The sequence below is a fragment of the Macrotis lagotis genome, chromosome 8, assembly GCF_037893015.1.
Source record: "Macrotis lagotis isolate mMagLag1 chromosome 8, bilby.v1.9.chrom.fasta, whole genome shotgun sequence".
Lineage (NCBI taxonomy): Eukaryota > Metazoa > Chordata > Mammalia > Peramelemorphia > Peramelidae > Macrotis > Macrotis lagotis.
This window is the reverse complement of record NC_133665.1, coordinates 55,224,818-55,368,996: the sequence shown is the minus strand read 5'-3', so window position 1 is coordinate 55,368,996 and position 144,179 is coordinate 55,224,818. Positions and strand designations below refer to the sequence as shown.

General features: G+C 36.1%; 2 protein-coding genes and 1 pseudogene across 2 annotated transcripts in view; 1 reads left to right on the top strand and 2 right to left on the bottom strand.

Moving 5' to 3' along the window:
* SOX8 (SRY-box transcription factor 8) overlaps nucleotides 1–2,209 on the bottom strand; it is a 7,704-nt gene extending 5,495 nt beyond the window's left edge. The window contains exon 1 of the mRNA XM_074197129.1: nucleotides 1,469–2,209. Within this exon, the coding sequence (XP_074053230.1) occupies nucleotides 1,469–1,917 (449 nt within the window). The 5' untranslated portion in view covers nucleotides 1,918–2,209. The remainder of the gene's footprint in view (nucleotides 1–1,468) is intronic.
* Nucleotides 2,210–40,398: 38,189 nt separating this feature from the next.
* Nucleotides 40,399–140,577, top strand: LOC141495601 (lipase maturation factor 1-like). Its single transcript, XM_074197128.1, has 3 exons — nucleotides 40,399–40,607; nucleotides 97,792–98,101; nucleotides 137,891–140,577. Exons 1-3 carry the CDS (start codon nucleotides 40,433–40,435, stop codon nucleotides 137,907–137,909), a joined length of 504 nt encoding a protein of 167 aa, XP_074053229.1. The 5' UTR covers nucleotides 40,399–40,432; the 3' UTR covers nucleotides 137,910–140,577.
* Nucleotides 64,002–65,238, bottom strand: LOC141495599 (E3 ubiquitin-protein ligase RNF13 pseudogene; annotated as a pseudogene).
* Nucleotides 140,578–144,179: the final 3,602 nt, after the last annotated feature.

Here is a 144,179-nt window from a genome sequence, read left to right as displayed (position 1 = left end):
AAATCAATCCCCCAAATTTAGCTTGAAATTTACTGAAGAGGTTTTTGTGCTGTATCAGCCCTGAATATGTATTCAGAGAGTTACCAGATTTAGCCCTTCAGGCTTCTCAAGGGAGCAGGGTGTTTGGATACCTGGAGATGTTGTCAAAATATACTCAGACCCCCCAAAGAACACAGAACTGCTTCAGGTCTTGCCAGAGGGTATTTTTCCACTCAGACCAACCCTATAAATTGTCCAGGGGAGCAGGGAACTCTGGTTCTTGGAATGGTTCCCTTACCCCCCCAACCCCCACCCCTCCTCCTCTTTGGATTTCAACCACAGTATCCCTTCTGTTCAAAAGAAGGGTCCAAACTCTAGGTTAATAGAGTCGCTGGAGCCAAATCCTCACCCCGGCAGAGTTCACTCGGTGGGGTGGTCCTATCCAAAACAGCCCAGACATTTCAAGGGGCACTATCTCTGCCTCCTTTTGCTCTTCTGGGTCTTTTGAATTAAGGATGACCCTTTATATTCACCCCTCTCACTTCCCCAATTCCCCATGAAGTTTTTTAATTATAAAGACTCAGTTCTTCACAACTAGGGGAGAGACATAAAGGGTTTTTCCTCCGCTGTCTCTTCTGGACCATTTGAAAGATGCTTTCACTTAACCGCAGAGAGCATATACCTTACTTAATATTCCCTCTCTAAGCCCCCTTAATTACAGGAGCCTCACAACTACTCACTCCAGCACTGTTGGGGGGGGGTGGAGGGAGAGGGGGCCAATGTGTGTATGTGGAAAGGTCACCATCCTTTCAGACTCTCTTAGCGCTAGGACACCCAGAGGGCTTTGTGGACAAGAGTGCCACAGATCTAGTGCTCTGGGAGCCATTGAATCAAGTTGGTTTCCCTTTAGATTCCCAGATCGACTATCACTTATTTGTCTTTTGGGAGTTCTAGTTACATTTGGGGGAAGCTGGAGAAGAAAGAGAATAAATGTTTCCGATCACCCAGAGGGAGGGAAATTCACATGCCCTTTTTAACCTATAAACTATATATTGAACTCTAAAACTGGCAAGGAGGAAAGGTTTCAAGACCTCTACCGTCCACATTTCCCCAAAGCGGTTTTCCTAGATATGTGACCTTGAGCGGGTCCACTTCTTTTGGTCTCATTCTTCCCGTTTGTAAAAGAAAGGAGTCGGTCAAGAGACGATCTCTAAAAGCCCCTCTGACTCTAAAGTTGATCACAGCAGGGAATTCTGTGATCCTAATCTCCGGATGGGCAGGACCCAGTTACTGCTTTATCTCTGCATCTCCCTCGGTTCAGCAAGAGAGGACCTTGCCCAGCAGCAACTCCACCGAGCGTCTGTTTAATTGAATTTCTGTCCTCCTTCTAGACAGTCAGACAGACTGTTGTGTCTGGTGGCCCTCGGTCTCCTCCTCCCTCGGGTCCGGGGCCCTCGCATCCCCTCCCCACCTCGCCGAGGGCACTCACCGCCACAGCTTCCCCAGGGTCTTGCTGAGCTCGGCGTTGTGCAGATGCGGGTACTGGTCCGCCAGCTTCCTGCGCGCCGCCTGCGCCCACACCATGAAGGCATTCATGGGTCTCTTGACGTGAGGCTTGGCCTTCAGCGAGCCGTTGCCGCGCACGGGCATGGGCACCAGACTCCAGTCGTAGCCCTTGAGCACCTGGGAGACGGCGTCGCGGATGCAGGCGGGGAAGCGGTCGTCCACTTCGCCCGGGTCCACCTTGGAGCCCAGCGCCGCGCCTCCGCCCGCCTGCCGGGGCCCGGCCCCGGACGAGCAGCCCAGCCCCTCGGAGCCGGCGGGGGACAGCGGCGTGTCCGAATCCGAGTCCTCCACGTGCGACATGGAGCTGGTAGTGCCCGAGGGGCTGCAGGGCGGCTCCAGGGTCTTCTCGTGCTCTTCGGTCATGTTGAGCATTTGGGAGGCGACAAGAGCAGGGCGGGGGGGACGCAGAGAGGAAAGAAAGAGCGAAGTAAAACAAATCCTGCAACTTGGGCTTAGAATTCTTTTAAGACTAAAAGGGATTTTTTTTAAATAAAAAAAAATCACTTGGGTGGGCGCATTGGAGCGGCCTGCGAGCGCAGGAGCAGCGCCTGGGTCGGCAGAGACCGTGTCCTGGGGGGGCCGGGCCGGGCCGGGAGCCGCGGACCCCGCTGGGGCGCGCCGGCCGGGGCTCTCTTCCCCTGGCTCTGGGATCTGGGATCCGCTCCCTGCGCTTCTGCGGCCGGAGCTCTCGCCCCCGGCAGTTCTGGAGCCTGCGGGTCCGCGCCCCCTCCCCGATGGGCGGCAGCTGTGGTGTCCGAGGACCCCCGCCGCCCCTCGTCCCGGACTGCGGAGCTAGGGCCGCCGCCGCCGCCGGTCCCCAGGACCCCGGAGCTTGCCAGCAGCAGCCACAAGCAGCACCGATACTGTTCCAAAGCGCAATCCCCACTCCGCGGACCCTGCAACAAGTTTCTTTAAGCAGCGGGCGGGCAACCACGCCCCCTCCCCGGCTCCCAATTGGCCCTCGAGGCTATGGGATCATTTGCATAAGCAGCCCGGTTTTTGCCCACCTCCCCAACTCTTAAAGAAAGAACGGTCCCTTTCCCCGTTCACTCCCTGGCACTCCCGCCCCTGCCTTCTAGTTTTAACCACGTGAGATCTGTGTTTGTCTGTGTGTCTGTGTGTGTGTGTGTGTGTGTGTGTGTGTGTGTGTGTGTTTCACACCCGCGCCTTCCAAAGCGACTTTTTAACCGAAACTATAGAAGAAGGTACTAAAGAGTTTCTAACTTATCTTTTTTTTTAATGCAATATTATTTTTCTTGGGGTGGAGGGAAGTTAGCAAGACTTCAGTGGGAAGATATGGAGTTGTTTAGAGCATCACCCAAAGATCTTGGGGTCATAGTCGTAGAGATGGAAGGAAACTTAAGAGACCATCTAAGCCAATCCCTTATTTTCCAGGTGGGGAAACTGAGGCCCGGGGAGAGGTTAAAAAATGGTTGTGGATTGTCCTGTGTGCTTTAGTTAGAAGCCACCGAACCAAAACTGATAGAGCTTCCGTGAGATCCTGACAGCGATTCAGACTGGTAAACCTGGGGTTGCAGATTCTTTGCGGAAATGACAGAGAGTTTTGTTGTTTTTTTGTTGTTGTTTTTGCAGCCCCAGTTGTGATCCGCGCAAAGAGCAGTACGTTTTAGCCATCCGACTCACGATAAAGAATTAGTCCGGTTTCTTAAAATTCGTAGCATCCAACCCACCCTTGCTTGTCCTGAAAACCAGATTTCCAGGACCTACGGGAAGCTGGAGAGAAGGTTTAGTTTTCGGGGGTTTCTACATCCTTGCAGACGGCGCAGGAGATACTGACACTATTTAGCTTGCTTCAAATTACATGGGATAAGTAGGCGCGTGCGAGAACAGCAAAAAGACTAAATAGAATTAAAAATAAAATCAATAACCTCCTCCCCACTTTATCCCACCCACGCAGGCAGCGGCGGTGGGGGGGGGGGGGAATCTCCATCCAGAGCTTCTGCAGGGATCAGGGGGTTCCAGGGCAAGGGAGTGAGGTTTCAAGAAAAGCACTACCTGCTGCTGAGGCATCTAAGAAAAGGGAGGGCTCCGGGGGAGAAGATGGAGAGATGTATAAGTTCTTGGGGTCTAAGGGATAACGGTGCAGAGAGAAGTCTCGGAGGAAGGAAGAGCCTCAGTGGGGAGCTAGAGCAGAGCGGAGCCTAGGTGGCTGGTCCGGATTTGTTTGGTTTGGCGTTTAAATCCCCCTTGTGGGAAGATGTGGGGAACAGAACAAGCAACTTCCAAGCTCATCTCGCCCCCAGACGATTTAAGAGAGTTTGTGCATGCGAGACAAGGATGGGAGCTGAGATGTGAATTGGTGAATATAGAATCGAAGATCTGAAGGCTGCTAGAATCTTATGGGTCAAGGAGGCCCGTACCCTTAATCAAACTGATAAACTCCCACCCCTCATTAACTGAGTGTCTCCAGAGTGCAGGCGAGAGAGAGAGAGAGAGAGAGAGAGAGAGAGAGAGAGAGAGAGAGAGAGAGAATGACACTCGGACTGACTTGTTGCTGTTGTTGGTTTGTTTGTTTGGTCGGTTGGTTTTTGCTGGTGGTCGCCCGGGCCTTGAAGGCTTGCCGAAGTTGGGTCAGGTGGTTGTGACAGGTCCTGTCGATTGACTCGTCCTTTATTTTGCTACGTACAAGCGAACTTGAAAATCTGATGCAGGTTGCAGGAGAGAACCGAGGAAAATCTCTCCAGCTAAGCTTCCAAGGGATGAGAGACTGTTAACTCTCGCCATTGCCCCTGGGGTCTTTTATGATCAGACATAGAAATTCATTTCGAGAGAAATTCGCGAAGGTTGCTTTTGCGATGCATGTTTATTGAGAGAACGTGTGCGGGTGTGAGAGACTGAGACAGACAGGGACTCTGAGAGAAAGCAGAGACCGAAAAAAAGGCAGAGAGACAGAGACAGAGACCCAGAGAGAGACGAAGAGAAAAAAAAAAGGAGAGGGAGAGAGAGAGGAAATTAAAGGGGAGATTGTGGTTCGGGGCAAGGGTATTTTTAAAAGTCAGTGGTAGGGGGAAGAGGGAGGCAAGAGATGGGGGGGGGGGATCTACTTATAGAAAAAGTGTTATCCTCATCTAAAATACTGTTATTCCTTTTGGGAAGTTGGAGTAGGCACTTTCTAAACGGTAACGTGGTATATGAAATGCATGATAGAGACGATGGTGATAGGGATGGTTAAAAAAAAATCAGTGACAGAACTGATTGTATAAAAAACAAAAGCAAAGTTTGATTTGTTAAGTCCAGGATTCGATAGAAGCAGCCCCTTCTCTACTTTGCCTTCCCTCCTCTCAGCTTAAAAAAATGAATAAATATCGTGGGCACGAACCTCACTATAAACTAAGTAAAATAGTGTTTCCCTGGGAGAAACTGAGGGATTTCTTACAAATTTCGTTGAAAGAACTCCACTGTTTCTAAAATCACTTAATAATAATATATTAAATAATTTTTTTTAAAATTCAATAGGTCTATAAGATTTACTCTAGTCCTCCACGAAGTTTTGGCAATCCTACCCACACTATTTTCCGTCTTAAGGACTTCTCTATGTACCTGTGTTGGGAAGAGAGGAGTTGGGAGGGGAGGCGGCTAGAGCTGCATTTTGGAATTCAGTTCTCTGGACACCTTTTATTCTAGATCTTAGGAAACAATCCCTTTGCCTGGACAAGAATGGACACCCTTAAAAATGAAAAGGTATTGGGGTTGAGAGAACTGACATTTATAATGAGAAACTCTCCTTTTCTCCCCTGCCACAAAACACACACACACACACACACACACACACACACACACACACACACACACAATCACACACACCTGTCGCTGGTTCCTGTCATGTTGCGGATTTCCCGGCTCTTCAGAGTATAAAAGTCAGTGGGGTCGGGGAGGGGGGGATGGAGAAGTAAGTATAGGACTGGGATCCCCTGCCCAGGCCTCAACGCCGGAGGCGTTCGAGTGGTTGCAAAGTTTTCCATGTAAAGAGTACTGCCTTTATGCCCTCCCAAGGCAGCCTTCAAACACACTTCTGTGCTGCCATCGCCTCTCAAGTCGCAGCGCCAGAGTTTTTGACGCCTAGTACACACTCTCCTTCCCGTAAAATAGCAGGCGTCGATTGAAGACTGTGGGGGTAGACAGAGCGGTGCCTTGAGGCTCACTCGGTGTAGGACTGGCCCTCGAGGTCTGCCTCAGGGCTGCGACTCCTTCCCGGTTGGTGGGCTCTGGAATAAGGCAAATTAATTCACTGGAAAGCAAGCTGGATAACTTCTTGCCGGATAGCTTTTCTCCTACTGTGTGGCTCCCTGATCTCCCCGCGCGGTGGGAAACCTTTCACACCCAACTGGATGACCAGAGACCATCTAGGAATCGCTCTGATGTGCTCTTACTCTTCCACTAAAGTTAGAGCTGACAACTGCATCCGCAGCCCCAGGCTGGGAATGAGCTGGCTGCACAACAGCTAGCTTTGGTTTGGATGCAAAGAGTAGGTGAGAGAGGTTTGGAAATTGTTGTTGTTGGGTTGTGGATTTTTTTTTCCTCCCAGAGCGTCTGATTTTAGAGAGAGATCGCAAACATTAAAAGTGAGAAAGGGGAGGTACGGGGTTGTCCACCGCACAGAATGTGGTATTTCCAGAAAACGAGCTGCTATGAACTAGCAGGATTAGGGATGAGAGGATGTGGATTCCTTCTTTTGTATTTGTCCATCTAGAACCCGGCACAGTTATCTAGCAACTAGTAAGTGCTTTAATACATGTTTGTTGATTGTACCCTACAATTTACTAGGACCTGAAATTTAAAAATCAGATCTCATCATATTGTTTTATGTTTTCGTTTTTATTTTTTGTTTTTTAAGCAGAAGCAGCGACCAAAAAAAGCCGGCAATGGCGGGAATCTCTAGCAACTGATAGTTCCCCACCACCTGTTGCCTAGACGGCGGTTGCTTCAGTGGCCCCGAGCCCCATCTATCCCTCTAGCATCTCCTTTCCTCAAACTCCTCCTGCTACGGGGAGATGCTGGGGAGATTCCCTGGGGACTGACCAGCGGGATCTGCTCGTCTTGGTTCTTTCAGGCGCGGGCATTTGGGGCTATGTCGCACTGGCTCTCAAGCACGCACGGTCACCTTCCCTCCCAGAATATGAATGCTTTTTAGGGGGAATCCTAGACTTCAGCATCTAACCACAGTTGCCAAAAATCTGATCCCGTTGAATCTCCTTGGAAACCACCAAGGTTCGAGTCTTCTAGATTGTCTTTCTATCCGTGAATCTAAACCCAGAAGAGACTCCAGAAGGGTCATAAATTGAAGGGCCAGATCTAAAGGTGTGGGGGGGGGGGGGAATCAAGGACGCCTCCAGGACAATTTTATTCTGAGGTCCTAGGCTGCAAAGATGACTAATCGTCTCAGTTCCTAGTGTTTGGGAAGACGCTGATTTGTGAGCCAGTGATACAAAATATAAAACAATATTCCTGTTTGGCGTTTTTTTTTAAAGCCACCAGAAGTCTTGTTCTCTTTGCTCCCAGGGGACAAAATGAACCCATCAAAATATACTTCTTATGCTGTTGTTTTTCCAGAAAATGCAAGGGAAGCTACCCAAAAGAATCAATCCTCCTTTCTAACGTTATTCCATCCCCCAGCAACCGACAGCCTCGGAAGACTGAAGGACGGACAAACAGACGTCTTTCCCTAACATGCTACCTCTCCATCCCTTTCTTTCTGCTTCCTGCCTTCTTTACTGCTTTCTGTTCCTTCCCCTTTTTCAGGCCAGTAAGCCATTCCTGCTTCCTCCCTTCGTTCCAAGCGAGGGGACTCTTGGGGCTGCTTCTGGATGTGAGAGAGAACCGGGTCTGCCTGGGAGATACTCGTCTTCCCGCAGCCCTGGATAGAGGCCTTTGCACAGAGCCCCTGAGGGAGAATCATGTGGAATGCTGAGCCAGTTAAAGCCAGTAAGGCAGAGATGCTGAGTGAGCCAAAGAGGAACGGACAAAGCAAAAGCACCCAGGGGAAACTAGATAGGCAGTTCTGAATTGGAGATTGAGAGGCCTGAGGACCTCTAGTTTATGGGCATGTTTCCCTCAAGCGGAGTCTAGAGAAGACAAAGGAGAGCCAAATGGACTTCGATTGGAGCCTAGAGGCAGGCAAAGAAATGTTCCCAACTTTTGTAACTTAATGCATTCCTTTCCATTTATAATCTTACCCCATATGACTGGGAATTAATTGAGAGGTAAAAGATCATTCCCTATTAGTGGGTCCTACTTTTCGAGTTTGGTTATTAGTGTCGACTTCCCTCCCAGAACCTTCAGGGTCCACTTGGCACTAAGGATGAAAGGCAGGATCGTTCATTTGGAAGTTCTATGTTTTTCTTGCTGGCCAGTGCATGTGATTTCGTGGCCTCTCCTTTTGCTAATCTTTCCTTGCCCCTCTCCCCAACTAACACACACAACACACCCTTACCCCTTAGCCTCTGGTTGAGGTCAACCATTGCCTCCTTGCTTCTCTCTAGGTCCACAATAGGTGTACTTCCCTCCAACCCACTTTCTTCCCATCTGGCCCACTGTTGTCTCTACGTCTTGGGGGGTGTTCTAGTTTTCTTTCCGCTGTGTTTCTGTAGCAATTTCAGCATCTCCAGCTGGTGCTGGCTTCTCGGTGCATGTAGTTCCCTGCAGGGGCCAAGCCTGCGGGTGTTCAGTCCTCTCCAAGTCCTCATGCTGTTTGAGCTGCTCAGTGTCTCTGTCTTGTTCCTTGCAGAACCCAATGTTCCTGCTTACTCTCCAGGAGTTCCCAGTGGACCAAGGGGTGAGGGAATTGAGATGGACTGGGGAGGAGCTTACCTGCATGTCTTCTACATTTTTCTCCTTTCAAAAGAAGGGCCAGAAGAAAAATAATTTATTTCAGGGGAAGGACCAATGTGTTCAGCAAGATCACAATTTTACTTTGATTTGGACTACCCCAAGATATACCCTGGAAGAAGTTGTACTCTTCCCAGATGTGTATGACAGAGGACAGTGCTTTCAATCTCTCCAGGAAGCCCTAAGTTCATTTCTATCAAGGTGAAATTCGATGTGGTTTCAAACTGATATTGCAGCCAAACTTTTGAAATCATTCCCTGCCACCTTTTCTTTCCATTTCTATTTTATAGATTATGATTTCCTTCGAAATAAATCTATTTTCACTTTCTCCTTTCTCAGTTCCTCTACTGGATACTTTCCTTTAGGTTGGGAGTTTCAGCAATCACAGGTTATACAGGGCTTCCTTTTTCCAAGTACTGCATTAGCAAGAAGTATGAACACATTTTTGGAAAGCTCAGTCTGTGAGGTTCAGTTCTGAGGCTCAGAGTTTTCTGGGAACAATAAAATAGGGCAGATTAGATGGCAGTGCCAAGAGATTCTAGTTTCCCTTTGGAGGTGAGGTTTTGTTAGATATATCTGAATCCTTTTCCAGCTTCCACAGTGATCTATAGAATTCATAAAAATACTTGCTTGTCACCAACTGTTAGGGAAGTAGAGAATCATAAGCCTCAGCAAATTGCACCTTTTAGGAGATAACAATATTAGACATCATTGTCATTTTCTTTCCTTAAAGACTGTGCCAAGTAGTGCTGGGTTAAGCTGGAACCAGGTAGAGACCACAGGAGAAATCTTGATTTTAGAGGCAAGAGTGGGGAAGATATCTGGTATGGGAGGTTAGGCATTAAAAGATACTATAGACCCAAACTCTTATATAGATTGTAAGTGTTAAAACACTTTAAAAAACATTTTAAAAAGCAAGAATTCAAATGGAGGAGTTTGTAAGGATAATGAACAAAGACTATGCTATGGGCAAGCTGCCCTTGGAGGGAGAGGGGGAATGATAAGGTGGGTAGCTAGAGCTGGAAATTCTTAGACAATGTCCTGAAAGAAACTACTGAAAAATATTTGGTGCTCCTATCCTTGTCTGTTTGGTCACACTACAAAATACAGGCCCAAGTCTGCATGAAGCTTAATTGACCCTGGGATATAACTAGTTAATTGAACTAAAGGAATACATACATATATGTGTGGATAAACACATATACATCCCATACACTTAGCCCAACTTCAGTGTGTTTGAAGTCATGCCACTTAGCAAGATTGACTCTTAAGGCAACATAATTTTGCAAAGTTTTATTGGTACCTTTTGTTTTAACATCACATTCAGTTCTGATTTTACTCCCTTCTGCTTCCCCTGTTCAGTGAGCCCTTCTTTGTAACAATTATCTTTTATGGAAAATCACACATAGACAAGCATTGACTATGTATCTACATGCCATTAAATTCTGGGGATACCAAAAAGAAAACATAATCTCTGCCCTCCTGCTCACAATCTAAAGGGCAGAGAAGACATATAAATAACAGTGAACAAATAAGATAATACAGGACAATGGAGAAAATCTTAGAAGGAAGGCATTGACATTAAAAAAAAGGACTTAGAAATTTTAGTTGAAACTTGATAAGAGCAAGGGGATCCAGGAGACATAAACTAGAGAGAAAATTGTGGCATGGGAGACAGACAGTGGAAATACGCAGTTGGGAAATAAGGAGCTGTGTAATTCTCTCACACAATGTGAAGTGAATAATACAAGAAATATTATCCCCATTTCACAAATGAGGAAACTAAGACACAGAGAGTTTATGTGATTTGTCCATGATTGCATAGTTCATAATTGGAACTGAAACTCCTGAGACAGTCTAATGGTCTTTTCATTATGGCACAAAAGATAGCTGACCTTTATTGTTTTAATAAAATAGCCTTCTATTTTAAATAAAAGAAATTTATGAATTTTTGTTGTTGTTGTTGTTGTCCTTCATTTTTGAGGAGAACAAGTGACATCACAGATTAATATCTTTTCTTGTGGGTGATTTGGATTTAAGTGAGGCAGAGTTGCACAAAGTCATCAGACTCATTCCTTCTTCCAGTGCCACCTAAGTCTAGTAGTCAAGACAACCATCAATAGTGTTGTCAAGCTCTGGGTTCTCCACAGAGCTTACTTCAGTTGCTTTAGAGGAGATTGAAACAAATTGTTCTCATCTGCCCCTTCCAGTGGGAGAAGTCTTCACATGCTTGAGAGACCTCTGTTACCCCTGAACTGATTTAACCCATGTGGCTACTGCACATGCTACAGCTTCTTGGAGCCACAGGTGTGAATTAGGTGCATCAAGTAGATACCAAAGGTGGAAAGGAACCCTGTAAAGGACTCAGCTACCCTCAGACCAGAGGAGCTAGTCCTCTTTGAACACTCCATAGACCCCTCTATTTTTGTAAAAATGTATGTGGGGGGCCACTAGGTGGCGCAGTGAATAGAGCACCGGCCCTGCCATCAGGAGGACCTGAGTTCAAATCTAACTTAGAAGCTTAATTACCTAGCTGTGTGACTTTGGGCAAGTCACAATCCCACTGCCTTGCAAAAAGCAAGAAAAAAAGAATGTGAAAGAGAAAAATGGATAGCAATATATATACCTTTCTCATCTGCTTATCACATTATACTTAAATTGTAGTTATGTGTATATGTGAGTTGCTTGAGAACAGAGACTGATAATTGTATCCAAAGCTGGAAGAGACTCTATAGATTATCTAAAATTCACCAATCTCATTTTTTTATAGTTGAAAAAAATTCATCTAGAAAAGATTAAGGCTAGATTAAATGACACTCAGTGAAAGCTAAAATGTTGGTGCTAGGATTATTAATTCAGTATTCTTTCTACTACACCATAGATCTTATTTCTTCTCATATTCCTTTCTTATTAACTAATTAAACAACTAACACTTGCTATGTGTCAAATGCTTGACAAATATTATCTCACTTGACCCTCACAACAATGCTGGAAAACAGGTGCTATTGTTATTTCCATTTCACAGTTGAGGAAACAGAGGCCAATAGAGATGAATGACTTGCTCAGGATCACATGCCTAGTAAAAGCTTGAAGTAGGATTTGTATTCAGGTCTTCTTGACTCCAGATTCACCATTCTACCCACCTAACCACTTAGCTGTGATTACTATCTCTGCTTCATGTCTTTATTGAATCAATGATTGAAGAAAGCATGTATATTCTCACTTCAGGAAAATCAAGTATATAAAAAAATTGCTGAGGGGTGGCTCGGTGGTGCAGTGGGTAGAGCACCAGCCCTGGAGTCAGGAGTACCTGAGTTCAAATCCGGCCTCAGACACTTAATAATTGCCTAGCTGTGTGGCCTTGGGCAAGCCACTTAACCCCATTTGCCTTGAAAAAAACTTTAAAAAATTGCTGAAAGGGGTGGATTGAGACCATAACTGAGGCACTACTATCCAATATCCAGATGTCCTAATTGCAGGCAAAACACAGGATACAAATACAAAATTAAGTCCCTGCCCTCAAGGAGCTTATATTCTAATAAGAGAAGCAAAACATACAGGAAAATTAGCTTCTGGATGTCAGGGCACTTTATATATGTGTATATATATATATATATATATATATATATATATATATATATATGTGTGTGTGTATATATATATATATATGTACAAATATATACATATATCTGTAAATCAAAGCAAAATGGCAATAGTAGAATTTTTTGCAAGGCAGTGGGGTTAAGTGACTTGCCCAAGGTCACACAGCTAAGTAATTATTAAGTGTCTGAGGCCGGATTTGAACTCAGGTCCTCCTGGCTCCAGGGCTGGTGCTCTAGCTGCCCCCAGTAGTAGCATTTTTAAGGAACTCTGATCTGGAAGTTGACAATTAAATGCAGGAAAGGTTGGGGTTGTCAGAGAAAGTTCTGAAACAAAGTACAGTTCTATTACAGGAACTTTTAGGCAAGGCCCTGACTAGATCAAGACTATCAATATTTTATATTTCATACTCATATGAATAGGAAAATACCATTTCTCATGATTTCTAGACCACCCTTTTTTCAGGCTTTGGACAGACCTGAAAATGAGTTACAAGAAGAGTAAGTAGCTTGCTTTTGGGGTCCTAGTGGAATCAGATGAAAAGAAGCAGTATGTGGTAGGATTTGAGAATTTCTTCAGTCAAGCTCTTAAAAATGTAAATATGTTATCTGGAAAGAGTGTCATAGTAAGATATCATTCATTGGCACCTTAAATTATAATAAACTTTATCAGTATCCTGAATAGACATAGCACAAGTAAGTTTAATTGAGGGAAAGACCCCAAACTTCATACATGGAGGGGATGGTCAGGACACTTGGATGCAGTTAAATTTTATTGATTTTATTTCATTCACTCAGTGTTGTAATGGAATTCAGATCTGAGAAGAAATGCAGTTCATTAGATTAAGAAAATTCTAGATTGCAGTCTGGTAAGTAATAACCTGGCCCCCCCCTCCTTAAATGGAGGAACTACCCAATCAGAACAGAATTAAGAATTTAGAACTAGAAGGAACCTTAGGGATCATCTCAACTATTTTCATTATTTTATAGATGAAGAAATTGAGACCTAGACAGTTAACTGATTTGGTCAAGATCATTCAGGTAGTAATTGACAGAGGTGTGTTTCGAACCCAGATTCTATGACTTCAAATCTGGTTCTTTTTTTCAATATATACTTAATAAATATAATGAATAAGTAGACAATCAAAGCAACATGGTCCTAGGACTCCAAGAACAACAGGAAGATACAGAGCTATTGGATGGTCAAACAAGAAGGAAATGAGAAATGAAAGAAGTCTATCTCTCTTCTTCTCCAACTTTACTGAATGTTACAAAGACAAATCATTTCTGCTTCCAGGAAATAAGAGACATGAACAACTCTGTCTCTATCAGAAATGGAGGACATATTATCTGTCAGATCTATGGAAAGGGAAGTAGTTTATGACAAAGGAAGAAATGGAGAACATCATTAAAAACAATCAACAATTTTGATTACATTAAATTAAAAGGCTTTTGCACAGACAAAATCACTGTAACCAAGATCAAAAGAAATGTAGAAAATTGGAAAACAATTTTTACAACTAGTATTTGTGACAAAAATATTTTTTTCTAAAATATATAGAAAACTGAGTCAAATTTTCAAAAAAAAACCCATTACCTAGTTGACAAATGGTCAAAGGATATAAAAAGGCAATTTACAGATAAGGAAATCAAAGTGATCCATAGTATATGAAAAATTGTTCTAAATCACTAATTATTAGATAAATGCAAATTAAAGCATCTCTGAGGCACCACCTCACACCTCTCAGACTGATCAATATGAACAGAAAAGACAATGATCAGTGTTGGAAGGGATGTGGGAAATCTGGGATACTAATACAATGCTGGTGGAGCTGTGAGCTCATCCAACCTTTGTGGAGAGCAATTTTGAATTATCTCCAAATGGCAACAAAAATGTACATACCTTTTGACCCAACAATACCACTAGTGGGTCTATACCCTGAAGACATTATGAAAAAGGGTAAAAACATCACTTGTACAAAAATATTCATAGCAGCCCTGTTTGTGGTGGCAAAGAAATGGAAATTAAGTGAATGTCCTTCAACTGGGGGATGGCTTAACAAACTGGTATATGTATGTTGTAGAACACTATTGTTCTATTAGAAACCAGGAAGGGTGAGAATTCAGGGAAGCCTGGAATGATTTGCATGAACTGAGCCAGATAAGCAGAACCAGAAAACATGGCTCACCCTAACAGTAACATGGGGGTGATGATCAACCTTTATGGACTTCCTCATTCCATCAGTGCAAAAATCAGGGACAGTTTTGGGCTAACTGCAATGAAGAGCACCATCTATATCCAGAGAAAGAATTGTGGAGTTTGAACAAAGACCTTTAATTATTATTACCTTTAATTTAAAAAAATAACATTATCTTATTATGTAATCTTATACTTTATTTTTCTTCTTTAAGGATATGATTTCTCTCTCTCATCATATTCAACTTGAATCAATGTATACCATGGAAACAATGTAAAGACTAACAGACTGTCTTCTGTGGGGGGCTGGGGGGAGGGAAGCAATATTAAGGGGAAAATTGTAAAATTCAAAAATAAATAAAAATCTTTCTTTACAAAAAAGAAATGGAGGACATAAAAGAACTAGAACCAAGAGGAGTTAAGCAAAAGCCAAAAGGAAAGGGATGGATGATAATAGTTCATTAAGAAGGAGGCATTCAGGGGCAGCTAAGTGGTGCAGTGGATAAAGCACCGGCCCAGGAGTCAGGAGTACCTGGGTTCAAATCTGGTCTCAGACACTTAATAATTACCTAGCTGTGTGGCCTTGAGCAAGCTACTTAACCCCATTGCCTTGCAAAAAAACCTTAAAAAAAAAAAAAAGGAGGCATTCAGGGACTTCCTGAAAGGGGAAAAGAAGAGGTATCCAGAAAAGAGTTCTTTCTCTAAGCTTTCCTGTCTCCCATGGGAACAACTATATACCTGGCTCCAACCAGTACTATTAGTCTTTTGTTTTTCTGAGCTCTACACTTATCCATTAATCTTTTTTCATTTTCTACATGAATTCCTGCCTCATCATTTCCCTTTGACAGTTGGGTTAACAGTGTAAAAATGATGACATCAAAAGAAAAAATGATGGAATTAAAGAACAGGTTGATTTCTCTCCTGCCTCAGTCTTTGTCTCTCTGTCTCTGTCTCTGTTTCTCTCACAGACACCCAAATGGAACAGAATATATGGAGGGGATATAGGAAAGGTAGCAGGAGAATCAGGGCTACTTGACTACAAACTGAATTGTATTAAACACTACAAAAAGTCATTGGAGCATTTTAAATCAGTTTGTGTAGTTAGGTTTCCCAAGCACTTCTGGTTACCTAATGTTTAATATTGTAGAACTATCCTCAAAAAGTTTTGTCAATTTTCAAGGCTGAATATATATATATACACATATAGTTTAATACTCTGCTTGGGTGTATTTGCCAAGCTAGAATTCTTTAATGCATTTGCATAAATTCTATAATGTTTTAGAGCTTGAAGACAATGACTACAGAAGCATTGTTAGGAATTACTTGGACACTGAATTTTAAACCTTTTTGACATTGTTAGCTTGTTCATCTTTTTCTTATTATCCATGTCCAAGAAGAATGCTTGAGATATATATATATATATATATATATATATATATATATATATATATACATATATATATGTATTACTAGAAGTTTTATATGTGTGTGTGTGTGTGTGTGATAACCTATTTTAATGCCAAATGTTTGCTGTTGGAACACAATTTCCATAACACCTCTTCAGAAATTAGTTTGTTTGCCTTAATGAATACTGTAGAAAAAAAATCACAGTATAAGTACATAAATACAAGAGGAATTAATATGTGTCAGAATAGCACCACAGAGAATTAATATTCAGATTCAATGACACATTATGAGGACTTTAATCTTTTTCTTACACATAATAATGTTAGGGGCGGCTAGGTGGCATAGTGGATAAAGCACTGACCCTGGAGTTGGGAGTACCTGGGTTCAAATCCAGTCTCAGACACTTAATAATTACCTAGCTGTGTGGCCTTGGGCAAGCCACTTAACCTCGTTTGCCTTCCAAAAACCTAAAAAAAATAATAATGCTTTGTGTGTTTTTCATTTATTGACATGATTTCTAAGTATTTTTTCATGCAGGACAGTTTTTCGGCCTAGATGTATAGTGAATGTGTAAAGTTTTTTCTTTTAGTGGCAGCCTGTAATCTTTAGTATAAGGTAAGCATTTGTCTGTATTCAAAAAGGAGATGACAATAAATCTACATGAAAAAAAATCCTGATAAAAAAACTAAAAGTGAAAAAAAAGGAGAATCAGGGCTAAAAAAAAACCTATCCTTTTAATATCTGGATGTCATTTTTGCCTCAAGACCAATTCCTGGTAAATGGATATAAAAGTTTAAAAGAGTGAGCAATAAAAGAATGGACATGAAAAGTTCCTGAATGTCAGAGTTCTGGAATAGTCTGAATTTTGGCTCTTTCTTGATACCTCTGTTTTTCATTTTTGGTTTCTTTGTTTGTTTTCATGATTGTTACATTAATCTTAAAGGCCTGGAAAATCTGGATCTCAAGACAGACCAAATTTAATCTCTAATGTCCATAAGAATTTTACATATAGACCCTAATCACTAAAGTTACTTGATGGTGGCATAAAGTGTTCCAATTATCTGATCCAAACTATAGGATACTTGGCACCAAGTGGATGCCAGTAGTATGCAAATGGCCACGTGTTCAAATAGTAGTGTCTGCTCTCCTGGGAAAGTCCAGGACATTCATCAAGAACCCCTAATGACTTGTTGCTATTCCAAATTCCACTGGCATTAATTCTTGGACAATCACAGAACTGCTTCTGAGATTAATTGGAACTGTTTAATTACTGGCCAATTTGGAGGAAATGAAATGTTCAAAGGAAGGATGAGTAAGCATGACTTGGAAAGAAATCATCTCTAAAAAAACAGCTCCTATTTTGGACCTTTTTTACTCTGGGGAAATTTGTTGGTTTGATCTATAGTTTCCTCATGCTCAGCAGCAATCCTCTCACCTATACCCATCCTCTTTGATAGGAATATTTCTTGATAAAGAAAGAAGAGAGTTAAAATAATAGCTTAAGTGGTCAGAAAAAGAGGATTATGATTGCTTGTTTAGATAAGGGAGACCTGAATGTTGGCAAGGAAAGAAGAAAGAAGAAAGGAGGAGGAGGAGGAGGAGAAGAAGGAGAAGAAGAAGAAGAAGAAGAAGAAGAAGAAGAAGAAGAAGAGAGAATGGTATCAATAATTAGCCCATATTTAGAATAGTACTTCCTTTGCTTGCAAGATAGGGGGGTACAAATATTATTTCCTTTTATAACTGAGGGAACTAAGAGTCACAGAAGCTAAGCTGCTTGCTCTACCTCACATAATTAATAAGTGACGGAATCAGAATTTGAACTCAAGTCTTCTGACTTAAAATCTGGTTCTCTTGTTAATTGAAACATGCTATAAGACATGAGAAAAGATGAGAGGTGGAGTAATATTGAGGAAGAACTAGTAGAAATGGGGATGATGGGTGTTGCCTTGGCAGGTAGTAGGTAGGGTATCACCTTCTCTGAAACTGGAGGCAAATAAGATAGGCTAGATGAGAACACACAGAGTTTTAGAAGATTAAAGGAAGAGGATAGAATTGTAATTTAATATTAACTGTTGCTATTGAATTGTTTACTACCTCTTGTCCCTCCCTAACCTGACTCTATATTTCTTGTTCTTTTTCTATCCTAAATAGGGTAGCAAGGAGAGATAGGAAGAGAATATTAGGTCCTCTGGTCCCAGGACTATTGTGGTCTCACCTTGGAGGAACCCTTGGAGTAGAGCTCTTCTCTTTAACTCTACAGGCCTTCTGCCTGACCTCACTTGATTTAAACTCTTATGAACATCTCCCTTCTAGACTATAAACTCCATAAAAGTGGGAAACATGATTTATTTAGTATTTATTTTCCCCCACCAGTACTGAGAACAATGTTCTACCCAATGGGAGCTCAGTGAATGTTTGTTGAAAGTCATCAAAAAAAGGGGGAGAGGAAAGTACTTCTTTGCATAAAAATATTTATAGCAGCTCATTTTATGATGGCTAGGAGTTGGAAATCAAAGGAATGCCCATCAATTAAGGAATGGCTAAGCAAGTTGAGGTGTTATGATTGTAATGCTATATTTTTGTTCTATAAGAAATGATGAGCAGAATGATTTCAGAAAAACCTGGAAAACCTTTCATGAATTGAGACCAAGTGAAGTGAACAGAACTAGGCAAACATTATATACAGTAATAGCAATATTGTTTGATGAAGAATTGCAAATGACTTAGCTATTCCTAGAAATACAATGGTCCTAGAAAATCCCAAAGGACTAATGATAAGGCACACTATTTGCCTTCAGGGAAAGAATTGATATTGTTTGAATACATACCATCTTTCACTTTCATTCTTTTTCTTTTACTCAAATATTCTAGTCTTCTTGTACAAAGTGACCAATATGGAAATGTTTTAAAGGATTGTACATGGTATAACCTTGAACTGATTACTTATCATCTCAGGGATGAGGAAGGAGAGAAAGGAAGGAAAGGAGAGAACTTGGAATGCATTTGGGGGGGGGGACTCAAAACTTTAAAAAAATGCTTTGACATATAATTGGATGGAAAATAAAATGTTTTAAAATGTTTGTTGAAGTAACAATTCCTTTTTCCTCCCAACTCCATTCATTGTTTAGGCAACCCACCTAGTGGTGAAGGGGCATATAGGTGGCCTGGAGAACGGAAAACTTGACTTCAAATCTTACCTCAGACACTAGCTAGCTCTGTTACTTTGGGCAATTATTTGTCTCAATTTCCTTATTTGTAAAAGAGTTGGAGAAGAACATGACAAACCACTCCAATAGTATTGCCAAGAAAACTCCAAATGGGGTCAAAGATATGACTGAATAATAACAACTATTGGTGAAAACCTATAAAGGAACCTGGAGATTTTTGAGGGGTTGCCCAGGATTAACTCTGGGCAGCAAACAGAAAGTACAAGCAGGTGTATTTATTGTTATTCTTGGTTACACATCCTATACCCTGAAGGATTATACTCATTAACTTATCATAGAAACTGGGCCACCAGTTAAACATTTGCCAAGATCCCAAGATTTAAAAGAAGGTAGAAGAGAAGCATCTGGATGAGTGAGTTCAGAGACCATGAAACAAAAGAACTTGGAAGGAAAACTTACAAGCAGTTAAGTATCACAGTAGATAGAACCTGGGACCTTGAGTTAGGAAGAATTAAATTCAAGTGCTGTCTTTTGTACTTTTAAGTGTGTCACCCTGATCAAGGCTCTTAACTCCTAGTTCCCAGGTTTATTGTGGGGATCAAATGAGATAATATTTATGAAGTGCTTTGTAAACTTTAAACTGCTAAAAAAAAAAGATGCTTGTTATTTTTATTACTACAAATTATCTAGTTCAACCTTCTTGCTTAAATAGAAGATATGTACAGAATATTTGTAGCCATCTCTAGGGCAGAGCAAGGAGGATGGCAGAAAAAAGATTTAAAAAAAGAAATTTACATGATATCTTTATAATACATTTAAAAGGAATAGCAAGTTATACCCAATAGATTTGCACCGTTATGTGCAATTATCTGTTTTATTGTACTGTTATGGAAATGCTTGTTTTATTCCATAAAATAGAAATGAAATAAAAATTTTAAGTTAGCAAATTAAAAATAAATTATATTATACTTTAACAGATCAGTAAGCAAACTTAAACTCTTAAAACACTTAAAACTCCAAACAAAGTATTCTCCCTGATAATCTTTTAGATTAGTTAAAAGTAAAGTAGACTGGATGCTTTAACTTTAAGGTTATTCTCTAATCCAACCCTTATAAAGCTGCCATATTGATATTCCTAAAATAGAAATCTGACTATGTCCCTTTGCTGTTCAAAAAGCCTCAGTGGGTTCCATGATTAAATAAAAGCTGCTCAGTTTAGCACTTAAAAACTCTGCATAATCTAGCTCCAATTTACCTTTCCAGCCTGATTCCACATTCATCCCCCTCCTGCTCTATTTTCTTTTTTAAAAATTAATTTTGATTTTTTTATTGTGAATGTAATTATCAGCAAAAATAAACATTTTGATAAAGATCAAGAAAGAAGATTATGTAAGAAACTGAGCTTCTGTTCAATACAGCTATTTTTTAAAGATTTTTGAAACATGCTGTATATCAAATCTAGCAAGCTAGATTTATGTCCCTTTCTTTTCCCTTTGTTTTTTCTCCACTTAAAGAATTTTATTAATGATTTGTTTTTTGGATCACTATCCATTATTACTACCATCTTTCCTCCTTCTCTCTCTCTGGTAACAAATATATATAGTCCACCAAACAAATCCACACATTGATCTTATCTGAGAATGAATATCTGATTCTTCATGTAAGTTCCCTTGTCTCTCTTGCCAAGAAGTGTAAAGTATGTTATCATCAATTTTTTAAAATCATTTAAATTCATTGTTCTGATCTGTGCTCTAAGATCTTTCAGAGTTGTTTTCTTTTCTATTCTGTATAAATTATTCTCTTGGTTCTGCTCATTTCACTCTCTAGTGCTTGGCACCAATCTTCCTAGGTTTCTTCAAATCTACCACATTTCTCATTTCTATTAGCATAATAATATTCCATTACATTCCTATATCAATGATGTTCTCAGGCATTCCTTGCTCTTTGACATAGTCTCTTGTAATCTCTGGTTTGCTTCAAAGATCAGTTCAGGTGCCATTTCCTATAAAGGTCCTTAGTTTTTCTTGCTCTTCCAAAAATGTATTTTGTGTATATTTTGGATTTACTTATCCAAATGTATATGTTTTCTGTTAGGGTGAGGAAACTGATTCATTTCAACCCATCTCACTTAAGGTAAGTTGATAGAAAACCCTATCAATCAATTCAATCATAGTTCTTAGATTATATGTGGGGGGGGGGGAGGGAAATAGAACTGGAATGACCAGATCAAAACAACCATGTGGTTGCATCTTACAACCTGAAAATTGGCAAAGATGACAAAAAATGAGAAGATTCAATCTTGAGGGGTTGTGGGAAGATAAGCACAACACTAGTCCATTGTTGATAGAGCTGTGAATTATTATAACCATTTTGGAAAGCAATTTGAAATTATAGATAAAGTGAATAAAATGCTTGGATCCTTTGACTCAAAGATTTCATTACTAAGTTTATACCCTAAGAAGGCCATTGATATACTCCACATTGATGTTTTAGCAGATAGATTTGTGATGGTAAAGAAAGTAAAAGTTTAATAATTAAGGAATGGATAAAAAAATTGTGGTATATGAATGAACATGAATACAACTGTGCTGTAAGAAAGATGAATGTGATAATTACGGAAAAGTATCAATATGAATTGATGCTGATTGAAGTAAAGTAGAGTCAAGAAAGCAATATAAACAATGAATTCAATAATGTATGGGAAAAACTTAAAAAAGTGAATGTTTCAAAATTATAAAAATGTGAGAAGTTACTCCCATCCCATTTCTTTAGAATGGCAGTTCCACAAGTGTTGTATACTAAACATATTTTCATTATTTTTATTTGTTGTATTAAATCAGTTTGTTTATTTTCCCCCTTTTTTCCCTTTTAAAAATATTAATTGTTATATGGGGTGACTGTTGGTAGGGAGGAAGGTATACTGGGAGAAACTACAGTGATATTTTTAAAAATCAATAAAAATTTATTTTAAAAAATCTAGAATGACATTGCATAAGAACTGTGTTCATATAAACTGAAGAAATCTGAAGAGCCTCAGGGATCATATATAAATTATTAATTTAATTGAAAAGGGACCAGTTTGAGAAGTTGGAGCAAGGGTGGATTTCTATCATACCTGTAAGGAGTAATAGCCTGTCAGGAGTAGGTGGGTTGGATTGGAGATTGTAACATAAGAAGAGGTATTGGTTTGAGAATCTTTCATGAATTAAAGAGTTCAGAGGATTTTGGACTTCCTCTCTTCCCATCAATGTCCTATCTGAAAATCTGGTTGAATTGATGGCTGTGTCTACATTGGGAGCCAAAACTCATGCTTTGTCCTTGAAGAAGACCATGATCTCAGGGAACTTTATGCCATGGAAAGTATATGATTTGGATTTGAGTGAAAGGGTGCTGTGCTACACCAGTCTCATTTTCTCTTTTCAGAGTCATCTGGATCCAGTAACCAGATCTGAATCAGGATGATAGGAGAATGTCTCCAGATTAGAGGCAATCAGGGTTAAATGACTTGCCCAAGGTCATATAGCTAGTAAATGTCAAGTATCTGAGGCTGGATTTGAACCCCATCCTCTAATCTCCAAGACCAGTACTCTATCCACTGCACCACCTAGCTGCTGAAACTAAAAGTTTACAGATTTACCATCCTTTAGGAAACCGGCACTAGTACCCCATGATGAAAGAAAAGGACTTCCAGCTCTGAGCCCTGAAATATCCCTTTGTAGCACCTGTTTTCTCAGAGCTTGAGACCACTTTCCCAAGGATTCTGTATTTACTTGTGGAAGAGTTTGCTACAATTACTAAGTAAATCTCTTTTTAAAGCTACTTAAGGTTGTTTACTGAAGGTTCTTCAATAGGTAACCTTGGGGGGGAGAGGAGAGAATATCAGTGGGAGTTCAATCTGTCAGTATTAGAGAATTTATTCCTGAGAGAAATTATTCCCTAAGGGAGTCTTGAGGGGGAGAAGTGGTCACACTGAGGTCCTGGAGTCACTGAGAGTGACAGTTGGGATAAATTTCTATAGAACTTCCAATCCTTGAAGGCAGAGACTGTTTCAGTTATGTCTTTTTATCTTCAGCACTTAGCAAATCTTTGAGCTACAGTAGGCACTTAAATGATTACTGAATTGTGTTGAATTGTATTTAAGCTGAATTTTCTACTGTTATCTTCATTAATGCAGCTCTAGTCAGTTTGCATATCATTCTTTTAGATACTCTGTATCATTTCAAAAACTCCATAGTTGAAAAAATTTGTAGTCCCTTTATGGCTCAATCTTTCCTTTTTATAGATGAGGAAAACAGTCAGAGAGAGACAGTGACTCACCCTGGTCACCCTGAGAGATATAATGGTTGAATTTGGGACTAAAAACCTATATTTTCTAACTCCAGGAACAGAATTCTTCCCATTTCAGTGGACCTATACTGCCTTCCCAGGAAGTGAGATGGATAGTTGGGATCAGACTGTAGATAATGATTGTCAGTATCAAAGATTTCTCTTTCCCACTGACCCCAAACTCACTTATTTTCTTCTCTCTCTGAAACCTGACTTCTTCATCCACACTATGGCATGAGGTAGTGGAGAGAACAGTGGTTTTAGAGTGAGATCATTTAGATCCAGGTGCTGACTCTGTCACTTAGTGAGGGTGTGACCTTGGGCAAGTCTCATTTTACTCATCTAGAAAATAGCACTAACATTTAAACTACCTGAGGGCTTTAGTGAGAAAAGTCTTCACTTACAAAACTTTAAAATGCCATAAAAAAGTAAGCTATTACTATTACAAAAATTTTTGGGATTTTTGTAACCCTAATGCCTGCATATGGTAGTCACTTTTCACAAATTCTTGTTGAATTGTATTGAATTGGGCATTTTATGTGGTTTTTTTCTTTTAAAAAACTACTAAAAGAGATAGAGAAATTTTTTATTCAGCAAATCAATTTATCTGTATTCAGTTTGGCTACTGAAAACTAAGTTCATCTCTTTAAAACTCATTTTCCCCCTCCAGGGACTCACCAAAGTCAGATGGAGCTAATAAAGGACATTGCCTGTAACATTCCCCTTTCCTTTGTCCCCCAGGCATCAGAATGATGGCTCCAGAGATTCTGAGCCTTCTGAACTCTAAATATAACTTCTTCCTTTAATTACAAGAGACTGAACAATCACATTGGTTTTTTGGTTTATTTAAACTGGTTGCCAGAGTTTTCCAATTTTTTGCCCTTTCAAACTGGGGATCTCAATTATTGTTTTAATTGTAACAGGGAGAAAGGCAAATAGTTGATTAATGTAAACATATCAAATAAGAAAATTGCTTTCCTTCCATGTGAGTAAAACTATTACTGCCTATAGAGGTATTTGCTTCCTGAAAAGCTACTGAATTAGGAGATTCCTTTGACCAATTCACAAAGATCATCACATATTAGTGCCAGAGGAAAGTTTTTTAAAAGACTATGTAAGATAATATCAGTCACCTTTGATATATTATTTTTTTCTGAATATGGCTTAAAGAGCATTTAATTAATACCATCTTCTGAAAGAAAAAGATGTAGCGATCCTTTCAGAAAATAACATAAATAATGCCTATAAAGCTCAGTTTGTTTGGGGTGCCTGATTATCGAGAGTTTTACAGAAGTGAGGCAGAATTTCTCTAGTATGTGTATAAGGAAAGCATTCCATTTGGAACTCAATATTTAAATCCCTGTCTCTGTGACTTACCACTTGGGTCAGCTTGATTCACTCTATTTTGGGTTTCAGAATCCCAGAGATAGGGAAGATGGTATAATGGCAAAAATTCTGGATTTGGTTTCCATACTCTGGTTTCAAATGCTTTCTTCAATAATTATTGCCTTTGGTCAGTCACTCTGAGCCTCAGCTTCCTCAAATGTAAAAGAGGAGATGGAACTAAAAGTTCTAATAAGCACCTAAGATTTAAATTTTTCAAGCTTTATATTCTAGGATCCTATATGACCTCAAATAAATAAAACAGAGGAAGAAGCTAATTTGGCTTCAACCTCAAACAATAGCCTGTTCAAACAGACAGTATAAATTCCACAATTCATAATGCATTCAAGTCAAGGTCATTTTTATAAATTTTAAAGGAGGAGTGATACACTTTTTTTACTGACTCCATGATGATTTTCCCTCATCCAATATAAAAATATCCTCTTCTTAGAAAAGGACTGAATGGATATATTTGTCCAACAAGGGGATTGTTTCTAACCTAAATAACCCTTGACTTGGTTGTCAACAGCACTGGCCTCTAATCCTAATTCTCTTTTTTTAATTTTTTTTTTCTAATCCTAATTCTCCCAAGGACTCACTGCTGGCCCGAACAGTCCCTTAACTGATTTGGTTCTTCTGCCTTTTAAAAGATATAATTTTGTCCCTCTACCATTAAGTCAATGGAATATAGGACTTTGACCTCCATTTCAATCCTGTTTTATAGAGAAACTAAAGCCTAGAAGAGGTTGCCCATGAATGCACAGGGAGGCATAATCTGAAAACAAGACCTCTGACTCCAAATGAAGCATTTTATTTTTGGTAGTAGAATTATCTCTGGGTTTCACTTCTCTCCTTTCCCCTATATCACGTAAGGTATAATGGGAAACAGAAGGATTCATTCTGGTCAAGTTGGATCATGGAAGATTTCCCCACAATTCAGTTGCATTCAACAAACAATTTTAAATTACAGATTGTCAGTTTTCAGAAGAAATCAAAATGATAGTCATATAAAAATATTCTAAATCAGTACTGATTAGAGTAATGCAAATTAAAATTACTCTGTGGCACCATTGTCTAATATGACAGAAAAGGAAAATGATAAATGCTAGAGGTTTGTGAAAAAAATAGTGCACTGTTGGTGGACTTGTGAAGTGGTCCAACTGTTCTGGAGAGTAAATTAGAACTATGCCCAAAGGGCTATAAAACTATAAAACTTTTGACCTAACAACACTATTACTAGGTCTGTATTCCAAAGAGATCTAAGAAAAATAAAAAGGAATTTAATGAACAAAAATATTTATAGAAGCTCATTTTGTGGTGTGAGAGAATTTGTGAATGGCTGAATAAGTCATGGTATATGATTATATGGAATACTGTTGTACTATAAGCAATGACAAGCAGGATGACTTCAGAAAAACCTGAGATCTCTATGAACTGTTTCAGAGAGAAATGAGCAGAACCAGAAGATCATTGTATCCAGTAAGAGCAGTATTGTAATAGCGGTCAACTATGAAAGACTTACTTATAAATATGATCATTACAATGATCCAAGATTTTTCTGACTCATGACGAAAAATGCTATCCACTTCAAGAGAGAGAACTAATGAACTCTGAGTGCAAATTGAAGTATAAGTTTTTTCTTTTTTTCAACGTGGAAATATGAAAATGTTTGCATGACTTCTCATGTATAATTGATATCATATTGCTTGCCTTCTCAATTAGTGGGGACAGGGCAGCTATATGGAGGAAAAGAATGTGAAATTCAAAACTTTAAAATGATGTTAAAAATTATTAAATAGTAAATAAAAATGGAAAGAAATAAAAGTGTTGACTATGAGAGTCACCTTGTCAGGTTTGGGTGATATAAAAATGAAACAGTCCTTCTCTCTCAGGGAGAACATGTTAACATGGAGGAACACAGTTAATACACATTAAGTTACAAATCAGAAATCTAAAAAACATAACATAATTTGGAATGGACAGGGAATAAAACAATCCAGGGAGAAATCAGAAACAGCCTCTTTGGCTGGTGGCATGTGAAGAGATCCTCTAAGACAGCTAGATATTTGAATAAGCAGAGAGAGGGAAGGGAAAAAAGTACATGAAACCTCAGTTTTTTGCTGCCTGTTGAGAAATAATTTCCCTGAATTTCCCCTGATCGTTTGTGACCCAGAAAAACAATGTTTCCATAGTTACAACTACCAATGAACTTCTTTTGGCATATTAAAAAAAGAATAATCTTTCAGACTTCCAAGGCTTCATCTGGTTAGACCACTAGATATATTTTAGGGGCTCAGAAAATATCTGTTAATGGATTGATTATCTAATTGCTATTTCAATTTCTGAAGTGAATTACCTCTTCTTATTCTAGTAAACCACAGAAAAACAATGAAACAATGTGTTCTCTCAGTGGATTGGAACAAGCAGGTAAAAGAGGCCTATTTGCAAAATTGATACAGATTTGGATAAGGAAGAAAAAACTTATCCCTAGTCCCAGATTGTATTCTTAACTCATGGTTGATGTTATTGAAGTGCAAAGGAGTGTGAATATCTTGCTACACAACTCCTAATCATAACCAAAAAGAATGACTATGTTCTACCAATGGGAAGGTCACTGACACTATTTCTGTATGCCAGAGGAAAACTTAGAGATTCTATAGTTTGGTCCAAACCCATTTCACATATGAGGAAACTGTGACCCACAGATATTAAATGACTTTAATATGCTCACTGATTTAGAACTAAAAGGGCTTTAGAAGTAATTTAGTCAAAACTTGAGGCAGCTGAAGAAACTGGAGCCCACGAAGTTAAGTGATTTTTTAAGGAGCCCTAGCTACTCAGGTCCTAGCCAAGATTTGAACTTCTATCTAGTTGCCTCATTCCAAGTTCAGTGCTCTTCATTAATTTGCTCTATTATCAAGCAGGTGACCTTGAAGGCAGAGCTGGAATTCAGATCCAGGGCTAATGTTATCACTAACTGTTCCTTTCAAGCACAAACTGTGTGGTGTAATGGAGGAGGGCTGTATCTGGAATCATGAGAGCTTTGGGTTCTGCTCTTACTTCTGATATTTATTCAATGCATGACCTTGAGCAAACTACTGCTTTTTTAAAACTGTTTCTTCATCTGTAAAATGAGAATAATAAGACTTGTAGAATTTAATTCATAGTGTTTTATGATAATTAGAAAAAAACTTTAAAGTGCTTAGTACATGACTGGCATGTTTATTAACTGGTTGATTGAATGCAGCTATTATTATGTATTCTACAGAAGGAAATATATATATTTGTCTATTTAGCAAGTCAATTTTAGGAAGAAGATCTACAAACTTACTAACCAATTTTAGAGAAAGAAATGAAATTAGTTTCCTTATTCTTTATAATGCCTAGAAATCATTTGGTCCATTTAGTAGTTACTATTTCCATTTTCTCTCTTTCACATGATATTTCTCATATCTATTGTTTCCTCTAATAGAATACAAGCTCATTGAGGCTAGGGATTATTTTTGCTTTTTTATTTCTATTTCCAGCACAAAGCCTGGTGTCTAGTAAACATTTCCTCAATGCTTGCTGATTAATTTATTAATTGATTTACAAAGCAGTACTGGACCAAAGATCAGAAGAAGAGTAACTAGGAACTCTGTCCCAAAGCATGAAATTAGGGTATACTCCCCAAATGAGATCTTTGGTCTTCAAGCCTATACCTAACATCCTTATCTATACCATGGTTACTTCATCTGCTGTTTGGCTTTGGGTCACTAGACAGTTAGGAGGTACAGTTGATAGAGTTTTGGGATTGGAGTCAAGAGGGCTCATTTCCCTCAGTTCAAATCCAGCTTCAGACACTTACTAGCTTTGTATCTCTAGACAAGTCACTTAACTGTTGCTTCAGTTTCTTTATCTGTAAAATGTATGGGAGAAGCAAATGGCAAACCCTTATAGTATCTTGACCCAAATGGAGTCACAAAGAGTCAAAGATGACTGAAACAGCAACAACCTTTGAGGTTCCCATCACCATTACATCTACCTTTCCTATGACTGAGCCTCCAGTTTACTCTCTAAGTATCTCAGAGTGTGAAGGAGAAAGTTCAGGACCCTAATCATAGAGCCTTAGGAATATCAGTATCCTTCAGGTCATTAAGTCTGCTTCTAGTCCAGATCCTACAGTCACTAGTGAAGGGAGAAATCAGAGTGAAGAAGGGGCTTACCTTCCTTTTTAACACCAATCACAGCTACTAGTCAACTAGACAGATAAGTGCAGAAGCCCTAGGAGAATGGCAAAACTCCTTAGACTAGTAATTCTTCTGGTTTCATCCCTTACAGTCATTATCTAGGAAGGCAGAAGGATCTAGTCATTCTCATCAACTGCCACTTAGAAGCAAGCCAGTCTAGTTGAAGCAGCAAGGAGAGCCAAGGGCAGTATGGGTCAGGAAGATCAGGCCTCTGCCACCACCATGGTTATCTTCATCTCTCCTCAGACCAGGGAGGCAAGCACAGGACCCTAAAGCCTTTGGAAAAGCAGTGCTTCTAGCCCAGGGTCAAATTGTTCAATATCAGATATAATGCTAGCAGTGGAAAATTAATTAAAGAATTGGTATTAAAATCTGCTTTGCTTTCTGTGGGACCTTTTACATATGACTTGCAGCTTAGACAATCAATATATTTTGTCTCTCTCATTAGAATTAAGTTCCACTTAGCATAATGCTTTATCTATAGTAAGTACTTAATAAATGCTTCATTCTTTAGTTCATTCTTTCTCCTAACTTACTTATGCATCCTAGAGGATTGGGGTTCAACTGAATGTTGAAAGTCTGATTTCTACCCTCTAGCTAGTGCAACTACACCCTCTTGGGATAGATTATTGCCATCCTCTTTAACTTATCCAAACTTCAATTCATTTTTGCCCCAGTTGCCAGATTTCATAGTATGCTTCTGCCTGGGCTCTTTCATTTGTAGGAGGAAACAGGTTGTATGGTTAGAGAAAGATAATCTAAGGATCTCACAAGAGAGTTCTGGCTAAATTTCTCTACTGTGGCAGAAATTCCTCTGTTATTGCCAGGCGGTAATAAGAGTTGGTTACAGAACAAATGGCATGTGGCTGTTGGTATTCTGACTGTATTAAAAGAAAAGGCCCCACCTGCCTTATCACCCCACCCCAGGTCATTTGGTGGTTGGACAGTTATGTAAGACACTTGCCCCTAACAAAACAAATCTAACAAAACAACAAACAGCCACTTTTTAGAGAGGGAACAGATTTTAGCATAGACTTTTAATTATTATTTTTTCCCAGCATAAATTATCCTCAAGAAATGAAAAATTAGGGGAAATGAAGGGTGTATGATTAGATTCAAGCACAAGCTGTGTCCTTTTGGGTGCCAGAGACAGCTGCAGTAGCATGCCAGGGACAATTGGTCTGGGGTGCCAAGGAGAGCTAGGTTAGGATGCCAAGGACAGCTGGATTGGGCGCTGACAGTAAAGGTTCATTCCTCTGTGATGCCCTTTTGCAGCTGCTGGGATGGCAGCCAAAGTGTGTGTGTGTGTGTGTGTGTGTGTGTGTGTGTGTGTGTGTGTGTGTGTGTGTGTGTGTGATCCAGAGCCCTGAAGAAGAAGGTCTACAAATTTTATCTCTCTTAGAATTCAAGACTCAATTGAAACCCCAAATGTAAGCAAATTTCTCTCTCTTACTCCTCTAAAACAAAATAAACCAGGTACCTTTTTTTTTTTCCAAAAGTACCTCAAGGAAGGCAACTGAAAAATTAGATCAACAAATACAGTGCCTAAAACCTAACCATCTTCCATAGGTAAAGCCATAGTCTTACAATGTCATCAAATGTCCCAGCTGGAAGGAACTTTTTAGAGATCATCTGATTCCCCCTTTATTTTGTAGTTGAGGAAATAGAAAGTCAAAACACTCTTTGAAGTTCAGACCTTATATCCATATCTATCCTGTAAGTCTTATACAAGAGAGATTCTAAACCTTATATTTTATAATCACATCCATAATCTCATTTGATTCTGTGAGGTACTGCTTTTTCTAATACAATTTTTCTACTTTTTCTAAGGATTGTCACTGTCACTGTCACTGTCACTGAATGAAATCATTCCCTAATCTCTTCTTCCTCTTTCCATGGTGCACCTTTGAAATAGAATTTCAGTAAGTGCAAATTTGTCCTGTTCAAGAAGACTTAAAAGTCCTTTGCACTGATGAAGTAGCAATAATGACAATGACAAATGACAACTACTCATTTTTATAGCACTTTAAGCTTTTCAAGTTTCAACTAGGTGTCACAGTAGTTAAAGTGCCAAGCCTGGGGTCCAGGAAATTCATCTTTGAGAATCCAAATCTGGCCTCAGACACTATGTGACCCTTGGCAAGTCACTTAACCCACTTTACCTCAGTGTCTCCTCTGTAAAATGAGCTAGAGAAGGACTGGCAAATCACTCCAGTATCTTTACCAAAGAAACTCCAAATGGGTCACAAAGAGTCAGAAACACCCGAAATGATCCTATAACAATAATAACAGCAATGGTTTGCAAAACTTTAGCAATATTATCTTATTTGATTTGCTTCCTTGGCACAAGGTACTTCTGATTTTTGAGACCCGAGAGAAGAGAGAGAGAGAGAGAGAGAGAGAGAGAGAGAGAGAGAGAGAGAGAGAGAGAGAGGAGAAGAGAGCTGACCTGAATCCAGATTTCTCTCTGCCAAGAACTAGCTAAGTAATCCTAGTTTTAGTCACATAAATTTTTGGTGCCCCTTGGCAATTCTACAAAAATCCTAAACCTAAATAGTTCATGACTATATTGGTATTGTTGAGTAAGTACCTCATCAGAAAGTCCTTTTTACTAAAGAATTCAGAGATCTATTTTTTTTTAACAATTCTTTAGAAAGAGTCAAAGCACATATTTCTAAAGGCTCAAAGGCATACTCTCCCTTGCTGAGTCCTCTATGTAAACCCCTGCTTTTTCCCTTAGTAATTTTCCTAATTACCTACTTTCTTTTATAGAGACCTAATGTGGAATTTGTTGTGTTTCATAAATATTTCACAAAGGACACCATTAGCTTGCACCCACTGAAGTTTATCTATCAAACCCTGTGGCTAATCCAAAGGGAGGAATGGAAATATAAGGGAGCCTTGGACAAATGGGCTATTTTTCTTTTTCTATACAATGTACCATTATGCACTTTTCTAAAGAGAACAATACTACCAGTGGTGATGGGAAAACCTAAGACAAAAGAGGCTTTTATTAGGATCCCAGCTACATCCTGAAAAGCATTGAATAATGTTACACCTGACCTGATAACAGAGACTTACTCACAGGTCTCCTTTTAACCCAGGGCGCCAGTTCCTTTTATTTTTCACTGGGGTTAAATATGTTTTGAAAGTGCTAGATTTGTAAACTGCAATATTTGGAGTTGCTTTTGAAGCAACTTTTCGGAATCCTGTCTTGAAATGTGGATAAAGAGAGGTAGGGGATTCACAGCTTTTCTGTTGTTTTTATCTTTTTTTTTCTTTTCTGCTTAACTGGGATACAGATAAAGAAGTAATCCTTAATCCCCCACCCCCACCCCCCAAACAGGAAAGGACCTGATATATGTCAGTACTTATATTTGTTGATGGAGTGATTATTTCTACTTGTTAACTTTTTGTAAGTTTGGCTCTTTTACTGAAATTGGGGCCTCAACGTGTGGGAAAGCTTTATAGAGCAAAGGGATGGAGACCAAGTTCAGAATTGAGTTTAAAGATATTTCTTTTAATATCTAGCTCAGCTACTAATTTGGGTTGTAGGTAACATGACATGAAGGAACAGTTCTTTCTGAATTTGAAGGCAGAAGATGTAGACTGAAATCCTGCCTTCACTGCCAGCCTCTGTGCCTTGGCTCCTTTCATCTGTGATACAAATTTAGAATAGATGTTCTCTATGATCTTGTCCAATATTAAAATCTTGTAATTCTTTCCCTCTCTCAGTTCGAGGGAACTCCTCTCTGTGCTGGGGGATGAGGTAGATGACCTTTAAGGTCCCTTCCCAGCTATTTGTTGTTTTTTCTTCTAATTTTCATAAGCTATTTCAAATTAATTCTTCACTTTTCTTGATTCCTATTGCTCAGTTCAGCTTCTCTTTTTTTCTCAAATGTCATAATCATCCCTAAGCCACAAGTGCTTTCTTTCCTTGCTGCATCTCTTCTTCCCCCAAATCATTTCTGAAATCCCTCTTCCATGTGGTCTTTCCTTGCTTCAAGTTCCCTTGGAGTGTGAAATTTACCCTATGACATTTTTTTAACAAAAAGATTTATTTAATGCTTTTTATTCACTTATTGAACTTGGAGTTAGGAGGCCAAGCTCCTAACAGTGTGGCTCTGGGTAAATGTAATCAATCAGTCAATACGTATTGATTAAGCATCCACCATTATGTGTCAGGCCACTAGGCAGTATATAATAGTGTCAGTCTTGACTCCAGAAAGACTCATTTTCATGAGTTCAAACACAGCTTCAGAAGTTTACTAGCTATATGACCTTGGACGAGTCACTTTTCTGTTTGCCTCAGTTTTCTCATCTATGAAGTAAGCAAATCACTTCAGTGTCTTTGTTAAGAAAATCCCAAATAGAGTCAGCAACAACAATAAATGTGCCTACAAATACAAAAGAGAAAGACAGTCCCTGACCTCAAGAAATTTAGAGAAGACTACACACAAAAGAAAGTGAAAAGGGAGAGGAGGAGAAGGTACCCTGTAGGGGACATAATGGAGAAATTCTAAGGCTGGGCTGGGATCCCTCCTTAAATGGAGGTTTTGGAGCTCATGTTGCTCATGGCTCTGCTCTCATTTCAGAGACAGAAGGTATGGGTGCAATAATCTGCTGAAGAAATTTCCCAATGATGAGGTTCCTAGGGTCAAGATGGGCAAGTTCTAAAGCAATATAACTATGTAGGAAATGAGGGGATGGTAGATGTGGTACTATCATAAAAGTGTGATATTTTAGTGTTGCATTTGAATCCTGTATTTGTTGTTTTTGGCCCTTTGATGTCTAAGAGGTTGATATCTTGCCTTGCCCATCTTGACTTGTGTTTAAGTGAAGCAGAGTTGTGCAAAGTCACAGACCTCAATCTCTCCTCCAGAGCAATTGCAAACCAGTGACAAGACAAAAGTAAAGATGACTGGCAATGAATGGTCCAACCCTGAAATAGCCACTTAGTACTTGTGTAATCTTGGGCAAGTAATTTGATCTTACTGACATTAGTTGAGTGGAAGGCCTCTAAAGTTTCTTCTATTTTAAGTCTCATGATCTATAAAATAAAGGTGGTGTTTGTGGAACAGATGCCCTCCAAGGTCTCTCCTTTCCCAAAATATTAATAATAGTGCTAGTGATTAGGAAAATGCTTAATAAACTATTAAATTTGATATAAATATTAAACATTTTTCTGCTTTGGGGGCGGCTAGGTGGTGCAGTGGATAGAGCACCAGCCCTGGAGTCAGGAGTACCTGAGTTCAAATCCTGCCTCAGACACTTAATAATTCCCTAGCTGTGTGGCCTTGGGCAAGCCATTTGCCTTGCAAAAACCTAAAAAAAAATTTTCTCTGTTTTCTATTCTACTAAGATTATGTTTACCTAGTTGAATATTTACAGCTTAGTAGGTTGAATTATGTATTTTGAGTGAAAGGTTCCTGGAAATAAGGTAGATATATAGTCTTAGGAATAATCTGAAAGAGAGAAACCTGGACTCTGATCCTGGCTCTACCACATTGTGACCATAATCAAGTCACTCCTTCAATTCTTGAGCCTTAGTTTTCTCATTTATTAAAAATGAAAGGGGTGAACTATATGATATTGTCATAGATAATTAGATTTGAAAGCTAAAAGTTTATTGCTTGGGATTTAAAATTTTCATTTTAAAGTTAAACATGAAAAAAAAGAAAATTTCTGTATTCTGCATATGCAAAGCACAAAAAGACTGAAAATCAACTGTGCATCTCTACTTCATACTGATGCAGGAAATTATGGGCCAAGTCACACTGATCTTGGTCAAGTTTGATGATATAGGCAGGAAATGATGTTTTGGAATTAGAGGTCATGAACTTTGGGACAGGAAGGACCCGTGCATCCCATCAACATGGCCCATGAGAAATGAATGTTGTCTTGTCCCTCTGGGGAAGACTGACCCCTGTGGTGTGCAGATTAGGAGTACCTGGATCCAGGTGCTAAACCACTCCCCCCAACCATGACCCTTGTCCAACCCACTGTGGAAAGTTCAGGGACCCAGAAAAGAAGCACTTTTTCCTTCCTTCCCCTTCTAAGATGGACCTGCTATTTTTCTCTTTCTAAGCTAGAGTCACTTACTCCCTGCCTAGGTCAATGGGAAAACTATGGCTTTCTTTCCTTCCTCCCTTACTGTCAGGCAGCATTGCTTCTAAAACTTATTATTCCCCCCTTGTTATTCTGACAGGCTTATAAAATAAATCCTGAGCTGTTTCATTCCAGGACTACATATGAATTCCTTCACTTTCAACAGCTCTCAATCTTTTTAAATGGTGGCACAAATTTCTCTGGCAACAATACTACTTATAGAAAGTTTTAATAAATTCTACACATTATGGTCCTAATTGTGATTCCTTCTGAACTTCCTTCTTTTTTCTCCTGGGCACTTAAAATTTTGTTTCATTGATCCCATTTTTTGGCTTTAGTATTGCTATTTACCCTCTCCTCTCACATCCCATTCCCAAGGAGAAAGAAAAAAAATGTAACAAATTAGCAAAGTCAAATAAAACAAATTTACAGTGGTTATGTAGGTATATATCTCTTTTAAAACCTTGAGTCTATTATCTGTCTGGGATGATATGAGAAACATGTTTCATCATATGTCCACTGGAGGAAGGGTTACTGATTCTATTAATCAGAATTCTTAAAGCTTTCAAAATTGTTTTTCTTTATGTTGTTGCTGTACATGAACAAATGATTCTCCTGCTTCTTTTCCCTTAAGCATTCATCATTTCATAAAACTCAGGATATTCTATCATTGATTCTTTGGTCATTCAGTATTTGTCATAATATCCTATTAAAAGCCATATTTTATTCAATCATTGCCCAATTGAGGGACCCTAGAATGGACTGTCACTTGGAGTTGTGATTTCTCAAAACCAGAAGTGACTGCCCTTTTAGCTCTTCTGGGCCCCCAAAGTCCAACAAAAACTCTTCAAATGCTGTATACACCATTCAATATCCATTCACGAATATTAATGTAACCCACTGGACCAACAAGCACAAAGTCAAATTCAAATATGAGCTGGGCTGGGAATGGGGAAATTGGGTGGACAGCTGGAGCCATCAGTAGACATACCTGCTCTAAACTGAAGACTTTCACTACTACCCCACATTTCCTACTGGGCACTTGGTATCTCCAAGTTCACTTCCAATCCCTAACCTTCTGTTTTTGCTTTCCTTTTTTTTGCCTTTTAATTCTTCTTTCATGATCAAGTAGTTTGTTTTGTTTGCAGTTATTTCTTCCCTGTGATATTATTATCCCTTTTAATCCCACCCCTTTCCCTAGTTTTCCTGTTAAATTTGATTGAACACCAAGATGCGTGTGCATATTTAACTCTCTTTTGTCCATTTTAAATGAGTTCATCAGATGTTCACTTCCCCATCTCTTCCTCCAGGTTTGTATACTCTTCTTTTCATACATTCTAATTATGAAAAATAGCAAATTCTACCCCTTTTTTCATCCTTTCTACACTAGTATTTTTTTAATTCTTTCTCATTCTTATCTAAAAATCCTCAGATCAGAATCAGTCCATCCCTCTGTTTTCTGTTTTTTCTTTTTTAACTCTCTTAATAGAAGGGACACATTTCTTTTTCAATTATTTGAATATTAGCACTGTGGCATCATACAGTCTCTTCCACTTGCTCCAATTTCTAGGTTTTTCTTGATTCTTCTTCAAGGTTTCTATTCAAATAGTCTTTTCATTTAAAAATGAAAGTCCTTGGTTCCATTCAAAGTTTATTTCCTCTCTTATTGGAGCACACTCAATTTTCAGGGACAATTATTCTTGGTTGTATATTTCTCCTATTAGAACATATATTATTCTAAGATTTTTCTCTTGTTTTGAGAAGAAGCTGTTAGGTCTTGTGTAATTCTGATTATGGTTCTTAGGTACATGAATTCATTCTTTTTGGATGCTTATAGTAGTTTTTTTTTTTTTGATGGGGGAATTCTGGATTTTGGTCATGACAATAGGACTTTTCCTTTTGGGGTTTCATTCCTGAGTTTATCTATGGATTCCTTCTTTCTTTGCTTTGCCCTTTGATTCTAATAAGTTTGAGAAATGTCTATTTATGATTTTTTTGAAATAAAGCATATATGGTCTTTTTTTGCTTTGTTTTTAATCATGGTTTTAAAGGAATTCAGTGATTTAACCTATTTTTCAGATAGTTTTTAAAAATTGCATCAGATATTTTCTATATTTTTAATGTTTTGATTTTGTTCTAATATTTTTCTCATGGTGTTATTGATTTATTTTTAGTCTTTTTTTGTTTCCAGGAAATCCATTTATTGATCAAGACTAATAATGATCTCTTCTAAGCTCTTTATATTCCTTCCAATTATTTCCTTGAATTTTTTATTTCATTTTTAAAAATCTCTTCATTTATTTTCTAGTTACTCATGTAGTTCTTGTGGAAAAATCCGTTTGTTGCTTTGAGTCTGCAATTATTATGGAATTACTCTTTGCTATACTCTTTGACATTGGTCAACATCTTTGCTTAACTTATTTTTCCAGTTTTTGTTTCCAAATAAGGACTTTGTAGTAGAGCCAGGCTTAACTCTCTAGGACACTTTTTGAGTAGAGCAACCCTGATTTCCTTCCAAGAGCTCATTCTCCCAGATCCTATTAGATCTTTAAGGTTCAGAGTTCTAGATATTCAGGGCTCTCTAGAGAGTTTTGGTTCAGAATGCTAGGAATTGGAACTCTCCTTCTCTCTCCCACTCCATCTCTAGTGCTTTTCTAATGGCATTTGGAGGTCCCAGGATTGATGAGTTCTGCTGATAATTTTACTGGTGGTCTCCTTTCCTATTGCTTGACTGATAATTGGCCTTTTTTTTTTTTTTTTGCATTTTTAGGGTCAAAAAGTTTTTCAATAGTTCTTTGGATTTCTTTTCTTTTTCTTTTTTGCAAGGCAATGGGATTGACTTTACCCAAGTCTTCTTTGAATTTTTTGACCATTATTTGTTCTAGGGTGAATTTTCTTGTCTTTGTTAAAAAGTTGATGTTGAGACTCAGGCTTCTATTTAGACATCTTGGTCAGAAGTCCTCTTGGCATTTTAAAAAAGAATGGTTATTGGTGCTTTTTTACTTTTAAATCAGTCATTTTCTAGGGCAATTAAGAGCTTACCCCCAAGGGGCGGCTAGGTGGTGCAGTAGATAAAGCACCAGCCTTGGAGTCAGGAGTACCTGGGTTCAAACCCCGTTTGCCTTGCAAAAAACCTAAAAAAAAAAGAGCTTACCCTGGAGTCTGCAGTATCTGAGTTCAAATTCTACCTCAGATAGTCATTTATTAACCCTGTTTGCCTTAATTCTTTATCTGTAGGGAAGGGTATGGCAAACTACTTCAGTATCTTTGCCAAGAATTCCCCAAAACTGAAACCACTTGACAACTATGCCTTCAACTAATGTTATCACCCCATTATTGAGCCATTCCTAATAACAAAAAAAGTTAAAAAAATTAAACAATGACCAAGTATCATGCAGTATGAAATGTTCTATGCTTGTTATTTCTCAGCTTGTTACCCAAAGAGAAAATGCCATTCATCATTTGCTCAAGATTATTATTATTTTTTAGATTTTTCAAGGCAATGGGGTTAAGTGGCTTGCCCAAAGCCACACAGCTAGCTGATTATTAAGTGTCTGAGGATAGATTTGAACTCAGGTACTCTTGACTCCAGGGCCAGTGCTCTATCCACTGCACCACCTAGCAGCCCCCAATTATTTCTTACTATTAATCAGAATTCATTTTCCTTTTAGTTTTCTTTTCTCTAAATTATTATAATCCTCTATATTTTTTCTTGATTCTGCTTATTTTCCTATGTATTAATTTATTCAGGTCATCTTTTGTTTCTCTGAACTGCTCATTTTCATTTCTTATAGTGTAATATTTGATTATATCCCTATGTCATGTTTTGTTCAACTATTACTATTCAAACTTTGTTTTTAGCTTTTTTTTTTTTACTGCTTCAAAAGAGTGCTGCTATGAATATTTTTTTTGATCCACAGGAGACTTTTCTGACACTGACCTTCTAGGAATATATATGCTCAACAGTGGGTCAAAGTGCTAGGTCAAAGAGTACAAACAATTTAATGACTTGAATTGTGTCATTAGCTCTGTCAAAAGGATATTAGCTCTTTCAGACTATTTCAGTCTCTCAGCATCTTTCCCAATTTATTGAGGTTGAATTGAATTCTTTAAATTCTACTCAGAATTATTTTATTTTATTTTTTTAGTATTTTGCAAGGCAATGGGGTTAAATGGCTTGCCCAAGGCCACACAGCTAGGTGATTAAGTGTCTCAGGCTGGATTTGAACTCAGGTACTCCTGACTCCAGGGCCCATGCTCTATCCATGCGCCACCTAAACCGCCCCTGAATTATTTTAATTTTCACTTCTCATAATAACAATTTGGTTGATGATAATTTTTCAGTTATTTTTCTGAAGATCGTGTCATATTTGTGGAATCTCTAAGGATCTGAATCCACGTTCCTATTTAGAGAAGCCATCTGGTAAGATTTTGTTGGTTAAGTAGAATAACAAATTACAGGTACACCGTGCAGACCTCGGTGGGAATTGCTGAAGGGATGATCGCAGTTTCTCTAAGTTCTCTAAGCCCCTTTAAGTCAGGATCAGCAATCCCACCATGGCCATTTGTCCTTCTAGCCATCGGGCTGGGAAAGGAATGACCTGAAAATAGAATCGGTAATGGAGATCGTGAGGGATCTCCTCAGCAAAGCTCCCTGAGATGCTTCTATTCTCAGAAGCGAAGGTGGGGGCAGGGGAAGGGGACATCAGAGTCCAGTTTAGTCCTGTAATAGGAAACAAATGTTTTCAAACAAATGTTCCTTCACCCCTCCGAGTCCCCCCGAGCCTGGAAGGCAGATCTCATCATGTTGGAGAGCAGGGGAGGGTGCTCTTCTGCTAGGGCCGGAGAGCCGGCCACCCGGGGTCGGGATGGCTGGAGGGTGGACTCTGCCTGGGACGGACCGATCCCTCTCGGGCAGATCTGCGGGGAGAAGGGGATGGATGGCACGGCCTGATACGGACAGCCGCCGCTGGCCACCGCTCCAGGGCCTTGTTGTGTCCACTTGGGAAGTGAGCAGGTGCGAGGGGCAGGGAATGGGGTCTCTCTCCTCACCCCTCTGCAGAACTGCCGCCCTGCGGGAGGACAAGTCGTGAAGGATGCAGTGGGATGGCATGAGTGGGAGGGAAGGCTTTACACCTAAAAACGCGGGAAATCTCTGCTGCCCCATTCCCGGGCCGGGATTTGGCTCATCCAAGAAATCTGCAGGTAACTGCGGCTATGGGGGGAGAGGGCAGGGAGAGGCTTAGGACAGGCCCAAAGGAACCAAAGTGACGGGCCTGGGGATCTGAACCCACTCCCCTCACTCCCGCCGCACGTTCCCTAATCTCTGTACTCCTCTCTGGACTCTGACCAAGGGAAGTCTTGAGTGTTAATTAGGCATCATCAAACCTATAGCATAATGCCGGATTTTTGGAAATCCAGGCTGTTTGGAGGAGGGAAGGGAGAGGAGCAGAAAGGAGCGGGGCAAGGGCGGAGTAGGCGTGGCCGCAGCGAGGCGTGCCTGAAGGGGGCGTGTCCGCCTCTGGCCCCGCCCCCAGTCTCCTAGCTTTCCCGCGCTGGGCTAGGCGGGCGTTCGTGCGTGCGCATGCGCCTCGACGGTTTCCTCTCCCGGCCTCCCCGCTGGCAATGGCTGCGCCCACGGAGTCTCTGAGGAAGAGGAGAGGAGGAGGGGACGATGCTCCCCAAGCCGAGCCCCCGAAGACCCCTGGACGGGAGCCTCCGACCCGTCCTCCCCGCCTCCTGCCGGGTACCTTCTGGCTGACCAGGATAGTGCTCCTGAGGGCCCTGGCTTTCATTTACTGTGAGTCACGAGCCGGGCTGAGGGGAGCCTGAGCCGCCCCCCGCGCCGGCCCCGCCCTCTGAGGCCGCCCTCCCCGCAGCTCGCCCCGCCCCAGGCTCCGCCCCTTCCCGCCCCTCCCCCGCCCAGCTGTCCAATGGGAGGCCGCGGCTTGGACCCCTCCCTGCGCCAGCCTTCAGGTGGAATCCTGGGCTCTAGAGCGGGGCCTTCATCCTGTGGGAGTCTGGCAGGCGCCTCAGGACCCCTCCTCAGAGCAGAGTTGCAAACGCGTAAAAAAAAATCACAAAGGGAACCAGTAATATCGAAATTTGTAGTAATGGGACCAGATTGGGAATACTTGAGCTCATTCCAAAGCATTCTTAGAAACTGCGCACCCCGGGCGGTGCCACCTAGCCCTGGAGTCAGGAGGACCCGAGTTCAAATCCGGCCTCAGACACTTAATAATTACCTAGCCGTGTGGCCTTGGGCAAGCCACTTCACCCCATTGCCTTGCAAAAACTTTAAAAAAAAGGAAAGAAACTGCTGACTCCGATTTCTTTGCTTGCCCTGCCCCTCCTCCCTCTAAGAGATGATAAAATTGAGGTTGAGAAAGTTCCTCAGACTTGAGATAGTTTGTTCTTCCCTTTTTCCCCTCCCCTTTTATAAATGATAAAGGCTTTTAAAATACTTAAGTCTCCTGGGAGAAAACAACCTTGGGGGACACGAGAAAAATGCAAATTGTAAAAGTGTGGATGTGAAAATGATGTTTTCCTAGGAAGAGAATGAATCTGGGGATAAACCTGCCACATTTTTATTCTTCAACTCATAATCATTTTTTTAAAGACTACTGGTTTTTTCTTGGGTTCTGTTCAGACTCGGGAATGCAGGTTTTGGAAAGAAGATAGAGATTGATTAAAAGAAGTTACAAGTTATTAAGAAAATAATAGAAAAATTTAATAGAGAAGACCACGGATTGCTGATTGAGTTGGCCAGGCCAGCTGACCAGGGCTTTAATAGGAGGTTGGAAAGTAAAAAAGAGAGGGCAATCCTTCCTCAACCTCCTTAAATTCTCTCCCAGAGTCCATGGGACAGGGTGGTGACCTGCGAGTGACCCAAGCCCTGCACTGGAGATTTTGCCTTTTGGGGAGGGGTCTCTTTTGGGTGGCCTTTAGTATTTCCAGCACCTGCTCCCTGGCTGCCCCAGCAGAACACCATGCAATCTAAATCAGGTTGAAGGTCAGGCCTTCAGGTGTGGCCTAAGTTAGATGTTAAAGGAAGAATCCCTTAAGAATGCAAACAAAGGATTTACAAAGTTTGTCTCCAACTGATCTCATCATCTCCATACCCATTTCTCTGCAAAACAACATGATAATTGGATTTGAGTTAGAGGGGTGCCGGGCCAAGTCACTAGCTTCACTTTCTCCTCCAGAGCCATCTGGGTCCAGGGTGACTGGAGATGGTCCTGGAGGTGAGGCAGTCAGGATTAAGTGACTTTGCCCAAGGTCACATAGTTAGGAAGGGTCAAAATACCCTAATAGAGGGGATCCTTTTTCAGGACCTGGGTGGGCACCACTACCCTATTACCTTCAAAAGATGCATCTCCAAATTTAAAGGTTGGCAAATGGGAAGGGATCTCTTGCACCAGTTATATCTGCCCCTAACTTACATGTGCCTCATACCGATATCTCTTTTGGTAGCAGTTGCTACAGAAATTTAGAATGTTTACTAGCACTTTTACTGATATCCTTTTCTGTTTATAGAAGTTGGGCAATTTTTTTTTTCAGAGATGGAAAATCTGAGAGGTTGAAGGGGTTGAAATGACAGACTTGGGACATCCAGGGTAGATAGTAGTGAATCAAAGCTTTGTTCTACTGGTTCCCAGAACAATTATCTTTCTCACTACTTTGGTTTCACCAAAACCTGCATATTTCATAAATAGTATTTTTTCTTTTTAAAGATTTTATTTATTTCGAGTTTTACAATTTTTCCCCTAATCTTACTTCCTTCCCCCCACAGAAGACAATTTGCCAGTCTTTACATTGTTTCCATGGTATAAAGTTGAATGTGATGAGAGAGAAATCATATCCTTAAGGAAGAAACATAAAGTAAAAGAGAGCAAGACCAGACAATAAGATACCAGTTTTTTTCCCTAAATTAAAGGTAATAGTCCTTGGACTTTGTTCAAACTCCATGGTTCTTTCTCTGGAAACAGATGGTATTCTCCATTGCAGACAGCCCCAAATTGTCCCTGATTGTTGCACTGATGAAATGAGCAAGTCCTTCAAGGATGATTATCACCACTATATTGCTGTTAGGGTTATACAATGTTTTTCTGGTTCTGCTCATCTCAGTCAGCATCAGTTCATGCAAATCCCTCCAGGCTTCCCTGAAATCCCATCCCTCCTGGTTTCTAATAGAACAATAATGTTCCATGACATACATATACCACAGTTTGCTAAGCTATTCCCCAATTGAAGGACATTTACTTGATTTCCAATTCTTTGCCACCACAAACAGGGCTGCTATGAACATTTTTGTACAAGTGATGATTTTTACCCTTTTTCATAATCTCTTCAGGGTATAGGCCCAGTAGTGGTATCGCTGGATCAAAGGGATCAAAGATTTATAATTGGAAAGATCACTAAGATTCCTTCAGTTCCAATAACATATTTGTACAATGCTTTAAACTTTTCTTAAGTATTTTCATAACCCTTATCTCATTTGAGATACAGCATATATGTAACATAAAGAATGCTGGATTACATCTGGCAGCTAGGATTCAAATCCTGGCTCTGACACTTATGATCTATATGTTGCCCTTTGGGCATAGTTCCAGACTGCTCTCCAGAAAGGTTGGATGAGTTCACAGCTCCATCAACAATGCATTAGTGTCCCAGATTTCCCACATCCCTTCCATCATTGATCATTGTCCTTTCTAGTCATATTGGCCAGTCTGAGAGGTGTGAAGTGGGACCTCAGAGATGCTGTAATTTGCATTTCTCTAATAAGTAGTGATGTAGAGCAATTTTTCATGTGACTGGATAGCTTTGATTTTCTGTAAATTGCCTTTGCATATCCTTTGACCATTTATCAATTGGGGACATAAATAGTATTTCTAAAACGATGTTAAAACCACCTTTCTGTCCATGAAAATGATCTTTGTAGTTAAACATTTCAGTGGTTATATTTAGACAGGTGAATCTAAGGTTTGGGTTATGTTTTTTAAAAAAAAGACATAGTTATAATTTATTAAAGAGGGTCTATTTCACCAAAATCATTGCCATTACTACCAAAATGAATCACTTATCATTGACAATTTTTTGTCTTGTGGTGTTAGAATGTATTTGATACAGAATAGCCTGAAACCAGAAGGCAAATTGTATCTTATAGAAATGTTAAGGTTTGCAACTTTGTTTATGAAACAAGAAAAAGACATCATAAGACAATAGAACATATGTTGTAATTTAAGACTTAAATTTCAAAGTTAAATAGGTTTTAAACCAAAATAAACTGTATTCTAATAATTTGTAATGATAGACTCTGGTGAATATCCTTTTAATTGCTATTTCCTAAGTGAATAAAACACTTGAAGACTGCTTAGATTCATAGGGTTGGACTTGGAAAGGACATTAGAAATCATGCACTTGATTCCCTATAAACTATGGGGAAGAAGCAGAGGCCCAGGAAAAATGAAAAAAAAACCCTTCTAGCTTCAATTCTCCTTCACCAGTTCTTGAAATAATATATTGACATCATGCATGAGTTTAAAAACCAGCACTTCATCTAACTCATGAGTTACTCTATAATTTCCCTGATGGGTTCCTCTGTTCCTTTTCAACACTATTGCTTTTTATTCAGACTTTGCATAGCACATCTTTCATTATTACATGATGCAACATGATGAGTTTAGGAAAGAATTTTTACTGATTCAAATGATGTTGAAGGACTTCTTTTTGACCTTGTTGAGTTGTTGAAACTGATGTTCAAATACCTTGGTGCTGAGGCTACAGAACTGAAAACAGAAAGGTTAGTTTAATTTTTGTCTCTTTGTCCCTAGTTCTAGCTCCATGACTGGCATGGAGTTGATTGAATCAGTAAAAGAACTTAACAATATATGGTATCTGGAAATAACCAATATACCTTATTGAGCTATGAAAAGTAAGTAGGATCATAGATAAGATAATTGCAAAGTTCTTACTACAACTCCTTTATTCTACACATGAGGAAATTAAGGCAGAGCAGTTAAAATAACTTACCCAAGATCATATAGGTCATAAGTGTCAGAGCCAGGATTTGAATCCTAGTTGCCAGATGTAATCCAGCATTCTTTATGTTACATATATGCTATATCTCAAATGAGATAAGGGATATGAAAATACTTAGAAAAATTTAAAGCATTGTACAAATATGTTATTGGAACTGAAGGAATCTTAGTGATCTTTCCAATTATAAATCTTTGATCCTATCATCATCTGATCCAATCTCTTTACATTTCAAACTGGCCTGTGGGAAGGTATTATTAAGTAGCGGACTAAAAAAAAATAAGCTGGTGAATGGCAGAACCTGGTCTCAAACTCAGATTTTCTCTTTTCTTTCACATTACCATTTTTAATTATGCTTGCAAAAAAATGAAAATATAAAGAAATTTAAATTATATTACCTCTTCTCACAAATTTTTTTTCTCTTTCCTAATCAAACTATCATAGATTTAAGTCTGGAACGTATCTCAGGGATTACTTAAACTGAACCTTTTATTTTACAGATGCAGAAACTGAGACTCAGGAAGGTAGTGACTTGTCCACAGCAATAAAATTTAATAAACTGCAGAACTAAGATTCCTCCTGGGTTCTTCTTACTTAGAATTCTGGGCTCTTTCTGCTTGTTCATTATAATATATTGTAACATCTTTTCTTTCTGTTATCTTGATTGTGTTCTCATTTGGCTTTTTAGCACTTTTTCATCCTTTCACTTTGAACATTTCTTTATATGTCTATATATAGATATATGTATGAATGAATAAGGGATAAGATAATCATTGATTATCTCAAATTTGATTTGGCTCTGCAATAATCTCTTAATTGTTCTCTAAGTTTTCCTTCCCTAAACTTCAATGGATCCCTACTATAAACTTCTCTGTTTGGCATTTATAGTCTTTTAAAAATTCACACCAACCTCCTTTTCTAGTCTTTTTATGCATTGCTCTCCTTTATAAATTCTTCATGAGGATCAGCCATGAGACCTTAATGTTCCTCACCCAGGACATACAGCCTTTTCTCCTTTATACAGTTTGTTTCCCTTACCTAGAAGGCTTGTCCTTCTCCTTTATCTCTCAAGCAATATTTGAGGATGTTCTTGACACTTAGATTCCAGATGTCCTCATTCACCCAAATGCATAGAAATGAAATAACTGTAAAGTACCATATAAGTGCTCATTGTTATTTTTACTCTTCTCTTTATCATCCCTAGAAGTAGTCATCATCTGTGCTAGGTGGCTCAGTGGATAGAATACTGGCCCTGGTGTCAGGAGTACCTGAGTTCCAATCCGACCTCACACACTTAATAATTACCTAGCTGTGTGGCCTTGGGCAAGCCACTTAACCCCATTGCCTTGCAAAAACCTAAAAAAAAAAGTGGTCATTTTTGGTCACGTGGTGACCATCAAACTCTGGAACAGTGGCATTAAGGGTGTGGGAAGTCGCAGGAGATTGACAGGAGTTTATTGTGAGATAGGAAGACAGACAGAAAATGGTGGCAGCTTATGTAGACACTTCCTTTTGAGTCAGTTGGACCTTTTAAATTTACAAAACATTCATTCCTCCCCTTCATTAAATTCTTCTTGGGAAATGCTTTTTCAAATTTTGCTGATGATATTCTTGAATACTCAGCTAAGGATAATTGATTTTGATAGTCATTTCAACTTTAATGGGATTTGCAAGGAAGAGAAGTATCAGGTGTACCCTGTAATTCACTGGTTGGACTAAATGAGTATTCTTGTTCTGTTGTGGTAGGATTTGGGAGAGAGAGAGAGAGAGAGAGAAAGAAGCAACTTAGATTTCATCAGCCAGTGAGGGAAGCCATGGCCTTTCAGGTTATAGGGTTGGAAGATATCTACTTATAGTGAAAAAACATTAAGAATGTTCATAGAAATATTATATTTAATTTGTACTTGAGAAGTAAAGGTGGTCTTGTTGGCATTTTTGTTTCCTCTCTCTTCAAACAAGAAAAGCTTCAGGAGATGAGATATGTTGCTATTATCGTCCTAGCAGCAGATTATGGCACCATGTAATCCTTCCCCCTGTTTGCACCTCGAGTTTACTGCAGGTTTAATACTGGTTCAAGTTCTGATAAGGGATATTTTTCATTCCTTCAGTTTTCTTGTCCAGATTGTTAATTGGATTATATCTGAATAACCAGTGAAAATGCCTATAATGACCTAGGGCCATCATTACCACAACTGAGAATCTGGAAGACCTCATTATTTACAGAGAATTTTTCTTCAGTGGGGAAGTATAGAAAGAACAATTTTTTTTTGTCTTGTGACTTTCAATAGGGATTTTGCAGTGGATAGAGCACTGGCCCTGGAGTCAGGAGTACCTGAGTTCAAATGTGGCCTCAGATACTTAATAATTACCTAGCTGTGTGGCCTTGGGCAAGCCACTTAACCCCATTTGCCTTGCAAAAACCTAAAAAAAAAAGAAATAGGGATTTTGAAAGACAAGACTAAACTAGCCATTCTTTTCTCTTCCTTTCCCCTTCACAAGTAGCTACAGGGATTTTTAAAAAATCTTTCTAAACTCATTTAGTTATGATTTGAATTCTTAAAAAGTACTTTCCACACATAGTTTATTGTGAATTATTTGTACTCATGAGGAAAGTGAGTGGCAAGAAAATTCAAAACATTACTGTGGGCCATTAAAAAACACAAGAACTTTCTTTCCTGTACCATCTATAAAAAAAGTTGACTGTCAAGAGGTTTTTTTATTATATTTATTTTTGTACAATGATGTTTTTTATACATTACTAAAATATTCTTTTTTTAAATTTAAATTTATGTTTATTAAAGATATTATTTGAGTTTTACTAAAATATTCAAGAGTAAACATAATACCCCCCTTCCCTCCAAAAATATAGACTCTCATGAGCAATAAAGTAAAGAGGAAAAAATTAAAATTAAAAAAATAATAATAGGGGCAGGTAGATGATGCAGTGGATGGAGCACTGGCCCTAGAGTCAGGAGCACCCAAGCTCAAATCTGGCCCCAGACACCCAACAATCACCCAACTGTGTGACCCCGGGCAAGCCACCTTAACCAACATTACCCTGCAACCCCCCCCAAAAAACCCAAACCAAAATAAAATAAAATAATAATAATAATAAAATAATAACAATAATGATGGAGGCTAGGTGGTGCAGTGGACAGAGCACCGGCCCTGGAGTCAGGAGCACCCAGCTCCAAATAGGGCCTCAGACACCCAACAATCACCCAGCTGTGTGACCCTGGGCATGTCACCCAACCCCATTTGCCCTGCACCCCCAAATAATAATAATAATAATAATAATAATAATAATAATAATAAAAATTGTGCTTCAGTCTGTGTTCCAACACCACCAGCTCTGTCATGGGTGGATCATATTCTTTAGGATAAGTACATCACAAAAGGTACTTCCATATTTTTCCACTGTTGTAATTGCTGATCGCAACTCCCTCCATTCGTACTTCCCCACTACCATATACTATATTTTCTCTCTCCTTTTACTCTGTTCCTCTTCTTGAATGTGCTATAGAGTAGCTGACTGGCACAGCAGTCAGATCACTGGCCCTAGGTCCAAGAGGCTCCAAGCCCACATACCACCCCCTAAGGCCCAGCCACCACCTGGCCCTGTGGTCCCGGACAGGTCATCCAATCCCAGCCCCTTTCAAGAAGTAAAAAAGGAAATGTATTATATCCGACCACTCTCCCCCACGGTCCAACTTCTCTTCCATCACGCACATTCCCCCCCTTCCCTCTGTACCCCTTCTCTCCTTTTTACTATAGATGTCTATACCCCATTGAGTATGTATATGTTGTTTCCTCTCCAAGCCAACTCTGATGAGAGTGAAGGTTCCCTCATTCCCCTTCGCCTTCCCCCCTTCCATATCATTGCAATAGCTCATTATAATAAAAAAAATCTTATTATATGAAATATCTTAGCCTATTCCACCTCTCCTTTCTCTTACTCCCATTACATTTCCTTTTTAGCCATTGACTCCATTTTCATAATATATTATGTCTTCAAATTCAGTTCTCTCCTGTGCTTCCTCTATAAAAGCTCCTTCTACCTGCTCTATTAAATGAGAAGTTTTTTATGAGTATTAGTATTATCAGTATCATTTTTCTGTGTAGGAATACATATAACTCATCATCATTAAGTCCCTCATATTTTACGCTTCTCCTCCACTCTCTATGCTTCACCTGAGTCCTATATTTGAAGATCAAATTTCTGTTCAACTTTGGCCATTTTAACAGGAACATTTGAAATTGCCCTGGTTCATTGAAAGGTCCATCTTTTTCCCTGGAAGAGGATGTTTAGTTTTGCTGGGTAGTTGATTCTTTGTTGCATTCCGAGTTCTTTTGCTTTCCAGCATATTATATTCCAAACCAGGGGTGGCTAGGTGGCGTAGTGGATAAAGCACCGGCCCTGGAGTAAGGAGTACCTGGGTTCAAATCCAGTCTCAGACACTCAATAATTACCTAGCTGTGTGGCCTTGGGCAAGCCACTTAACCCAGTTTGCCTTAAAAAAAAGCCTAAAAAAAATAAATATTATATTCCAAACCCTATGAGGCTTTAATGTAGTTGCTGCTAAGTCTTGTGTGATCCTGACTTCAGCTCCATGATATTTGAATTATGTCCTTCTGGCTGCTTGTAATATTTTCTCTTTGACTTTGGAGTTCTGGAACTTGGCTATAATATTCCTGGGGTTTATTATTTTTGGATCTCTTTCTGGGGAAGATCAGTGGATTCTCTCAATTTCTATTTTGCCCTCTGCTTCTAGGTTATCCGGGCAATTTTCCTGTAGGAATTCTTTACAAATGATGTCAAGGCTCTTTTTCTGATCATGACTTTCAGGTATCCCAATAATTTTTAAATTATCTTTCCTGAATCTGTTTTTTAGATCAGTTGTTTTTTCAATGAGATGTTTCACATTTTCTTCTAATTTTTCATTCTTCTGGTTTTGAAGGATTGTGTCTTGACTTCTTGTAAAGTCAGCAGCTTCCTTCAGTTCCATTCTATATTTGAAGGATTTGTTTTCCTCAGAGAGCTTTGTTATCTCTTTTTTCCATCTGGCCAATTCTGCTTTTCAAGACATTCTTTTCCTCAATAACTTTTTGAACTGTTTTATCCATTTGACCTATGCTGGTTTTTAACATGTTATTTTCTTCAGTATTTTTTTTCTCTCCTTGACTAAACTGTTGACTTCTTTTTCATGTTTTTCCTACATCTCTCTCATTTCTTTTCCCAGTTTTTCTTTTATCTCCCTCTCTTGATTTTCAAAATCTTTTTTGAGCTCTGTCATAGCCTGAACCCAACTTCCATTTTTCTTGCAGTCTTTAGATGCAAGAGCTTGTACTTCCTCATCTTCAGATTGAGCATTTTGATCCTTCTTGGGATCATAGGTAATGTATTTCTCAATGGTGTTCCTCCTTTTTTCTCTGTTTACTCATTTCCCCAGCCTGTGTCTGGTTTTGGGGTGCTTCCTGAGCTTTTGAGTATTATTGGGACATACACACGCTCACAAGGATCTTAGTGTATGAGACTCTGTCTTCCCTCCTGGTCTGTTAATGACCACAAGCACATCCCTCTGCCACGGGGCTGAGGTGAGGGGGGCCCTGCTGTTCTATGGGGATCCTAGACTGTGATCAGTATCTGAATGTGGTTAGAGCCCCAGAGCCCTGTTCCAGGTACAGAGGACAGACCTCGGAAGTCTCTCTCCACTCCCCTACCTTGGGTATGCTGAGCACTCAAGGCTCAGTTAGTTGCCTGAGGGCTCCTGCTTACCTGCTCTACCTACTTCTGTTTCCTGGATCTGGGCTGCCTTGGCCATGCTGCTAGCTGAGTGCCCTGAGGACTGGATTTCACTCGCTCTTTCTTGCAGAGGTCCGCCACTGATCTTCCAAGTTGTGCCTGGTGCTCCCTGGGGTATGGGTCAGGAAACTGCCCCCGCTGCCATGAGCTAGTTCCCAGGCACCCTGGGGCTGCCTCCGGGAGGCTGAAGTTCCTTCATTCTGGCGCGGCCCCTCTAACCCCATGGAGCAGAGCCTTTCCACTGTTTTCCAGGTTATCTTGGGCTGGAGAATTGCCTCACTGGATCCCTCTGTGGGTTCTGTCTCTCAAAAATTTAGTTTGAGTCATTATTTTATGAGTTTTGAAATATTATATAGAGAGAGCACCTTTTAGAGAGGCTCTTTTCCTTTTACCATCTTTCAAGAATTTTTTTTGAATTAAACAAAATTTTGCTTATTTAACTCACCTAAAATGTTCTGATAATTCCTGTTATATGAAAATGTAGTAGTAGTCAGTCAGCATGTTTGGATTCTACTTGTTTTAATATTACTTTTCCATTGTGGAAATTTAATAATGGAAGCATTCTACAACATCATTAGTGATAATACTTAAGTTGTCTTTTAAAAAATCTAAATGTGATTATAAGAAATGAATCTTGCCCGATCCGTTATATCTTTTAAATCTGTAGTTTTTTGAAAAGGCAATGCTATTTCTTGGTAATTTTTTTTATCCTTGTTTTTTGGTTACTTTAAAAAATTATTTTTGTTTGTAGCTTCAGTCTTCACATATTTTATTTTATATTTTTTACTATTGTCTGAGTGGTTCTTGAAATTTTATTTTTTAGGTAAATCTGCCCTATTTTGATTTGTCATGTTGAAAAGTTTCATTAAAACAAGTTTATTTCTGAATAGATTACCACTTTTTTCTTATGAAATCAATTATTTTCTTTAAAGTCAGTGTTTTTAATATGGTTGGGTTCTTTTCTTTTTCTTCCATTTATTTATTTGAGGCAATCAGGGTGATTTGTCCAGGTTCACACAGCTAGTTAAGTCTGAGGTCAAATTTGAACTCATGCTCTTTGGACTTCAGAACTGCTGGTCTAATCATGTACCACCCAGTTGCCTATTATTTTTAGATTTTGCTATACCATTAACAAATAAATATATTTGGTAATTATGGTAAAAGAACAAATACTTTCCGATCCCACAGATAAGACAAGAATGTTTTTCAAAATAAGTTTTATGGTTTGAACTTATTTTGGTTCCCATGTAATGGAGATTATAGAATTAGTCTAAAAGTTGAATGTTCAGCTTGTTTTTTGGATAGGATAATAAAAAGACCAGTTAGGTCTGCTTGAATTATTAAGTAGGTATCTGAAAATGGAAAAATCCCTTCAGATGGAGAAATACAACCTTTCTGTATTCTTCTGTTGTCATATTGTTGCTTATTGTTTCAGTGAGTCAGAAAGTTCAACTTTTCTAAATTTCTAGTTTTTGATGGTTTCATTATTGGTGTAAAACTTTTTACTGTATAAAGCAGATGATTTTGATATAGATTTTGCTATTGTACAGTGTATTTAGATTTTAAGATAATCTCTGATATATTTATTCTCTCCATATTATAGGAACTGCTAACTACATATAAGAACATATATCCAACTAGACAGTCTAAGAGGAGTGCCAAGTGAGGGACCCAAGCCTTATTCTGATTATTTTATAACCAAAATAAAATTATTAAGTAAATTAATTAGAGGAGTAAATTTTGTCTCTGAAATTTGTTAGCTCACAGCATATGTAACAAAAGCTATTAAGATAATTAATGTACTTATAAACCCTACTGAGAATTTAAGTAATGTATACCAATATCAATAAAGTACAAAACACTTGAGAAAACAAGATTGAAAAATGTTAATGATATTTACCAAGTGAAACCTGGCACACAACTGACAGAACAATCTGCTCCATGTTGAGAGTTTTATTGCATAATGGAACATATGTGAACATATTACATTCTGACCTGTTATTCAGCATATATTCTGGGAATTCATTCAACTTGTGAAAACAAGCCAAATAGGGACTTCTAATTACCTCAACCCAATCTCATCCAAACCACCTTTTTGATTTCCTTATATTTGATTTATATCAAAATTCATATGTCATTCAAGGATGGATAATAAAAAAGTATCATTTGTATTTTTGAGTTCATTGAAAAATATTCTTTTAAAATACCAATAAATTTCCATATGATCCATCTATGTAATTCTTTTAATTTAAGAGTCCATTTGAAATCAACTGATAATATCATTCCTATATACATATGTAATGTATTTCTTTCATGTTACACAATTTATATAAACTCATGGTTTCTTAGGGGTGACCATGAAAAGTATCTCCATTTTACAGAAGAGAAATAGAAAAGCACCAGAAAAATGTGAGTCAACTAAGGTAATTCACACTTAAGACTGAAAAAATATCAGGTTCTTATTTCTAATATAATGCTTTTGCCATATCTTCTAATATCACTTTTCTAATAGCTTCACTAATATGAAAACTCAGAGGCTATCTAGGCTTCCAAGCCATGCCTAAGTTATAATCTTTTCTGTAACATCACCAAAGAGTGGTCTTCCATTCTTGGTTTACAGTTTTTTTGGTTGGGGGGGGCAAAGTACATCCCCAGGCAGTAACTCAACATGTGTGTAACAATTTAAATTGGGTCTCAGGGACTAAAGATAGTTTATGTTGCAGGGATGGAATGCCTTTTTCCCTATTTTGATTTATACCTTTCTGGAGGGTGGAAAATGACAGTGACTGTACTATTTATACAATTATTCATTTACAAGCACACACATTCTCTCACTTTCTTTTTCCTTTCTCTTTCTCTCTTTCTCCTCTCTTTTTCTCAGAGCTAGTGTTGTATTTATTATAATCAGATATTGGCATTTTAGGAATATGATACTCTTTTAGGGGTTCCGGATAAAAGTTACTTTTTCCTGGTTAACTAAGGAAGAAATGCCACAATGTGAAGCTAATGAATGGTTAGCTTACTTTAACTGACAGCGTAGCTTTTCTCCCACCAGACATATTACACAAAACTCACGGGTAGTAAACACTTGTGAAAGAAATACAACTGTAAGGTACAGTTGGGGAAGGAAGAGATAAAGTTATACAGATTAGATTAGGCAATAGAACATATGAAAGACAGGAAGTTCTTTAACTTGTTGAATGAGATGAAAGCTCAACCACGGACAGAATAGTATTGCCTGGAAATTGGTTAGTTTCTGGAGTTGCAGGTGCTGAAAATCAAAGCATATAGGGAGGGGTCAGATTTCCCCATGTGCCTAAAACTGATAGGTTGCCTATATATCATCCAAAAATCCATGTTTTGCCTTTCTCTGCCTTCTCTTGGATTGAAATGTCATCTTACATATATGCATCATAAAGTATATATATATTTATATGTTTGCCACCTCCCCCCCATTTTCCCCTCCTTTGTAAAAGGTCTTCCTTGTTCACACCTCTCATGTTAGAAAAATTTCTCTATACTGTCTCTCCTTCCCCCCTTCTCCCTTGATATCCCACAATTTTACCCATTCGTTTTCTTTGAGATCATTCTGGTATCATTGGTTCATACCCATGTCCTTTGTCTATGTAGATTGCTTCTAATTGCCCCAATAATGATAAAATTCCTAGGAAATACATGTATCATCTTCCTACTGTGGAATGTAAACAAATACGGAAGTCTCACTTTTTCACTTTTACATTTACCTTTTTAGTGCTTTTCTTGAGTCTTATGTTTGAATGTCAGATTCTTTTATTCTGCTCTGGTCTTTCATCAGGAACACTTGAAAAGTACTCTGTTTCATTAAATGTTTATTTTTTTGGGATTATGTTCAGTTTTACTGGGGAGGTTATTTTTGGTTGGAAAAACTTTGCTTTCTGGAAAGTCATATTCTAAGCTCTCTATTTTTTAAGGTGGAAGCTGCTAAATCATGTGTGATCTTCTCTGTGACTCCTCAATATTTGAATAATTTTTTTGACTCCTTTGTACTATTTTCTCCTTGACATGACCTGTAATTTGACTATAATATTCCTAGGAAGTTCATTTTGGGATTCCTTTCAGGAGGTGAATGGATTCTTTCCATTTTTATTTTATCCCCTGGATCCAAGGATACTGGGGCATCTGGGCTACTTTTTTGATCATGGCTTTCAAGTAGTTCAATTATTCTAAAATTATCTCTTCTGAATTTGTTACTTGTTTTTCCACTGAGCTATTTGACATTTTCCATACTTACCACCATTTCCACTGTCCCCCATTCTTTGGACTTTCTTTTTTCATGGAATCATTGGCTTCCACTTACCCAATTCTACTTTTTAAATAATTATTATTTTTTTCAGAGAACTTTTGTGCCTCTTTTTATATTTGCTCAATTCTTCTTTTTTAAGAAGTTTTTTCCTTCAATGAATTTTTGCATCTCATTTACTATTTGGTCAATTCTGGTGGGTTTTTTTTTTTTGTAAGGTAATGGGGTTAAGTGGCTTGCCCAAAGGCACACAGCTAGGTAATTATTAAGTGTCTGAGGCTGGCTTTGAACTCAGGTACTCTTGACTCCAGGGCCGGTGTGCTATCCACTGCACCACCTAGCCACCCCAATTCTGGTTTTTTAAGTTATTGATTTCTTTAGTATTTATTTGTGCCTCTCTTACCAAGAGTTTTTCATCATTTCCTTGTATCACTCATTTCTTTTCCCAATTTTATCTCTACCAATCTTATCCCTTTCTTTAACTCTTCCAGGAATTCTTGTTGGACTTGTGTCTAATTAGTAGTTTTCTGTGAGACTTTCATTGTAGGTGTTTTCACATAGTTGTCATTTTCTGAAATAAAGTCTTAGTCTTTCCACCAAGACACTATTTTATCAAGTGGCTTTTTAATGGTCAAGTTCTTTTTTTTTCTTTGCTTGTTTCCTCATTTTTTTAGAAGATCTGGCTATCCCATTTCAGACATTTACTAGCTTTGGGTTTAGATAAATCATTTAACCTCTCTCCTCAATAACCTTATCTATAAAATGAGCATAATAATTGCATTTATCTCCAGGGCTGTTGTGAGGATAAAATGAGATATTTGTGAAGTACCTGGCAAACATTAAAGCACTATTTAAGTACTAGCTATTATTATTATTTAATAATAATAATAATAATAATAATAATAATAATAATAATAATGTAGCCTAATGGCTACATTCTCAAACTATTTCATACTTTTTTGTTTTGTTTTTGCAAGGCAATGGGATTGTGACTTGTCCAAAGTCACACAGATGGTAATTAAGTGTCCCAGGCCAAATTTGAACTCAGGTCCTGCTGACTTGACTCCAGAGCTGGTGTCTATCCAGTGCCCAGTTGCCCCTCATGCTTTTTTCCTAACACAAAATCTAAGGCGGAGTAATCTCATCTCTAAGGTATTTATCTCTTCAATCAGCACTCTTAAGTGGTGAGAATCAAGTCTTGTATAACAGTTTTTCTCTATAATACCCATCTTTTGAAGGATGATATTATCTTTAAGCCAAGTCATGACTTTTTTTTTTTCTATTCTATTGAGAGATAAGAGACAGAGATAAGGAGAAAGAAGAGACCTGATTAGTTGAAGTTTATCAGACTCTTAAGCAGATACATTTCTGTAGGTTTGTTCCTTACTTGGCCAAAAACCTGTTCTTATATTTTAAGCTGTCAATTAGAAGTCCAAAGTCCATTCTCAGATCCCATCTTCTTTATTATTTACTTCCTAAAACTTGCAAAACTTTGTTTTCTGAAGTCCATGCTTTTGATCATGAACAGTAATGAAAATATCACATGATTTCTTTTTTTTTCTGCCTTAGATTTAATAATCATTAGCAATGTTTTCTAGAGGCTGCCAGGTGGTGCAAGGAATGAGTACGGGATCTGTAGTTAGGAAGACCTGACTTGAAATATGACCTCAGGAAGACCTGACTTGAAATATGACCTTAGACATCTTTGCCATCCTGGGCAACTCAGTGAACCTCTGCTTGCCTCAATTTCCTTATCTGTAAAGTTGTGATAACAATAGCACTTCTAAGGTTATGAGAATTTTGCTTTACAAACCTTAAAGCATGATATAAATACTATTATTATTAATAATAATAATAATTTCAGTATCAATGATACTTATATAAGTCACCAGAAGTGTTGCAATAGTCCAGTTTTTGATCAATATGAGGAATTCACCATTTACTAAAATGTGCCCTCAGTTTTAGTCAAATTGTTCTCCAGGAAAGTTGGTCATTGGGGTTATTGCATGAATAACAAAGGAATGCTTCCAAAGGGTTTGGAGAACAAGGAATAATTTGTATTATTATTATTATCAGATGAAAAAACAGCCCCCTGTGTAATCCTTAACAGGCTATCACCACCAATTACTAATATTATTTTCTAACATGAACTCTGTGAAAGAGGGAGCTTCCCAAAATAAGGAGAGGTCCTCATTGAGTTTTGGTCTATTGGAAATAACCTTTCTAGAGTTGCTCCTAATCAACAACAAAAGTTAGCAGAGGCTTTGTCCTTAAGAGCAAAACAGAACTAGTTAAAAAACATATTTAGTGATATTTCTCAAGGGTTTAAGGGATGCCTACTGTCTTCCTTAAATAACCTTGACCATAAGAAGGTGTGATCTGATACTTCACCGAAGTCTTGCCAGTCAAAGAAGGGTGTGCCTCCCCCCAACATGGGATGGTGTGTGGGCAAAGTGCTTAAGAGGTGGAGAGAGGAAGAGGGCAAGGCAAAGTTTAGCCTGAAGGACTTTTGATGGAATGAAGAAGGCAAATCTTTGGTCTTTTACAGTTAAGAAGAATATCCTTTTCAGTTATTAAATTGACTTGATTAAAGGAGGCTTTCTTAGTATCTAATCAAAAGTTTGCTCCAAACTCTATTCTGAGAGACTCAGAAATTTAATTATTTAGGACAAAACTCACCGTGGACAACTCTTACTGGGTGACGTTTTACCTTTGTGGCACAAGTGAATCAAATCTGCCATTTGTTCTTTGGAGCACAAGTAACTGCAATTTTTTCTTCTGAAGAAGAATGTGTTATTTTCTTCCACTCTCTAATGACACAGGTATAGTCTGCTTTGCATATTGAGGTCATTTTTCTTTTTTTTATATATTTTCCAGAAAATCCCTTATAAAAAAAAAGAATACTTCATTCTCCTCATTAACTTAAATGTAGAGGCTCTCTTTGAGCCCTTCTAACTTCCTTTCTAAGAGGGAAATCAGACTTTGAGTGTTAAGAACAATTACTTGAGGAAGACAAAGGTCCTTTCTATGCCAACCACTGAAATGTTCTCTCCTGCTCTACTTATTCTGGGGAAGTAAAATTCTCCCTCCTTTATCATTCATACCCTCATGGAACCAACTGTTCTGGGTAACTATTTGACTAAAAAAGTTTAATATGCTGGACAAAAATGTGTTATTTTGTCTGTAATTGTGAGTTCTTTTTCTAAAAGAAAGAACCGTTCCTTTCTTTAATCCTCTATAATACTTATTTAGAGGCCTGTACACAATAGGATGTTTTTTCCTACTGACTAACCAAGTACTATTTGATTAAATATTATTAATTTAAAATAGGTATTTAGCTTTTTAGAACCACTTTAATAATTCCCTTCCTATCTTTAGTTCTGTGCCATGCTTAACACCTTATCTCATGATTTCAAATTATACTCATGGAAAATTAGTCATTCCTTTGACAATTGGGCAAACACCACTGCTCAGCTATTGAATGTGTTGGGTGCTTATGCTGTCTAGAAAGTTGAGAAAACATAGATCATTTGGCTGATGGTTTTATTTTTCCCTTTTAGTCTATAATGAACATTGTTAAAAAGAGAAGGAAGTAGAGAGAACACAGGGATATTGAAAAATAATTTGCCTTTGTTTGCCAAGAGTAAGTTTTCTAGTCACCTGCAATTCTTCCCTGGGAACGAAAGGGCTTGTCTTAGGATATCCATGTTTTTCTTTCCCTAAGAGTTCACCTTTGCAAGTCATTGATTTTTTTTGCAAATGAATATTGGGAACAAAGTGACTAACATGGAATCACATTGATTATTTGAATGTCAAGCAGGCAGAAATAGCAAAACTGTAGCTAATAAATGGTAGCTGATCAAGCACATTGCCTTTGGTTTATAGTTTGTAGAATCACAAAAAAAGGGTAAAATCTAAAGTTTAATTTTTAGATAGGAATCTTTGCTATGCTCCTTCAAATAAAAGTTACTTTGTGATGATAAACTCTAATTTTAACTTTGAGAGATAGCTTATAAATTACCTATTTATATCACTCCATTTTGCAAGTGGAATATTCTTCTTTATAGTGATACCATGCCCTTACTTTTCCCCATTAATAGCTCTCAAGGTTATTTTGCTAAGACTAAAACAAAAAGATAAGCAATCTCAATTATTACAAATTTCAATCATAAGTTTTTCCTTTGAGTTCTAGAGGGAGCAGAACAGAGAAAACAGACCATCAGGGATATTTCCTCTTTACTGTTCTTTATAACCTCTTCGTTCTGTTGCAGGAAAATCACTAATAAAGATTGAGAGCTCTTGTGAAAGTGAAGAATCACAACTACTCTTGAAGTTGAAATAACTCAGGATTTTTATTTCACTAGCCTGCAGTGTTGACAAATTAAAACCTTTTGTCCTAGAGGGATAGCAAGCTGCCTGTAAGGGACTTGAAGACAGGGAGAATAACAAAGGACTAAGGTGAGATGCCTGAGGGAAAGAGTGAAAGGAAAGCAAGCAGAAAAGCTAGCTGGGTTGAGACTCAGAGAGATCCCAGGCCTTAAACTTGTGGACAGGTGAGACTACTGGAGGGCAAGGAAGAAAGGAATAGAGGCATAGTACCCGGTGACCTAGCCCCCCAAGCACCTGGTGGTAGTTTCGAGAGAGAGAAAGTGTCCATCCTTCTAGGAAGAGAGAAAAGAAGGAAAGAGGCCTTCTCTTCCTGGAGCCCTGTGCATTTCCACAGTGGGTTGGACAAGGGTGGCCCTTGGGGAATGGTTTAGCACCTGACTCCAGGATGGCTCTCTAAAGAGGGGCCAAAACAGTACTCATCACACACTGGTGGCGGTTCTATGCACTAGTCTTTCCTGTCCCAAAGGGCTTGACCCTTAAATCTAATGTGTCATTTCCTGTGTCCTGTATCACTTTCTCTTCTGCTCTAATCTGAAAGAGTGGAGGCCCTTCTTTTTGTCAAGACTACCTATACCAATGCTTTAGTTTAGATAGTTATTTGTGCTTGTCTTCTCTGGGAACTTGCCCCAGGACATCTGTCTGTCATCTTTGATCTCTAACATCTACTAGTTCCTTACCCACTGGCTATAAACATGCCCAGGTCTTCCTTATTTTTAAGTATCTTTTAATTTGTCCCTCCATTTCCTTAAGCCTTCTTATTTATATCTCTCCTCTATTTCATAGCCAGAGTCCTAGTAAAAAGTTCTTTTTTTTTTTCTTTCATTCATTTTTTTAATTAAAGGTATTATTTGAGTTTTACAATTTTCTCCCAATCTTGCTTCCCTCCCCCCACCCCCACCCCACCGATAGCACTCCGTCAGTCTTTACTTTGTTTCCATGTTGTACCTTGATCCAAATTGGGTGTGATGAGAGAGAAATCATATCCTTAAATGGAACAGAATTCTCAGAGGTAACCAGATCAGACAATAAGATATCTGTTTTTTTTTTATCAAATTAAATGGAATAGTCCTTGTACTTTGTTCAAACTCCACAGCTCCTTATCTGGATACAGATGGTACTCTCCCTTGCAGACAGCCCAAACTTGTTCCCAATTGTTGCACTGATGGAATGAGCAAGTCCTTCAAGGTTGAACATCACTCCCATGTTGCTGTTAGGGTGTACAGTGTTTTTCTGGTTCTACTCATCTCACTCAGCATCAGTTCATGCAAATCCCTCCAGGTTTCCCTGAAATCCCGTCCCTCCTGGTTTCTATTGAACAATAGTGTTCCATATGACATACATATACCACAGTTTGCTAAGCCATTCCCCAATTGAAGGACATTTACTGGATTTCCAATTCTTTGCCACCACAAACAGGGCTGCTATAAATATTTTTGTACAAGTAATGTTTTTACCCTTTTTCCTCATCTCTTCAGGGTATAGACCAAGTAGTGGTATTGCTGGATCAAAGGGTATGCACATTTTTGTTGCCCTTTGGGCATAGTTCCAAATAGCTCTCCAGAAGGGTTGGATGAGTTCACAGCTCCACCAACAGTGTAATAGTGTCCCAGATTTCCCACATCCCTTCCAACAATGATCATTATCCTTCCTAGTCATACTGGCCAATCTGAGAGGTGTGAGGTGGTACCTCAGAGAAGCTTTAATTTACATTTCTCTAATAATTAATGATTTAGAGCATTTTTTCATATGGCTATGGATTGCTTTGATCTCCTCATCTGTAAATTGCCTTTGTATATCCTTTGACCATTTGTCAATTGGGGAATGGCTTTTTCTTTTAAAAATATGACTCAGTTCTCTATATATTTTAGAAATGAGTCCTTTGTCAGAATCATTAATTGTAAAGATTGTTTTCCAATTTACTACTTTTCTTTTGATCTTGATTACATTGGTTTTATCTGTCAAAAGCTAAAAAGTTCTTTTTACTCTTGAGTCTGTTTCATCTTCCATCCCCCTCATTCACCTTTCACAAACTGCTTTCCATCTTGACCACTGGATTAAGCTATTTTTTAAGGTTAATTCTTTTTAATTGACAAATCTAATGCTTTTCTTATGCAAAAGTATGCTTTATATTTTATAAAATAGGCTGTTAATCATAGGCACTGATTGCCTTAGTGGAGTGATAATCTTGGTAAGAGAGAATATTGGATTTAGAAGTTAGGTTTGAATTGTCTGACTTTCTGTAACCCCATTTGCAGTCTTCTTGGCAAAGATACTGGATTTTGCCATTTTCTTCTCAAATTCATTTTACAGATGGGGAACTCAGGCAATATGGTTAAGTGACTTGCTCAGGGTCACACAGTTATTAAATGTATGAAGCCAGAATTGCATTAAGAAAGATGAGTCTTCTGACTCAAGGCCAGATATTCTATCCACTGTGCCACCTAGCTGCCTCAGATTTAGATAGTTTATATTTAATAATATTTTATCTAGTTGATTGGTCAGGATTAAGGATACATTTTATGCCCATGGAATGGACTAAAGCTAACTGATCTTTGGGAATTTTATTCCAGTTAAATAATGAAATTAACAACTATTTAAATGTTTGTAATCATTTTCATTTTGTGGTTACATGTTGCTATTAAGTTTTTTTGGTTAAAAATATTCAGAGTTCTTACATTTGATCATTTATCATGATATTTCTACTTTTATAAATACTTTTCTCTCCCCTTCACAGAATCTATATTTTATTCTTAAATAAATAGAGAATATTCTTTTGACATAGAGAAATTTGGAAAATACTTTTCCAGGGTAGAGGGACAGTTGATGTATGACTTTATGCCATAAAAATATACATACATACTCAAAACTATTTTGGTTTTCTTGCAAATGCTTATACCTCTACTTAGTTTCTTTCTGTGGTTTGGCTTAATGTTAAAGTTAAGATATAATAAGGAAAAAATAATGCCAGAAAGTTTTATATTTCACATCTTTGAGTCTTTACAGAGCATAAAGAATGGGATTCTCTCGCTTCAGTGCCATGACAGGCTATGGCTGGATTGGAAAATGGGAATAAGGTGACAGGTCAAAAAATATAGACCAAATAACTGCTACTTTGTGATTTTGATGGGTAATGTTTCTACTACCGGGGATTATTAGTAACATATGGAGTAAGATATTGCACGTTTTGTTTATTTTTTTGTGATTGGAAAAAAAAGATGACGAGGCACTTTTTGCAGGTGAGAATAAATCTAGTTAATAATTTATGAGATGCACACTTAAAAGATTAATTTCCATGAGGTCAGGGAAAGAAACTCAGTCTTAGATGACTTGTAAGCAGTATTGACTTTTTTAAAATTTTTCAAGAATATATCACTTTCATAAAACTGGATAACAACTGTACTTTACACAAAATCAAGTTAAAATGAAATTTTAGTTTCTTTAGCATATACAGACAATTCAGTTATCTGTATAGCAGTGTCACACTTTTATAATTGCCATTATCTGTGTGTGCACAAGCACATGTGTTTGTTCATACATGTGTATACATACATGATACAACTAATTATTTTTGCTATCATTAGGCAGAATTTCATAGCTTTTTAGAAAGGTTAAACCGTGCAAATTGTTTGTAATGCTTTGGTACAACATGTCAGCTAGAACTTAAACTGGAAAATGTGTTTATTAACTTTCAAACTTTCCCTCATACATGGCCATAAAAAATTCTCTATTTTCATTATACATGAGTCTTACTTCTTTCTACATGTTACAATGGCATATAGATTTATAATTTAGCTTTTCATAATATACTGTTAAAGTACATCATTTAAGTTCTGTTAAATATTTATAAGCACTCATTTTCAAATCAAATATTTGAAAAAACAATTTATGTACATAGTTTAAGAGATTAGCATAAGATGCTTTTTATTAAGAGGTATATATGATCAGAAGATCAACAGAACATTTGCTAAAATTTTAGTTAGTATTTCTGTGCAGTGTTGACTATCTTTTTGCTTTGGTCATTCATAAACACTCAATCCTTTAGTCCTGAAAATTAAGTCAGTATAAATGTGGGGCCATATTAGTTTAGCTAGCTGCTGGATCAAACTGATATTCAACACTATTAAATATGAGAACCGTCCTTAATATCAAAATTTTCTGCACTCCACCACAAACTGCTGTCTGCCTTAAAATACTATTTGTGAATAGGAAAAAATTCTGTTATTAAGTATTTCTATTTCATTTTGTAGTATTCTTGAGAAAAATACTGAATGGCCTAAATTGTCCACACTGAAGACAGTTTAGGGGACCCACAAGTTGATAGCAAACATTCTTAGAAATTGGGCTAGGCCATGCATGGTGTGGCAGCAGAATTCATTGTGGTAAATCATTCTATTTGTATACTGCAATTGAGTATTCACTGCAAGCCATAACTTGTAGTGGTTTTTCTTTTTAAACTTTTTGGCTATATTCCATTCCAAAAAGAGAATGATGCTTGAGGTTCAGCACCATGATAATGCTATGCTTTAGTACTAAGAAATATGCTTCTTGTGGATGAAAACCTGATTAAAAATATATACACATATACGTAATCTGATTAAACCATAGAACACGCTAAGATTCTTCTCTACGAAGTAAATGAGGGGGGATGGACAATCAAAGTATATACTTCAATAAACGGAAGATAAGCTGATCCATTTTTTTTATATAAGGTAAAAATAAGACAGAGTTGACATGCAAACCGTGTTTGCTATGTTGTAATCCCTTTCCCCATTGGGCTGCAGTTGAACAACCACACTCTCTTGATTCACTTCATTTTCCGCATCACTATTATCCATCTCCTCATTGTTGTCCTCTTCGTAGTCTGAGGATTCTGTCATATTCTGATGGGAATGAGATTCTGATAAAGCCCCAAATGACTGGGCATTAACAGAAACTAATGATCTAAGTAAAGGGGTGTGTTCCGAGACTTCATTCTCCACTTGACTACAATCCCTGTCAGAGTCTGAATCTCCTTGAGAGGGAACAACTTTTTGTTTACATACTGGACAGGTTTTTTTGGTTTTAGTTAGCCAAGGATCCACACATTTGCAGTGATATGCATGGGAACAAGGAAGGATTCTGAGTTTGTCTCCATCTTCATATTCATCTAGGCAAATGGCACATACGTCATGTTCATCTCCTTTCTTGAATTTATGTATAGTGAGTTTCTTAAGTTGATCTTTACGAAGTCGATTCCTTCTAGCTCTATGTCTGTCCTGAAAAAATTTTGTGATCATGAAGATGACAATCAAGATAAGACATATGCCCACAATGATGAGGAATGGTATTAAGTAGTATTCTAGAGGAAGGCTAAACTCTGGAACCAAAACAATATGGCCCCCTTTTTCATATGTGAATTCATCTTTAAGTGAATTAGCTGATGCCTCACCAATAAAGACAGAAGGAATGTCAATCTTCTTTAAAATACCAATGTTGTTGGATCCCATGCTAATTAGGACATCAGAATCAACATTGTGGACTATGGCTGCTTTATAACCTGCTTTCTGTGCATGTAAAACCTTAATTTCAAAATTACAATCAAGTCTTCTAATTAACACAATGAAGGCACTGGAGGAGTTGTCTTTCAGTGGTGGAGGTGCTATGGGTTCACAGGCATTCTCTGGTTTTGAGTTTATCAGAAATCCCTTTAACCCTTCAGTTGGAAGTCTATAACCAAATCTTGCTGGAAGGTCATCAAATGTTTGGGAGACATTTTCAAAATTATACGCTAAAATGTCTGCCTCCACAGGTAGCAGGTTAAAGAATGCAAACAGCTGAACAGTCAAAATAGTATATATCTGTGTGGCTGACAACATTAACATCCTTATAGATAACAGCATCTTAATCACCTGAGGGAGGAGGGGCTTCAGGGGGCGCGGCCCCGCCAGGCCCAGGGCGAATTCTTTCCGAGTGCCCACTCCAAGGGACCAGGAGAGCCTAGGTGGCGCCCATGCCCCCAGAGCTCGCTCTGCTCCTGCATGAAGCACGGCCCGCAGTATCGACTTTTAAAGAAGTTTATGATTTATGTGTTACTGGATGTTTTTGTATGTGTACTATATAAATGTTGTTAATTCTAGTTTATAGATAGAGTAGCCAAAGACTGCTCAGTTTATCAGATTTTCCATTAACAATCTCTTCTTATTATTTTCTTATTCTTTAGGACTCAAATTGCTGCTTGAGATTTTACTTGACTAAAATGTGATGTTTCAAGGCAGATTTACTTGAAGTCATAATTAACAAGTATAATTTAAGCTATTACCTTATGCATTATATAAAAACATATGCCTATACAGCACACATATATACTGCCTTGTACTCAAAGTACTCAAATAGATCTGCAGTCCCATTGATTTGGGAGTTCCTGCCAATGATGAAGATTATAACCCATTCATGCCTGCCCATCCTGTGTGTGACTCTTATCCATTAGTTTCACAGCAGTTATTCCCTCCAACATGGTAGAAATCTTTGATTTCTATTGACATTAGGAAAGAACCATAGTAATGTAGAATCATACATTTAAAACTGAAAAAGATCTTAGAGGTCATTGAATCCATTCTCATTTTACAGATGTCACACAGCTTGTTTGAAGCAGGGTCAGAGCCCAGGACTTCCTGACTTCCAAGTCTAGGATCCCACAACATCATGCTGTAATACTCAAAGAGAGAATCACTCTTTCTGACCTTCTGCCATCCCTTTTTATGACAACATGGCCAACTTATCTTTTCTTGCTGTCAAACAGTTCTTTGATGATGTACTTTACTCCTGTTTCTCAGAATTTATGATTGGTTATATGTTGCAGCTTAGCCATATTCACTGTGTGTATTTCTATTGCTTGTTGGAATACTCATTTTTAGTTCTTTGGAAGAAGTTGTATCCTATGTCTTGCTGTCATATAATAATACTGGTAGAATGTTAGTACTCCAAAGATAGGTCTTTAGTTTTATGGGGAGCTTGGTGTTAGTAAAGAGTTATGCATTTTTCAGTGCAACAATCAGGGACAATTTTGGACTGTCTGCAATGGAGAATATCATCTGTATCCAGATGAAGAACCATGGAGTTTGAACAAAGTCCAAGGACTATTTCCTTTAATTTAATCTTATTGTCTGATCTTGTTTATTTCTTATGCTTTATGTTTCTTCCTTAAGGGTATGATTTCTCTCTCATCACACTCAATTTGGATCAATATATAACATGGAAACAATGTAAAGACTGACAAATTGCCTTCTATGGTGGGGGGAGGAAGTAATATTAGGGGAAAAATTGTAAAACTCAAAATAAATAAAATCTTTAATAAAAAAAGAAAGATATAAAAAAAGAGTTATGTATTTCATGAAGGAAATCTAGTCCCCTTTCTTCATTTCAACTCTGGGGCTAATTCATCAACTACTTTTATTTTGTCCAAATAAACATACTATTGGATAAATTTTATGGAGTTTCCATTTAAATGTATGTTAAAATCTTGGCAATAGACATGTTTTATCTACTTGGTACTTTTGTTGTAAAAGAATTTGTAAGTCTGGTAACTAATCAAAGATTTTTTGGTAATAAATAAGCACAGATCTTATTTATTTATTTATTTAGCTTTTTGCAAGGCAAATGGGGTTAAGTGGCTTGCCCAAGGCCACACAGCTAGGTAATTTTAAGTGTCTGAGGCCGGATTTGAACCCAGGTACTCCTGACTCCAGGGCCGGTGCTCTATCCACTGCTCCACCTAGCCACCCTTAGATCTTATTTTCTTTATATCTTTTACTTAAATGTGAAATGGTGAAGATGTGGCTCATTGTTTTTTATTTTATTTTATTTTTATTTTTTTTTATTAAAGATATTGTTTGAGTTTTATAATTTTCTCCCAATCTTGCTTCCCTCCCCCCACCCCCACCCCACAGATAGCACTCCCTCAGTCTTTACTTTGTTTCCATGTTGTACCTTGATCCAAATTGGGTGTGATGAGAAAGAAATCATATCCTTAAAGAGAACAGAATTCTCAGAGCTAAGATCAGACAATAAGATATCTGGTTTTTTTTTTTCCAAATTAAAGGGAATAGTCCTTGTACTTTGTTCAAACTCCACAGCTCCTTATCTGGATACAGATGGTACTCTCCTTTGCAGACAGCCCAAAATTGTTCCCAGTTGTTGCACTGGATGTGGCTCATTGTTAAATATTACTTGCAAAAGTCTACTTGTTCCCCACTAATATCATCATTGAGAATGTCTTCAAATTATAATTCTCATAAAGAATTTGTATAGAAAGGAAGATAGGCAGTTAGGTCCGTAGTTATTGATTCTCCTGGTTACTGTCTTTTTTTTTCTTTTGGTATTAATAAGATTTTTTTTTTAAACCATTCCTTTTGGAAATTTTCCCCTCTTTTGGGCAGCTAAGTGGTGTAATAGAGCACCGACCCTGGAGTCAGGAGGACTTGAGTACAAATTTGGCCTCAGACACTTAATAATTACCTAGGTGTGTGACCTTGGGCAAGTCACTTAACCCATTGACCTGCAAAAATCAAAAATAAAATAAAACTGAAATTTTCCCCTCTTTCAAATTATGGGCAACTAAGTGGTACAGTGGATAGAGCATCAGGCCTGGAGTCAGGAGGATCTGAGTTTAACTGTGGCTTCAGGCATTTGACACTTAATAGCTGGCTGACCTTAACCCTTATTATCTTGAATCCAGAGCTACCTTCAGTCATCCTGATTCATATCTGGCCATTGGATCCATATGGCTGGAGAAGACAAAGTGAGTTGGTGACTTAACATAGCACCCTTCACTCAAATCCATTTTGCTTGCTTATCAATGGTATCACCTCATTGATGTCATGGTCTTGTTAGAGAACAAAGGACAAATATCATCATTTTGATCCCTCAGGACCCTCATATTGTGTCACCTCCTAGCTTTAATTTATTCTCTCTATATAATTGGTCCAATCTGACTGATTTTCCCATTTTTCTCTCTTTTTTTTAGTGTCATTTCTACTTCCTTTATAGCTATTTGTGGGACTATCATATTTAGGAACAATGAAACCATTGTCCTTGATGGAACAAACAGTTTGGCATGACTTTTGCAAATCTTTTTCATATTTCTTTTGTTTGTAGCCCTCATTCCACTTTTATTTTTGAATGTCCTTGAGATGATTTTGCTGTAGCTATCTTGCTAGATTTTCTTTTAATTGGTTTTACCATCCTCTTTGTTTTATGAAATAATGCCATTCTTTGGTTCTTTTCAAGAAGGAAGTATCAACAACAATCTATGAGTAGTGGTAGCTGACCCACTGGGGACCCAAGGACCTGTTCCAGTCAGGCAGTGTTCCTTCCCTCTTTCCCTTCCTTCCCTTCCCTTCCTCCCTTTCCCTCTGTCCACATGGGGAATCATGCTGAGTGCTCTGCCCAGAGGATGGATTTCTTGGAATAGAGTTTTGGAAAAATTCAGACTGGTAAGGGCCATTGAGATTCAACTGGAGCTACTTGAGTTTGCCTCAAACCCAAATCACTCTGGCTCTCATTGATTGACCAATTGTTATTTCCAATCATTCAGAGTCATACTTTGAATGATTGGAAATAACAATTGTTGTTGTTCTAGTTAGAAACAGGAAAGTCTTTCCCTCCCAAATTGATTTTTTTTGAGTGATAAAAGAAGCCATCTTTTGCCTCTTTTCTTATCTAGCCTAATCACTGAATTGTCTGAGACAAACTAAGTTCTGGGAAGGATCTGAGCTTTAAAAGTCCAAGGTCTCACAGTGTATCTGCGGCCATTTCCAGTCATTTTGATATATATCTTACCACTAGACCCAGATGGCTCTTAAGGAGAAAGCAAGACTGTTGCCTTTGCAGTTTTGCCTCATCTAAAGCCCGTTCATTTGCTAGTGAAGACTTTGATGCTGGGCAAAATGTAACTGGCTAAAGGTTTGGGTAGAAGATGAAAGAATTCTTATAAAAAAACAACACAAACACACACACACACACACACACACACAAACACACAAACACACCTCTTTTATGGAGTACCCCCAGGGAAAAGAGCAGAGATGAGGTAATGAGGGATATGTTGGGAATGGTAGTTGACAGAGGTTTATCTTTTCCAGGGAGGTGCAAGTATTTTACTCAAAGTTAATTGACCTTATCTCAAATTGAACAATGAGAACCTGAACTTCAGCAATGTTAAATTTAATATACTCAGTTAGTTTAGAGGGAACAGATTTAATTTTGAAACATTTTTCTGTCCAATATTTTCTCTACTTCAACATCAACTTCCTGACATCATTGGTCTTCTTTAAGAGCGAAGGACATTCAACAGCAATGTTATTCTTTTTTTTTAAGAAAGATTTTATTATTTTGAGTTTTACAATTTTCCCTCCCCCCACCCCCCACAGAAGGCATTCTGTTAGTCTTTACATTGATTCCATGTTATACAGTGATCTAAATTGAATGTGATGACAGAAAAATCATATCCTTAAGGAAGAAAAATAAAGTATGAGATAGTAAAATTACATAATAATATAACTTTTTTTTTCTAATTTGACAGTAATAGTCTTTGGTCTTTGTTCAAAGTCCATAATTCTTTCTCTGGATACAGATGGTATTCTCCATTACAGATAGCCCCAAATTGTCCCTGATTATTGCACTGCTGGAATGAGCAAGTCCATCAAGGTTGATCATCACCCCCATGTTGCTGTAGGATGTACAATGTTTTTCTGGTTCTGCTCATCAGCATCAGTTCATGCAAATCATTCCAGGCTTCCCTGAATTCCCATCCCTCCTGGTCTCTAATAGAACAATAATGTTCCATGACATACATACATATACCACAGTTTGTTAAGCCATTCCCCAGTTGAAGGATATTAACTTAATTTGATACAAAGAACTCCTGATAAATAACCTCTAGCAATGTAGGTCAGCCCTTTTTCTGTAACTTGTATTTGTAGAGAGTTGCCTGGAGTACTAAAAGGTCTGGGCCTACAGAATCAGTATGTATTAAAAATGGGGCTTAAATCTAAGACTTTTTAGTTGAGATACCAGCTTTCTATTTACTATGCCAAGTTACCTTTCATATGAAAAAATAGACCTGGTTAAATGAGATTAGTAAGGAAATTGCATTATACTGAACAGAAAAAAAAAAAGAAGAAAATCTAGTTATTAACAACATTATAAAGAAATGCTCTGAGGCACCTAGGTGGTGTGGTGGAGAGAGCACTGCTCCTGAAGTCAGGAGAAATTGAGTTCAAATCTGGCCTCAGACACTTAATAATTAGCTGGCTGTGTGGCCTTGGGCAAGTCACTTAATCCCATTGCCTTGGGGGAGAACCCCACAAAATGTTCTAAAGCACTTATAAGAGAAATACAAATTAAAATTACTTTAAGCTTTTTCTTCATACCCAACAGACTGACAAAATTATAATTGTTGGAGAGATTGTGTGAGAACAGGAGCATGTTGTACTGTTGGAATTATGAGTCAGTATATCCATTTTGGAAAACAAACTTTACTCCTCACTCTCATCCTATCACTCAAATATGTATTTTTTTTAGGTTTTTTTTGCAAGGCAAACGGGGTTAAGTGGCTTGCCCAAGGCCACACAGCCAGGTAATTATTAAGTGTCTGAGACCAGATTTGAACCCAGGTACTCTTGACTCCAGGGCCGGTGCTTTATCCACTACACCACCTAGCCTCCCTTGTATTTCTTTTTAATCAGCAATATTACTACTAGGCATATAATCTACAGACATTTTTAAAAAGGGAAATATTTAATATGCATACAAATATTTATAATAATTTTTTTGTGCTGGAAACAGTGGGTGCCTATCAACTGAAGAATGGCTGAACAAAGTATGGTCTATGAGTATAATGGAGTATTGTTATGCTGTAAGAAGTTGAGACAGGTAATTCTGAGAAACTGAAGAGGGCTTATATAAACTGTTAGAGAGTGAAGTAATCAGAACCAGGAGAACAATTTAGACAATGACTGTACCATTGTAAAGGAAAACAATTGTGAAATACTTAAGAATTCAGATTGATATGGTCACTGCAAGAAACTAATGAAGATTCATGATTTCTACTTCTTTGCAAAGAAATAATGGTCAAAATATGAGATATGAAATGTTATATTTTCAGATATGTCTGTTGTATGAAGATGTTTTGCTTGACTTTACTTATTTGTTACAAGGCAGGGTTGTTTTTTGAAGAGGGAGGGAGGAAGGCGATGGGAATTTATAGAATGCCAACAATGGTAATAAAAAATTAATAAAACATTAAAATAATATGAAAACACAACAGAAAGTTCAGAAGGGGCCACATATAAGCAGAAAATATTGGAAATACTCTATTGGATTTAACATACACTATGGAAAGTTTTTTATATCATACAATTCTCTTTTTTGTATGTGGAAATGTACATCTTTGTTGAGATTTATGAATTGATGGTAAAAATGGAGAACTTAAAAAAGTATATACTTTATTTGGTAGGCAATGGGGAAATGAGGTTTTTTTTTAATTAGAGGAGAATTTATAGTGGTGTATAGTTAGATTCCTTGAGTAGCAGAATGAAAGATTGGAAATCAGAAACTGAAGGGAGAAGATAGAAACAACCAAAGGAGGCTAAAATCAAAAGGAATCAGAGGCTATCTTGTGAAGAACTTGGAGAGGGGCTGGACTTGGCAGAATCCCAGGTTGCATTGCTAGACCAAACACCTGGGGGTGTCAATTGTGCTACAGTATTTGAAAATACTTTTCCAATTGGTTTCAATTGGTTTCCATTTGGTTTCAAATGTACATCATTTGTTTTATAATGCAACCAAATGCAATAGTAATTCTAATATCATTTACATTTTTCCTTTTAAGTATTGGATCTAAAATATTTTGTAATGCTTTGAAACTTTTGGAAAATTGCAGAGGTTTTAGAATTAGTTTTGGCTATTTGAAATAAAAATTCCATAACTGTTTTCATAAGGCCATGGAATTTGGACTCGAGGAAACTGAATCATCATCATCATCATCATCATCATCATCAAGGTCACAATGAAGATAGCAGAGCCTTCACTCAAATGAGATCTTCTGACTTCAAATCTGGAGCTCTTGCTACTATATTATCACCATCTCTACTAAATCAGAAATTAAAAAAAATTCATAGACCCAAATTTCTCCTTTTTCCATTTTAAGAAGTAGGAGAGAAAAAGAAATTCTTCCATCTTTCTCTCAACTTCTCCATAGAGTGAAATGGACTAAGTCCCTTTTGGTAACAAAAGAGTCAGAGTTTCTCTGAAAGTTTTCAGACTGAGCTGTTAAATTGCTGCTTGAGCAAAGACATGGGATTATTAGAAAAAAAAACTTGTTACAAGGCAGCAGTTGAATAATCTCATGAAAACTTTTGCCTCTCATTTCAGATGAAAGCCTACCCAGAAAAGGCAAGTTCTGATGTCCATCAAACCCCCAAATGCTTCTAAGTAGTGACTAGACCCAAGTCAGACTGCAGCCCAATTCACTCTGGTGCCTGCCCCTTCCACACAGAAGCTGCTGACCTAGAAGGGTCTTCCTCAGAGCCAACTGTCTTTATGGTTCTCAGCTGAAACTCTGGTAGTCAAAGCTGCATTCAAATTCTAACTAAATGGAAATGCCTGGAATAAGTGAAGTGAGATCCTCTGCTGGTACAAATAAGTATTAGTAGTAGTAGTAGAAGTAGTAGTAGTAGTAGTAGTAGTAGTAGTAGTAGTAGTAGTAGTAGTAGTAATAATAAATTCAGATTTGTAAAGTCTGTATATAATGCAAGCACACAGTACATACACACACATATATGCATGTGTGTATTTATATACACATGACATCACTGGGAGGTAGGTGCTATTATTATCCCTATTTTACAGGTGTGGAAACTAAGATTAAACTACTTGCCTTGGGTTTCACAACTAGCAAGCTCTGAGGCAAGCTTTTTTTATTTTTATGGCAAAGTCACACAGCTTAGGCAATTATTAAGTATCTGGGGTTGAATTTGAACTGAGGTCCTCCTGACTCCAGGGCTGGTGCTCTATCTACTGCACCACCTAGCTGCTCCCTGAGGCAAGCTTTTAACCTGTGCTACTGACCTGCCTTATCACATAATAGAATGCAGCATTGTATGAATCAATAATATAAATTCTAACTCTTTTGTAACTATTATTAGGGTTTACAAAGTATCTTCTACATGGCTGTCAGGCAACAAATATTTATTTTGTGCCAGGCATTGAGGATACAAGGAAAGGCAAAAAAACCCAGTCCTTGTCCTTAAAGTGCTCACCAGGAAACAACATGTAGAAAAATTATACTCGCAAAATAGATGAATTGTAAATAGAGGCTATTTTATCTCAACATTCTTGGGAGAAGGGTATTATTATTATTATTATTATTATTATTATTATTATTATTATTATTATTATTATACCCATTTCACAAATGAGGAAACATTGAGAGAGGTTAAAGGACTTGCTAATAGTTATATGGCTGCCCAGTGTCTGAGGCAGAATTTGAACCTCATGGCTCATAGACACTAAGACACTTTATATACTGTGACATCTAGCTGCCTGGAAACCATGTAAATGGTATCAAAAGTTGTCCTTACATAAAAGACATCTATGATACTCGATAAATGGATTATCTAAATATTCTTTCCAGTGCTCAAAATTCTTCTAATCCAAACATTTGGCAATATACTGTCAGGATAACCTATTACTTTTTCTCTCTAATTCTATAAACATTTATTAAACACTGAATGTGTATGACACTTCTAGGTTCTGATATTTACCTTTAACTACAAAATTATACCTTTAACTTACTTTCAAAATTATTTTTCTCTTCTCTAACTTACCTTCCACTCCTTTTGTGTAAACAAATTGCTTTAGTTTTCCTTAGTAAAATGTAAAAGCTTTTTTAAAAAAAAATGGCAATCATTACCATTTTTTCCCCTAGCAAAATTTCTGAAACTGGCAGATGGATTGATTGTACAATTGTTCTTTTTTGGGGGCCCTGATGTTTTTCTCATCTCTTGCTAGTTGCAGCAGTTAATACTAGATTACCCACCTGGTCTTTGCATTTTCTATCGTTCACTGACAGTTTTATCATCTAGGATTCAAGAGAAAAATACTGTTTTAATTAAACCCAAACTTGTAAATAGCAGATCTTTGAACACAGGGGAAGTTGTTGTCTCACAAAGGACACAGCTGGTAACTGAAGCTATGAGCACCTCTTTGAATAAGACCATGTGCCCCACAGACTGATTGAAAATCTATTAAAACAACCTGGGTAGGTGACTAAACCAACGACAGATGTGGATAAATCATTAACCAGCACTAGCATTGAGGTAGAAAATTTATTAAATACATTTTGTGACTCTCCTGGTAGGAATTGGATTTACTTAATCTAGGATCATAGCATTAGATAAGGAGATCATCTAAGTATATAACACCCTCATTTGACAGATGAAGAAATTGAGTCTTTGAGTGGGCTAAGTGACTCCATCAAGGTTTCATATTTAGTAATAAATAACAGAGCCAAAATTTGATCCAAGTTTAAAAAGGCAGGGGGGATAATAATACTCATCCTTATTTAAGAAATAGTGTTCTCAGGGGCATTGAAAAAACAAACCGAAATTTAAATATGATCAATCCCTCAACACTTTGGTTACCTTGCTTACTGACATGTTGAAATAGGTGGAATCTTTACACTTCCTCTATTTAGTAGTGATTTGGAACTAGCTAGATTAGATTTAGCTAAATGTCACTCTTGCTACAATTCTGTAGTTCAAAAAATATGTTGATGTGGCTATCTCATTTAGAGACTGCCTCTAATAAAAGTAATTGAAGAGGCTGTTAACAGTGATGCTAACCAGTTTTGAAGAGGTGTCTTTTTGTTACTTTTATTTAGTGCCTTCTCTTACTAGCATACAATAAGACCATTTTTTTTGAAAAATAAAAAACTTAGAAAAATGAAAAAAATGTTCTGATTGTGGTCTTCAAACACAGAAGAATGAGGACATTCCTAAACTTTTGAAAATGTAAGATAAGAAATTATTGAATCTGTGATATCTAATAAGTTTACCAAAACTTTTCAGGAGTCTAAGTAGATTTCTAAAGTTTAAGAAACATTTTCAATTATGTGAAAAATCTTTAGAATTTCATGAGAAAACTACTTTTTATTTTTAAGAAAATACTTTTTAGAATTTAAAAGTAAAAGTAGAGGACCTGTTTTCTAGGACACAATGGCATAATTTTAATTGCCAAATTTTAATGGCAGTAACAGATGATAGCCTGATTTGTTTGAACCTTTCAGGTATTTGACAAAAAATAAGATTTCTATCAGTGCTCATCATATTCAACTCTGAAAATTATTCCTCTGGGTTTCTTTTTTTTTGTGTTATATATCTTTTCTTTTTTAAATGTTCTCTCTCCTAACTCTTGTTTTCAAATTCTTTCCATCTCTTTATTTCTTATTATATGGAAAGTAAAATATTTCTTAATGGTTGTTTTTACTGAATGTTTAATCTTCCTTTTTTATGGAATTATGAAAAAAGAACTTTAGACTAGAAATCAGAAAATCTGGGTTATAAATCTGATTCTGATTCTTATTGGTTATGTGACCTTGGACAAATCAACTCATTCTTCATTGACTTTATTTTTCTTTTTTGTATAATGAGTTTGACCAGATCATCTTTAAGATTACTGGTCCTAAAATTCTGATTCTCAAGAAATGCATTGTTTTTTTTTTCAATTTAGTTTGTTTGAAAAGTAATTTTCTCCTTTGTGCACCTCTTCTTAGAAAGCATCCTGATTTAATAAAAAAAAGTCAGTTCACTAAATATATTCTAATGGTCTCAAACAATACCTTAAAGAAGGACACCATGCTCATTGAGATTTTAGTTCCCTTTTCTGTCCTCAAATAAAAGATATTAGAATATTTTTTCACTGTTATATAAGAAAGCAATGCAAAGGTAGTATTGTCTTGGATTTCTATAGAGCATTCTATTTGTTCCCTAATTCTTTCCTTTTACTTTTTATTTTTTCTCTCCTTTTCTGCAAAAGGGTTCAGCAACATCTAGATAAAATATAAAATTGAAATAAACAAATGATGTTCAAATGCCAAGTCTCAGGTAATGACTTACCCAAGAACATAGTGTCATATCCTGCTTAAGAAAGAAAGAAATGACTTGCGTGAATAAAATTAGATAAACTCCTAGTTAAAGGAAAGGCATTATCTGGCTGAGTCTATAGAAGTAACATCCAAATTGGGAAATAAACAAAAACCACAAAGTCAGACCAAATTGGTACTATGGTGTTTACAAAGTGCTAAAATTCAAAGGACTTAGATAACATTGCCAGAACATAAATTCAAGTTGAGAAGTCCAGAGGAGAAAGGTGGAAAAAATTCAGAGAATTGTGAGTAGTAGCTTATTTAGTTCATTTTCTTTATCCTTTTTTAGCCACTGATAAGATGGTTCAGTATGTGATAAAGTCCAAATATTTTAGGGAGTACCTATGTTGATGAGAGTTCTCATTTATTGAAGAACTGAAAAGTGATATTTTTTTTTCTTCAAGAAATATGTAGAGATATAGTCATTTTGTTGTTTTGGGAACATTTATGTCCATAAAATATTTTATTATATAATACAATTAAAAGAATAGCTTATTCAGGAAGTAATTACAGATTTAATAATGAATTTTTCTTCTGAATGTTTTCTATTTGTTACCTAGGGAAGTATGAACTGTGGAACTTTGAGCAATCAAGCATCTCTTGGACAATATATATGAATTTGGTGATTTATTTGAAAATATAGTTAATCTAATTTCTGGATTTATTGTCTTTAGATAGGCATATACAGAAAGTACTAATTTTCAGAAAAACAGTAGAGAACATAACTTTTGCCCCCTCACTTCCTTCCCCCCCCCAAAAAAAAACCCACACATAACACACTCCAAATTTAATGGTACAGTTTTTGCCACATGGAACTTTATTTCATCAGGCTTATATTATTAGAAGTTTCTGTTTCTTCATTTTTAATCATATTTGTGTACTTCAGAAAAATTGAAGATTTGTCTTGATTGAGGCCGCATTTTTAAATTTAATCTATTTCCAAACAAAACAATTGCTTTAACCTGCTGCAGAAACCAAATGAAATTGAAGCAGAGAAGAAACAAGGAGTATCAGAGACTTTCTTCTTGCTAAGTCCTTGGCAATATGTTGGAAGAAGGCTATATTTGGCAGAATCCCAGACTATATTCCTAGACCAAACATGTAAATATGGTTTGTATTTTTTAGCACTTGAAAACTTTTTCCCCCAACATTAGTATAGTTTAAAATAATCTGGTCTAATAAGATAGTAGGGGTATTGTTTTATGTAAATTTTACCTTTCAAATATTGCTTCCAGGCTGCAAGAATTGGTGGCAGCCAAATTCTTTCAGATTTTTTTCTTAAAAATACATTTTAATGGATATCTTTTGTTTTTACATCCCCTACATTTCTCACTATGATTTCTCTTCCAATCCCCTACCAGAGAGCCAAGAAAAAAGAAGACAAAATGATTCATTAAAAACTAGCCAACTTATTGAAAAAGTCTGGTGTTATCTGAGATGTTATATGACTTTTTTTGGGGGGGTTTGCAGGGCAATGGGGTTAAGTCACTACCCTCAGAAGAGAGGGTAGGAGGTGGAGAAATATCTTCTCAATTCTTTACTTTGGGGACAAACAGCTAATGTTACAATTTTTCAGGATTCAGTTATTTTGGTGTTTTTTCCATTTACATGATTGAAATAATTATTTTTCTGTTTCTACTTACTTCACTTTGCATCAACTCATATAAGTCTCTCCATGCTATTATTCATTCATCACATCTTATTGTTACAGCACAGTAATACTCTACTACATTCACACACTACAATTTGTTTAGCAGTTCTCAGTTAATGAGCAGTTTTGCTTTTGGTTCTCTGCTACCACAAAAAAGTGCTGCTGCAAATATTATGGTGTATATGAGACCTTTCTGTTATTGATCTTCTTGGAGTAAATCTTGCTAGCTGTGAAATCTCTGGGCCAATGAGTATAGGCATTTTATTCATGCTGCATAATGGCTGTAGAATTTCCAGAATGGCTGGACCAATTCGAGGCTCTCTTATATGTTTAGTGTACCCTTCTTTCCACAACCTTTCCCATTTTGACTATTCCCCTCTTTGCTAATCTAGTTTCATTACTTTTGTTGAAACAAAAATTTCAAAGTCACATTTTCAAATTCACATGGAAAATTTTGATTCCCTCTTTTTTAATTTTTTGTATTTGTTTTTCTTTTTTGTTTGGTTAAAAACTCACCTTCTAGTATGACAGGTCAGAGATATGAAATGCCTCTCTTCCAGTTTTTTATGATATTTAATATTTATTTCACATACTCATTTTGAATTTATTTTGGAGCCTGACACAGGGATTGCTCCAAAATTAATTTCTGCCAGACTTTTCCAAGCAATTCTTGTTAAATAGGAAATTCTTTCCTATATTTTGTGATTTTTAATACCGTGTGATAGAGTTTGATTATCTTATTCTTCCTTGTTTGGTATATTCTGTTGAACTACTTTTCCCTAACATTAGCATAATTTAAAATAATCTGGTCTAATAAGATAGTAGGGTTATTTTTTCCATTTTTCCATTTTTAAACCAAATAGTTTTGAGATGATTATTACCTTATAATTAGTAACCTTATAATATAATTTGGTATTAGAAAATGGTATTCCCTCTTCATGTCTACTTTTCTCATTATTCCCTTTGATATTCTAGATCTTTTATTCATTATAATTAACTTTGCTGTTATTTTTTGTCTAGCTCTTTAAAGCATCTTTGGTAGTTTGACATAGCATTTAATTTTTATCATGTTGACATGGGCCCACCATGAACACCCATTGATTCTTTTAGTAATTTAAATTTTTCTTGATTTTTAAAAGTTTGATAAAATTCTTTTGTCAACCCAGTTGGATCACATTTTTTTTGTTTATTGGTTCTTTAAATTTAGTTTATTTTCCTTTTTAAAATTATTGTGGGGCAGCTAGGTGGCGCAGTGGATAAAGCACCAGCCCAGGAGTCAGGAGTACCTGGGTTCAAATTTGGTCTCAGACACTTAATAATTACCTAGCAGTGTGGCCTTGGGCAAGCCACTTAACCCCATTTGCCTTGCAAAAATCTAAATATATACATATATATATATATATATATATATATATATATATATATATATATATATATATAGTATTATTTAATTCTCTAGTTAAATTTCTTTTAACTTTTTTATATTTTTCCAGATTTTCAGTTTTGAATTCTCAGGGTTTTTTGATTATTAAATTATTTAACACATTATTTTTGAGAGTTAGTTTTGTATTTTCATTCATTTGTGTCTTTTTTATTTTTCAAAATGATTATTTGATTTCCTTTTTTCTTTTCAGCCAATAGTTTAATTTACCTTGTTTAAATTACTTTGATATAACCTTATTCTCATAGATTTTCTTTCTCATTCTCCATTTTCATTTGTCAACTCTTTCCCTAGTTTGGGGATTTCAGTTTTATTAGTAATTTCCTTTTTTTTGTTTAAATATTTATTTAACTATTTCCTCCCTATTTTGGTTCGAAATCCTTGCACCTTTTTTCCTTTCCAACTAATTATATTTTAGGTTTTTTTCCTGTGCCTTTTTTTAAGAAATTTTTCTTTGCTTTGTTCTCTTCATCGATTCTCTTCCTTTCTGGTATATTTTAAAAATTCATTCTTTTGGTCTATATCCTTTTTCTTTAATCAGTTTGTCTTCCTCAAAGGTTAAAGTTTTTTAAGTACTGGGTTTGAACTTTCTTTTGAACCAGTTCTGTAATATTGCATTTATAGTTGTCCTTGCTTCACTTTTAGAAGTATCAAATCAGAAGGAAAGTAAAATGTATAGAAGCAGCGCTGCTGGATATAATTAGTTTGTGAATTTGTTTTGCTTGACTATGCATATTTGCTTTAAAGAGTTTTTTTCTCATTTCAGAGTGGTGTGGTAACTTGAAGGGAGGGAGTGAATGACAAGATATTTGCTAAAAAAAGGAAAGGAAAGAAAAATTATAAAATTATCTTGTTTACTTTTACCATTATTGCCTTTTACTTTTCTTCTATCAATTTTTCCTTCATTTCAATACTTTCGTGTTACAGAATTGTAATTTGTAAAATTGTATTCTCTTTCAGTTCTTGTTATTCTACTAATTGAATTTTTAAATTTTTCCCTTCAAAAACTATAAATTTTGATCTATTCATTCCCAATTTCTTATCTTGTACATTTATCCTGTAAATTAGGAGTGTCCAATCTTAGTCCAAGAAAAACTCCTCAAGGGCTGCCTAAAGAATTCAATGTATATTCATGAATACAATGAAACCTACAACATCAAGAGCACAGTAACAAATTTATATAACCTTGGGCCTGTAGATTAGACACTGCTATAAATCTTTCTGCAGTTTTTTGTTCTATCCTTTTGGATTCTGTGTTTAATTGGTAATTTGTTCATTTTCCTTTTTCCTGTAATATTTTAAAAACAAATTTATATTGCTTTTCATTTTTATTTCACTAAATTTTCTCACTCTATAATTTCTTTTTTTGTCTTTTAAGAGAACATAAAGAATATTTTGAAAAATAATAAAAAGATGAAAAGGAAAAAAGTCAGAAAAAGAAATCAATCATTGAAAAAAATTGGAAAATATATGTAATATTCAACACCAACTGCAAAGGAGTGAGGGAAGATATCTTTTAATATCTCTTCTTTGAATCATACTCATTCTTTGTAATTTTACAAATTTGCTCTCAATTGTTTTGTAAAGCTTTTTCCTATTTCTATTGTGATATTCTTTGTATATGTTGTTTTCTTGGTTCTGCTTATTTCACTCTATATCAGTTCATGCTAATGTTTCTGTGCTTCTCTATATTCATTATATTTATTGTTCAGTATAGTACAGTGGTATTCCACTATATTTATGTACTGCATTTTATATTGCTCTTCCTCAATGAGCATGTATTTTTTTTTCTACTTATTTATAATCACTAAAATATGCTGCCACAAATATTATGGTATATGTGAGGAATATGGGGGTGTTTGAGTTCTACAAGAATGTGAAGGGAGGATTGTTAGTTTACATTACAAAAACTACACTACAAAAACTGATTAAGATTGCCCCTCCTACTTTTAAGTTAACCTGGAGACTTGACATTTTCCTTTGCACATGCTCAAGGAGATCTAGCTGTTCTTCCTCATTAATATAATGAGCAGGGGAGGGGAGGGGGGGATGATATATGGGTAACAATGTAACATTTAGATTGTGACCCCAGCCTATGATTGGCATGAGGGGGCAGGAACAAGGTCTTTCTTTTTTTCTTTTTTTTAATTAAAGATTTTATTTATTTTGAGTTTTATATTTTTCCCCCAATCTTACTTCCCTCCACCCACCACTCACAGAAAGCAATTTGTCAGTCTTTACATTGTTTTCATGTTATACATTGATCTAAATTGAGTGTGATGAGAGAGAAATCATATCCTTTAGGAAGAAACATAAAGTATAAGAGATAACAAGATCAGACAATAAGATATGGTTTTTTTCCCCCCAAATTAAGGGGAATAGTCCTTGGACTTTGTTCAAACTCCATGGTTCTTTATCTGGATACAGATGGTATTCTCCATTTGCAGACAGCCCCAAATTGTCCCTGATTGTTGCACTGATGAAATGAGTGTGTCCATCAAGGTTGATCATCACCTTCATGTTGCTGTTAGGGTGTACAGTGTTTTTCTGGTTCTGCTCATCTCACTCAGCATCAGTTCATGCAAATCCCTCCAGGCTTTCCTGAATTCCCGTCCCTCCTGGTTTCTAATAGAACAGTAGTATTACATGATATACATATACCACAGTTTGCTAAGCCATTCCCCAAATGAGGGACTTGATTTCCAATTCTTTGCTACCACAACAGGGTTGCTATGAATATTTTTGTACAAGTGATGTTTTTACCCTTTTTCATCATCTCTTCAGGGTATAGACCCAGTAGTGGTATTGCTGGATCAAAGGGTATGCACATTTTTGTTGCCCTTTGGGCGGAAGGAACAAGATCATTCAAAGGAGCATAAAAGACCTTGCATTTTGGGATTTCCTTGTCCCCTTTCCCACCTTGAGAGCTGTGCCATTTTGTTAAGACAGCTTAATAAAAAAACATTTTAACCCCCTTGGACTAAATATTCATGACCCATTTATAACAGTATATATTTTAACCCTTTGTTCTTATCAATGACCTTCTTGGGGTTTCTATCTGTTAATTATCTTTGGGACAAAAGTTCTTTATGACCTTGTGAACCATAGCGTGGCAGACACTTTTATCCTCCAGTATCTCTCAAAGTCTGTCCAAGTTCATGTTCATTATTTCCATGATTCCATATATTTACCTCATTTTTTGCTGTTCCCTTTTTCATTTTTGCTTTTAGTCTTTCCCAACTTTAGAGTCTTTTCCAGTGAGTCCCATCTTCTCATTAAAGCCACCAGAATATTTAAGTTTCAGCATCAGTATTTGACATTTCTGTGAATAGCCTGAATTAATTTCTTTAAGTAGTGATTGATTTGATCTCTGTGCTGATCAAGGGATTCTCAAGAATCTTCTCTAGCACCACAGTTCAAAGGAAGTTTGGTGGTGCTAAGCCTTCCTTATTGTACAACTCTCACAGCAATACATTGTTACTGACTATATGCATCTTTGTTGGAAAGATAGATATCTCTACTTTTTAGTATGTTGTCTAGATTTGCCATGCCTTTCCTTCCAAGGAGCAAACATCTTTTAATTTTGTATCTGCAGTTACCATCTGCATTATGATCTTTGAGCCCAAGAATATAAAATTTGACACTGCTTCCATTTCTTCTATCTCTTATTTTCCAGGAAATGATGAGACCAGTTGCCAAAATTTTCATTTTACACTCTCCTCTTTCACTCTTATCAAGAGGCTTCTTAATTTCTCTTCACTTTCTGCCATCAGTGGTATCTGCATATCTGAGATTGTTGATATTTCTCCTAGCAACCTTAATAATGATTTTTGATTCATCCAGTCTGACGTTTCATATGGTATATCTGCATATAAGTTAAATAGATAAAATCACAATATATAGTCTTGTCATACTCCTCCAGTCTTTTTATTTTTATTTTTTTAGGTTTTTGCAAGGTAATGGGGTTAAGTGGCTTGCCCAAGACCACACAACTAGGTAATTATTAAGTGTCTGAGGTGGAATTTGAACTCAGATACTCCTGACCCCAGGGCTGGTGCTTTAGCACCACCTAGCTGCCCCATCCTCCTCCAATCTTAACTCAATTAATTGTTCTTTGTTCAGTTCTAACTATGACTTGCATATAAGTTCCTCAGGAGACTTGTAAGATTATCTGGGACTTCTATCTCTGAAGACTTGCTGTATTTTGTTGTGATCTGCATACTCAAAGGATTTATTGTAGTCAGTGAAACAGAAATAGATGTTTTTATGGAACTCCCTTGCTTTCTACATAATCCGGCAAATGTTGGCAATTGGTCTCCAGTCCCACTGCTTTGATAACCTGTCTGCTTTTCTGATAATCTTGATTCACATATTGTTTAAGCCTAGTTTTGAAGAATCTGAAGTTTAAACTTGCTGGTGTGTGAAATGAGTGCAATTGTTTTGGATAATTTTAACATTTCTTGGCATTGTTCTTTAAGATTGGGACACAAACTGCCCAAATTTGCTGGTATCTTGAATTCAGTACTTTAAGAGCATCATCTTTTAGAATTTGAAATAGCTCAGCTATTTTTAAAGTAGTTGTTTTCTTTTTCCAATTGAATTTTTGAGGGAGTTGTTTTCTTTGTCCATTTATCCAATTGTGTTCTTAAAGGAGTTGTTTTCTTCAGTCAATTTTTGTGTTTCACTTTCCAAGATGTTGAATCTCTCTTATATACTCATTTCTTTCCTCAATTTTTCTACTTGATTGTTAAAAATCCTTTTTGAGCTCTTCCAAGAAGTCTTTTGGGCTGGAGACCAATACATATTCTCTGCAGCTTTTTCTGCCATCTTCTTTTGAGATGGTGTTTTACCCATCCTTTTCTCTAACTTTCTATAGACCTGCTTTTCTCTGACCTTTCTTATTCATTCTGGGTTTTGATCCTGGGCACTATCCCAAGGTTCTTGTGTGGGAGTGGGGTCTCAATTGCAGATCTTTGGCATTGAGAACCCAAGAGGCCTGCTCACTGGCCTGGGGATATCTGCATTGGGAACATCAGGGTTTTGCTCACTGAGCCATCTGTGTTGGAAGTGCTAGCTGCTTGCTCTCTGAGCTGTTCATGTTGGGAATGCCAGTCACTTCCTCATTAAGTTAGACCTTCCAGGTTGGGAATGCCAGCAGCTTGCTGTCAGGGCTGGGCTGTTCAGTTGTGCAGATTGAATGGGGGTATCAGGAAGCTATGCTGGAATTCTCCCAGCTGGCCTGTTAAGCCTGAATGCCAGGCGCCTTTGCTGGAGATCTCTTCTGTGGCTGAGAACCTCGAGTTGGTCCCCACCTTGCCCCACTACCTATGTACTGGTTTTCCATCTCCTTCCTGGGCATACTCACACTTTACCCTAGGCAGGTCTTGCTGGAAGATACTCATCTCTTCTTTCTGTTCCCTCACTCCAAAATCTGTTTAGAAGCTTGATTAGTATTGTTTCTGAGGGAAACCAGGAGGGTTTAAGAAAGTTCCTGTCTTCTTTCTGCCATCTTGGCTTTGCCCCCCTTCCAATTCTTCTGCTTGGTTTTTAAAAATCTTTTTTAATCTCTTCCAAGAGAACTTTTTGGGCTTGAGACTAATTCATATTCTCCTCTGGGACTTCAAAAATAGACCTTTTCCCAGTGTCCTCTTCTGAGATGGTGTTTTGATTTTCCTTATTGCTATAGTAGCTTTCTATAATTAGAACTTTCCTCTGTTTCTTACTCATTTATAGCCTAGTGTATGGTTTTTAATTAAGGTAGAACTCTGCTCCTGGGTCATAAGAATGTACTTCCCTAAAGTTTCCTGGACTCTGGGTCAAAGGCTGCATATTGAGGTATTAGTAGCTTCCCTACTGTGCTGGCATGCTGTGCTGAGGTTCTGGGGCTCACAGTTTACCTTCTGTGCTGAGCCTGGTGGTCTCTCAGTTGGTCTGTTGAACCAGGATGTAGAGGGCTCTGTTGGTGAGCTGGGCTGTGACTTAGAACCTCCTGCTGCCTTCCCTGCCCCTCCCTGCCCAGGTACTGGACCACACTCCTCCTGCATCCCATTGGGAAGGGCCTTTCATGAAGTTCTTCCAAGATATTTTTTTTTTGCAAGACAATGGGGTTAAGTGGTTTGCCCAAGGCCATACAGCTAGGTAATTAGAAAGTGTCTGAGGCCCGATTTGAACCCAGGTACTCCTGACTCCAGGGCCAGTGCTCTATCCACTGTACCACCTAGCTGCCCCCCAAGATATCTTAAACTGGGAAATGCTCCACTCTGTCTTTTTAATGGGTTCTGGCTCTCCAGAATCAGTTTAGAGACTTGACTAATGTTTTTCTGGTTGGAAAGTTCTTAGCTACTCTCCACATCTTGGTTTTACCCCTTAAGCCTAATTTTTGCCATATTCTTGAGTTGGATTTTTTTTTAAACCAAGTAGGGATTTATTTCCCCTTCCTTAAGTAATTGTTGTGACTCCATAGAATTATTTTTTTTTCTAGGTGGGAGGTGTATAGACAATGAGATAAGTCAGCCAGTTCTCAGGGTGGGGGGGGAGGGGTCCTAATATGGACTCCAGATTAGTCTTCATGGTTAGTTTGTGGGACCTTTCTAGGATTATGGTGGTTACTGGACAGAGGAGGTTCTGTTTAAGACTAGCATTCTCTAGTGTTAATGCATAATTTTTTTAACCCTTGAGTCATAAAAATGAGGATTAGTGGATTCATCTATCTTTGCTCTATATCTAATACAAACATCATTTTTATGAGAATTTGAGTTTATCAGTTCAAGCTAAAGCATCTATACTGCTTTATCATTCATCAGATGATCCAGAAGCTCCTCTTACAATTTTTAAGAAACTTTTCACTTTTTCTTCCTTCATTTGTACTTGTAAGTAGAGATATTTTTGTCATTATTTATATAGATATGTGCTATCTATGTGAATGCTTCCTCTAACCTTGTAGATTGCAATCTGATCCTTTTCTGATTCTTATTTATATACTTTGTGCAAGTGAGTTAACTACCCTGATTTACTTTCTTTATTTGTAATGTAAGGTTTTTGAATTAGATTACCTTTGAGATTGTACATTCTCAAGAGAAAAGCTTCCAAAATAGCTCTGGTCCATCTTTGTGTCTTATAACATTACCTGGGCACCAATGCAGTTTCTTATCTTTAGGTTATATCATATGATCAACCTATGCTCTTTTCTGATCATCCTTCTCCTTGAAAGTATTTTTTTTTATGGGTTTTTTTTTTGCAGGGCAAATGGGGTTAAGTGGCTTGCCCAAGGCCACACAGCTAGGTAATTATTAGGTGTCTGAGGCCAGATTTGAACCCAGGTACTCCTGACTCCAAGGCCGGTGCTTTATCCACTGCGCCACCTAGCTGCCCCTCTTTGAAAGTATTTTAAAGTCTTTGTGGATGCCCATTTCATTCTATGTAGCAGCAACCTATTTGTGCTTCTCTTTTTGAATGATGCACTATGTTTTCAGAGATTTTTCACACATACACAGACATCTATACATATGTCTGTGTACATGTGTGATGTGTGTATTTTAAACCCTGGCCATTTGATAAGAAATTATTGACCAAAAGTGTACTGGATACTTTATGTAGTAATACTGTAACTTCAAGAAATTCCTCTCAGGATCTTCATGTAGTTCTGTATTTGCTTACATGCTTGTGATTTTATTAGAATCCTTATTTCTTATTGCATTTTTTAGAGCTTTTTTTTTTTGAGATTTTTTCAAGGCAATGGGGTTAGGTGGCTTGCCCAAGGCCACACAGCTAGGTAATTATTAAGTGTCTGAGGCCGGATTTGAACCCAGGTACTCCTGACTCCAGGGCCGGTGCTCTATTCACTGCACCACCTAGCCGCCCCCACATTTTTTAGAGCTTTTAAAAATAACCATTACTATTCTATCTCATCAAATTTTACTAAAACAGTGGCATTGTTTTATTAAGTATATTTTTGGCTGCTTCTTGAAGACAGCATATGAATAATTTTTCTATGCCTTAAAATTTTATTTGCTTTTCTATATATTTGGGAATATCTAACTTGATGGTATTATTAAAAACCAGGTTTTGGTCATGGAATGAATAGTCTCTTGAAGCAGCATGTTGATTGTAATTATTCAGTTAGTGCATTTGTTTTTCTTCTGTGTTCTAAGTACATTTATTATATTCATCCATATTGCTTACCTGTTTACATTCTCAGTTTGCAAAGTAAATATTTACTACTTTCAATCTTCCTTAGGACTTCATATCTTTTACAATTTATGTGCTCTTGTAATATAGCTCTTCTTGCTTATTTCATTACATAAGTAAAAAATTGTTTGAAAGATCACTAAATTTGAGTTATCTTCCTGTATGTTGAGAATATTTTTCATATTCCATGGGGATTTGTTTCTTTCTTAATGTGAATGTTTGATTCTTTAAAAAAGAGAAAAGGAAAGGAAAAAAAGACATAGAATGAATGACTGCTGGACATGCCTTAGAATGTAATTATCTGGGTAATGGAGTGGTTCTTGGACATAATCTACACTCTTCTATTGCTATGGGAAAGAAATCTTGCTCAAACAAGACACCAATCAATTCATTCTTCATCTTCTAGCATCTTCTTATCTACAAGTAAGATTGAGAACCTTTTGTCTAAAACTGCTTACAAGATTTGGCCAGGTGGGAAATATTGATTGGAACACAATTTTTGGTGCTGCTCATAGAGCAAGAGGATTTCTAAGTTTGGAAGGTGGGAATAGAGTGAAATATATATCTTATTTATATTATAAATATATACATAGTCTATAATTACAGTATATATAGTCATATAGTTTTATATATATTATAGTTATATCTACATAATCATAATGTGTATTAGTTTATTATTGGATTAATTGAAACCATTGCCATATGGAATGTATAATTTAAAGTACTACTAGGATATTTTTCTGTATGTAAGAAGTTTCCTCAAAAACCTGATATATATATGTATATGCATATACATATTTATATATTATAAATATTATATATTAAATTATGTTCTGAATATATACACATCCATGCATATATACATGTATATATTTTATACAGATATTTTATATATGTATACAGGTATGTATAATTATTTAAATTAAATGTAGGGGCAGCTAGGTGGTGCAGTGAATAGAGCACCGGCCCTGGAGTCAGGAGTACCTGGGTTCAAATCTGGCCTCAGACACTTAATAATTACCTGTGTGGCCTTGGGCAATCCACTTAACCCCATTTGCCCTGCCAAAAAAACCCTAAAAAATAAATTAAATGTAAAATATGATTATATATCTTATATGATAGATAATATATATATATATATATGTATAGGTATATGTATATTCATGTTTATATTACCTTATCAGACATGAGAGACTTCTTAATTAGAGTAAACTTGGTACATTGCACCTCTCATTAAATGTTCTGTCTTTGAATATTTGCCTGAAGAGACAGCTTGATATAATAGTAAGAATTCTGTACTTGGAGTCAGAATCCATGGGTTCTGGTCTAACTCTGTTACTTAAAACTTACATATTTTGCATTCATTTTATGAATTTCATTTTTATAAATTTCAAAGAACTCTACAAATATGATCTATTATTTTTAATGTAAGATTTTTTTTATAACTACAAAATCTTAGAACTGGAATTCTAGAACCATCTCAGAGCCCATCTAGTTAAGCATTTACCTGAACAAACATCTCTATGATATTTTCAATAATTGGTCATCCTGAATACTGGAATACTTCAAGTGAGACAGCCCATTCTACTTCTGGCCACTTTAGTTGTTAGGAAGTTACTTTTTCATTGTTTATTTTGAATATCAAGTATAAATCCATTTCTCTGCAGTTTCTACTTGTTGTTTCTCATTCTTTCCTTCCAGGCAAATCAAAACAAATTTACTATTTCTTCTGTATAATTGCCTGCTGTATCCTTGAAAAAAGCTATTATCCCCATTTCTATCCCTACCTCAGTTCTTCTGTACTCTGCTAAATATGAGCCTGATTCCTTCCAGCTATCCTCTTGCAATGCTTTCTAGTCCTCTAAAACTATCAGGTAACACAATAGATAGAAGATTGGACTTGGATTCAAAAAGATATGAATTCAGATCTAGCTTCAGACATTTGTAAACTGTGTGACCATGGACAAGTTATTTAACTTCTGCCTGCTTCAGTTTCCTCAAATTCCCAGGGCTGTTGTGAAATAATGAGATAAGACAATGAGTGTAAAGTCCTCATTGCTATGCCTGGAACATTCTAGATAGACCCTTAATAAAAGATTGTTTCTCTTCTTTCCTTCATTTTTCTTTCTCCCTTCCCTCTCGCCCTCTCCCTCTCTCTTTCTCTCCCTCCCTCCTCCTCTCTCTCTCTCTCCCTTCCTTCCTTCCTTTTTCTCTCTGCCTTCCTTCCTTTCCTCAGTCCCTTCCTTCTTTCTTCTTTTTCTCCTAATTTTCTTTCCTTACCTTCCTTTCTCCATCTTTCTTCTTCCCTCCCTTCCTTCCTCTCTTTTACTCTTCTTCCTTTTCCTTTTCCCTTCCTTCTTCCTCCCTCCCACTCTCCTTCCTTCATCCCTTCCTTCCTTCTCTTCCTCCTTCCCTCCCTTCTTTCCTTTCCCCCTCCTTTCTTACCTCCTTTCTATCTTCCTTCCATCTGCCTCTTCCTCTCCCTCTCTTCTTCTTTCCTTCCTTCCACACAAACCATATAGTATTATACAAATGTAAAATATTAATTTCAGTAAACTAAGATGTATTTGAATATAATTTTAGAGCTATCTAGATGTGTGAGAAATTTTTCAGTCTCAAACCTTATGCTCCTTATACTGATGATAGTGTATTTCCATGTCTACACAAAGATGATTAAAATATGTTGAGTTAGCATAACATGGAGGAGATCTTTCTTCTGTTATTAGAAATCAAGAATGTGATCTTTCTTCTATCATTAGAAATCAAGGATAGCATTCAGTATTTGTGATCACTTTTTGAGGACTACACAGAATATTTAAGAAGGCACTTGGAGTACTTTTCAGGGTAAATGGCAGTTTTTAACATGTAAGAAAAATTACTTTATTGGTTCCAGTTTTGTTACATTAATGTTCCAGTTATAAAATTGCTTTTTAATATTGGTCTTTGAAAATGTTGCTATTTTTCTGTTTTGATTTTGGCCCAAATGCTGTGATTCATGGCTTTACTCTATATGCCAATTTATAATAATGTCTTTTCTTCTAAATTGCTATGCCCTGTGCAATATTATATATCTAATACATATTTTTATGCAATTTCCCTGGTGTATATATTTTTTCCAATTCATTGTTCCCTTGTTTACATTGCATATGGCACAGGGACTGATTTAGATTTTTCAAAACTGATTAGCAATTATAGATCATGTATTATTTTGGGGGAAATTTGATTAGCACTTTTTGAAAATTGTATAGCTTATTGCCTTGTTAATTAAGGTAAATTATGCCTTACCAGTGTTCTTTTAGCTCAGGCTTCTTTTTAAAACAAAACCAAAGTACAAGATGATAGAAGCTGCAAAGCCTACTTATCTTAGTTTACATGCATATTTTCGAATCTCTTAGTTGCTTTTTGGATAGTTGGAGGAGTAAAATAGTATCAAAGGATATGTAAAATGTTGCTTCATTTTATATTATTTTTGAGTATCCATTGGTTCTTAAACTTTATGGGAAATTTGTTTTTTTCCTCTTTTTCTAGTCCATCCTTGTTCTAATGAAATGGTCAGCTTGGTTTTACAAGCTTTTCTGTAAAATGTTTTTAGTTTATAAAAAAAAAGCAAGGGAGGGAGAGTATTTCTACTTGAGCACTGCTACAATATATACCATTACCTTTTTTTATTATTTCTAAAGTTTCTTTGCCAAAATGTAGAATTTTAAATGAGTTAAACAAAAGCCATTAGAGAGAGAAAACAGCAGCTCTACATTAGTTTTCTTTTAGTATTAAAGCATTCATTTGAAAGAAAAAAATTAAATTCAATTTCATTATCCATGATGAATTTAGAAAAAAAAGAAATACTTAATGGAATATGTTTATTTCTGGGTTGAAATACCTTTACACATTTTTATTGTTAACCCAGTATCACTTCTTTCTGGACTACTTATAATAGAGAGGTAGAGATATGTAAAAGTTAATTACAGCTTAATAGTTGTATTTTCAGTAATTATCGTTGTTTGAAATATTCATTTATTCTTGTCTGTTCACAGGCATTTTTTTAAACATTATTATAGTGAAGGGAAGAATTACTTTTTCATTCCCAGAATTGAAATTTCATCAGTTTTCAGATTCTCATATTTTTTACTTTGAGGTGTCAAATTTCCCATTTTTACTTCTCATTTCTTACACTTACTGTACTTAACTTTCCTTTTCTTACTCAGTTCTATTTAAAAACGTAAAACAATATTTTGCGCATTTCCATGAATTACATTCTTAGCTGCTGAGTACAAAACTTTCTAGAGTTAATATAACTTTTTGAAATAATAAGGACCTTTTGGGCCTTTTAATTAAAGCATTTTGTTGTCAAATTTTTTTTCCCTTCAAATGAAGAGTCGTATTATTTTGGCATCATTTAGAGTTCAGTGTATCAGAGTTTATATACAATTCCAAATATAATCTGCACAGTTCACAAAATTTACTTTTCCAATAAAGTTGTTATTTAAAAAAAATCTTATATTAAGTGTTGTATTATTTAGAATAATGTAAGATAGAGTTGGATTTCAATCAAATGAATAATTTGAGAATGTGTAGCTGTTACTAATTAGAGCTGGGGTTACTAAGGTTGATGACCTTTGGAGGCTTCTGATGACCTGTGGCAGGAATCACAAATGATTTGGAATAGGAATTCAGTGTTTTGTGGCCAAACTACTTAGTATTCCCAGAACATGCCCTATCATTTCTTGCCACTTTTCCTTCATGTGTGTCATTCCTTCTCCTTATGTCCTCACCCAGTTTTCCCACATGATTCAACTTGTCCTTTGGAATTCATTTGATATGGTAAGGTTTTCCTGCTTCCTCCAGGTAGTTTTAACTCTCCCCGCCCCCCCCCCCCGGAAAAATTAAGATAAACCATTTTATACTTTGAATTAGACCTTATATTCCAGCTATTTGTATCTTATGTCTCCCAGAACATAAGCTCTAACAGGGGAGGAATTGAGTTGTACTCTCTTTTAGTACTGTTAAGAACAGTTGTTTGATAAATGTTTGCTGAATGATTGGCAGAGTGTATAATCACAAAAAAATAGTTCTATTTGACAATAGAGATTTCACTTTTTGTCTCCATTAACTGGTGTGAACTACCATTAATTTGATGATTTAATTCTGTTAAGTAATCATTGCTTTCTTATTTATGATTAAACTCTTATTTGTAGATTAGAAAATTAATGCAAATGCTGCTCCTGGAGAGATGTTGAAACTTGAACAAGTAGAAAATCTGGTAACTTTGGACCAATCATTCCTGCTTTGATTCTCAGTTTTCCATCTGTAGAATAAGAGAATTGGACTAGATGATCACCATGGTCCCTCTAAGCCTAAACATATAAGTGACTATGACCTAATAGGGATTCTTTTTTTTTTCCCCCTAAATTTTTTATTTATTTAAGTCAATGGGATTAAATGACTTGCCCAAGATCACACAGCTAGACAATTATTAAGTGTCTGAGGTCATATTTGAACTCAGGTCCTCCTGACTCTAGGACTAGAAATTGCTGATGCTTATTTTAAGCTTGTTCAATACATTGTTAAGTAGAAAAATAAAGTAACTTGTTAAAAATCACAATTTTGGGGGCAGCTAGGTGGCGCAGTGGATAGAGCAGGAGCATTGGCTCTGGAGTCAGGAATACCTGAGTTCAAATCTGTCCTTAGACACTTAATAATTCCCTATCTGTGTGACCTTGGGCCACTTAACTTCATTTTGCCTTGCAAAAACCAAAATAAAACCCCCAAAACAAAAACAACACAACTTTGGAGACCAAATGCATTTTAAATTGCTTTGTATTAAACATGCTTTTATAGATGGATAACCCTGGAGACCTTAGAGAGTTGGATTCAAAAAGAGATTTGTTTGCTTTTGCTACAGCATTCTTTTCAACAAATATGGCAAAACAAATAAACAACCCTAGCTCCCCCAACCCCCCCCAAAACCAAAATCCAAAAAAACTTGCTCCATTGAATCAAATCACCAATTTTAATTTGAATTCTCCATTGCTTCCAATAGCTCACAATATGAATCTATACTTTTGTAGGGATTTGTTCTTTTGGGATATAATTCTATTTAAAGTAGGAACTGTTTCCTTTATACTGAGAAAGATTATTATATTTTATGAATTTATACATATGAACATTAGTTTTAAGAAGTGCAATAAATTAACTTATTATTTGGCCAAAGGAAAAATTAGAAATGTTTCTATGTGGGAGGTTTGTTTTTCTAATTTTGGGCTGCCTTCTATAGGTTGTATTATCTGAATAAGAGATGAGAATAAATAGTGATGAAAATGAAGTCTAAGACAGGCCTACTGGAAGCTGTTTTGTTTTTCTCTGTTCCTACCATCAGATATTTTTATGAAGCTAAATAACAGCTAGATCTTGGCATCCAAATGTCTTAATGTCACCTTCACAAACATAATTCTAAATTGTCATGATAACTATGACACAAAGTCATGTTAGATAAGGATGTTAGTGAAAACTTGGGAAGAATGAGCTTTATAAAGATAGCTCATGTCATGTTTTATAGTTTTTAAGTGACATTACTATTTTATGGGTAAAAATACCGAGAATTAACAAAATGAAGTATTTTACATAAAGTCACATATCTAGCAGGTGTCAAAGTTACCACAAAAGTTTACAACAAAAAAAACCTTTCCAGATGCCCTTTAATGCTTGTGTCTTCCTTTTGTGATTATCTCCCTTTTATATACCTAATTGGTACATAGATTGTGCTCTCCTTGAGTGAAGTAGTCTGAGACTGTCTTTCTTTTTTTGTCCATTTTAGAAGTAGGAGTAGTCATTGATCTCTCAAAGGTCAGGGGGAATTGATCTTTAAAAGACTCAGTCCCACACCTAATCAATCACTTAATAAATATTTTTAAAACATCTCCTGTGTGCTAGACATTGAGCTATGTGCTTTTCAACAGTTATGGCCCATAAGCCGGACTGTTCCTTAGATAGAAGTCAGCCCCTTCTGGGTCTTTATGGTGGAATGACTAGTTCTCTGATCTTCTCAGTTCTACTTCTACTCTTTGGGTGGGCCCGGACAGCTTCTCTGGGCCTCAGTTTCCTCCTTTGTAAATGAAGGTATTGGACTAGATAATCTTTTTTTTATTTTTGTTTTCCAAATATATACAATATAGTTTCTACCTATCATTTTTTGTAAGGTTTTGAATTTTACAATTTCCCCCCTTCCCTCCCCTCCCCCCTCCCCCCACAGAAGGCAGTCTGATAACTAGATAATCTTAACAACCCTTTTAACTTTAATTCAGACCCATTGTCTTCTGATTACTTTGTGATTCAATGATCTTTCCTCTATAGTAGACTACTAGTGATAGTTTGTATTTTAGGTAGAAAATGTGCCTATTGGTTATCTTAAACTGTGTTTTTTAGACCTCAGTCTAATAAGTTTAAAATGGAACTAATTAGTTTTCTCCTAACTTCCCTCCCAGTTCCTCAGACTTATCAACCTCGGTGTCTTCTTTGACTCCTTATTCCATCTCTGTTTTTTTTTTAAATGGCTTTTATTACTTTCTGCAGAAAAGGGTTATCTCCTCTAGTGGGGCGGGGGAAGCCTCCATATCCCCTCTTACCCCCTATATTCAATTAGTTTCCAAGGCCTTTCATTTCTGTCTTCTTAACATCTCTTTTATGTTCACCATTTCCCTTTCTGACACTTTGACCACTCTGACTCTAGCCTTTTTGCTTTATGCCTGAACTGTACCAGTGGCCTGTTGGTTGATCTCCCTGTTTTAAGTCTCTCCCCATACAAGTTTATACTAAACTCAGCTGTCAAAATGATCTTCCTGAATTGCAGGTGTGATCATCTCAATTCTTTGTTTAGAGTGACTTCTTATGGCATGTAGGATCAAATAGAAAATCTGCTATTTGACTTTTAAAGTCCTTTATTACCTGACTCCTTCCTATTTTTCCATTCTTTTTTTTTTTTTTTTTTTTTTTTTTTACTATTTCTCCTGGTATGTATTGGCCTCCTTGTTCCTCCCTTGTGACATCCTCACACATGGCGACTCTGGACATTTTCATTAGCTATTTTCCCTCATGGCTGGAACTCTTTCCTTCTTCATTTCTACTTCTTGCTTCCCAGTGGGTAGTTAGGTAGTGCAGTGGATAGAGCACTGGCCTTGGAGTCAGGAGGACAGGAGTTCGAATCTAGCCTCAAACACTTGACCCCCCTAACTGTGTGACTTTGGACCAGTCACTTAACCTGATTGCCTCACATCCAGCCATCTCCAGTTGTCAGATCATATTTGGCCTCTGGACCCATATGACTCTGGAGGAGAAAGTGAGGCTGGCTCCTTAGCACAACCTCCCTTGCTCAAATCCAATTCAAGTGCTTGTCATGGTATCACCTCTCTGATGTCATAGTCTTTGACCACAAAGGGCAAACATCATCATCAACCCCTTCTTGCCTTCAAATCTCAGAGATAGCCTCATGTTCTGCAAGACGTCTTTGTCCTCTTAATTTTTGTGCTTTCCTTCTGAGCTACTCCAATTTATTTTGTATTCATCATGTTTTCACATTTTTCCCCTCAAAAGATTGAGACTTCCTTGAGAGAAGGGACTTTTCCTTGCCCCTCTTCCCTTTTTTTGACTCTCCATTGCTTGGTACAATGCCTGACACAGAGTGATTGCTTTATAAATGATTGGTAGATTATTCTAGTATGTATACTATAATACTTTGGATAGATACAATGAAATCCCAGGATATGAAAGTAATTTCTACTATGGATTTGCCACTTTTGTTTGGGAGTTATTAGATATGGATTTAATAAAGTCAGAGTATAGTTATTGATTTGTAAATTCTTATTTATTAGTAATTGTATCTTCTCAAGTAAGGGCAAACAACTCAAAGAGGTAAATAATAATGTAAGTTGTACTATCTCATAGTAGAGTTTCTTTATTTTTTTTTGTGTCAAAGACACCTAGTGAAGTCTATAATGTTCTTTTCAGAATAATGATTTAATTGGATGAAATGCAATTATATTGACATATAGTTCTAGAAATATTTTAAAAAATAATTTATTGAACTCAGGTTAAGAATCTCTGACAAAGACTGGTGATATGGATACAAAACAAGTGATCCCAGTCCCATCCCCCAATCCCTATTAGAATAATCCCACCCTCTCATAATAATATTCTTACTTTCCATTGCTTGTTAATCAAAGTTCATTTCCACCTTCAAAAATACTCATTCTTCCAAACATTGAGTGGGTTCTATTATAGGGGTCTTTGGTCTGAAAGATAGTATATGACCATCTTTTTATTAATAATATGCTAACATTATTAATAAAATGGTTAATGAATCAGAAAAAAAGAATCTCTGGCAAAGAGTTTGAACTTAAATAGTAAGGTGATCAAAATGTCTTATACATAAATGAAAAAGTAAATAATAGGTACAAAGTTCTGGATTCAGGTTTTTCAGATATTTAGATTGAGTTGTTTTCATTGTAGCAAGAAAATTTGGGAGCTCTTTCATATCCCTCAAAATACTATTTTCTGAATGATAAATGAGTTAAAATATGATATGCCAAAACCTATAGTTTATTTTCTTTGGAAAGAAGAGCTTATTGACTTTGCTGTTCTTCCTTTCTTATCTTTCTTCTATCTAAAATTTTCTAACTTCAGAATTCCTTAAAACCATAGGCTAAGGGGCAGCTAGGTGGCGCAGTGGATAGAGCACTGGCCCTGGAGTCAGGACTACCTGAGTTCAAATTTGGCCTCAGACACTTAATAATTACCTAGCTATGTGGCCTTGGGCAAACCACTTAACCCCCTTTGTCTTGCAAAAACCTAACAAAAAAGACCAAAAACCATAGGCTAAACTCCTAACCATTAGATCTGCCTTTCTGTTTTCCACTTACACCACATGGTTTCATCTACACATCTAAGCAATTCTCATTAGATTCAAGTAACTGGTTTTAATTCATTTTTCAAATTCCCCCTTTAATTGTGTTTCCTTTACAGTTATGGCATTCTTGGTGGCTTATAATCAAAATAAACAGTTGATTGGAGAAAAGGGACTCCTGCCAAGCAAACTATACCTAAAGCAAGTTCAACAGTACTTCAGAGGCAAATCTGTCTGGGATTCCTTCATTTATTCTCCAACGGTCATCTGGTTCCTGGATTGGTCGTATATGGACTTCATCTTGGATTCAATATCTCTTCTTGGCCTAGGAATTTCAGCATTCATAGTAATAACTAGTTATGCAAATATGGTTCTCATGGTTGTACTCTGGATTCTCTACTTTTCATTGATCCATGTTGGACAGATCTGGTAAGTAGAATAAATAGCACACTTTTCCTACTTTTATCCCCAAATCTGTGATCTTCGAAAATTTCTGTATTTCACTATTAATATGGTACGCCATAGCTAAGCTAAACTATATTTTCTCTTTGTATAGTGAGAGCCTTTCATTCATTTATTTTAATGTTAAACTATTTAGTAACCAGAATGAAATAAGAATTACTATTTGAATGAGATGAACTATTTTCAACTTAGTGTTGAAAACATTTTTCATTGCAGTTTCTGATGCCACTTTTATTGTGGCATGAAGAATGATTCTATAATCTTAAAATCTGTATCAGCAGAACGCACAAAACTGAAAAACCTGACTACAAACTGTATATCTGTTGTCCAAGGAGCAGTAGCCTAGCCCAGTTTAGATTCAGTCACCAGGTATTGATGTTTTTGGTTATAAGAAATCATTAAGATTCTACCAAGATAAGGAGATTGTATTTTGCATTGTTGGATTTCACATGTATGGAGGAGGTATGGCTAGATAGGCTTTTACTTTAAAAATATCGGGAGTTTTAATGGACCATAAGTTATACTTGAATTATCAGGATTAGGTGACAACAGCAACAACAAAAAACCCCCAAAAAACTAATGTAGATTTAGACTACATTAATGAGAGAAATCCTAGATCTGGATTCTCTTCTACTTGGACCTCACCTCTAGTAAGTTCAGGTCTGGATACTTTGTTTTAGAGGAGCCAAGTGATAATAAACTGAATAGTTTCCTAAACAGGGTAGCCAGTATAGTACCTTATAAGGATCAGTTAAAAAATTAAGGATGTTAGCCTGAAGGAAAGGCTAGGAGGGAGTGGGACTTGATGGGGTCTAAGAATTTCTGAAGAGATGTCATGGGAAAAGTGAAATTGGACTGTTGCACTTGACTTCAGAGAGGAGAACGAGAAGAAGTGAGTGGAAGTTGCAAAGACTCACATGTAAGTTTTATATGAAGAAAAAATGCTAATGATTACAGCTATCCAGGAGTGGAAAAAACTGCCTTAGAAGGTTAAAAACTTCCTTATTTGAAGTCCTCTAGGATAGAGAGTGACCACTTGCTAATAACCAGACTTGCAACTGAAATCTCTTTTATGTGTTGCAGTCTCCTATTAGAAAGTGAAATTCCTGAGTGCAGAAACATCTTATTTTCTATCTGTAACCCCAATGATTAGCACAATGTTTTACAATTTTTCCTTTTCTTCATTCATTTATTGAAAGTAGGGTTCTTTTTTCAGGTGAGCATTATATATGGTGACTCTAATGTTATTTCCAATTCTGAGATTCTGTGATTATACAACATTCTGTAAGAGTCACATGAATGATACTTTCAAATATTGCAGAAGTTGGAGAGCATAAATTACTTCACAGGCACAAATAAGTTAACTCTTCTCAGAGTACAAATATAAGAGTTTTATTATAAGAAATTTTAGAAGTATACATTTTGAAACTGATTTTTCATTTGGCAATTGATGTCATGGTACCTTTGCCAAAAAACCTCCAAATGGAATCATGAAGGGTCACACATTACTAAAATGATTGAATAGCAGAATCATGGTATAGTAGATAGAATGCTGAATTAAGAAAATCTGAGTTCAAATCTTGCCTCGGACACTAGATGTGTGATGCTGGGCAAATCTCATCTGTAAAATGACCATAACACTAGCATTGCCTCCTAGGCAATGTTTTGAGGTTCAAATGAGATAATAATTGTAAAACATTTAGCTCCTTATCTGGCAAATAGTAAGCACTATAGAAATGTAAACTGCTGTTGTTATTATTATTATTATTATCATCTTATATCCATTTTTCATAGTTCTATTTTTATAAATAAAAGAAGCTTTTTAGTTGGATATATTAATTTAATTAGAATTGTTAACGTTCTTTTCAGTTTACATTTTTAGAGGCCAGAGGAAGGGCAGAAAAGCCCCTTAGATCTAGAACCATTTCTGTTTGCACAGTTGCCTTGTGTAAAATCATGGTTGCCAAGCCACCTAAGCTGCTGGCCTTTTTGAATTTGCCAGAGGCATAATAACGTTTGTTCCAGCCCATCATTTCCTTGCATTTTGAATACAGAATTAGCATACAGACCTTTTCCTTTTCCCCAAATCCTCAAGTTAATTGTATGTGGTAAGGAGGTCTGTTCTCTCTCAGTTATTGCCTTCATTGCTCATTCTTCATACCCTTCAAACAATCTCACTAATGTACCACACTTTTCTCCCCCCATCCTCCCCTTCAACTTTCAGTAATAGGCATATTACAGCAAAGGTGTGACCTTTTCTCCACAGGGGATAGAGGTGTAACATTTTTCCAGAGTTACTGAGTTGCTGCCAAGAGGAAGAAAAAGCAGCATTTTGCAATATGTGCCAATTTAAAGACTGTTGAGTGGCTACTGTTGCTTTGTTTCAGTCTCGAAGAAGATTGTTTTCTCTTTGGGGGAGGGGGAAATAGAGACAGAGGGACACACACACACACACAGGAGAGGCAGAATATGCAAACTTTTAATCTTTCTTTTTTCTTAAGATGATTTTCATTGCTTCAAAATATAAAGTATAATGATGACAATTTATGACATAATTTATGGAATTTAAGTCAAAATAGGATAAAATTTTGACAAGTTAGAATCATAAAACTTTTATAATTGTTAAGTCAAAGAAATTTGGAACTAGTAAGAAACTTAAAGATCATTTAATCTAATCCCTCAGTTTATAAAAAGGAAAACAGGGTAAGAAAAAGAGGGATTTGCCTAAAATCACAGCACTTATTAATTCCAGAGTTAGTGATAGAATGCAGGTCTTCTATTCCTTTAAGTTCAGTGTTTTTTCTATAAAAATCCAGTTTTTTTTATAGTTGGATACTGTTTACTAATTTTCAAGATATTTGCAAATTTCCTTTTGGCTTTTGTTTTTATTGATCTCTCTGCTTTGTGATTTGTTGGATCTCCTTCCCAAAACCTTTCCTCCTTGTGTTTTCATAACACTATTCTCTTCTTTTCCTACCTGTCTTCTGTTTCCTTTCAGTTCCTTTGTATGAACATCTTCCTAATTCTACCTCTTAGGTATAGTTTATCTCAGGCCTTTGTCCTGGACCCTTTTTTCTTTCATTTCTTCCTTCTGTTTCTTGTTGATTTCATTAGGACTCATGGGATCTTAAAGATGACTCCCATATGCATAGATCCAGCCCCATTTTCTTTTCTGACTTCCAGTCCTTAATTACCACTTGTCTATTGGATGTGTCCAAATGGATATTTTATAGCTACCTCAAATTCAGCATTTCCAAAACTGAACTAATATCTTTTCTCCTTAACTCTATTTCCTTACCTTGTCATAGATACCACCATTCTTTGAGTCACCCAGGTTCATGTTCTGAGTTACCCAAAAGTCTTTCCTCTTCCAATCAGTGCTAAATCTGGTTGATTCTACTTTCATCATATGTTTTACATGCTTCTCCCCCCCCCCCACATGACTATCATATTGGCTTAGGTACTCCTCAGTACTTAATGTCTTACTGAATACAAATTTAGGATCCAGGGAGAATGAATCAATGAACTAAATAATTATTAATATTTTTAATATATAATAATACTGACAAGTGTACTCTTCTAGGTCCTGCAATGGGCTTGCTTTCCTCCTTAGATGATTTGGGAAAAATCTCCCCTAAAATCTCAAGAGATGATGTCAGTAGAGGTAATGGATAGAAGATCCTGACCATCTTGGAGAGGTAGAGAAGGAAAGGGGAGGGTGCCATCCCACAAACCCTGCTGCCTCAAATACAGGTAAAAGTCCAAGAGAAAAGTAATAGTCCATTTAAGAATAAACAGTCTGGTAGGTCTAAACCCCTTTCATGATGGTAGGCCTTAGTGCAGATAGCCTATCTTTGCTTTGGAATTCAGGGACTAAGCACTATGCATATATATTGGATTATTATTATTATTATAATTATTATTATTATTATGATTACATTTTGTGAGACAGTTGGGATTAAGTGACTTGCCCAGGATCACATAGCTTTTAAGTGTCAAGAGTCTGAGGCTGGATGTGAACTCATATCCTCCTGACTCCAGGGTTGCTACTGTATCCACTGTGCCACCTATATTGAATTATTAAAATGATATGCCCTAATCATTCCACTCCTTGGTCCCAGTCCTGTCTTGATTGCAGTGGGGTCAACCAAGAACATCTTTGAAGCCTAATGGCTAGTGACTCAAACCTGAATTCTAGGTATTAGTGAATACTACTCCCAAGAAGAACAATGATACTCTAAACAAAAAAATTAATCACAGATAAAACAACAACTGTTCCAAGTCAGAATAGTTGTATTCTTAATCTGAATGGTATAGAAGGACTGTAGGCTAAGTGAAGGTCAAACCTAGAGGACAATAGTTGGAAGTGTAAAGCTTACAGAACTGAAGGACTAAAAGGATATCTCTGTTCCAAAATGATATTAAATGCAGAGGCTAAGGATTTATAATTCCCTGGCTTGCAATTTGTCCCTTAGTCCAATAAATCTTTTTTCTTTTGGCTTTACAGCTTTTTCTTTGTAACTAATTCCTCAGCTACCATCTTTCCTTTATAACCACAACAAGCTATATGCAAATAAAACCACATTTTCTGATCAAGTTTCTCTTGGACTTTTACCTGCATTTGAGGCAGCAGGGTTTGTGGGATGGCACCCTCCCCATTCCTTCTCCACCTCTCCAACATGATCAGGGTCTTCTATCCATTACCTCTACTGCCATCATCTCTTGAGTTTTTAGGGCTGATTTTCCCCAAACTATATAAGGAGGAAAGCAAGCCTAAGGTTCAGAGGGATATCCTACCTTTCTCCTTTTTTTATAGTTCCTCACAAAATTGGACATGGGATAAATAATTTTTTATCTATTGATCGTGTTATGCTGAGCAGTAAAATACCTTTACCATCAGCACTTAATCCTTTCACCTTTGGACTGGCATTACAGAAATGCTGACTTGAGAAACTGCTCCCTCAACTCTCAACCCTCATCCCTCCACTTCTCTCCACCCCAAGCTGGCAATGTTTGAGGGTAGTTCCCACCTCCACGAGATAATCAGTCATTTGTCAAAGTTGGAGGCCAAGAAAAATCTGCTTTTTAAGAAGCCCATTCCAACCCTCAGTGAATCCTGCTTCCTCAAGAAGACAGATCAAATAAAAGTTTCTGGGGACATTATGGGATTTGTCACAAACTTTAAAGTTCTATAGATGAATTAGGTCTCTTGATCAAAGAGAAGGATAGGGAAATGGTAATAAAGAATAAATATGTTCACAACATTATTCCATTTAACTGAGGGAGAAAATGTGGTCTTTGCTAAATGCTAACATGACCCACTTAAATATGCAAATAGTCAGTTTAGTTCTATCACTGATTCTCTCTCTTGTCTGCCCCCAGCAGAAACCAGGCTCCCAATCCCTTAGATCCATAGAAAAGATGATTTGATTTTTCCCCCTGGTTAAGACAGCCTTTTAAGGCATTCAAATGCTTCAAAGCTCAATCTACTGGAAATTATTAACTTCTTTTATTAACATAGACACCCTGAGAGGTACTTAAAGATATAGTCTAATTGACACTTAGGAAATGATCAAGGATTGCTTGGAGCCCTCCTTACCTGAGTTACCGAAAGAGAATATGGCAAGCTCAAATTGTTGGCGTAATACCAATCCTGAACCAGTGGACTGGCAAAATAATCCCTTTATTGCTTTGTAATATTAGTTATAAAGAGATCTTAGAAGACTTTATATATTAGAAATGTTTTATGAAGAAATTTAATATCTTTGAAAGTAATGCTTTTTAAAGTACTGTTATTAGTACTCTATTGATACTCAGAAAGTAGTGTTCTATATTTTCTTGTCATCTAACATACACAGCAACATAAAATATTAGTATTGAAAAGATGGGTTTTTGTTTTCATGGAAAGTTGCTGTCCATAAAAGAGCCTTGCAGCTTCTGAAAGTAAACCAACTCTATCTCTTCCTCATATTTAACTCATGACCCAATTTGTTGTCTATCTGTACTCTCTTTCCCAAATCTGCTTACTGTTGGACATGCTGTAAGGTGTGTTGAAATCTCTGCAATAGATACTCTTCATCTTTTTTAGTCCTTCCTATGTAGATGGACAGGCCACTCATTTGAGAGATTACTGATGTCTTTAATGAAGGTCTGCAGTGTTCTGAGGCTTGGTGCTGTCAGCACAATGTTGCATGCAAATAGAAGCATCTGAACTATCTCTCTTTGTCCTGGATTCTTAGATCAGCACACATCTCCCTCTTCTGTGCCTTGTCTGATGATTATTATCAGAGGATCATTGAACAGGATTGTTACATTTTTCCATAGAATTCTGAATGACCTTGATATATTTCATAAGGGATCTTGCTATAAAAGAGCCTGTGAGGTGTTAAACCAAATATTTTTAAAAATAATTTACAAAGAGTAAGCACAGTGAGATCTTATCAAATGTTTTAGTTAATTGTGATGTACTAAAGATATAGTCTTGAGTTGAATATTGCTTGTGAAAGCCTAGTGTACTTATGCCCAACTTCAATTTCACCATGGATACCCTTTCTTCATATATAAATGACTCTATTGAAATTTTTGTAGAGTGGAAGAATCGTCATATAGCTTAGTTGTTATTGTTGTTTTCTCAGTCTTTTTCCTTTGCTAATAAAATATGAGATTTTTTTTCCATGATGATATTTATCTTTAGTGCCACACTCTATTATGCACTAAATTGAATTCGTTCTTTTTGTAACAGTCTAGCTAACCTAAGGATCTTTACTTCTATATACAGTGTTGAAAATATTCTCATATTCCTGTATAATATTAAAAAAGTACTGTATTTAATACTCTTTAGTACTAAAAAGTATTTAAAACTCTACTATTAAATGCCATTACTACTGCCTTTCCCTGTCTGTAGCCTGGTGCAAATAAGTATGAATTCAATTTGTATTTCTATAATCCATATAATCATATAATCCATTGCCACTCTTCCTATCTTAAAAAAGAAAATAAGTACTCTCTGATTCAATGAAACAACTATTAAGTACTTATTATATGCAAGGTAATGCACTAAATATGTGACTGTAAATAGGATGGATACATACATAATTCTCATGGAGCTTTCAAAAGAGAGAGAAACATATCTAGATGACTATGATAAAAAGCAGAAAGATAATTATAAAGGGAGAGAGCCAAGCAAAGTATAATGATTAGCTTGGTGAGGGAGAGATCAGTTTGGAATGACTCTTGTATTGGACTTTGAAGACAGAGAGGTCCTCAGATGGAGAAGGGGAACTAGTTGAATGAATGTAAGGAATGGTGTGTTTAGAGGTATAGGGACAGAAGTGATAATGGAGTAGTCCAGTTTAGTTGGAATGTTGAATATTTTAAGGAAAGTAGTATGAGCTGGACTAGTTGATTGGAATCAGATTATGGAGGGTCTTAAATGCCAAGATAGATATTTCATGCTTTATTTGGTAAACAGTGGAGAACCACTGGAAATGTTTGTCTATAAATGTCTATAAAGGACATGACTAGAACACTGCCTTCAGTTATTAAACTATGCTTATACTTTCCCTGCTAAGAGGTCTGTACTCCAAAGGGATCAAAGAAAGAGGAACAGGACCCATACATGCAAAAATATTTATATCAGCTTTTTTCAAGGTGACAAAGAATCGGGAACTTGGGGGTGTGCCCAACAATTTGGGAATGACTAAATAAATTATGGTATTTGAATGTGATATGATACTGTTGTTCTGTAAGAAATGATGAAGGGAAGGGGTTCAGAAAAACCACAGAAGACTTGTATGAACTGATGCAAAGGGAGAAAAATCTGGAGAAAAATTTATACAATGAAGAGAGAGGGAGCAAAAATTATTTTGTTCCTCATTAAAGTGGCTGAAAGTATCAGTTGTCTTTGTTATCTAATGATCATGTTAGGAAATACAATCTAGAGATTGACATCTATCTTTGAGACAGTTATTCATTTAAAGGTCTCTTGTTTTACTTTAATTTTTCTTTTAATAAAATCTTTTGTAATATTGTAAACTTCCTTTTTATAAATAATTACTTTAGCCTAATGGTTTCACCTTGATTTTATATTAGAAAAATAAGTTGTTTTATTTTTTCCCTTTTTTCAGTCACTTTTCTGTCATTTGCTTGGCAGTGATAGTGGAGTGGTTTGCCATTTCTTCTCTAACTCATTTTACAGATAAAGAAACAATGGCATGAAGTGATTTGTCTAGGGTCACTCAGCTAGGAAATGTCTGAAGCCAGATTTGTACTCAGGAAGAGTCTTCTTGACTCCAGACCTGGTACTCTATCCACCTAGTTCCTCTTATTACCCCTTCCCCTTATCTCTTAACTTTTCCACCTTTCACTTTACATGCTGTAGCCAAATACTACATGTACCATGTTAATTTATTCAGTAAACACTTTTAAGTGCTTACTCTGGGCCACCTAATAGGACATAAATATGAAATTCAAGGGGCAATCCTATTCCTTTTGTGAAGTTATACCTTCATCTACTAAGTTGTATAGACAAATGACTATTGTCTAATAAGAAAGAAAATTTTGGGGGGGCAGAGAGGAAGTTATGATGATGTAAATAACTGATGATGACACTCTGAATTAACAGAAGGACATTCATGTAAGTAAATTATGCCTTTGATGATGAAAGTAACTCAGTTACTATTATGAAATCAGTTCCTACTTTTTAACAGCCTAAACTAGAGGCAATATAGTCTAGTGGGGGAAAAAGCAATTGGATTGAGATTCTACTGTGTATTTATGTTCTAGTGCTGGCTTTGGCACTAAAGTGAATAAGGGCTATTTTTTCTCTTTCTAGGACACAAGTAAGATGAGGCTATTGTTACCAAATGTCAGCATGGTGTTACCAAGAAAGATAAAAGCTGCAATCTTAGAACCTAGGTTTGACTCTTGCTGCTTATATTCTATGTGACTCCAGGCAAATAACTTCTCTGAGACTTGGTCTTCTCATCTATAAAATGAGAGTTGGAATAGAGAGATTATAACTTAGATGCCTTTTGACTCCAAGTTAGTGATCCTGTGATTTCTAAAATTCTGAGGTACCATACCTATGAAATAAAGAGATGAAGAGAAAGCCATTTTGGTCCCCTAAAATCTTGTCATAACTTTGTGAGTTTATATTGTATTTTACAGTGTATGTAAAGCAATTAACATTATGCTGTTATGGAGAATAATTTTGTAGTAATTCAGTCAGAAAAAAAGATGTTATGTTAATCTCAATTCATCTCATTTTGGTGTAGTTTTACATGACATATTAAACAGGAAATTAGGTTCATATTCTGTGTATGCATGTGTGTGTGCATGTGTGTGTGTGTGAGTCAGAATGACCCATTGCAACAGTTCATTCAACCATAGGTGCATTTTTCATTAAATACTCTGCAGTGGGTCACTCGTTGGCCAAAACACTCTTATTGTGCCTGAACTATAATGCTAAGTTGTATAAAAAAATGACTTGCCTAGTAAGAAAGAAACATTTTTTGGGGGGGGGGAGAAGAGGAAGTATGATGATGTAAATAACAGATGTAGAATAGCAATTTTGTCTTCAAAGCTTTTTTTTTAAATCAGTTTTCTTATGTTTAAATGGTACTTGTGAGAGGATTGTTGCCATACTCCTTTTGTACCCATTTACTAAATGTTTTGACATGTAAGTGTGACAGAAAGAAACTTATTTCAGGTGACTAGAATCTACTTATTTCCATCAATGACAATTAGTGTTCATTTTGATTTTCATTACAACTTCGAGTAACTATATGGAAATATACAAGGATTTGAAGCATGGTTATCCATGTCAAAGTAGTTGGCTGAGGATGTTTGTTGACTGGTACTTTGAAATATTACTGTTTCTTAAACTATAAAAGAGAGTTTAAAGAACAAAAATAAACTAGTTGTAACAATTTAGAATTATTTTCTGCAGCTCTTGGTTATAGAAATCAATATTTCATCTACACAAATACAGAAAATTCATTTAGTCTTTGTGTTAAAATAAAACTCTACAATTTTGTTATGTCTAACTAGCAAATGTTTGGACCCTGTTTGGAAAAAATAGCTTTTTATTTTAAAGTTATTTCCTAACCACTCCTAGATCTAGTCATCAGAAACACCAAAGGGAAAAAAAGACTAACCCTGTGTGTGATTTAAAATAGTAAGTCAGTTTGTAAATATACATAGTCAAAAATATTACATTTATTTTTCTTTGGAAAAATATATCTTTCCCATTTATATATATATCAAAAAGTAGTTTAAACTTTCCAAAAATCTAATATTTTTCTCAGAAATTCTGCTTTGAGAGTTTTGGATAAAAATAAAAAAAGAAACATTATTGGCAACTAAAAACAATGGCTTAGCCTAATAGTATTTATAAGTCTGAAAACTAATTTTATACTTGAATCTAAAGCATGTATACAATACAGCAATTGTTATTTTGATTTTGGGGTATATTTTCATAGTAAAGTGTAATGAGTATTTTAATTATCTTAATCTGGCACAAGAAGATAAACTGTGTAGACGATACCTGAGCTCAAATGAATTTTTCTTCCTTATGTTTTACACTTAACACTTCCTTCCCCTTACCCCCTCCTAATTGGATGATTGTTTTCATATTAATAAAACTTGACAGAGAGAGGATAGCAAGACATTTCAGGGTAATGATGCCTGAAAAGAAAATAGATTTTTTTTTTATTTTTCATGCTACCACATAATGAAAATAAGACTCAATTTATTCTTTTCATGTCTTCATTATTTTAATTTGAAGAGGGAAATTGTTATTTGTCTTGGGGACAAGGATGCACATACCAATTACTACTGATTGAATAGTTCTTTCAACTCCTGTACATTTGGTTTCAACTTAGTGTGAAAAGAGGAAGGTTCAGTGGTATGACTCTACCCTTGAAAGACAGGAAGGTATTTATTGCAGGCAATAGGTATGTTTGACACCACATCTTTGATTCTGAGAAGCTTGGGAGTGGGGTTGGGTTTCATGAACTTTTAAAGATTCTACCATTACATTATGGCAGAGATAATTAAGATTCTCTCTTATTTGACATATTTGATAATATTATGAATGGGACCCTGGTCTTCAAAATTTTAATTTTGGGTCTTTTGATGATTTGACTGTTTGAAATTAGTTAAGTACTTGTATCATTCTGTACCTTAGCTTATGTGACTATTTAATGATTATCACTGGAATTTCTCCCTAACTTAAAGACTACAAAAGTTCACTTTTTATCTCACCCATGGGGGTGCTCCGTTTTGTATTGTAAATTGAACCTATCTATGGTCTCTTCTTGTTAACTGTCCTGTCAATTGTCAACTCCCTGAGGAGTTTTCCCATGTTTTGGGGGCCTTTCTTTAAATCTTTTAAGGAATAGTGAAGATTAGTGAGGGAGTTTGAACTGTGGGGAAGAAATAATCTTTAAAAATACAGGTCAGAATTCTTATTTTGAATATATTTTTATTTTAGTTTAAGCAATGAATTCATTGATGAGTAATGCTATTTATGTTTTGTTTTTTGGTAAGATTAGATGGAAATAATAATAATAATAAGTTAGCTTAGCATTGTATCCTGAATTTTTTTAAATACTTCTGGAATAGCATTCAAAATTATCAAAGTTCCTCTTAATTAAATCTTCCCTGGTTCCAGCTTTTATCAGAAGTATCCCTCATGATTTGTTAGAACAGATGAAAGCTTCAGAATTTTTTTTCAGTGATTATTATGATCACAGATTTCATCTTCTCCAGTGAAATCTTCTTTGACTTCCTTCCCCAAATTCTGAATAATCTTTTACTCCTTGGATCTTTTATATCATTCATTCTTAGTATTTCTTTTGTGTTCATGATTTATTTTATAATTTAGTTATTTGTGCATATATTCCTACTCCCACTCCTCCATAGATTATTGATTCCATTAGAACAGATATCCTTTTTCTATCTTTTTATCTCTTGAAGTATGACACGCAAGATTTTGCAAATGGTTGCAAAATATGAGTAGAATTTAATCACAAGTACCTTGCTGTTTTAAAGGTTTTCTTGGGTTACTATGGCTTAAAACATCTATCAGGAAACTTTGTTAGTGAATGGTATATTCTTAGAATACATGAAGATTAGATTTGGAACCTTTAAAAAGCTTTTAATGGTGTTTGTGTAGGTTTGTTAAATTATGTACATTGATTTGACAGAAAATACCATAGAGATCATGGACTACACCAGACCAATCTTTTTTATACAGAGGTTAGATTCAGGCATGAGTTAAGGAGTTTTCTTTTTTTTTTAAACGTCATGAATTTTATTTGAGTATAACTTGTCAAATTAATAATGTTCCAAGGTACATACATAATGGTAGGGATTTTTGTCTTTAGATTTCCTTCAAATCAGCACTGCTTTATTGAATGACTCACCAGTATTTTCTTCAGATCATTATTGCCTTATTGAAAGAGTCACTACTGTCCTATACTATTAATGGTCAATATACATATTAGTTAGTAGGAAAAACATTGGCCTGAAAAATCAGGAGATCTAAGGTGTTACCTCAGATTCTATTACCAGAATTGAGTGGAAATCCTTCTGAAACCAGAACTAGCCATTATGTTAGCAAAGTCACTGGTCCCAGTTTCTTTGGTGGTTCATCTAGATGGTTTTTAAGTTGAAAAATATTTTAAAGTATGAACTAGTTTTAACTGGTACCCTTGATGAATAAACAGGCCTATGGCTGAATTTTCTGTGAAAAGTGAATTTTACTTCTAACTATAAAAAAATGCCTTTTTTAATTAAAAAAGTGTGATAGAGATTATGGTTGGTTTTGTCTTTGGGTGCACAGCAAACTGAGAATTTATTTCTAACATTCATCTCACTCAGGTTTGAAAATTAAAACTTTTTCCAGCTAGACAAAATATAGAAAGCATTGTATTGGCATTTAGTAGATGGAAGCATTGTAAAAACAGCATTAGCTGGCTAAATTATTGAAGTCATACCCTGGGATCTCTTATCCCTTCTTCTTAGAAGGGAATAGGATGGATCATGCTGTAATTACAGGGGGTGTTTCCCCATCATTTTTTAAAGAATAAAAATAAACAGTAAAATATGAGTATTTCTAATTTCTTGTTGGTTTATCAGATGGAATGTGTATGCCTCAAGCCTTGGGAATATATTAGAAAACATATGCAGAATAAAATGTTTTTAGCTAATCAGTTCATCCTGAGTTGGCCAATAAAAAAGGAAAATAAATTCTAAGTTATTAAATAGTGCCCAATAGATCTCTTTCTACACTGTTGGATTCTGTTTCTGTTTTTGGTGCTGGATATATGTGACTATTCAAATGAGAAAACTTCAAAAACTATCTCCTGAATTAAACAACATAAAGACAATTGGAAGAGGGGACGTTTTCAATTTTGTTAAAGGTTACTGGAACTCAAGGGAGTATATTATACAAGCCAATAAATATTAAAATGTTATAGTACTAAGTGGTTACAACATACTTTTCAGTGCTTCTCCCCGTGGAAAAAAGTTGAAGGAGCTACTGTTAGCAGAATGTTAGGATAATATAAGACTCAACAATTCTCTTTCTCCATGAAATATTAAATCAAAGCTCATTTCATTCAAGTATTTTACTTTTGGATTGTTAAGGAAAATACAGTTTACTTCATACTGGAATGCCCTTTCTGAGCCATTATTCGCAGACAGTATTCAAGTAGATACAGATGTTCTAATATTGAACTAAGGTTTAGGGGAAGAACATATGATCATTTCTAACTATGACTTGGGTCTTCCAATAGCCCAGCATTTTACATCATGAATTGATGGAATATAATTTTAATGTCTTTTGATTTTACAATGTTAAAAGGACAGAAATAATATGGGTTGTAAAAAGTATGTCTCTGGGGATATATAATTAGAGGCAATTAAATCATTATTATTGGTTTTTTTTTAAGAAGAAAGGTAGATTTATTTTGAGAGTTTTGTGATTTTTTTTTTAGTCCTGTTAAAATCTACTTGACCTATCTATGTCTTTAATCATAGTCAGGTGCCTTCTAGCAAATAGATTATGGAACAGTTTCAGGAAAAACAGTAGTGACTAGATGTCAGCAAGATGTGCAATGATTATTTTGCAGCTAAAGGTTGACACCAGTTTTTTCCTTTGTCATGATTGTTTTTAAAGAGACCAGAAAAATTCTCATTTTCTTTTTCATTCTTTTCCTCATCCCAAATTGCATTTATTATCTTGCCATCTGTCAGAGGCAAAGACATGTTTGCCTGGAGGAATGGCAAGGGGTGATTTGAAATTAGTGGGAAGGGGGCTGCTTGACTGCAGTAAGGGAAACCCAAGAACTTGTTTGAAAGAAGTGAATTTGTTTCCTTACGATCATGTGCACCCCTAGACAAAAGGAAACTGCCAGATAAAATTTCCTTGGAAGACACTGTTCTAAAGATGGAGAGTTTGGACTGGCCTTCAAGCATGCATTTACTTTTCAGTAGCTGGGCTATTTATTGTCTCAATGGATCTGAGTGCTGGGACTGGTACAGTGGAGGCCAGTAGAGCAACCCCTTGCTTATTTCCTCTCCCCAACTGAACCCTGTTCTTTTGCTTGGAGGCCCAGTCTGGCTCTGTTCCCAAGACCCTAGGGGGCATAAATATTGTGCTTGTCATGAGAACTGGGAGGAGGGAAGAAAGAGAAGGAAAAGGTTTAGACTCGTTAGAGAAGGAAGGAGAATTGGACCAGGGAATAATCAGAGACGTGTTGTAATTATGGCATTAGACTTCTAGCATTGAACTAATATTTTCTTTTCATGCTTGGCTGCAGCAGGTTCAATATCTGAAATGATTTTTTTCAGAACAAGTATAAGAAACCATGAAGCTTCTACTATTTTATAATCTAGAAGATTTGCCTTGAACTTTCTTCTTGATTCAGGAAGGTAAATACAGTAGCAAATCAGGCTGGGTTAAGAGAGAAATTGTGATATTTTAGTTAGATATTGCATAATTATCTTGAATGAGCAAGATGAAGCCTGATTTTAAGTAAGGGAAGAGAAAAGAGTATATAGACATGGAAAAATATAGTATCAATAGCTGGTTTTGATGTTTCTTTAAAAAAGACACTGCAAAGAACAACAAAATTGCATTGGGAATTGATTGATTTTTTTTATTTTTACTTAGACTGAGCTAAAAAGCTATAGTGTGTCTTCACTATGAAGAACTTGAAAAGTACTTCAGAAAATTCTTTTATGTGTGTTGGCTAAAAATAAAGAAGTAACAATAGGTCTGACTCACCCATTAGGTAGTAACATTGTACAGGATTTTTTCTGTTTTGTACATTTAAAAACTTGATAGAGAGAATTTAAGATTTTCTTTTTTTAATTGATATTTTATTTCATTTTTCCAATTACATGCTATGGTAGTTTTTCAGCGTTCAACCATTTACAAATTTATAAGCTACACATTTTTCTATGCCTTCTCTTCCCCCCCCCTTGACAAAGAACAGTCTGATAAAAATTGTACATGTACATTTGTGTTTTTTTTTAAATTTTATTTATTTAAGGCAATGGGGTCAAGTGACTTGCCCAAGGTCACACAGCTAGGCAATTATTAAGTGTCTGAGGTTGAGTTTGAACTCAGGCACTCCTGATTTCAGGGCTGGTGTTCTATCCACTGTACCACCTAACTGTTCCTACATTTGTGTTTAACATCTTTACATTTAGTCATTTTGTGTAAGAGGTGTTAGAACTAAGGGAAAAGAAGGAAAACCATGAGATAGGAAGGAAAAATATAAGATAAGTTTTTAAAAATGAACATAGTATGCATTCAGATTCCATAATTTTTATTTTATTTTTTTTCTTCTGGATGTGAATGGTATTATCCATAATAGGTCTCTCAGGGTTGGCCTTGATACAGATCTGAAGTACTGAGAGGAGCTGCATCCATCACAGTTGTTGAATTCACAATGTTGTTGATGTGTACAATGTTCTCTTGGTTCTACTCCTTTCACTCAGCATCAATCCATGCAATCCTAGATTTCTCTAAAATCTGACCACTCACAGTTTCTTATAGAGCAATAGTACTCTATACTATTCATATACCATTGTTCAGCCATTCCCCACTTGATGGGTATCCCCTCAATTTCCAATTCTTTGCCACTACAAAAAAAGAGTTGCTGTAAATATTTTTTAACATGTGGAACTTTCCCCATTTTTATTATTTCTTTTGGATATAGACCTAGCATTTGTAGTGCTAGGTCAAAGGTTATATTCAGTTATATTGCTCTTTGGACATAATTCAGATTTCTTTCAAGAATGGCTGGATCAGTTCACAACTCCTCCAACAGTGCATTAATGTCCTAATCCTCCCACAAACTCTCCCACATTGATCATTTTCCTTTTTTATCATCTTAGCCAGTCAGACAGGTGTGAGGTGGTACCTCATAATTGTTTCAATTGGATTTCTCTAATCAATAATGATTTGGAGCTTTTTTTTTCATATGACTATTATATCTTTAATTTTCTTCATCTGAAAACTGCTTGTTTAAGGGATGACTTGTAATTGGGGCATGACTTGTAATCTTATAAATTTTATTCAAGAATTTAAGATTTTACATAGATTGAAGTCCAACTATTGACCTTTGTTGAGTCAATAAGTACATAGAATCAACAATGGACTTCCTTTCTATTCCCTCACCAGACTTTATGTAGGAAGTTGGGGTAAATGTGGGATGAAGGTTTGTATTGTACAGAGAGTCACAGAATGATAGAAGTAGAATAAACTCTAGAGATGATTTGGTCCCAATTTCCTTATTTTATAGATTTATAACGAGAATTTTTGTGTATTTTAAGTCTTAAAATTTATTTGATCTATTTAAGTCGTTTATTATAATCTGGTGCCTTCTAGCAGATAGACTATAGAACAGCTTTAGATGTAGTTGAAGAGAGATATAAACTTGACAATTGTTTTATCTTTTTTTTTTGAATTTTTTTTTAGTTTAGTTTTTGGGTTTTTTTTGCAAGGCAATGGGGTTAAGTGGCTTGCCCAAGGCCACACAGCTAGGCAATTATTAAGTGTCTGAGGCCAGATTTGAACTCAGGTACTTCTGACTCCAGGGCTGGTGCTCTATCCACTGCGCCACTTAGCTGCCCTGACAGTTTTTTATCTTAATGAAATTGTCTTGGGGGAAATAGAAAACACAATTAACTATAAGACAATAGAAATGTATGTGAATAATACAGATATCATAGTTTAAAAGTTTGTAGGAGAGGGAATGGGTCAACTTTTGAATAGATTGTTCTGGGAGGACTTTGAGAAGGAAGATTGGTATGATTTCTACAGGCAAAGATGACCTATAGTTAAATGTTTTGATGTCTTTGGGGTTATTATGTTTTTGTGGACTGATTTGGCAGTTTAACCATTGTGTATATAACATTTTTCTATGAGAAATGTGTTCTCCATTCTAAACGATTTAGAAGCAGAATTTTGGAATGCTATTCATAATTTTGAGACTGACTTGTAGAGTAAAAAATCCTGCAATTTAATGGAATCATTTATATCCTGGATTAGAAAATAAAATCATAAGGTGCCTTAGGTATTATTAATTCCTAAAATTTTTAGAGCTGGATAAGAGAGACTTTAGAGATCAGTTTATCTAATATACTTATTTTACAATTGATTGAAACTGAGGTGGAAAGCAGCAAAAGCATTTCTCTCTTCTAGTTTAATATGTTTTCCATTATATTATACTGTCCTTCAGTTTGTAACATGTATTAGAATATTAACCCTAAATTTATCAGGTCATACAGCTGGCCAACGATATTTAAATGCATATGTATACACACAAACATATATATATATATATATATATATATATATGCTTATATATATATATATATATGAATATGTATATAGGTTATTGTTTTGTTTCCTCTTTCTGACAAAACTTGTTCTATGTTCTGTATTCCTCATTTCTTTTGGTGATATTACACTCTCCCAGTTTTTCAACCTTGAAAACTTGGTGTCATTCTTTTATTGGGGGGGAGTGGTTTGCAGGGCAATGGGGTTAAGTGGCTTGCCCAAGGCCACACAGCTAGGCAATTATTAAGTGTCTGTTTCCAGATTTGAACTCAGGTACTCCTGACTCCAGGGCCGGTGCTCTATTCACTGCGCCATCTAGCCACCCCGCAAAAAAAAAAAAATTTAATTAAAAAAGAATGGGAGCGGCTAGATGGCGCAGTGAATAGAGCACCGGCCCTGGAGTCAGGAGTACCTGAGTTCAAATCTGGCAACAGACACTTAATAATTACCTAGCTATTTGTCCTTGGGCAAGCCATTTGACCCCATTTGCCTTGCAAAAACCTAAAAAAAAATTTTTAAATTTTGTTGATGCCTTTTATTTACAAATTATATTCATTTAAAAATATTTTCTTCTCTTTCCTATCCCAAACAAACCAGCCCATGCAAAAAAGATTTAAAAATAACAAAAATTATTCAGCCAAACTAATGAACATGTTCATGCTTAGTGAGTGCCTGTGACTCCCAGTTTTTTCCAGGATTTTATTTGAAGTCTTCTTTTGCCCTTTAAAACCTTTTCTACCCTGGCTCCTTCCTCCAGTTCTAGTTTTCTCATACTTTCTTCTTTCCTGTTTTACTCTATAATGTAGTCCCACTACTCATTTCACTAAACACAATCCTCCATCTCTTGTCTCCTGTGCTTTTGCACTTGCTGACTCCCATGCCTAGGGTGCTTTGTTTCCATTGTCTTAGTTAAGGTGATGATGATGATGGTGACAAAGATCACTTTGTTTGTGTGTGTGTGTGTGTGTGTGTGTGTGTGTGTGTAAAATGGCTGCTCTGCTAAGTACTTTACAAATATTTCATTTGCTGCTCACAATAACCCTGAGAGGTAGATAATATAATTCTCCCCATTTTTACAGATGAGCAAATAGGCTAAGTGACTTGGCCAGGTTTACCCAGCTAGAAAATATTGGATTATGAACTCAGATTTTCCTGACTCTAGGCCTAGTACTCTATCCTCCATGCTACTTAGCTGCCCTGCTTTTTTTTGTCTTTCTTTATTCAATGCTTGGTTCGGTACCTGAACATGATAAATGTATGTTGATTGATTTATGTCATCTTTTTTTGACAATGTGTGCAGTATTCCACTCATATAGACATTCATCCTATCTCCAGTGAGTAGGGTACAATTTCTCTGGTGGCAAGTTTATTCATTATGATTGTGCAGGCTTCAGTTTTATTTTTATTATAATTGTGCAACTTTCAGTTTTTTTCTTTGTTCTTTTTTTCCATTTACATTATTGTAGATGTTACATATTATTTTCCTCTGTGTCTATTTTTAGATGTGTTTCTTGATTGTGATAAATTTATTGGATTATATTTTCTTATCCATTATGCCACTGATTTTACTGGATTACTCATTCCATTTATATTTAAGAACTGTTAGACTTATGTTTCTTCAAGTCATTCTTGTTTCTTGTTTCTTCTTCATTCCCCATACTTAGTCAGTTATCAAATCCTGTCTTGTTTTACATCTGTATTATTTCTAGCATTTTTTCTCTTTCCCTTTTTTCCCCACCTCCATCATTCTGATTTTTGTGCTTTAAAAAATAACTTTTTCTTGTACTATATAGTCTATTAACTTTTAAAAATTTTTTTAAAATTATGAAACATTTTTTTCTTCCTCTTAACTTCCCTCTACCCACTGGAAAAAAATACAGAATCCTTGGGTCACATATGCATAGTTAAGCAAAATAAATTCCCACAATGGTCATGTTTAAAAATGCAATTATTTTTATGCATCTCTCTGTCCAGTGTGCAGTATGCTTTATCAGTCTTTTAGAATAATGGTGCATGATAGGCTTTAACCCTGCCTTTAGTCTTTCATCTCAACAATTTATCTTTTACATTGTTTCAAAAATAATCTTTTATTACCAATACCCCAAGTTCCTGACCTGCTTAAAACCCTATACTTGATTATCATTTTCTATTACATTGGAAATCAACACTTTCACAATCTGCCTTTGCTTCCTTACAATGCAAGTCTTATTTTGCAGTATTCCTCTTCACATGCACTATTCCTTAAGCAAATTGGTTTCCAGATCTTATCTTCCTTATCCCATGCCTTTATATATGCATTGTCCTTCCATTTCTAGAATAATGTTTCAAGCTTCATTTTCTGCCTATTGACATTTTTAATCTTTCCTCAGAGTTCAACTCAGATGTCACTTTCTCAATGCTGCATTTCTGAACTCTACTGACTAGAAGCAATCTGATATTTCTTAAACTCTCAAGTCAATCTTTTTTTTTATTCCTGTGTTATTTACTTAAATATATTCTAAATAGTTATTTGTGTATATGACTCCTCCTCCTCCCAGGTTGTAGAAAGTCCTTGAACATCAGAATTGGCTTACTTTTCTCATTGTATCTCCATCATCTAGTACAGTCCCTTGGATGTAGTGGATTATTACTAAATATTTTAATTAATGATTGCTGGCATAGCCTTAAAGTCACAGAATTAAAAGTACAGGTGTCTTACCTCAGCTTGACTTCATCAGATACTTTGCCATTTATGGTTGTGGGGATTTCTATGATGATTTCTAAAGGAGGTTTCAGGAGGCAACTTGAGAGTTAATTTGGGGACAATCATTGTAGATTCATTGAGTGATAAAGGTGCCAGTAATTGTGGAACTGCCAGGTTTGCACTCTAGAGTAGAGATCACCAACTTTTCTTGATCTAGTTCCTGATCTAGTTCAATATTTAATGATATTATGGTTCTCAGCAGACATATTGCCAAACCCCTCTGTGTACAGCTTCATGTTTAACTATCTAATTTGTATTCTTAATCACCAGTTCATTATTACATTTTGCTCATTACACTTATTCATTATGACATATGCACTTGGCACTTGAAGGGATAGACTTCATTGACCAATATTTATCAATTAGTAATTAATACTCTATTGATGTTTGAAAGGTTTGTTCAACATTCCATTAATTTTCATATTTCTAATGAAATTCTAAAGTCCTCAACTTCTTATAGAATTATTACTATAATTTTGATCCTTTAGATTATCTTAAATTTGGTTCTGGCCCATTTTAATTTAAAAAACAAGTTTCAGTTTCTTGGTAAAATTAATACACCTCCCCCTCCCCCCCCACCATATCCTAGTTATCTTTGTTAAATAGCAACTTCACCAGAAAACTGACTATTTTATTCTATTATCTGTGCTTTACTTTGGCAAGGATCCTAAGGAATTTCTTTGTTGCCGTTTAAGATCACTTGCAAAATCTTCCCTTTCTCTTCATTACTTCCCTGATCCTCCCCACCACCCTCAAAAAAAGAAGAAAAGAAAAGATTATCTCTAGAAATTTAAACTCAAAGTAGAGGATCTCAGGGGGTCATCCTTCCTGTAGAGGAAGCTGCTTTTGGCACTTCCTACTCAGACAGAAAGAGCAGAGTATCAGTTTCAAAGAATGCTGTGAGCAAAAGTGAGCAGTTGATATGACATATTAATGAAGCAAAGATTAATACCATGTGACATTGTGCTTTGCAATACAATTGTTGACTAATGATGATAATGAAAAACACATTTAAGTTTTGGAAATTAAATTTAGTGCTTACTTATATCATAAATACACTACTTAATGCTTTGCTTCTGTGTTGATATTTTAGATATATTTGAACTGATTGTTAAATTTAAAAAAGGATATTTGTATTGTTTATATTTAATTGAGAATTTCTGTGAAAATACTTTTTCCCTTATTAAATCTGGGCAGCAGTGACCCTTTTCCTGAACATAGCCCACTGAAATCTATGTTGTATATAGGTTTGCCTTTATTTTTTAAAAGCAAATAACGCTAGTGCTAAACTCTAAAGGTAAAATTTTAATAGTACAAGACTCTAATAGTACAAGAAAGAGTCATATTGGCATTTCCATTTTAAAGCTGGAGAGTGATGTAAATTATTTATAATAGTAAGGATTCTTCTATAAGTAAACATTAAGTAATATTGCAAAGTAAAACTAAATTTTGACAGATTGCTGAAAAATTAGTATCATTAGTAAATATTTAGCAACCTGATCATTCTTTTTGTTACCTATGGATATAATTTTGTTCAGTTATCTAGAAAATGAATAAACTCTAATAATGTGTTTCTTTAGTTAATCATTTTTTACCTTTTGCTTTTTCCTTGTTTAGAATATTGTTTCATATTTCTGTTAGTGAATTCTCTCAGACTGTGAATTTCAGTGGTCCAAGTGTCTTTAAAAAAAGTTCACATCACTTTCATTTTCCAGTTAACTTCATCCTTGATCTTCTCTTATAAAAAAAGAAGGACCTTTAAACAAGACAAACCATTTGATCTTCTAATAGTATGTACCTTATTCTATACTAGCTTGCTAGAAGTCTACCAAAATAAAGGAATTGTACATCTCATCAGTAGTTCTTTGAAGTTTAGATTTTAATGCATTGATCTGAATTCTCATAGTCTTTGCTCTTCTTTTCCTTTATGATATCATGACAGTTGTATATACTGTCCTCTTGGTTTTAATTACTTTGCTGTGTCAGATCATATAAGTTTTCTGAATTTTTTCTATTCATAAGTTTCATCATACATAATGTTCTTTCACATTCATATACCACAATTTATTTCACTTATCCTCAATTGTTTCACTTGTTAATAAGTTTCTTGCTCCCACAAAAAGTATTGGTCTACAGATGTTGATATATATAGGAACCTTTCTTCTTTATCTTTGATTTATTTGTATGAAAAATACCCACTAATAATATTTTGATTTGTAGAATACATTAACTTTCTTCTCTGGTATAGGTATTGTTTTTCTAGTTACCTTTGCAAATTTTTTCTTTACTTTTATAGTCTGAGAGGTAGAGGTAATATAGTATAAGCAGAGTGGTAGACTTAGAGTCTAGCAGATTTTAATTCAAATTCTACCTCCAACCCCTGAGATCCATCTACTTTGGGTTTCATATTCTATAGATGATCTTTTGTTTCCTAATTTTTTTCTTTTGGTGGAAGGGATCAGAGAAGTAATGAAGAGAAAGAGAATGATATGCAGCAATCTTAAATAGCAACAAAGAAATTCCTTATGACAACTGCTAAAAAATACAGATAATTGAATAAAATAACTTTCTAAAGAGGCTACTACTTAACAAAATAATTGAGGTTGTGGGAGTTATTTTTTAAAATTGAGATAATGGGGGCAGCTTGGTGGTGCAGTGTATAGAGCACTGGCCCTGAGTCAAGAAAACCTGACTTCAAATTTGACTTTACACACTTAATACTTAGCTGTGTGACCTTGAGTAAGTCATTTAACTCCCTTGCCTTGCCAAAAAAACCAAATAAAAACAAAAATAAATATAATAGAGTATATTACCATAATTGTCCTATCTTGGGTAACTCCTTAGGACTTATGTAGTCAGTTATAAACTGGTTGCACTCTGAATTAGTGAAGGTGTTTCCACCATGGAGTTCCCTAAAGTGAAGAAATTACATATCCTTTGCCCATTATATATGTTTTGAAAAGCTTAATTTACTAATCTCTACATACAAGACAGGAAGATAGGTTTTAGAAATCAGGTTTCTTAAAACTTTTATTTTTGTATCTTTGAGTTAGCTATGAATAAAAATATATTGATATTTAAATTATTAAAAATAAATGAGCAATTAATTATCTAAAAGAAAGCATAACACTCTGACTTACGGTCAAATTTTTATCCTGAAGAGAATTTTTAAATTATAGATAGGTAGTTAATTCTTAATTTTTTTATTTGTGTGTAGAATTCTCTGCATGAATCTCAGGTGTATCAAAACCTTCAAAATACCACCTTCAACCACTTTCCTTATTTTAAAAAAAGAATGATTTATTATCTGAAGGACTGATTAAATTTGATCTAATGCCTCTGATAATAGTTGTTTTTAAAACTTTATGTTTTATCTTACAAATTCGTAGTGTGTTCTTTTCTCTCTCTCTCTCTCTCTCTCTCTCTCTCTCTCTCTCTCTCCTCTGGATTCCATGCCACTTTTTTTAGTTTTATTATGCTTTTATAGTATTCTCTCTTGAAGTTTAGTTATTTCATTATGTTAATTGTACCCATTTTTATTGGCAACAATAGAACAGCTATGATGTTTAGACTTTATCAGAATCTGTTGTACTATGTAAGTAGTGTTTATTTTATATCATCTGCAAAAAAAAAAGTTTGTGCTGATGTAACAGTTTATGCTACCAAAAGTCCTATTATGCTTCATTCCTATATTGGAGCATATCTGGATTCTTGAAGGCTATGCCAGCAGTGAATAGTGTAATTTCTGGTAGGTCATATCAAGCTAGAAGAAACAGTGATAAACTGGGTGCCTCTCATGTGAATGCCAGACAAGTTAAGTTCAAAGAGATTCATCACAGTTTGGTCACACTGTTCTATAGGAGTTCTCAAAGATTAACTGATAAATTGTAGGGATTGCAGTTGGTATTAGTGAAGGGGGAATACCTACATCAATCAAATCACAGATCCTTAAAATACTGAATATACCTATTGAAAATAAAACTGAAGTAGTGTTCTTTGTCCAAGTTCTACCTATAGAGATTGATGCCTCACTGAATACTCACAAATGAGTAGAGTTAAAGCAGCCTGTAGTCACTATAAACTCAAATCTGTTAGTGCTTTAGTTGAACTTAGCAAGATTTTGATGGATGGTTCTCAGGGGAGTCTTTCAATTTTTTGGAGGATTTGATTATATCTTCATGAACACATGCTTTAATTGAGGGGAGGAGAGTTCGACTAATGCCTTGATCAAAGCTGCCAGGGGTACTCACTGATTCAGAGTCATATTGTGGAACAGTAATTTTAAAGTAGAATTCTGTGAGTTACCACATAAATTCTGGTTTTGGCACTGTAGTGATTGAACCAAAGCAAATTTAATTTGAAATTGGCTACTTTTGCATCTTATAAGCCAGGTTTCATAATGACTTTTAGCTTTGGAAATGAACATAGACAGAAGACTTGGCTTAAGTTGGTCTTCAATTGCATAATTCAATTTTCAGATGATTCTTAACTAGTTTTTGGTCTGTCCTCCCAGGGTAAAAGTTTAAAAAAGTATAATCTAGGTGTTGACACTGCAAAATAATTCTTGTTATCCTTAATGTTATGAAATTATAACATAAAAGCTTCAAGCAGTTTCATAGAATCCACATGTAGGAGAATGCTTAAAAGAGCCCTATTGCATTGAATTTTATTTCTCAGCTTGCCAGAATGCTTTGCTTTTATTTTTTACTCCAATCTCTCCTGCCTCTGCCGTCCCTTCTCACTAAGTATTCATCAGGAGAAAAAACTTCCTTCGAGCCCATATTTTTGTTATTCCCTTTCCTTCTTTTTAAATGTGGACGTTGTAATTACAGAGTGCAGGATCCCAGTTTTTAGAGATCTGTGACCACAAGAAAGTGAATCCAGAAAGCAGACAAGTGGTTTCGTTTACTACAATTCTAGCTTATTTCCTTCCCTTGTGACCGCTGTGGAATACTGAGGCTTGGCAACAACCAAAACCAGCTGTCAGAGATGTTACCTACCCCCACTCTTTGGCCTAATACTGCTTTGTAAATTCATTTTTCTTAAAGGAAAATGGTTCTGCTGAATCATTGGTTAAACTGCTAACCCTGCAGGTAAACATACTTGAATTTGTAAAACAAAAATGCAATGACATATGTAGCATTTACTTTCTTTTAAATTTTATTTTATTTTTATCAGTTTGCTACTTAAAATGTGTCTGACACATATTACCAAACAAGAACCATATAATTTTACAACAAGGGGCAAGTTTCAGTTAATCAAGCATTCAGAAATTCTTACATGTAATCCTCTTACATGTAATACTGAAGTTCTTATTAATTTGTCCCACTCTGAATCTGTTCACATCAACTATACAACTAACACTTATCAAGTAAATACAAAGCAGATCCAATCAATAATAGGCAATAGGTAAGTTACTTCATTCTGTTTTTTGGTAGCCTGGACCATGGTAGCACAGAGATTTTCAAAGATTTTAAGAGAACTTCAGTTTTTACTACTTAGTATCCTATTTTGTTCCATTAGTCAGTACTTTTCTACCAATTTAATATTAGTAATAACTCGCATTTATTTATTACTCTAAGGTTTATAAAATACTCTTCTAATAACCATATAAACAAAGCAGTTCAAATTTTACTACCCCCATTTTGCAGATGAGGAAACTGAAGTTTGGTGAACTGCCTTGCCCAAAGCCACATCATTAACAAATGTCAGAACTGAGATTGAACTCTAATTTTTTCACCTGCTAAGTATGTTCATTCTTTTACCTTCTAGCATTAGAATTGACCTTCAGAAATTTTAATCTAATTTCTTTTCTCCAAAGAGTACTATCTCACAGTTGTCTAAGAACATTAAGAAGAATTTGGTCGTCACTTAGATATATGGGACAAGATAATCAGAAGAGATGAGGCTGGCTCTGAAGGGAGATTCCAATGACTCTGTCTCTTGGATGAGTTGCCTTCTTTATCATAAATCCACCAAAGACGTTGCTTCAGTATTTTTCCCATAGTTGCTATTACTAGCTGTATTTCCCTCCACTCTATTCCTTCCCACTTCCATTTATTCTATTCTCTCTCTCTCCTTTCACCCTGTCCCTGTTCAAAAGTGTGTTGTATCTGAGTACCCTCTCCCATGAGCTTTCCCTCTCTTCTATCATCTACTCTCCCCTTCCCTCTCCCCCCATCCCCCCTTATCCCATCCCTTTCTCCTCATTTTTCTCTAGGGAAGGATAGTTATCTATACCCTATTAAATGTGTATATTATGTTTTCTCTGAGCCATTTTTTTTATTTTGCAAGGCAGTGGGGTTAAGTGGCTTGCCCAAGGCCACACGACTAGGTAATTATTAAGTGTCTGAGGTCGGATTTGAACCCAGGTACTCCTGACTCCAAGGCCGGTGCTCTATCCACTGCGCCACCTAGCCGCACGCTCTGAGCTATTTCTGATGAGAATGAAGGCTCACTCATTCCCACTTGCTTTTTCCTGTTCTACTCCATTGAAAAAGCTTTTTCTTGACTCTTACATGAAGTATTTTAGCCCCTTCTTCCTCTCCTTTCTCTTCCTTCCAGTACTTTCCTTTATCACCCATTGATTCCATCTTTTACTATATTATACCATTATATTCATCTCCTTCCTGTGCCTTGTCTATATATGCTCCTTCTAATTGATCTTATCAATGAGAAATTCATATGAATTATCAGTATCTTCTTCCCATGCAGGGGTGCAAAAAGATCAACATCATTAAGTTCCTCATAATTAGTCCTTCTCATCTACCCCCTCTGTGGTTCCCCCAGGTCCTGTACTTGGAGATCAAACTTTCTGTTCAGTTCTGGTTGTTTCAAAGTTTGAAAGTTTGAAAGTCTCTTGTTTCATTGAAAGTCCATCTTTTCCCTTGAAAGAGGATGTTCAGTTTTGCTGGGTAGTTGATTCTCGGTTGTAAATCAAGATCTTTTGCCTTCTGGAATATTGTATTCCAAGCTCTATGAACCCTTAATGTAGATGCTGCCAGATCCTGTGTAATCCTGACTATAGAGCCATGGTAGTTGCATTGTTTGTTTCTAGCAGTTTTTTTGTATTTTCTCTTTTGGAATTTGGCTATAATATTCCTGGAAGTTTTTCTTTTGGGATCTCTTTCAGGGGGTGATTGGTGAATTCCCTCAATTTCTATTTTACCCTCTTCTTCTAGGATCTCAGGGCAATTTTGCTGTATTATTTTTGAAAAATGAAGTCTAGGTTCCTTTCCTAGTTGTGACTTTCAGCCCAATAATTTTTAAATTATCTCTTCTGGTTCTGTTTTTGAAATTGGTTGTTTTTCTAGTGAGTTATCTCACATTTTCTTTTAATTTTTGTTTTTCTTGGAATAGTTTTATTTCTTCCCTATTTCCCTCAAAGTCTTCAGCTTCCTTTAGCTCCATTCTGCACTTGAAGGAGTTATTTTCTTCAGAGTGCTTTTTTATCTCCTTTTCCAGCTGCCCAATTCTGCTTTTTAAGGCATTCTTCTCCTCATTTGCTTTTTGGTTGCTTTTTGCATTTGGCCTAAACTGGTTTTTAACATATTGTTTTCTTCAGTATATTGTGTATTTCTTTCACTAAGCTGCTGATTTGGTTTTCTTGATTTATCTGCATTGCTCTCATTTTTCCTCCCAATTTTTCCTCTCCCTCCCTTAAATACTTTTCAAAGTCTTTTTTGAGCTAATCCATAGTCTGAACCCATATTCTATTTCTCTTGGAGGTTTTGTATATAGAAGTTTTGATTTTGTCATCTTCTGAATCTTCCATGGGACCAAAGTAGTTTTCTGTGGTCATATTCTTCTTCTTCTTCTTTTGTTTTCTCATTTCCTCAATCTATCATTGATTTACTGCACTTCCAAGGCTTTGTGGGGGGGGGGGGTTTGGGATTACCCCACTGTGACTTTAATTCCTCCACAGTCTCATGAGAGACTTTGACTACTTTCTTGCCTGTGCTTTGGTATGTGGATGACTGCAGGCATTCCCCTCTGTCTTGGAGCTGTGGGGAGAGTCCTTGCTCAGCTATTGGTGGTATGGAAACCCAAACTGCAACCTGAATTTGAGTGTGGGCAAACAGCTGAGTCCTGCCCCAGGGAAATCAGAGGACCTCTGCAGTCTCCCCTGACCCCCTTATGGTCTGTGGGCTGCTCTCAGGAGGTACAGGATGGCTTCCCCGATTCCTACTGCAAGTTCTCACTGCAGGGCTGCTCTGAGGCCAACACTGGCTCCATACTCACTCTCACCACCCCTTCAAGCTGTTCCTGTTGATCCCAGGGCTAGGAGGTCTGGAAACCACACCCTCTGCCATGGACCCAGGAGCCCCCATGGATCTGTGTATTTGGGCTGTGCTATGTGGCTGTTGCTGTTGCTGTTGCTGGGGCTGCACTTGCAGTGGCTTTTCTAACTCCTGTCCCGGTGAAACAGACCTTTCCCATGGAACTTCTAAGTTGTTCTGGAATGGGAAATTGTATCACTCAGTCTTTCAGTGAGTTCTGCCCCTCTAAATTTTGCCTAGAGTCATAATTTGATGACTTTTGGAGTTTTTTGGGGGTAACGAGTTTCTGGGAATTCCTACCTTCACGCTGCCATCTTGGCTCCACCCCAAAAGTTTGTTCTTCTAAAAAAAAATGGAGTAACTTACATATGACCTATTTTCTAATGGATCTGCATTGTGTTAGTTTATATATGTGTTAATTATATAATTGATGTGAACAGATTCAGAGCAGGTCAAGCATGGTACGTAAAACATTTGATAAATTTTTGAGAGAGAGAGAGAGAGAGCACACACAAGAAGAATGTAAAGATTAATTTTGCGTTCAAATAATTTTCCAAAAAGTATAGATTTATTTTGCTGAAAGAAGGAAGCCTTGGGTATCTGGGTATCTAGATAAGAAATTTTTCTGGATATAATTGGCTACTTTTCTTTCACACTTTTTCTGCCTTACATTCTTATAAGTTGCTGGTAATTTAGCTGAGATTCAAATAGAGCTAAATGACTTAGTTTATTACTATGATACATATCATCAAGTATCTTCCTCACCCTCTGCAATTATTATATTCTATTTCTCTTCATCTATGTTTCTCTGCTTTTCTGTTAGAGATACTGCCCCTTCATTCTCCTGTTATGATGAAACAATTTTAGAGTGACAGTATATATGAAAAGGCTCATCCTTATGGGCATTTCTCAGGGCTTCTTTATTTCTGTTCAGTGAATTTTCTGTTTACGTTGAATTGGGCACGATTTTCTGATCTAGCTCTCCATTTTCCCCCCATTTCTGCTTATTCAAAAATTCATTTGTCTCTGGTGATGCCTTTTTTCTTTATCTTTTTCCAGGTTCTAAGTCATTCAGGATTCCTGAGAGTATCAAAAGTTGATCCTTAGATAAACCTAAATTTTACTATGTTTTGTTATTTTTCTTCTTTTCAAATTGTTGTAATGAATAATTGACTTTGCTTTCCTGATCATTTTGAAAATTTTCCTCTAGTCTTTAATGTGTATTTTCAGAGCTAGTTGTCACTGTAATCATTTCAGACTCTATTCAAGCCAGTTTATCTTTCATAGAGGCTAAGGGGAAAAAAACAAGTTAGGAAATATCTACCAGGGTGATTTATAGCTGGACCTCTATGCCCTGAGACTATGTGGGAGATTTGAAGACCTATTGGGAACTCTGAAGAACTGACCAAAATGTTCAATGGTGATACAACTGATCAAACAGGCTCAAGGGTTTATCATTAAATTTTAGTGTGAAGTTTTTTGTTGTTTTTCTTTTTTTTTGTTTTTTGTTTTTAGTGTGAAAAGTGGAGATTGGCAAATGTTATGAATTATGACTTGGCTCATTATTTTAATGTCTAGATTTTAAAAAAACAGAGAAAATGCTAATATATATATATATGTATATATATATATATATATATATATATATATATATATAAAATTAAAAAAAACGTTTTGTGTGTCAATTTTTTTTCTCAGAGTGAGTTGTTAAACATTTACTACCATACAAGTTACCAAATATTTACCAGATTAGCACCATGGGCAGTGTGATGTAATTGGTCTTATTGAATCTAAAAAATGGAAATGCTTGCATAGGCATGCAGGATGACTCCCTTAATTATCATTATCAATTTAAGAGAGCATAGTAGCAAAAGTGGTGTGTTTTTGTTTTCTGTAACTACTAGAAATAAAGATATAGCTAGCAAATCAGAAGTATCAATATGTCTCCTGATGGAATTACTTCATTAGGGATGTACTGACCGCTAAAGTCATTCAACCATAAATGGACATGAAATGGAATGAAGATATGAGTATTTGCTTAGGCATTATAACAAAGTTAGAAACAATACTAATTACAGGCAATAATTTTTTTAGCATTGGTGTCCTCATCTCCAAGTCACAACAACACATTGCCAATCAATACAATCATAAATTAGATGAAATATAAAATGAAATTGAGAAATCTTCACTTAATGAAATTCCAGAAATTATATCTAATAATGAAATGGATGACTTAAATAACACATATGTCTTGAATTATTTTTTAAAAGGGGCTTAGCATTCTTATACTGTAATCATTAGAAATCCCCTTTTGAGTTTAATGACATTATACCAACTAGTAGATGAATTATTCCAAAAAAGATATCTCCTATAATTATCATGGACAAGCACATTTTCTAATAGTATTTGAAAGAAACTGTATACATTTCAGGGTCTTCATTCAAAAATATATATGCAATTTCTGTTGCTATGGTAAGACCCATAGGAAGAAAGATGGATCTCTTAAGGAATAAGCCTAAGAAAAGGTATCAGATACTATCCCTGCAGAAGTAACTTAAGAGAATCAGAAAACTGGAAAAGTTGAGGAAAATGATATCAATATCTTGCTGCTAGAAAATTGGTGCACTATATTGCCCAATTAAAGGCAAAAAAAAAGAAATCTGGGGTGGGGGAGGAATCTGGAAAACAAAAGGACATCTGAAATTCCATATTCTCTTAATCAACTCTTGATAACCAAGATCAAAAAAATTTTAAATGGTACAAGCGGTCAAAACTGCAAAAGAACAAAATAAAAACTGAATCATAGAGTCTTGAGAAGTAAAGAGATTGAAAAACCTCTGAGGAAGAAAAAATTCTGGTCATCTCTATGATTGTGAGAAATTCAATACAAGGAAAATACAATTTGGATTGAACAAGAAACAGAAAGCTTGTGTAGCCTTATTACAATAAATGACTTTTAAAGTTATGACTTTCCATGTAGACATCAAATACTCTAGTGCTTTCATTATGTTTGGGTCTAGTTTCTAAATTTGTAGTACATAAATAAGTCAATGAATGCAGAACTGAGTCAAGGCTTGTGATAATATACAAATATACATGAATATGAAAATATACAAATGTTTTAGAACTTTTAGGTATTTTGTTCAATAATTCGTGAGTGGAAGAGAACTGCTCTTTATACCCTTTAGATTTTTGGCACACCCTTTTTGTTCCTCAGACAACTTGTATACCAGTTTTTTTTCAAGATATGAAAGCTTGCCTATGACTATTTTGTATAAATTTTATCAACATGAATATAACCTATATGTAGAGACTACTCTGGTGCTCCATTTTTCAGATGATAGGTGATGCCTTCTGCCAAGAAATGCAAGCTCAAAACTGAGTCTAAGGGGAAAATTGATAAAATATTGCCAGTAATCTGTAATGCCACAGGAAAGCATTTGAGACAAAAACTACTGATCTTACTCAGTTTACTACCTTACAGACATAATCATCTCCCCTGACATATCACTGAGGAAAATGCTATCCACATCCATATAAAGAATAGCTGAAGGGTGGCTAGATGGCACAGTGCATAGAGCACTGGCCCTGGAGTCAAGGGCCTCAGACACTTAATAATTACCTAGCTGTGTGGCCTTGGGCAAGCCACTTATCCCCATTGCCTGGCAAAAACTAAAAAGAAAAAAATAGCTGGATTCTGAATACAGATCAATGCTTACTTTTTTTCACTTTATTATGTTTATGTTTTTTTCCCTTTTTTTGCTCTGTTTTTTTCTTTCGTAGCTGTGACTAATATGAAAATATTACCTATCATTTTAGGAAGGAGGGGAAGGAAGAGTAAGAAAAATTTAAAACTCAAATTCTTATAAAAATGAATGCTTAAATTTCTACAAATGGAAAAAATAAAATACTATTAAAAAGAAGAAAACAAAAAACAATCAATTCAGTCAAAAAGAAAGAAGATTATTAGCTCTTTGTAGGCAAGGACTATCTTTTGCCTTTTTTTTAACCCCAGTAATTAACAGTGCCTGGTACATGAGTATTTATTAAATATTTGTTGACTGATCCACTGAGATGACCCTACTGAAAGACATCACACAGCACTCTTCTCATGAAATCTTTATCAATTATATTAAAAACTTTCATTTGAATTCAATAATACATATTTCCAGTTTGCTAAGGAAAGAGAAACTCAAGTCTTTAAGTTTGAAACTGATGGTTATATTGAAGTATTGAATGAAGGCAGTGTTTACATATTATCTTGATTTCCTTTAGTCAAAATTTACCAAGTGTGAAGATATTATTAAGAGACTTAACTGGAAAGTGAAGTAACCAAAATATCATATGCATATCATTAATGCAGTACGTTAAAATTTAACACCCATGAAATGTCTAGCAAGGCATAACTTGGGTGACTAGTATTATCCATGGAAGCTTTCATGGGTTGACAAATTATACTATAAATACAAACCTCAAAATGTTGTGTAGAACTCAACCAATAAAACATTTGAAATTGTACCGAATTATTGCTCACAATGGCCAAACCACAATTCACAAAAATTTAAGAACTTTTATTGGCGTAAATGTAACTATACCAAGGGCTCATAATCTGAAAACTACATGGGGAAAAAAAGTTTTCGAAATATAGATACCTAGGGGCAGCTAGGTGGCGCAGTGGATAGAGCACCGGCCCTGGAGTCAGGATTACCTGAGTTCAAATCCGGCCTCAGACACTTAATAATACATATGGATACCTAACAAGAGATAAAAATCATATGAAAATGGGATGAAGTGCATATTGTCTCTGTTGTCCTACCTGCTACTGGAATCATACCAGGAATGCTGTCAGTGAGTTTACAGAGGATGAGTTTATTTTTTAATACTTTTATTCAGCTACAAAAAAGCCAATTTATTCATTTATGGAATATAGTCCAAGAAGCATTAAATATAAAAGAACAGCAGAATAGTAATGTCTCTTGGGACCTCTTCTATCTGAATTGTATAGAAAAATTGGAGGCAATTATAATAACATATAAAATAGAAACAAGTATAATAAGCATGACAAAATAGTTATCTGCTTAAAAAATACTGTTTACACCATTATACTAAGAAAAATGTTTATCTTCTAGAGAGACAATTTAAGCATGCTAAGATTCTGCCTCATGCTAAATCAATTGTCGTCACTACTGAATAAATTGAATTTGGTTTCAGTATGACTTCTTACAAACATTGATGACTTCAAGTTTGTGACTCCACTGAAAGGCACATTAACTGCTACATCACCGGACATGAAAATATAAAATGTAATGTATGCCAGGGAAGGGTAGAGACCATAATCTTTGAACTTTATTCTGTAAGTCAAATTGAGTCTTTGGATGAAGGCAATATGTCTTCTCTAGACAAGACACATTGAACATTAAGCTATGCATGAGAAGACAGAGGCTGAGTATTTTACTGTAAGTGATTGACGTTCCAAACTTATACCTTGTAAAACAAATTTTAAATAAAAAAAATAATGTATATGAAGACCTCATCAAACCATTCAATCAGTAATAGTAAAAATGTTGTGTATAAAGGTTAGGGACATAAAGGAAGCTTATGAGATATACTCACTAGGAATTACAGTATTGAAACCAAAAATAATTTTACTACTACAGCATTGTAAATAAAAACAGTTGTGAAAGATTTAAGAATTCTGATCAATGCAATGACCAACAATAATTCTAGAGAGTAGGTGATAAAACATGCAGTCCACTTCATGTCAGAGAGGTGATGGAATAAAGGTACAGAATAAAATATATATTTTGGGGGCATGGCCAAATGTACAATTTTTTTCCTTCATTACACATATTTTATAAGAGTTTTTCTTTTTTGTAAATTTTCTTTTAGGTTTTATTTATTTTTTTTATGGCAGTGGGGTTAAGTGGCTTGCCCAAGGCAACACAGCTAGGTAATTATTAAGTGTCTGAGGCCGGATTTGAACTCAGGTACTCCTGACTCCAGGGCCGGTGCTCTATCCACTGTGCCACCTAGCTGCCCCAGAGTTTCCCTTTTTTTAATAGAGAGAGTTGGGAGGGAAAATAAATGCTTGTTAATTAAAATAATTTTATTGATCTTTTACTTTTAATCTAGTCTTTATTTTTTCTTTGTATCCCTCTCCTTTTTTCCAAAGAGCTAATTCACAGAAAAAAGGATTTTCCTTAAAAGAAAAAATAAGTATTTTCAATCAGTACATTGAAAGAAAATCTGACAGTATATATAATGGTCTATGTTGGAAACCCCTAACTTGGCAAAGTAGTTGGAGGAAGTGTTTTCTCCTTTTTTCTTTGTGATCAAGTTTGTTCTTTGCAATTCGGTGACATTCTTTTTGATTGTTCTGTAGTTATTAGTTTACATTTACATTGTTGGAATCATTGTGCATATGATTTGCTTCCTTCTAACTTATTTCACTTTGCATTAGTTCACATAGGTCTTTCCATGTTTCATTGTACTCTTTGTATAGAATTACAGTCTTTGAATAAGATTTAATGGAATTCATTTACTAGAGAACAATAATATTCCATTACATTCATGTACAAAATTAGTTTAGCCATTAACCAATTGATGTGCAGCTGCTTTGTTTCCTGTGCTTTGCTAATACTAAAAGTGCTTAAATATTCATAAAACTGAAAACAAATCAAATTAATTTTAAGAAAGGAAAATGGGGAAAAAACCAAAAGTAGATTTTATGCAAACTTTACTGCAATTTTCAATAATATAGTATTTACCAAATTCTTTGAAAGACATGTTCATTTGGCTAGAATTATATACCAGAAGGTCTCTCTACATTATAAACTAACAGATGACAAATCACACTACTACAAATATAAACGCCATGACATCTTTGAAAATTCAACAGACTATGCTGGAGCTAGCCAGACTGAAATTATTGTTCACAAGTGCTCAAACATAATAATATTCCTTGAAGATTTAAGAACAAACTTTTTATACAGATAACACTTTAGTCAATACTTATTATTTCCAAACTATACAGAATGAAATTATTTCAAAATATAAAGATTAGCAGAAGTAATGAAAACCTCTGGAGAACAGGATAAGTACATGTATCTTATCTCCTTCTGGAGTTATTTTGAAGATTACAGTGCATTCAGTGAGTCTAAAGAAGACAAGCTTATATCCCAATCCTTTTACTAAATTACCAAAAAAAGCAGTCATTTAATTTGTTTGTATAATAGTCTGCAAAAAAATAAGTATAAAAGAATAATAGCAGTGACTTCTGAGATTGTTTCTATCAAGAAGAATGTTTTTATTATTGTTTCTAACAAGAAGAATGAATAGCACTTCATTTTAAGAATTTTGTGGATTAGGAGCTATTATCATTCCCATTTTGTATATGAAGAAATTCAATCTCAGCAAGATTAAGTGATTTACCTAGGATGACCTAGTTTAGTAAGATTCAGAAACAACTCTGATCTAGAAACATGTCATATTTACTCTGCCTCTCATGAAATACCTTTGCTATCAATTCTCAGTTCATTGCCTTTGCTTATGTGGTTCCACTGGCTTAGCATAAATCATCTCTTTCCTTTCTACCTTCCCAAATCCCTAACTATTCTAACCCATGGTGATTTGAACATTTGGTAGTTAATAACATCTAGAATATATAGAGTGCTTTAAGGCTGGCAGATTCCTTAACATTCATGTGCATTATCTCTTTTGATAGTCACAATGATCCTCTGAGGTAGTAGATAATATTATATTCTCCAATTTACAGATGAGGAAAATAGAAGTTGTAATCCGGAGTAGGTAACTATTACATAGATTTGAGGCAAGATTTGAATTCAGGTTTTCTTGTCTCCAATTACTGCAATATAGTATCCTACTATAGCTACCATTTTTTCTTTTGAACTCTACAGCATTTATAATCTATACAATAAAACTGAACATTTAATTTATTTTGTTTTATATTACCTCCTAACTATTTAATGTAATAGTCTTGTCTCCATAGAAGATTAGAAATTAAAATGTACATAGTTGTGGAATGTTGTTAGAACTAGAAGGAACTTTAGACAAAACCTTTAAAAAGCCAGAACACAAATACAATACAATAGTTATACTGTACTACTTCACTGTTAAGTTGTTATTAGTTTGCTAGGTCTGCTATTTTGAAATTGCTCATTGTCTGTCTTTTCCTAGATGCTTGAATGGCTTTTTCCAAGATTAAAGCTGTCTATGCAAAGCCCTCATGGACCTATGAAATTTTGAATATTAGTACAAAAACACTACTTAATTAACTCCTAACACTAGCTCTTTTCACCTCAGGCTTCTGTTAATATGATCCTTCTCCATCCATATTCAGAATATGACTTCAAAAACTATTGCAAAATGGAAAACTGCTTTCTCCAAGAAAAGACATGGAATAGAAAGAAAGATTTTTCTCTCCTTTGTCCCAACACCCTCACAACATTCTTTTTATTTTTTAGGACAACATTTCTTGATAAAATGTTTTTATTCAGTTCCGTTTATGTATGAGAAGAAAGGCAAAGGAAGTTTGAGAAAATATTTCCCTCCCACCTTCCTTGCTACCCCAGTTAATTCAGTAGTCTCTAGGTAAGGAACCCTACTGATTTTATTTAGTTACTGAGAGAGCCATTTGCTTTTGTTTCTTTGGCATTTTTCATCATGAGCTTCTTCAGAGAAATAAATTCACAAGTGTTTGGCTGTCATCACATGACAAGTTCTTCAGTCTTGATTGATGTAATCAGCAACAGACACACGTCAGAAAACAATTTATTATTAATTCCTTGCTGCATGCTTCTTAAATAGGCCTCGGGGGGTTCCTTATGTCTGCCAAGAAAATAGAATAATTCTTGCAAGTTTACATTTAGACTGTACCATAACTGGAAGAAGTAATAATGACTTTGGAAATGAGAGGGAACAATTCCACATTACCTATTTCTGTGTTATGCTGTTTTAATGAAAATTATTTTAAACTTAATGTCCCATTCCAATCAAAGGTTTTCTTTAAAACCAGTAGCCTTACATAAAAAGCTCAATCTGTAAAATAAAATACTTGAAATAGAAGAAAACTGCTTAGGTGTTTAAAAAGTGGGCTATTTTCCAGCAGGATTTCTGCCAGCCTTCAGCACGTTGTCCCCCTTTCATGATTATTTTTACCCCCTTCGGAATGGTGGAGCCTAATGAATTACCAATCAGGTAGAGTTAAACCAATGATATATGGAGGAAAAACATGTATTTAAAAATAATTTGATGTAATTTATTAAAATGGACCATTTTGGTAGAAAATTTAGACTCTTAGGAAAAGAGATGGACTTAAGGAATCTAAAAAAAAATTTCCATGAAAGACAACAGCTTGTAAAACAAGTTCCAGCTGTTGGGAAAAATAATACAACAAAGGCTCTAAAAATAATGAAGACCCTTTAATTCTCCCCTACCCCATATAATTGGATCCACCAGCCTTATTTAAAAAATATTATATCAAGCAGTCTTGTCACTTAAAACTCAAAGCAGGTGAAGCTATAAAATAACATACAGGTAGAAAAATTACAAGCAAATCTGATGAAAATAATTTAATGTTCTGTGTCACTTAATTACTTTTTAAAGATATTTACATTTGGGTGGAATTTGGTTAAAAACTTGTGGGTTAATTTTGTCACCTGCAGTGATGTTTTACAAATTTGTTTATTCTGGCAGTTTGCCCTGATGAAAAATTTAAAAGTGTATTTCTAATGGCACAGTTTATTTGAGATTAAAGTTTGATGGAATACTTCTGAAACTAACTTATCTCTTTCACTGTTCAATAAACTTCCTTAGTAGAAATGGAAGTTGTTTTATGTATTTATAAGCCACTGCATGTAGAATTTTTCAAGATTATTCAAATTAATTTTTTTTGTATCAAAAGAGTATGCTTTTTGTTAAATCCTTGGGACAGATAAAAGATATAGTCTTTTGTACCAGGTGTGGTAGTTTTCTGTTCTTGGGCCACATGTAGTGCTGCTTTTCTTTGCTTTGTAAATTAAAAGTCTTGGAAGCATTTAACTTTTTGGTATTTTGAGTCTTTTAAGAGTTTGCTGCTAATCTTCCATTCCCACACCATAAAAACAAATGAACACAATCTTAATATTATTGAGTAACCATAGTAGTCTAGTTAGATTTGATGGAGATAGGTAAAATCTTACTCATATCATTAGTACTGTGATGACATCAATGTATTCTTTTAATTTAAATCTCTTTCTTTATCATTGTTTGAGTTAGAATGAGGATAATGACTTATCACTAATGTACTCTGGAAAGTTTTTCAAATCTAATCAATTTGTAACATCCTACCTCAGAGTTTTGAGTAATTTTATAGAGCAGTAGAATTCAGATACAGTGTTCATTCTTTTAATGATGCCACTCCTCAAAGGATCTCTAGACTAATACTACATAATATGTCTCATCATTACCTGAATTTAGATATACCACTGATCAAAATTTAGGATATGATTTGGTGATGTTTCAGACCAACATCTATGTAAGTAAACAAGTCAAAGCAGAAGATTGAAGAGAGAGGGAAAGATGGAAGGGGGGGGAAGAATTGTGTCCATTTTATTAAGAGGAAAGACCTGCATTTGAATATAGATACAGCTTGTTGCTAATTTTGTAATTTAGAGAATGAAAGTATATGGACCTGGACACTTCTATGTGTAGTAAAAAAATTTAATAAAGCATGGTTAATATAAACAGAATGTCATTTTATTTCCATCCAACTTAGGTATGGAAGATTTATACATCAATCTAACATGCATAATAAAAATGATTTAAATTATGAAGTTAAACCATATTTTAATGTATTTTTTCTATTTCTTTTTCAGGTATGCATTTGGTAAGTGATTATAATTCAGAAAAACTATCTCCAGGAATTTACCTGGCAGTCTGTTTTGGGGGTATGTACCTTGAAAGGATTTTTATATATTTTGTTTCCGTTTGCTACCTTTCAAAGACTTTAGTGAACAGCTCTTTAATATATTCTTTATGTCTAAAAGACTCAGCTATTGTAATACCTTAATATAATATTAGGTGCTTAGTCTTGGAATCCTAATTTAGACAGGTACCCTTCCTACTCTCCATCTGAGAATGACCAGCTAATGCAGATGTGTGAAATCATGAATTTTTCAGATCCATTATTTGCCTAGAAATTCAATCTCCACCTTGCTAGAATAGAATAAGTTTTTTGTAGGCATAGTGGTGACAGTTCAATTACATTATAATGAATACATCCACAGATATTATTATTCAACTTTATTCTCTGGAGTACATGAAAAGGAGATATGCACATTTATGCATTTAAAAAATCACAAAGGCATATCTCATTTTTACACACCTTGGTGAATTTTCTACAGCATACTTAAGCCTCATATAATTCTCAACACAAAACTGAAATTTACTTGGGAAATTCAAGTCCTCAAGTAGATTGGGCCAGGGATAGCTTGACACTTTATTCAGCATGAGTAAAATCTGTTTTTTTAACCCTTCTTTTAAATTTACTTTGTTAATAAGATACTTTATGTGCTCTGAATAAACAAAGAGTAGGTAGGACCAGCTTAGAAAGTATACAGGTAATATCCAGGTAGTCAAGCAGGAATTAGGGAGGACTGTGCATAACTCTTTCAAAGGGTATTTGTAGTCTCTGTTGATACAAATTCGTATGGAAGACTGATTTTGGTCTTTGAAGACCAAAGAAGATTTGTGTTCTTGTGCATGTTTGAAAATTATTAGGTCTCTAAAAGATACTGGAGGAAGGAATCATTACTTAGAAATATTCACTTCAGTTAACAGTTAAGAACTTCACTTTCTTCTTGGAGGTCAGGGAGAGAAGGGGAATGTTTGGTGTTTTATTTGGATCAATTATAGCTTTTATTATGGAACTTCTATTCTGCAAAGACTTGTTAGCTTTCCTAGTATACATAACTGTCTGCCTTGGAAAGAAGAAAATATTGAGGGGACAGATGGATGAGTAAGTTCTTAGTAGTATTGGTGGATTTTAATGCCCAATCCTACTATATACTTCTCTTTTCTGAAAGGAGTATTAAACTTAATAATATTATGGTAGTGGTTGTTTAATATTTATGAGTCTAATTCTTCTTGTGCCTGGGGCACCTTGGATATGCTATTAACTCTTTCAGGCCACTAGCATATGAAAAGTGAATTCTTAGGTTGCAATGGTCATTTTTGACAATCAGGAAAAGGCATTTCCCTATGGACCTACGTTTTCCCCTTTTTTATTTAAGATAAAAATTCCAATATAAAATTTTTATTAAAAATATTTTTAGGCTAGGATTTAGAATCCTCTCACCAGCAGTCTTTAAGTAAAAGGCTAGAATACAAATCATGGGATTCTTATTTAGCAATGGGTTAGCTTAAACAGGGTCCCTTCCAATTCTGAAGTTCCTTGATTCTATGATTAGTTCAGTTTGGTTTTGGAAGGAATTTAATAGTCATATACCCTCCTACTCCTTCAGCATTTATTATATGTGACTCAGTGTCTCTCTGAGGTGGAATTTTCTTTTCTGTCTCTGAAAACATGTTTAAAATCAAGGTTATTTTGGGGTTATTATCAAAGTTACTCTGCAGCATTTTAAACTTCGATAGTTGGAGACTACTTAAGACTATCTTTCTTTGTTCATTCAATGATATTTGTAATAGCTTCTGTTATTCTAGTTCCTTATTTAGGAACTGGAGCATTCACAAAACACTTTTATCCCAATATGAACACTGCAAAGGTAAGAAGACCAAGGGTCCCATTAAGTGATTATCATTTTTGTCTTTAGGTATAAAGTAAAATCAGCTTTCCCTGCTTTTTTGTTTGCTCTCATCCTTCTATTTAGTTGAAACTTCATCTACAGGGAGAGTGTCAGTATTAATTTTGATATGTCATTGAGCCAGTATCTCACTGGTTCACATCAAAACATGCAAGTACAGGAAAGATCTGTGACTTCATCAGCATAAGAAAGCTTCTATGTGGGTATTCCCTCCACTAAATCCTCTGCCTTATTAGATAAATCCAGGGGAATTACCTGAGACACATAAATTGTGATTTTTATAGGTTTACATAGACAGAATGTTGACCCAAGTCTTCCTGAATTCAACCGTAATACTTTTCCTACAATTTATTATTTAGAATACTACTCTCTGTTATAGTGGATAGAAATCTAGAGCCTCAAAACCAAGAAGTACTGGCTTCAAGTTTTGCCTCTCATACATACTGACTTTGTGAGCCTGGACAAATCATTTAATTCTCTGTGTTCCAAGTAAAAGTTTTTAGAGGAGTTTGATCATCCATGTTGTACCTTGTGGAAAATGTCCAACCTGTTTTGGTCCTCCTGCTGCAGGCAGCCCACAAAACTCCCGAGGGAAGCAAGAACCAGATTAAAATATGATTGGGGGGCAGCCAGGTAATGCAGTGGATAGAGCACTGGCCCTGGAGTCAAGAGGACCTGAGTTCAAGTCTGACCTCAGACATATAATACCTAGCTGTGTGACCTTGGGCAAGTCACTTAATAACTCTGTTGCCTTGCAAAAACTATATATATATATATATATATATATATATATATATATATATATATATATATATATAAATTGGGAAATATTTAACAAAATAAGTAAGAATTTAATAAAACATTAACACAGATAATATTAATATATGATTTTTCTAAGTCAGTATTTGAACCAGAGGATCTTTTTATATAGCTTAGTGGTTCCCATTCTATTTGAATTTGGTACCACTACTCTTTTCCCCAGGTAAGTCTTATCCCTTAGAGATGGTCCATAAACTTATGCTTCTTTGTGGTCACTGCTTTCCCTCCTGTCTCTCTAATATAGACACTTATGGAAGCAAGAAAAAGGATCATAACAGAATAAGGACTGTTTTTTACTTAGTTTCATGGATTGTCATAGCAAAATAGCTTATTACTAGCCCATTTTGTGGTTGCTAACCCCTTTATATTTATCCTCACTGGTCCTTGGACAGCTGCCATTTAATACCAATGGCTAAACATATTCAAAAGTCTTTTCATCATAATGGAATCTCCTGGAACGAGTTATCTATTGGTGTAGCATTTGAGGGGGGCATCAATTCTATGACACTCTGAGAGGAATTAGGGTAGAAGCTTTGTGAAGGATTTTATATTCTTTAAGCAGAATAATTAAAACATCCATTGATTATTTATGAAACCAGAAGGAAACCTACTGCTTCTCATGCACTTTGTACCAAGATTCCAAGACTCTCCAGAGTTTTGGGGATTTGATACAGCTAACATTGTATTATAAAGATCTTGTGGATCAAGCTAGGCCTGGAATCAGGAAGGCCCAATTTCAAATTTGACCTCAGACTAGTTGTTTGACTTGGGCATACTATTTAACTTCTGTTTACCTCATTTTCTTCTTCTGTAAAATGAGAATAGTAATAGCACCCACCTTCCACGTTTGTTTTAAGTATCAAATGAGATAATAGTTATAAAACACTGTTATAGTGCATTCTTGTTATTATTTTCATTGTTATTGTTATAACCAAGGCAAAAGCAGCGTCATGAATGTGTTAGTTAAATTTTTTTTAGATTTCAGCAAAGTGTTAGGCAATTGTTTTCATTCTCTTCTTTTGGACACAAGGGAAGATAAAGGGTAGATGATAGCAAGGAGATAGATTTGGAAAATAGAACTTGTTTGTTGTAAATAAATGTAGTTTTGTGTTGTGGTTTTCTCTTATTTGTGAAATTTAGGGTCTCTTGTGGCAAACTGCCTCTTCTTCCTGGTATACCATCACCACTGTTTTCTGAAATCTGCTGGAAGTGTCTACATATCATATCTCTGCATAGACCTACAATCTAATTTCTCATATCTTTTTGCCTGTGATATCTGAGACAGAGAACAAATTAGTTTTTTTCCCAAAAAACTTATGACTTTCATTTACTTTGGCAGTACCAAAGTAGATGTTTGGAGCATCTGAGACTATTTCTGTAGTTTGGATGCATTGGCTTAGGGCTAGCTTAATATACTATTGTTGGCATGGAGTAGTAATAAGTTGCCTTGGAGTAAAAGGAGGTGTGAGACTAAAGTTTATATTTGTTGTGCAATAATAGAGCTGATGGAACGGGGGTGCCAGAGAGTCAAAGTATGTTTTTCCTTAAGGTTATTGTTGTCACTTCTCTCTTCTGTGACTCAAAGAATATATATAGTACCTGAGGGTCATAGACCACCCTGGTTATAGGCTTCTTTTGTTGCCCCTGCTTCCCACTCCCTCTAGCTCCCATGTATCTCTAAAGGATTCCCTTATGTGAATTTAAAGTCGATCAAATTAAAACCCATTACCTTTAGCAGTGACTTGTAGAGTCTCTTTTAAGAGTCAAAGCTTATTCAATGAACTGAGAAATGTGTTAAGGGATAACACAAATGTTTCCAGGAAAATGGAATGTGGTTAGAAAACACGAGGTCTTATTATTTTTTCTATAATTCTATAGCCACCCTTTCTTTGATTTTATAGGTTTTCAGTTAGTGTGGTGTAGTACTAGGTACAGAGTCTGAAGACCTAGTTTTAAGTCTCATTTCTACTTCACTATTTTCAAACCTTGGTTTCTTCAATAGTAAAATGGTAAAATCTGCTTTACCTTCCTCACAGGAAAGTTGAGAGGAGAATGTGTTTGCAAGAATACTGTCCAACAAAAAAGGTGAATTGCTATTTCATTATATACTTTTTTTCAAGGTTTACTGAAAACTGAGTTGTTATGATGATGAACGAATAAAGCATTAATTGTTTCCTGTGTCAAAATATTGTACCAAACTGGGGATACAGGTAGAATAGTAAGATAGTTTCTATTCTCAGGACGTTCACATTCTAATTGGGGAGACAACACCTAAGAAAGGTTTCAGCTGCAAGTCTTAGATCAGCAAAACAATTGGTCATGACTTCTTGAATGTCATTATAGGATTGTAATGCAACATATTTCCAGTTTCCCTATTGCAAACAATTTTGTCCTTACCACATTTTTTTATTTACACATTGCTAAAATATTCTTGTTTAAGAGTAAACATAATATCTCTCCCCCACAAAAATATAAAACTTCATGAGAAATAAAGTAAAAGAAAGAGAAAAAATATGTTTCATTCTGTGTTCTGATACCATCAGCTCTTTCTTAGGTGAATCACATTCTTTATCATAAGTCCATCAATAGAAGTTACTTCCATATTTTTCCACAATTGCTGTTGCTGATTGTAATTCCCTCCATCTATTCCTTCCCACTACCATCTATTATATTTTCTCTCCTTTCACTCTGTTCCTCTTCTAAAATGTGCTGTAGGGTAACTGAGTGGCGCAGAGGACAGTACACTGGCCTTGGAGCCAAGAGGCCCGAAGCCCATATACCACCCCAGAGACTCAGCAACCACCTCGCCCCGTGGTCCTGGACAGGCCACCCAATCCCAGCACATTGCAAAAAAGTAAAAAAGAAAATGTATTATATCTGACTATTATCTCCTTTGATCTATCCTCTCCTCTATCACCCACATTTCCCCCTCCCCCTGTCCCCCTTCTCTCCTTTTTTCTCTAAATGTCTATACACTATTGAGTATGTATGCTGTTTCCTCTCTGAACCATTTGTGACAAGAGTGAAGGTTCCCTCATTCTCCCTCACCTTCCCTCCTTCCATATCATTGCAAAAGCTCATTGCAAAAAAAAAAAAATATTTTAGGGAAGCTAGGTGGCGCAGTGAATAGAGCACCGGCCTTGGAGTCAGGAGTACCTGGGTTCAAATCTGACCTCAGACACTTAATAATTACCTAGCCGTGTGGCCTTGGGCAAGCCACTTAAACCCATTGCCTTGAAAAAAAAATCTAAAATAAATATATTTTATATGAAATATCTTAGCCTATTCCACCTCTCTGTTTTCTTACTCCCAATATATTTCCCTTTTAGTCATCGACTCCATTTTTACAATATATTATATCTTCAAATTCAGCTCTCTCCTGTGCTTCATCTATAAAAGCTCCTTCTACCTGCTCTATTAAATGAGAAGATTCATATGAGTATTATCACTATCATTTTTCTATGCAGGAATACATGCAGTTCATCATCGTTAAGTCCCTCATAATTTACCCTTCTCCTCCACT

Coding starts and splice junctions, on each gene's coding strand:
- LOC141495601 (XM_074197128.1), top strand. CDS start 40,433: ATGGCTGCGCCCACGGAGTCTCTGAGGAAGAGGAGAGGAGGAGGGGAC. Junction 40,608..97,791: donor GGCCCTGGCTTTCATTTACT/GTGAGTCACGAG, acceptor TTTCCTTTACAG/TTATGGCATTCTTGGTGGCT.